General features: G+C 38.4%; 1 protein-coding gene and 1 long non-coding RNA gene across 7 annotated transcripts in view; both read left to right on the plus strand.

Moving 5' to 3' along the window:
• The window catches only part of SOX6 (SRY-box transcription factor 6), a 337,003-nt gene extending 327,668 nt beyond the window's left edge, over nucleotides 1-9,335 (plus strand). For all 6 annotated transcript variants that reach the window (XM_032984902.2, XM_042784521.1, XM_042784522.1 and 3 more), the window contains one exon: nucleotides 5,535-9,335. In XM_032984902.2, coding sequence (XP_032840793.1) covers nucleotides 5,535-5,838 — 304 coding nt within the window. In that variant the 3' untranslated portion in view covers nucleotides 5,839-9,335. The remainder of the gene's footprint in view (nucleotides 1-5,534) is intronic.
• A 14,219-nt stretch (nucleotides 9,336-23,554) lies between these two features.
• Nucleotides 23,555-116,591, plus strand: LOC116965094. Its single transcript, XR_006164662.1, has 6 exons — nucleotides 23,555-23,629; nucleotides 24,356-24,440; nucleotides 109,222-109,340; nucleotides 111,031-111,087; nucleotides 112,808-112,875; nucleotides 116,445-116,591. It is a non-coding gene; the product is annotated as an uncharacterized LOC116965094 (long non-coding RNA).
• The last annotated feature ends 27,588 nt before the right edge of the window (nucleotides 116,592-144,179 follow it).

The raw sequence follows: 144,179 nt of genomic DNA on the forward strand, positions 1-144,179 counted from the left end.
GTTTACAACAAATATTTCAGTGTGAAATAGAGAACAAAAGTGCAAAACAGACTCCAGTGAAATGTGCCAAGTGCTTCATACTGCTTGAAATCCTGCTATTTTTTCTTTAAAAAACCCCATACCAATTAAGTTGGGAATGGATATGCCAAAATGGCAAAAGTTTATCATCACAGAATAAAAAGATAACAGGAGATGTGTCAAGAGATAGACCTTCAAAACAGGTGGCTAGAGGAAAGTAGAAATAGCACGAAAAATTATATCCTTTCATATTTGTGTTTGGTATTCTCCCATACCAAATGTACATTTATGGCTTAAGCTATCCAGTGAGGGCTAGTTCCTATCAGCTCCCCTTGGGTGAGCCATTGGCTAGCACAGATAGCCCTGCCACGGGTACAACTAAAACACCCCCCACCACAAACACAGGGAGAGTTTTACACTTCTTGAACTTTTAAGATGCAAAAAGCTCCTACTACTCACTTCAGTGAGCTGCATTTTTTGATAAACTTTGGTAAGATGCACAGAAGTTGTTTAGAGAATCTCAATATAAAAACTAGCCAGGCTTTGAAATAAAATAGAGAAATAAGCTTATGAATGGCCAGGTTCTGCTCTGATTTTTGAAGAAAAGCTTGCAAAGGATTGAATGAGAGTGAAGATTTCTTGGAATAAATTGGGCAGGAAATTTGTGTTTTGAGATAAATGTTATATATGTGATGGACCAGCACAAAAATCTAGGAACTGGCAAGTATTTTAAAGAACATAGTAGAACTTAAAATGTGTGTAGGCCTTCTAGTGCATCCCTACATGAATGAATTTTGTTCCAAATGAGGCAGATAATATACAGAAATAATTCATGTTTAATGCAGAGTATATTAAAAAATCGTTGGTTTTAATCTAGTGAAAGCTGAATCTGAAGCCAGCTACGTCTTTAAAATAATTGAGTTATTTTTAATAGGAAAATTATTAATGGGAAGTTGTGAATGATAACTTCAGCAGAAGTTAATCCTTGAACAGACTTCAACTGATTTACAGTTTATCTTCAATAGTACTTTTTTTTGTAATGCATAAATAAATGTGAACTAACAAATGGATCATATATAAACCATAGATCCAGACATTTTAAGAGTCTGTCTTTTGTTGCCTTGTCTTACAAAAATAATTCAATTCTCAGTCATTTTTACAGTCTAATACACTCTAAATACAAGTATATGATATATACATTTCTCTGCAAAATGATGTAAGCAGTAACTTTTTTTCGCTGTTTTACCAGTGTAAGATGTTTAGAATAAAGCCTTTATAGTGTTTAGAACTACTGTACACACACAGTTTGAATGTTGCTAGACTACAGTTTTGAATAAGTCTGTAATATTATACTCCTGTAGCTTGAACTTAAAGTAAGTACACAATGGGTGCTTTTGTGAGATTTACTGTTATTTCATTCCTTATGAGAATGTAAGTTTCAGGGGTGTGTAGCGTATAAGCATTTTCCTTAATGCAATTGATTTTGCTTCAGTCATTTAAAGAGCTGTCAGAAAAAAGTTGGGAAGGGATCAGAAAACAATGGTAATTTGCCAATTCAAATGTTTAGCTAGTTTTGCAAAAGTCAAAAGTGGAATGTTCTCCTGGAAAATCCTAAGAATATTAACGCTTCAAACTTGTGAGCAGGTCAGTTGGTCTAAGAATTTGCATGTTACCTCCTTTTTCATATTTACCTAACTATTTTGGGCCAAATCTTTGGCCCCAGACCGGACAGACATGTTAGCAGTGCTGGCAGAGCAGAGAGGCAAGCGACCTGTAGTAATTGGCCACATAAGGATTTCTTTGGCAAAGAGGAGATGGCGGAGACAGGAGTGGTTTGAAGCCAGGGTATGTAGCCATGCGTCACTGTTCCTCACAGATCTGGAGAGATGGGAAGATTAATGTTGGGTTCTGGAAATCTTAACCAGGCAGAAAACATCCTTGCTTTAACCATGTGCAACTAAGCTGAATTGTAACCTGTAGCTTGCAGTGAAGTATGCTTTTATCTCTTACTCCAAGGTCCTATGATAGGCAAAACTCTAGCTCGATACAAGGATTAAACGTGGAATTTAATGTTATAAAAAATACCACTAACATGAATGCCTTTAAGAACTACAAATAAAACATAATGATCAGAGTCATAGGTTAGAAACTCCAACTCTTACTTTCAGGGAAGGTGGTTAGAATTTAAATAAATGCTCTAATTTCTTCCCCCTTCTCCATCCTATAAAATGGAATCACTTAGAAAATTATAACACTCATCTCCAGTAACGTATGCCATTTATATAGTTTGTGATATCTTAAAATAAGGCTTTCTGGGATGTAATGCAGCAACTTGAAAGAATTTACGCTGACAACCTGATCAGCTCTAAATAGTAACAGGGCTCAAGTGAGAGGTAGGTGTCCAGTTACTGGAGGTGTGTGGGTGCCCATGTTTAAGTGCTAGCAAATTTTTGCTAGCAAATGGGTAGCAATTTGAGACACTTCCCATTTAGGTAGTACAGTTACTACATATTTACAGTACCACAGTGAGATACAGGTAATTTAAAGCTCACAGTTATTACCCGTGCAGCAGCAGGCATGCACACCACATCTGATTTTCGTTTAACATGTAAAAAAGAACCGCATTTATGAGTGACAAATTCAGTAAGCCTTCAACTTTCTTGTTACACCAATCAAGTTCTTCACGGGTTAGATTTATTCTGTAGTTTCTCAAGTAAAAGGTATCTCTCTAAATTCTGCTTCATTATGCTCTGATGACCTGCTCCCTTTTCACTTTAAAATGGGTGATAACTGAACAAATATACCCTGTCCCTTTGGAATGTGGATATGCAAGAGGGTTTTGCTGACTTGATAAGCAGCTGAAAGAATATCAGAATTTTTTAACTTAGTCTGTCCTTCAGGGCTTAACACTGACAACCTTCATTTTATCAAGAGACCTTACAGTCCTGTCCTAAACATATTACCTTTTTTTCCTTCTTGCTGCTTATAAAACGGCAATTTGCTTCTAAAAAAATGCAAACCTTTTTTGGGGGAGGGGTAGGGGTCGGTATTAAGGTTCTGATCCTTACTGTCATCTATGACACAAGAGCAGCTTGCACCAAATCATTCTTTGAGTACATTCTACAACTCTTACTAGAAGCATTGTAAAAACAACTTTTCTCAAACATCTTTTGGCATTAATATTGTGGTGTTCTTTGATGAACAATTGGGGATGCTTTGTTTGTGAATTTATTTATTCTAAGAAATATTGGAAAAAAGATTAGAACCAGCAGTTGTTAGGTGGGCCAATTAGAGAGAATTAAGTGTGTATGGCCTGGTGACAACTATGCAGAATTTTGCTGTGATGATGTGTGGGTTTCTTTTTCCTTTGCTTTGTGGAAACAGTCATTGATGTGAACATTTTCTATATCCAAAAGTTGTGGAGGCAATACATGTGTGTTTTAAAGAGTAATAGTTTATACTCCCAACAATGTGCAATCCTAAAATAGAAATGTTCCCATGTGAGGTAGGTGTTCAATTTTATGGAAAAAGTATTGAAAGATGTTTGCATAAAATCACTTGCAAGCAAATACATTGGCTGAAAATTGTTTTCACAGAACATTTATCAGACCATTTAAAAAGTGAAAATTTAGTGAAAAATCCCTAGCTGTTTGTAAATCATCTGCAAATCATCATTTGCAAACAGGAGTATAATGACTGTGTCAAATGAATTACTGTGATGTTTTTGCTCCCTGCTAGCCAGGTGTACCATAGTTATACAACAGATGTTTGAATTTCTCAAGCTGTGCAGAGGCTTTAAGATCCAGGCTAGCAGTACCAGCAATGACAGTACTACATTCTATTTTATTGTTATCTTACACAGAGTGTTCTTGATTTGACTGCCTGTATTGGTTCCCAAACATGAAGGACTCTGGTTTCCCAGTAACTCTGTACTGTGATATTTTCCAAAATCAGAGTTTGATCAATAAACAATGAAGACTCAACATTCAGGGTCCTGTAAATAAGCTTTACATTATTTTGTGTATTGATTTAGCCAATGAATAAGGATTTGTGAGAGACTGGTTTATGGAACGTCCTTTTGAATTTTAGCATAGAATAACACAGTCGGCAAGAAATTCCAGATTCGTTAGACTATTCAAACACATCTGACAGTTTCTCCTGATAAACTTACACAATAGCTCTCTAGGACTTAGTCAGTAATACTCTAAAGAAGGTTGGGAATACATTGAAATATATGATTATTTAAATAGATTATGCAAATAGGCATGTATGTTCAATAACTAGTCAATACTAAAACAGCATCTTCCAGAGTACTTAAGTATTTCTGGTACTGGAGCATATTCATTCAGTGTTACATCTAAAGTATGATGGAGATTCTCTTCCTTCAGACAAGTTACATTCCTTCTTTTTCTCTTAACTTTATTCAGGGTAATGATCCAGAAATAATTTGAGAATATTTGTATGACTATTTTAATATAGAATGTATGTTATTAGTTAATTAACCCAAATGTAAGAAGTAGATTTAATTAGTTTGTAGCCAATAAGGGCTTGACCATGGAATAGGTTCAGCAACCTGACATCTACTCAGCAAAGCATTTGAAAATACATACATCATAGTAAGAAGAGACACTGCATCACTTAGTACAACTATGTACATGCTTACAGAAAAGCTTGTGTTGAGTTTCTTGACTGGCAGTGGTATAAGCCTATTTTAGTTGAAGTGTGGTATTGAGCCAGTATGTTTAAAATCACACACACATTGCAAAGTTGGATATCAGGAGGTAAGATGTGTCAAAAGTAGAGGTAGTGCACCCTTAACTGAGTCTTCCCATGTATTTGCATTGTCAAAATAAATCAGATCTGATGTTGGTTCCTCAGGAGAAAGTCTTAATTTCTATAGACTGTCTGTTACCATAGAAAAAAAAGAACATTTGTTCTTTTTTCTCAAGTACTTTGCTTCAAAAACTCAGTCCTGCACGTTGAATTCTGAAGAACAAATGGCATTCTGATTATGGATTTAAATAAAAATCAAAAGCCAGCAATAAAATATCAGAAGTATTTTTAAATAACGCAGGAGTCTACCTAGCACTTAAATAGTAACACTGTAGGTATTTACAGGTAATCCTCCGGTCCCCTCATTAACAGAAGCTCTTGTCAGGACTTTGGAGGATTCAGATTTTGCATATGTGATGCCTACAGTAGCAGTTAGGCATCACACAGGTGCCTGAAGCCTTCTGATGATCTCTGTCCAAGTGCTAGTTTGCAGTAGGGTTTAAATGAACACATAAAATACATAAAAGAATCAACGTCTGGTAGTTACTAAACAGCTTACTCTCCAGCCGTCCTTGGGGGGGAGCTAAGATGAACCAAAACCGTACGGGACCGTACTGTGAGCCCCAGAGGAACGCAAGCAGCCTTTCTAGGAAACCACCCGCTTTTCTTTCATTTGGACTTGCAGAAGGTCTTCCCTCCTCTGATCACAGCAAATCACGTTCCCCTCTTGTTTTTCTTTCCAGACAACAGCCTCAAATTCCAATCACCACGGGAACGGGGGTTGTCTATCCTGGTGCTATTACCATGGCGACTACCACGCCATCACCTCAGATGACATCCGACTGCTCGAGCACCTCTGCCAGCCCTGAGCCCAGCATCCCCGTCATTCAGAGCACTTATGGTATGAAGACGGACAGCGGAAGCCTTGCTGGAAATGAAATGATAAATGGAGAGGATGAAATAGAAATGTACGAGGACTATGAGGATGATCCCAAATCAGACTATAGTAGTGAAAATGAAGCCCATGAGGCAGTCAGTGCCAACTGAGGAGTGTTCACAGAATTAAAGTACTCAGACTCATTTGGGTTTTTTGGGGTTTTTTTTGAACAAAAGTTCTTAAAGAGCCTGCATGCATGTGTGGCTCCTACAGTTACATCAGCAGAATGGTCTTAAATGTTTCTTAACGTGTGAGACAGATTGTTTCCCTAATTTTTCATGAACTTGGTTTTTTTGTTTTTGTTTTTTTAATTTAGATGAAGACATATATTAAATATCAGACATCAGGACTTGAAAACTTATATGAATCAATAGCTGTCTTACAAGTCTTACCTTTTGTCTTTTTCCGTTTGGATGCTGATAAAGGTTTAAGTTACTGTTTTAGATGGGGGTTATACATTCTCACTCAGGTATGCTGTGCCAGCCTACAGGTTGTGAATGTGTTTTTATTCTGGATTATTTTAAAAAACAAAAACTGCAGATTTCATATTGTGAAACAGAACAAGTCCGCAAGTGTGCACATCTGTGCATCATAGCTCGTCTTTAAAAAATAGTCTCTGAATTCCATTTTTTTCCATATGTATAGCTGAACTTCTGATGTGCCAAACTTTTCATAACTTTTGAATCTTAACATTAAAAAAAAAAAAGTCTTAAGGGAGACACTGTAAAGTCTTAGACAATCCTTTGGCATCTTAAAAAAAGTATATATAAAACCTAATTTTTTCCAGAATATGGTAAAGTACTCAGGAATCTGGAGACAGGATATTCTTAAGTAATGAACATGGTTGCCATAGTGCATGTGCCCAATTGCTTTTGCCTCTTGATGTGCCATTAGTGTGAAATCTTAAGTAAGCACAAAAGAGCGATCACCAGCTATGGACGGGCCTGTCTTAGCAGTGTGAGGCCACCTCTGATTACATTCTCTACCCCTTTGCTTTTAACCCTTGCATTCAGTCTTAACACATTTTCTCTTAAATAATTTATTCATTCCAGAATGCCAAGGGTCCAAATACTTAATATTTATTATTAAAAGTACTGTTGGTGGCATTACACTTACAATTCCTTATTGATATTTTAAAGAACCCCTTCTTTCTCCTCCCCTAAATTACACAGGTATATAAAAATAAAAGTGCACCTGCTACTAAAATGAACATGACATTTATGAATGAGAAATTCAGCTGTTCCTGTAACTGTATGTGCAAGGAGCTCTTGGACACACTTTGCTATATGTAATGCAAAACAGAGTACTTTTATATGCATATACAGTGCAAATATTCCTAAAAAATTGTGTTTATAGATTTAAACCTCTATACTTAGACAGCAAAGGCAGATGTAGAATCCAAACTGCATGTAGAGTCCACCAGGATGAATTTTTAGGCCTTGCAGAATCCTACAGTGAATCATGGCTCCATACATCATGTTCCTGGTGTCACCTGAAGGAGCTGTTTGCTACCTGAAGTATTTATGCAGTGATTTATATGTGAGACTCCTAGTGGGGGAGGGAAGGCCACACAAATATCTGACTTGCAAAGCTGGGAAAATGGTGCATCAAAAATATTTATTGAATATTAGTCGTGTGGGAATGTGAGCCAGATCTTGATGAATGCTTGTCAAGTGCTTTGGGATCTTTGGATGTAAGGTGCTATAGAAATTAAAATTTGTATTTGTATTACTACTAGAAACAATGCAATTGCTAGAGAAAATTCTGGGAAACGTATGAGAGGTATTCAAAGATTGTGAGTTTATTAAATTTCAGCGACAGAGAATAAATTGCCTTTATTTTTTTCCCTCATGCTCCACTCCTATTCACAAATACATCACTGTATATATATGCAGATCCAATGGGCCTGATGAATACATGTGCTGAAGCTCCTCAGCTCCCTCAGCATTTATTTTGAATTGGATATATTCAGCACATTGGTGATAAATTCAGACTCAGGCTGAGAGGTATGAGTGGGCCCAGAGCTGCTCCTCTTGAAGTCTGTGGAATCTTCCCACAGAGCTGAGCGGGCTTTGTTTAGGGCCCAGCCCATGAAAGAAGGATAGTGTTAATGCTGGCTATCCTCGTGCTACCATCCTATCTTCCAGAAATCCCTGTGAGGTGCGATGACAAGATGCTGTATTGGGAGCAGTGATTTTCCTCAGAACCCCACCAATACCTATTTGAGCAGAGATAGCCACTGTTACCACTGTAGGAATCACATTTAAATGTGCGAGAACAGCCCCCACGACAAAGAAGATTGTTCAATTTACAGGACAATTAATAAAGATAATGGCATAGAAACACAATGGTCAAATTTCTCTGACCATCTTGTAATTTGGAACAAAATGCTATATTTTTAATATTTATTTAATGTGTTCTGAGTCCATGTCTAATAAGCAATAAACTGGTCTAGCCAAGACTTTAAAGGCATATGCTGTGTCGTTAGCTGGTGAGCGCCCTCTTTAAGCTGGCTAAGGTACTGATAGAAAGTGTTTTTTGTTCTTATAATTGCTTGGGAATTTGAACTGGTTTTAATACATTCAGCTCAGATTGGGGGGAGGATACCATTATTTCCTAAAAAAATTACTATTTATTAATGTCTTACATAATTCTCCAGTTAGAAGTATCTCTTCCTCCCCCCATATCACTTTCTTTCTTTCTTGCTCTCTTTTTTTCTGGTTTTGTTGCATAGGTAGAATGCTGTATTGCTAGCATTGTATTTTATGTAATTATTTTTTTTTTTTGCACAAAGGCAAACATTTAGATTAGTTGGTTAATTTTTTTTTTTTTTTTTTAATTTTATGACCATGCCAAAATAATATTCTGCAGGCTTGTGGAGAACAAAGGACTGTTCTTTAGGACTGAAACTTGATTTTGCTTGTAGTACAAAAAAACACACACTCACAGATGTTGTTTCGTAAGTGTTATAAGCACTGGATATAAATGGTATTTTTTATCACTTCTGACTAATGTGAAACTGTTGTACGAAAACTACATGAACAAAAGTCATCTGTTTCGACTCGTGTGGGCCTGCCTCACAGTTGCCGGATTTGAGTCATTTTTATGTCTTGTTATTTCATTTATTTATGCAAAATACATGTATGTATGAACACTTTGTTTTAGCTCCAGCCCTGCCTCAATGCTGATGCTCTGTAAGTTAAAGCCACATTCTTGAAAATGACTGGCTGTTCAGGACTCGCCAGCTGGTAAAAATTGCATTTATTGGCTGGGGGAGTGGGAGGAACATATTTGAATCTGAATTGTGCATATGAGCATTTTATTCTATTTATTAGCCGACACTGGCTCTAAAATGTCAGTAGAAATCAAGGGAGGACAATCACAAGGATAAAAAACAACATTTTTACTTTATTAATAGGAGCTCAAAACAAAGTTTTTGATGAATTTACCATCTCATTTTAGAATTTTTTTAAATTGTGTAAATATAACATAGGAAATAGAATTTTATTTTTTGTTCATGGATACTTAGTGAAGTATAAGTTATGTATTTACTTTTGTTCTATATCAGTGTATGTTGGTCCATATTAAATGCTGACAAGTCACTGTACCTCATGTAGATGCTGAATTTACACCCGCAGTGTGAGCGCAGTATTGTGGACCTGTAGCTGGGACAGCAAGATGCCTCACTTGTGCTCTCACTGATCTTTAATAGCATATTCCACAAACACAGAATACTTTCTTCTTTTTTAGAAAGCTGATACATTAAACATACCAAATTTCTGATACATTTGTCAGGAAACACAGTCTTCTGAGTTCAAGTAAAACTTACGAGATATTTTGCTTCTTAACAAGAATGGCATTTGGAAGTCAAAAAGCGTATCCCTGGAAAGATTATCGTGACTAAGATGGCCCTTGCAATGCAGTCAAGACCTAGTAATAGCAAACCTTTATTTTTTACATTCACTAAATCATATTATTGTCATATAAGGCTCTAATGCCAGGGGAAATTGTTCACACAATACACAAAGAGGACTTGTGGAATTGCTTTAGAAGCATTGTGTTTGAACCCCCTCTTAGTAACTCTGAAAAAAATAACAACTCCATTCAGGTAATGCATAAATATAGTAATACTATTTTCTCTGTGAACAGACAGTTTATTTAATTAACAGATACAATATATTTTCTTTTTGGAAAATTATAAAATACTTATTTTCAAGAGAAAAACACTCCCGCAACAGTCTGATACCAGCTAGAATAGCTCATATTTCATACAAATGGAAGATAAAAGTCTTAATGGAAACAACTGCTTTCCAGGGTTCAGGTTTACATGGAGAAATGACTCTGACGAAGTGGCCCAATTCTGGTCCGCCCCTATGTTTGGGCATCACTGCTTAGCTCGCGAAACCGCCCGCTGAGAATACAGGGGGTCGTAACGTGCTCCTGCATCAGTGCGCTCAGGTGGAGCACGAGGCAGGGGGAGGGCAAAAGATGGGATTGCTCCGGGATGGGAATGTGAAGCAAACAGCAGCATCAGTCACGATAAATACGATACCCTGTGCAGAGTGTGCAGGGCAGTTCCTGCTCTGAGTACAAACACAACCACCTCCCAAGGCAATCTAAAACATAGTCCTCTCTGGGTTGGCTTCCTGGTTTTGTTTTTTGGACACATCAAAGGCATGGCATTTCAAAATCACTTCTAGCAAAACATACTACAAGATTAACACCCCCATCTCCCCCTAGCAAAACACTTACCTACCTGCTTACTATTAAGCATGTTAGTACTTCCACGGCGGTCACGAGGACCAGTAAAGCGTTGGCGTTAAGCGGGGGAAACTTTGCTGAGCCAGGGCCACAGTGCGAACAACTGCACTGGAGATGCAGCCAGCAGAATGTATGATAGAGTTCTTCATGTTTTTATGAGAAGTTAATGAATGGGCTTGGACCCTTGGTGTTTTGCATGCTTTTTTAAGATTCAAGTTGGCACTTAAGCATGTTCTTTTAAAAGAATAATACTATATGACCTCATTTGATCTTTTACAAAACACTTATTCTTTTTCCTTCAGAAAAAACCTCCTCCAAACCTTTTTTTTATATAACCCATTAATATCTGTGATTTTTCTCAGATCAAACTACATTTTTGATATACTGTAATGTCCTGCTACAGAAGAAAAAAAAGATGTATATGCAAATATATTTCATTTTAATCCATCACCCTTTTTTAACTACCAGATTTGTTGGAAATGGTGACAAAGAAGTATTCTGAGATTTCACACGCTGGGTAAAAAGGGGGTGGGGTGGGGTGAACCGGGCTAAAGGAAAACTTATCAAATTGGTATTTATGGCAATATGAAAGCTATAAAGCAACTTAGTGACATGGCTTGCTTTGTAATTTCCGCTTTCTAAAAACCACAAGTGAGGTCCTTGGTGCTCTTGGAGTATGGGGAATGTGCAAATATTTAACTGTTTGTATGCTGCACATTGCAGACCTGCTAGTGTGCATTCTCCGTTTGTCTTCCTTTGTCATTTGTGTTTTGCTTTCTAGAAAGCAACGTTTTTTTTCTTGTACCCTTCTTCAGCTTGTAGCAAACTAGAATGCTTAGCATTTATGTTCATTCATTATTGTATTTCCCATGTAAAAATTTTTTTATTACATTAAGACAAGCTTATAAGCTGTTACTACATAACTTATCTTACTGTAACTCTTATTTCCTGACATTGTAATTTGTTTGTGATGTATATTGTGAAATTGTACTCTATGTTAATTTAATCAGCACAATTCACTGACATGCTGGACTGACATGCTAGCTGCTGTTTCAAATTGTAAAGTTTGTGTAGAGCTGTTGGGACAACTGAGACTCTCTTGTCAAGGTACTATGCTTTGATTCCTATAGCAACACTGTGGGTGCAGCTCTTGATGGTGAGGGCTGCTCGTTGGACACCCACTGGCTAACTTAATGGGCAGGTTTTCTTTGTAGAAATTCTATATACAATGCAGGTACCTACCTGGGCCCATGGCCGGTAATTATTTGGGCGTTTAGAGGAAAAACTAGTGTCTATTGCTGCTTTGAATATGTTTTAAAGTCTGAAAATGTAAATAGTTTATTCAAAAAAATCTTGTACAGTCCAGTGTAAAGTTTTTAAATGAACTTAAAGGTTGCCATCACATCTCACACTCTCCTCTTGATAAAGTAAAAAAAAAAAAAAAAAAAAAAAAAAAAAAAAAAAAAAGAAAGAAAAAACTTTGCTAAGGATACTGATTTAAAAAAAAAAATCTGTTCTCAATTTAAAAAAAGAGAATAGTTATTCTTAGCTCTGCTTCATTGCATAAACAGACTTCTTGGATTTTGTTGTGCAGTATTGACGTGAGGTAAATTAAATATTAAATAATCTTTCAGTGGTACTTTTAAGAGTCTTCTCCTCCTCTGCCTCAGTTATTAATGGAAAAGACAAAATTGAAAGACACTGTCCATATACAGTATGTTCTGGTGTACGTTGGCACCTTACCTACATGTTTCGGGTGGGGGGGATTTTTTTTTAATTTTTTTTTTTTTTTTTTTTTGCACAAGGTGCTTTCCTGATATGTTAAACATGTCATCCTTGGGTGATACAGTATATGCCATGATAGGGGTTTAAACCCCTCAGGGGAGTGTCTATAAGACTGCCTATTTATGCTCATTTACCTCAAGACTGTCCTCTCTACCCTTAATCTATTCACCATCACTCCATCTTTTGTACTGCTGTTGACACTTACAAATTAAAGATAAATTTTGTTTTATGAGATGCGTGTGTGACTTCTTCTATGCATGCCTTATTATTCCTTTGAAGTTAGTGTTAAAGATTGACCACAATGAGTTGATGGGCAGGAAAATGCAACTAGGCCTGTTCAGTTGGCCTCCCTTAAATTTAGTGACTTAATCTTCCAGCTCTTAGGTTTTTTCCCCATGCCTTTCCTTTCTATAAAGGCATTTATCAGCCTCTGAAATCCATTAACACCATATGCTGTAAAAGACACGCATGATAACCAGCCTAATTTGATAATATTCACTGAGTACTGTCAATTTTGTAACCAGGAAGTGCTGTTGGTAGCAACGTAATCTCAGACGGATTTTTATTGAGTAGAAATGAGACAAAATGGTTCTTATGTTTCTTCTTTCTTTGCCTTCCCCCTTTCCGCTGCATATAACATTAAACAAACTAACCAAAGTTGACAACAAAAAAAAATATAGTTGCCATATTGCCATGTCTGTAAACTGCTGCCGTTTCTGTATTATGATTGGCTCTCGACTTAGTAATTAGTCATGGTTCTCATAGGAAAAGAAGAAATTACATTGAAGTATACTGTAACAGAAATGTAACAGAACATTTTGATTGTGCATTTCATCACATTTCAACCTAGTTTCAGTTACTGCACGAACCATCCTGAGACGTCTAAGTGGGAAAGAATCCTTACTACCCTGGAGAGAGCATCATACATGAAATTATTACAAATGACATATTGGATTATGAATCTATGTGATTAAATAATTCAGGATCAAAAGTGGAAGTAATGAAGTTGCTGACCAACATGTCATACCGGATAAATACACAAATATTGACTTGTGTAATTTAAGCTTTGCTTCTTTGTAAGAAGTCAACTAGTTATTCAGTCAAAATTTGACACTAAATTAGTCTGCAGAAGGTAGCGAAAAGCCTTTATTTCTGCTGCTGAATCTATTACAGTTTGACAAAAAGTGGCAACGGCCATACCATAAATCTGGAAAACAGAATTAGACACTAGATCACAGTCAGTCCAGCTTGAGCTACTACGGTCAAAGGCACCTGGAGAAGAAGCACCATGTCATTGGGCCTGAATTTTACTTCCATGTGGTACATCTGAAATGGAGTCTAATCCTCTACTGCTGTATTTTCATATTGCTCCACTTAAGTCAGTTTATGCCATCCAAATTTTAACTTTTTCTCTGTTTTCCCCACACACTCTCCTTACCACATGATTGGTCTCCTTTTCTTGATGGAATCTGAAGCTGTGAATAATGATCAGTAATCTGGGAAACACTGGTGGTGTCAGCTGGGTTGTTACATAGGTACAATGAAAAGCAAGCTGAGGAATGTGTTGTGGTTTGAGCCTACTCAGCAGCTAAACGCCGCACAGCCGCTCACCCACCCTCCCCCCACTTGGGAATGGGGAGGGAATCAGAGGGGCAAAGGGAGACTCACAGGTTGAGATAAAAACAGTTTAATAACAGTAACAGAACAATACACTGACAGCAATATCAGTAGGCAATGTACAATACAGCTGCTCACCACCTGCCGACCGACACCCACCTGCTCCCGGCCGGCGATCCCAAACACAAAGGCCCCACGGCCACACTCCCAGAAGTGGCAGCCTCTCCCAGCCCTCTCCTGCCTTTATATAGTGAGCACAATGTCACATGACATGGACTATCAGCCAATCGGGGCCCAGCCCTCCAGCTGTGCTCCCCCAGCCCCCGCACACAGGTGAGGGCACTGGGCCCTGGGGAGCCCCTGGGGTCTCAGGGGGCTGCAGCACTCCTCCAGCTACTAAAACAAACAGGAACTCTATTCCAGCCCCAACCAGGACAGTATCCACCCCTTATTCCATATCATTTTACATTATGCTCACATTCCATATTTCTAATACATTATTGTTATTTACAATCCTCTTCCTTGGTCAAAGACATACGCATACAGATGTCATTCCCTCAGTCCATGGTCCATCACTGCAGGATGTATCATGAGTTGACTTGGTCCATAGCTTCAGGTTCCATCTGTCATAACAGTCCCTTCAGGCAGGAGGAGCAATGCTCAGTCAGTAGGGCAGAGGTGTCCTTGGACTTGACAGGAGGATGGCATGCAGTCTCTGTTGCAGCTGGAGCTGAAGCATCTGATGGTGTCTGTATTCACAGTCTGCGGCAGTCGCTGGGCATCAGTTGCCGGAACCAGTCCTATTTTCATCCAAGTTCACGTTTGCCATAACAAAGCATTGGTAGAGTGGTGTGGTGACTAATCTAATACAACTTATTGGCTATTTTCACCTAACATTAAGTCCCCTTGAGGTACACATCGGACTTCCCCATCCTTCTGCATTACCCACCAAGTGCACCTGGGTCCTTGGGCAAAGGTAATCCCACGTATGGGCTTACCTTTACCTGAATGAGGTATAACCCAGACGGTCTTCCCCAGCATGTTTTTAGGGTGCACTACCGGGACTCTGTCTCCATCTACAATATGCAGAATGTTTGACTGGGCAGGGCCAGCCTGGTTGGCAGATCCTCTAGTATTGACTAACCAGGTGGCCTTTGCTAAATGTGTGTCCCAATGCTTAAAAGTTCCGCCTCCCATTGCTCTCAGCATGGTCTTTAGTAACCCATTATACCGCTCAATTTTCCCGGAGGCCGGGGCATGATAGGGGATATGATATATCCACTCAATGCCATGTTCTTTTGCCCAGGTGTTTATAAGATTATTTCAAAAATGAGTACCATTATCTGACTCAATTCTATCTAGGGTGCCATGCCGCCACAGGACTTGTTTTTCAAGGCCCAGAATAGTGTTCCGAGCAGTAGCATGGGTCACAGCATATGTTTCCAGCCATCCAGTAGTTGCTTCTACCATTGTGAGCACATAACACTTACCATGCCGAGTTTGTGGGAGCGTGATGTAATCAATCTGCCAGGCTTCCCCATATCTATACTTTAACCATCTCCCTCCGTACCAAAGAGGTTTTAACCGCTTGGCCTGCCTGATTGCAGCACATGTCTCACATTCACGGATAACCTGTGATACAATGTCCATAGTTAGGTCCACCCCTCGGTCACGAGCCCATCTATATGTTGCATCTCTTCCTTGATGGCCCGAGGAGTCATGGGCCCAACGAGCCATAAATTTTTCACCCTTATGCTGCCAGTCCAGATCTACTTGGGCCACCTTAATCTTTGCAGCCTGGTCCACCTGGTGGTTGTTTTCATGTTCTTCCGTTGCTCGATTTTTGAGTATATGAGCATCTACGTGGCGTACTTTCACAACCAGGTTCTCTATTTGAGCAGCAATATCTTGCCACAAATCAGCAGACTAGATGGGTTTGCCTCTACGCTGCCAGCCACTCTGTTTCCACTGCCGCAACCACCCCCACAGGGCATTTGCCACCATCCATGAGTCAGTGTAGAGATAAAGGACTGCCCATTTTTCTTGCTCGGCGATACTTAAGGCCAGCTGGATGGCTTTCACTTCTGCAAATTGACTGGATTCACCCTCTCCTTCAACAGCTTCTGCGACCTGACGTGTGGGGCTCCACACAGCAGCCTTCCACTTCCGATGTTTCCCTACAATGCGACAGGACCCAAATAAGGCATATTGCTTCTCATTATCCGGTAGCTCATTATATGGCTGTGCCTCTTCAGCTCGGGTCACCTCTTCCTCTGGTGACATTCCAAAGTCTTTGTTCTCTGGCCAATTTGTAATTACTTCTAGTATTCCTGGGCGGTTGGCGCTTCCTATTCGAGCCCGCTGTGTGATGAGTGCGACCCACTTACTCCACGTAGCGTCAGTTGCATGATGTGTTGAGGGGACCTTCCCTTTGAACATCCAGCCCAGTACCGGCAGTCGGGGTGCCAAGAGGAGCTGTGCTTCTGTACCAATTACTTCTGAAGCAGCTCGGACCCCTTCGTATGCTGCCAGTATCTCTTTTTCAGTTGGAGTATAATGGGCTTCAGATCCTCTATATCCTCGACTCCAGAATCCCAGGGGTCGACCCCGGGTCTCCCCTGGTGCCCTCTGCCAAAGACTCCAGGCAGGGCCATTCTCCCCGGCTGCAGTGTAGAGCACATTTTTAACATCATGTCCTGCCCGAACTGGCCCAAGGGCTACAGCATGAACGATTTCTTGTTTAATTTGTTCAAAAGCTTGCTTTTGTTCAGGGCCCCATAAAAAGTCATTTTTCTTTCGGGTCACTTGATAAAGAGGGCTTACAATCTGACTGTAATTTGGAATATGCATTCTCCAGAAGCCTATCACACCTAAGAAAGCTTGTACTTCCTTTCTGCTGGTTGGTGGAGACATAGCCGTTATTTTATTAATCACATCCATTGGAATCTGACGACATCCATCTTGCCATTTGATTCCTAAAAACTGAATCTCCTGTGCAGGGCCCTTGACTTTACCCCGTTTTATGGTGAAGCCAGCTCTCAAAAGAATTTTAACTATTTTCTCTCCCTTCTCAAAAACCTCTTCTGCTGTATTCCCCCATATAATGATGTCATCAATGTATTGTAAATGTTCTGGAGCTTCACCCTGTTCCAGTGCAGTGTGGATCAGTCCATGGCAAATAGTGGGACTGTGTTTCCACCCCTGGGGCAGTCTGTTCCAGGTGTATTGGACACCCCTCCAGGTGAAAGCAAACTGTGGCCTGCATTCTGCTGCCAGAGGGATGGAGAAAAAGGCATTGGCGATATCAGTTGTGGCGTACCACTTGCCTGCCTTTGACTCCAATTCATACTGAAGCTGTAGCATGTCTGGCACAGCAGCACTTAGCGGTGGTGTGACTTCATTCAGGCCTCAATAGTCCACTGTCAGTCTCCACTCTCCATTAGACTTCCGCACTGGCCATATGGGGCTGTTAAAGGGTGAATGAGTCTTGCTGATCACCCCTTGGCTCTCAAGTTGACGAATCAGTTGGTGGATGGGAACTACAGAGTCTCTGTTGGTGCAATATTGCCGTCGGTGCACAGTCATGGTAGCGATCGGCACCTGTTGCTCTTCAACCTTCAGTAGTCCCACGGCAGAAGGATCCTGAGAGCCCTGGCAGAGTGGACAGCTGTTTAATTTCTTCTGTCTCCAAGGCAGCTATGCCAAAAGCCCACCGGTACCCTTTTGGGTCCTTAAAATACCCTCTCCAGAGATAACCTATTCCAAGAATACAGGGAGCTTCTGGGCCAGTTACAACAGGGCGCTTTTGCCACTCATTTCCAGTTAGGCTCACCTCAGCCTCCAACACAGTCAGCTGTTGAGAACCTCCTGTCACTCCTGAGATACAGATAGACTCTGTTCCTTGGAAATTCGACGGCATCAGGGTGCACTGGGCACCAGTGTCTACCAAAGCCTTATACTCCTGGGGATCCGATGTGCCAGGCCATCAAATCCACACAGTCCAGTAAACACGATTGTCCCTCTCCTCCACCTGGCTGGAGGCAGGGCCTCTCTAATGCTGCTCATAGTATCCATTGTTGATGAAGGGGTTAGTGCGGTCTGTGCGAACCTCAGTAAGGTACTTACTTCTTGTAAGTACGACTCAGAAGTTCTCCTCATAGGATCAGGAGCAAAGTCAATTCTTCTACGCTGTTTGGGTAACTGATTAGCTGAGACTGGAGCAGCACTTATCCTGGAAGAACCTTGATTTGTAGCCATTCTTCCTTCCAACTCTCGGACCCGCTCTCTTAGAACGTAGGTGGGTTTCCCGTCCCATTTCCTCATATCTTCTCCATGGTCGCGCAGGTGATACCATAGGTTCCCCCGTGGTGTATACTGTCTCGCTTGAGTAGGGAGTCGTTTGCTCCTGATAGCCGAGACCTTAGTCTGTGGAGGTGGAGAGTAGGACATGTCCTCTTTGAGTTGTCAGACTTCTTGTGACAGTTTCTCCACAGCCGCGACGATGGAAGAGAGACTTTCTTCATAGTGCCGGAGTCGGCGAGCCAAGTCATCCATAGTTGGTCCCTCTTCGTCTCTCCAGTCAAATACTGCTAGTGCATTTGAACGTGAAGATGGAGCACTCCGTATAAACTTCCGCCACATGGGCCGGCTGCATTGGACTTCATCTGGGTCTGTGGGTAGCCGTGCATCATCTGGATCATAATAAACCATCTCCCGCACAGCCAGTTCGCTCAGGTATTGGATGCCTCTCTCCATGGCAGTCCACTTACTTAGATGACATGTAAGATCTTCCTTGAAGGGATATCTGTCCCTCACGCCTGACAGTAGTCATCTCCAAAGGCTGAGCGTTTGTGTCTTTCTTCCAATAATCTTGTCAACGCCTGCATCCCTGGACAGGGATCCCAGTTGCCTGGCTTCTCTACCTTCTAATTCCACACTGTTGGCCCCGCTATCCCAGCATCGGAGCAGCCAGGTAAGGAGGTGTTCACCTGGATGGCGGCTGAAATCCTTTCTCATGTCTCATAGTTCACTCAGGGATAGAGATCGGGTGATTACCACTGGCTCTGCCTCCTCCTCCTGTTCCTGTGAGGGCCCTGGTTCATCATCATCTTTTATAATGCGAGGGGATTTTTTAGTGTGTTTCTTCTTCTGTATGGGAGCAACTGATACTGTTGTGGATTGATGCTCCAGTTCACCCGCAGTACTTATCGTAGGGGTCGGATTGGCTGCAGTGTCTGTCGCTTGAGTTGGAGTGGCTGCAGTGCCTGGTGGGGGTGTCGGAGTGGTTGCAGTGCCGGTTGTTTTGCTCACAGATGCCGAGACATCTTCCTTTTGAGGATACTGCATGGTGGCAAGCAGGGTTCGGTAGGCATGGGCCAGGCCCCAGCATGTTGCAATGATCTGCGTCTCTCTTGAGGTGTCAGGATGACAGTACACCTTTTCTAAATATTTTACTAATTTCTCAGGATCCCGCACTTGTTCAGGGGTGAAATTCCAAAACACTGGAGGTCCCCACTGTCCTAGGTACTTGCCCATGCTACCCCACACCCCCAGCCACTCATAACTCTGCAACCCTGGGGTAGACCTCTGGGTGGTATTCAGAAACAGTTGCTTAACCCGAAACAGAACCTGAACCACATTCAGAACACTACAGCTTCCAGGAACAAGACAGCAACATTAACATGAGCATTCCATGGATATTCAGAGTTCTCAGCGTTCTCAAGTATACTTGCAAGTAGCTTGGAGAAGGGGAAGATGGAAAAAGGTATCTCCCCCTTGGGTGGGCTTTCCGAGGAGAAAAGGTGGAGGGTGTAGTTACTAACCCACTCCAGTAGGTGCCCCATAACTCCCAGGACCGAAGATTGTATCATGCCATAAATTAGAGTTACATAATACAGCAAGGCAAAAATCTTAATCCAATTCCCACGGGTAATAAGCAACAACATGGGGACTACATATGGTAAGTAATGTGATGTATAACACAACTGCAGCAACAAAATCCACAATTTTAGGAGCCAAGCAAATGACATTATAACAGGATGGGCAGTTGGCATTATAACAAACTTGATAGTACCCACAGATCAAATCTGTTATTATCTCAACCCTTCGTGCCCCACATTGGGCCCCAAAAAGTACTGTTGTGGTTTGAGCCTACTCAGCAGCTAAATGCCACACAGCCGCTCACCCACCCTCCCCCCACTTGGGAATGGGGAGGGAATCGGAGGGGCAAAGGGAGACTCACGGGTTGAGATAAAAACAGTGTAATAACAGTAACAGAATAATACACTGACAGCAATATCAGTAGGTAACATACCATACGGCTGCTCACCACCCGCCGACCGACCAACACCCACCTGCTCCCAGCCAGCAATCCCGAACACAAAGGCCCCACAGCCACACTCCAGTGAGCACAATGTCACGTGACATGGACTATCAGCCAATCGGGGCCCAGCCCTCCAGCTGTGCTCCCCCCGCCCCCGCACACAGGTGAGGGCACTGGGCCCTGGGGAGCCCCTGGGGTCTCAGGGGGCTGCAGCTCCTCCCGCTGCCAGACCCACGGGAGCTCTAGGCCAGCCCCAACCAGGACAGAATGGCATACAGAATGGCATACAGAAAGTCACTGCCTCCTGCAGCAGTGAGAGACACAATGTTTGAAAAACCACGCACAAATTACCACGCAGGACAGGGTGCTGCCTCTCGCATACAACCGTCTCCTGGAGAAGGCCGCGTGTCGGAGGCTGCAGAGCGGCCCGCACGCTGTTCCTGGAGCCGAGGAGCAGCGTGCCCAGGGCAGGCGGGCGAGATGAGAACTGAGGTAGGTGCTCCTGCTGCTCGGGTCTGTCTTCCTTCCCTCAGGTGCATTTCTCCCTCTGGCCAAGCACTGAAATTCAGCCTCTGCGCACAAACTGTGCTCACCGGCTGCAGGTTCCTCGGGAGCCCTTAGGACTCCCTGCAGTTCGGGGTTTTCAGGATTATAAGGTTAGGGGCAATGGTCTGTCTCCCCACTGGTTACTTGCACCAGGATTTTCCTGTGGCAATTAACTGCTACCACAGGAGCCCAACAGCAGCAGGTCGCACAGAATGGGAGGGGAGAAAAATAGTAGTTGATTTATGTCTTTAATATATGGTTTACAATAGAAAATATGAGCTCCAGGTTGTGTCTCTGAGCAGTTAATGACCAGCTAGGTTAAGGGTCTTCAAATACTGCCATTGGTCATTAACCGCCAGGAAGTATCCTTCCTGTCATCTATTATTGCTTAATTGTATCAAGACCCACTACAGTGGAGGACTGTTAGATCTGCCGATTAATTGGAATCTGACCCTTAGTAGTTCTAATAATATCAAGGCCGTTGCAGGTTAGCATTTGGGTTCTTGACAAGACAGTCCATAACAAATTTCTTCGGAGCTGTTCTGCTTCATATTAATGCCTATTGGATGATTGACACAGTAAAACATAATTGCCCTGTAGAAATCACTGTGGTCAGTTGTATTAAGAGCTACTTAGGGACACTTTAATTTACTTTGACACCACAGACTTTAAAAGCTTCTTTGCTTGTATTAAAACCTACTTAGAGGTCTGGTTGCTGTTGTAGCTCATCAGCTAAAGGATCACTTGGTAACAAAAAAGGTAATTTTTCTTTAAATAATTATATAATAATAATAAATAGGAGCTTTAAATAATTACAAAAGGAATGCATATCGATTATTTGGATATATTTTGCCATTCTTCTGGTTAATTAACTGCTAGCAGGACATGTGAAGAAACCAAGTAATCATTTTAAATTAGGTTTTAAAAATGGGATATAAGCTCAAAACCTATAAACGTGAAGTACAAAAACCCCCCGAATCTTGCATTACTTCCACAACATCCAGCTTTAATTTTATGAATGAGGTACCTCACACTTCAGACACATGACTAAGGTCCTTTTTAAATCAGGCCTCAGAGGGTTATATTTGGAAATCAGGAAGTATAAATATTGTGCTATGATCTCCAGCCATGCAGCAGGGACCCTAGCCGTCAGGACACTACAACCAGCAAGTGGAAAGGGATCTCTGCCACCAAGACTCCATGATGACTAAAAATACCTCTATAGCTGCTGTATGTTCACAACTAATTAGTCACAAATAACCTACAAAACTGAAAGCACAGTAACTCTCCAACTGGGTTAGATTACAAGTCCAACTAGCCCCTCAGTTTTATGTCCACCAGTGGCAATAAGAGATAGTGGCTAACGAGAGCATCTGAGCCTGGACAACATCTGCAGCTCGTTCTCATATTCCTCAGCATCTACAGTGATTGTGTCAGGCTGCTAATGGGTACAGCCTTTTCCTCGTCAGGAACAAGGTGTAGCATTTTGGTTGATGAAGTGACTGGGGGCAGATTAGCAATTAAATTTGCAGCTTGATCTTTCAATGAAGGGCCTTGATAAGGAGTTTTGCAACAGCTTTATTATCTCCTCTTAATGGAAGAAAATCAGAGAATCAAAACAGTCAGTCTAGGTACAACTGAATTGCCAACCCCATCGTATGATCTCAAATATTTAGGATGCTAAACTTCTCCCATTCTTTTTGCAGGATCCGGTTAAAACTTAACAGACAATTCAGGTAATCTGGAGATCATTGATTTTAATGATCAAATTACTCAATCATAATGAAATATCTTTTATTCAAACATCAGGAAATCCACACTTGATGCAAGACTTAGTTAATGCCACTGGAGTAGCTGCAGCTGCTGGAAAACCAAAGGGTAAGTGCTGGAGAGGGAAAAAGAAATCCCTCGAAACCCACCCACCACAAAAGAAATGCAAGTATTTTGTTGCATGTTGAAAGATTGTGCAGCAAGAAGGGCTCTTGGAAATACGTTTAGGTACAAACCACCTATTTCGAGGAGTGAAACTGTAAGGACTATGAAGCTCTTCTAGTTTTGACAACTTTAATATGGGTTAAAAGTGGGGAATAGTCGGTGTACATGATCCTGTCTATACAGCATCTTCTACGGACAGAATCTGCAAAGCCCCTCTAAACACTGCTTTGATTTTACATGACTCCAACTACAGGAGGGAAGCACTAGATAGCCTATCAGCGTCAGGTTATTTTAAGGGGGGTGGGGGGGAAAGGGCTTATTTCAAGGAAAATGAGTAAGTGTGAAAATTTCCATTATGCGATTTCACCGAGGTGCAGAAATCCGCACTAAGAACGGCACTGCGCCACTACTCCCATGCACACGTGTACGCACATGTAACAGTTTAGGAAAGATTAACGGCTCTTTCATCACGTGACACACTTTAATGATAATTTGCCGCATTTGCAATTTATCGGTTATTTAAGGCGGACCTCTAAAACTACAAAATCAGGGTTAATTTAACCGCTCGGCACCCCAGCTGCTGAAGCGGCGGCCGCCGGTGGTTCCTCCCCGGCTCTCGGCCGCCGCTTCGCGCGCTGCCGCCAGCCCCTCACGGCCTCCCCGCGCCGGGCTGAGGGCCGCGGCCGCCGGGCCGGGCAGCCTCCAGCCCCCGCCGGGCGTCCCGGCCGGGGGCCGAGCACCCCGGTCCCCTCCGGTCCTCCTGGAGCGGGCCGGCCGCGGGGCTCGCGTTGCTGTGAGGGGAGGCAGGGGGGCGGTTGCGGCGTTTGCTCCGCGGGGGCTGGGGGGGGTCCCCGGAGAGGGCCGCGGGGAGAGCGGGCGGAGCGTTATGAACCGCGGGAAGCAGAAGCGCCTTCGGGAAGAAGACCTCAGAGTGGGTAGGGGAAAGCTTAGCTTTTCTTCCTGCTGTAAATCGGTAGTCGCAAGGTACGAACCGTCAGAGAGAAACTGATGCCTCAATTTACAGCTTTAAATTTTGACCCAGTCTCGGGGTTTTTTTTCCTACCTTTCAGCCTTTGCCGCTCAGGAACTTGTCTTAAATGCCCCACTTCCAGCCGTGGGTCCTGCCCTTAAGGCTCCAGCGCACCAGCGATTCTTGTTGGACCTGGAGCTGATGCGAAGGGCCAAATGGGTTAAGTGCCCCCAGCTGGCACAAACTACTGATCGGATGGGGCAAGCACGGCCTGGGCGAGGAGGGGTCAGTTACCTGAGAACGTGAGGGCCGGCAATTTGTGCTGTTCTTTCTGTTGCTCTTGCAGTAGAGGAAGTAGAAGGCATAGGTTTGAACATATTCTTACGTTTTCTTCACGGTGTTCTCTGAAGTTTAACGGAAAAAAACAAACAAGCAAGCAAACAAACAAAAGGAGAGGTCAGCTGTAACTGAGCAGCTTTGGTATGCAACCCTACCAAACAGGGTGGTCGGAAAGTGCTGAGGCTGTGGTGAAGACTGTAGAAGTGCTCACTAACACTGTCTTTTGATAATTTGTGTGATGAGAACAAGAATGGAGTTATAAAAATCCATTGTTTGGTCAACACGGCATGGTATAAAGGTCAGTGAATTATTTTAAATTATCTGGTTACTCTTTTTTTTTTTTTTTTTTCAGATACCAGTTTGCTTCTTTGAAGCTCTGAGTGCGTCCTGCTCCCACTCATGTCACGGGAAGTGGATGGTTGGTTCAGTTCTTGGCTGTAAGTGCACAGTATTGTTCCAGATACAATCTTGGGTTTCATATTAGTTGTTATATGCCTCGGGCGATTCAGAAAGCTACCTTCCTTGATTTAATCCCTCCCTAAAAATCCTTAGACTGATCATGCTTAAAAATCATACACACTTCTTGTACTATTTACGTTTTTGTATTTCAAGGAGTTTGTGATTGAATTGACAACAAAATAGATGAGACAGTATGCAGTCTTACAATGCCTGTAAGAATTTCAGGTTGTGAAGGACTTCAGATTGGTTCAGTTGTTTGTTTTTAAGGGGATGAAACAGTGGATTTCCACGACAATGACACCATGCATGGAAACAGTCTGCATTCCCTTATTCCCCAGACTTCAAAGACAATGAAGTCATGAAATGAACTTAAAGCGCTGTGAAATAATGAGAAGAAAAATTGTGTTCTTTTTCTCTTTTGAAAATGTTATTCCCATGTGAAGGATAAAAATAAGCATTAAATAGCTCATAAATACGAACACAAAATTTGCTATCTCCTCTTAAAGCTTTGTGCAAAACATGCATCTCAGTTATATTTGGAATCTTATAGCAATCAGTAAAGCATCTTAAAATTTAGAAATTTTCTGTCTTGATATTTGCTTATCTTCTCTCACACATTTGCTTTTAATGTCTGAACACTTAAAATTCAGGCATCATAGATCATGCTTTCCATCTCACCTCATTTACCTCTGACAGCTTAACCTGCAATTTATTGCAAGGATTGCACCTATAAGTAAAACAGGATCAGACCTTAATTTGATCTGCTATTTATCAGTTGTGTTAATTGTAGCCACAGGGTTGTATTAAGAAAGTCAAAAAGTACCACTTGTAACTACAGAGTGGCTCTCACATTTTAAATGGAAAAACACTCATTTTCTAGAAAAAATAGGAAAAAAGTGGTTACGAGCTAAATGAAGAAGGCAGAAGGGTTTCTACTTTTCCATTTTTAATGTAATTAATATAATATTGGCACCCAAAATGTATCTATCTGGGTGCAAGCCTGTTCCTAGCTTTTACTGCTGTTGGTGGGAACAGATGTGTAATTTCTCACACTTTTGTTTGTTTGTTTTTTTCTAAACTGCAAATGGAGTTCTTGTTAGGCTAATAGATGTTGGGATTTTTACCTTATGTTAATCAGGAATTTTATCTGCTTGTATTTCTGAACGATGAATTCTTCCTATGCTTGCTTTTTTTTCCTCCCAATACAAGAAAGATGACACTAATTTACAATATGAATGACTGAAAATCAGAATTGAAAAATTTCTAAGAGACATTCTAGTCCTGCAACAGCCACCACAGTGCTGTATTCCTGGTGCCCTGAAGGCTTCGACCGAGGGGTTATGTCTGCAGTGCCCACTGAAAATGAGGCAGCAAGCCTGAGAATGGTAAATTAAAAGGAAAAATCTCACATTAAATCTCTTTCAGGGCAGACTTAGAAGTATTTAAATTCCACTAAAATGCAATAGGTTTAGAAGTACCTAATTCTCTTAGGCCCCTTTGAAAATCCTAGCCTTAAGGTGCTTGATGTGTTTGGAAAATGAACAATAAACACTCTCAGCTCTCAACTTTTGGGAGTGGCTTTCCTTAGCTTGTAGTGTTTCTGCTTCCTTTCACAGGGCACTGAACCGCTGCCTACTGGGGTCTAGGGCTGCTTGATGACTTAAGAGAGTCACCTTAAGCCTGGTACTTTCTATATTGCAAAAGCAAAAAATTCTGGTAAATTATTAGTCTATCAATAATGAGTTGAAATGTGACAGAATACCACAAATGGGAACTTGTTCTCACTTTCTTTTTTTTTCATAAAATGTCATTTTTGTCTGTGATTTGTTTTATAGTTTCTTTAAAGATAAACATGCCACCTAATCAGTGGATAATGTGACTGCTAGAGATGTATTAGAATGAGAACTTAGTGCTGCTTCTGCTTTCCTACCTTGTTAAACGTTAATTTAGCAGGACTCCCCCTCACATTACAGCAAAGGTGGGAATTCTTAGGGGTTTTTTTAATTATTCTTGCCTCTTTTCTGTGCTACGTTTTCAGTATAAAAAATCTGACTGGGAATTTCTGGGTGATGAGTGAACAAGCTAGCTGCACCACCAGTGGTTTGGAAGTGTCTTTCACCTTGTACTTGGCTTCCCCAAAGCCAGCTGCCATAGTAAATCCAAGGCAGGATGTGTGTAAAGCAGGGCCCAAGTACCTGCCTAGTTTTCAAACAGTGAAGAATTGCAAGGCTTGCATCAGCACTGATTGCAAGCAGCACAGTCCTTGACTTCATCTTGTCATTACCAGGGTTTGCTTCTTGGTTATTGGCATGGCACTACAGACCTAGTATGTTAAAGTACAGGTTTGCTCAAGCTGTCCTTGCCCTATTACATTGACAGAGCGCTTTTCAGGAAGGAGAAAAACCCCACAGTCTGTCTGTGTGCTGCCCAGGTGGATGTGAGTGAGAAAGACGACACCTGGGGAACTGAAATGTTGCCACAGGTGTCTCAAATCTGTTTAGCGAAGAACCCTCCTCCTTGGAAGTCTCCACTGATCTGCATCAGGGTTTTATACACACATGTTAAGAAGGTATTACAACTATTTTCTGTAAAAGAGGTAGAGGCAGAACTCTGCTTTTTGCTTGTGCGAAAGGAGAGTTTACATCTGCAAAGCTAGAAGGCTTTACTACAAGCACTCGCAAAACCTTGCACTGCTGCTTCCGAAACCTGCAGTGTGCTAGGTGAGCTCTCTGTCCCAAGTTTGCTCAGTTTGTTAGATACATCTAGAGAATGAAAGAGGAGGTGTAATCTGGTCCTCCTAATATTCTGTCCATCTGGTTATTAGAGTTCTTTTCCTCAATGAATTGGTTTATTGGGTTGTTTTATTCTCCTTTCTTCACAATAAAGCATAATGACATCTGTTTCTTTTATTACTCTTTAGTTATTAGAAGTACACGTGAAAGCAGGGTTTCTTCAAAGTCTTGAAGCATTTAAAAGTAATTTGGAACTGAGCTTATCCAAAGAAATTCTCCCCTGCTTTTTAATGTGAAGGCAATAGTACTTCTACCAGTATGTGTTGTGGTGGTAAAGTTCAGCAGAACTTATAATCAAAGGCAGGGGAAATTTGTCTTTGATATTATGCGGAGATTTTCCAGCGCAGAGGCCAGTGGCAGATGGAGTTTGGTGACTAACGGCCTTTGAAAGTTTCCTTTCTTTTGGTTTATGAGCTTAAAAATTATGCATGTAATATTAGTTGGAAAAAGAATTAGTTTTGTTCATGCGAGTTGTGGATAATCCCAAGAAAACTTGTGATTTGCACTCTTACTTTTGTCCAGCCTCCAGCAGTTGCTGATGGATCTCTCTTGTGACTAGAAACTAAGGCCCGGGCCACTAATTCTAGCCATGCTAAAATCCCTGCAAGACCTGAAGTGGGGTTCAGTAGAATTTCTGAATGGGAACTGTTGCCCTAAAAAGCTAATCCTAACTGAGTGTTTTGTGAAGTCAGTTTTCTAGTGCACAGCATCCCTGCACCTATTTCTTTTCCATATCTTTTTGTCTGTGTGGATTATGACGAGACTATGTGAGGCAAGATATGTGAAGTCTTAAGTGTAGCTGGATTTCCTTGTGCCAGTGCCATGGGGACACACACACACACATACAGAGTTTTCCTGGCTCCTTGTGTTGAGCCGTCCATTAAAAAAAGCATAGGATAGAGAAGGATTCAGGGATGTGGGTGACAGTTTGTAGAAAACAATGCTGGGAACCTTTGAGGTTACCTCAGCTTGCCCATTTTGGTTTGTGTGCTGTGAATCCATTGGATGTTTGAGATAATTATGCCCTCCTTACTATGTCTTGTGCCAAATCAGTATCTCTCAAAGATCTCTGACGAATTCTTAAGGGAATTTTTCTGGGTGTGGAACTTCTTCCTGCCTAGAAGGCAACCGAGAGCTTACCCAGTTATCTGGAAGGACATATTATTGATGTGGTGGTGCTATTTTATGCTAGTGGTAACTACAGCAGCATGTGATTAGTCAGATTCTCAAGTATAATATGAAGGCTTCCAGAGTTGACGAATAAGTGAAGAGGGCTGCAGTTACCTTTAGCTCTTACATAAGACTGGACAAAGCCATACCGAAAGACTATGCGTTTCCAGCCCCCTGCTGTCAATGGACAGATGTTAATAACCATTTTCTGCAACACTGGGTTCCACACCCCTTTCTTGGGCTTGCCAAAAAAGGCACTGGCATCAAGGATGTGCTATGTCTAGCACTTGTTTTTGAATCTAAGTGCTGAGAAGCCTGTCTGGCACTGTATTATATAATATGCGGTTCCAGACTACAGTCCACACAATGTGTATGTTGTACTAAATCTTGAAAGCATATGTGTGGGTTTTCTTTTTAAATATCACCTACAGGTATATGCTATTTCTGGAGCCGTGCTTCTATGTTGGGACATAGAACAGTGCTGTGCTGTACAATGCCATGCTGTTTTCTGCATGACAGTATAGGGTCACTTGCTACCCTGCGTATGGTTGAGGTGATTGGTTGATTAGAGATCAGAAGGGATTTTTTTGGCAAGGGTGTAATGGCAGAAATCTGAAGAAAGCTTGCCTTTTTGTGACTTAGCTTTAGGTGGACTCCAACTGTACTCAGTCTGTCTTTTTGGACGTCGTTCTGTCTGTGCGTTTATCTAACAACAACAAACTTCTGTGATGTCCTCTATTGCTGAGTCAGTCAGTGTGAGACAAGGGAGTTTCCGTCTGCTGTTGCCCATATATAGAATTTATGGTTACGTTGACATACAATTATAGAGCGCTAATAAATTGAGTGATGATTAGGAGAGATGTGGCTGCAAAGAGGAGGCAGACAAAAATTAATGGCTATTTCTTAACTCTGCCTACCCTCTCTGTTTCCCACTCTGGCTCGCTGAATGTTTCCATTTGGACTGATGCTTTTCATGCTTATAGCCCAAAGGTGTTTTTTTGTTTTTTATTTTTTTTTTCTCCTTGAGGAGGAAAATTGGTTCCTTATGTTCTATACATTAAGTTTCCTTAACATTTTTTTTCAACATGCATAAAATTACAGATCTCTAGAGAGAATGAAATACCACATTGCACATTGTAATACCGCACCCAATCGCTTGCTTCTTCTCTCTGCTGCCAAACCTTCCAAAAATCATAACATAGCATTAATACATTTACGGGCACTGGTTTTCCATGCTTGATACAAAGTAAAAATATAACTGAGTAACCAGGCATAAAAATAAGTGATGTCAGTTTGTGGTGGATAAGTACAATTCTGGGGAATAAAAACATCTCTGCCTTGAATCTACTGCCTACGGAGAGTCAGAGTGGAGGAGATATTTGGTGTGTGAGGACTAATTTTAACAGTGCCATCCCGTGTGTGGCTATGGAACTACACTGTAGGATATAGATAGTGAACTAACATGCGTGAGAGAATTGAAAATATGGCATCAAATTTGATAGTTGAAGCAGATTTTATGAGGATAGTAAATGGTACCTAATATAAATAGAAAGATAGAAAAAGACATTATTGCAAGGTCATCACCCAACACTGTAAACTTGAAGCATAATACTATGTTTGCATATATGAGTGTTTGCAAACCAATGAGAGAGAACGTCAGGTTTATGGACTGTTGTGTATTTTTCACTTTTTGCTTGATTTGCATTGTTAAAGCAAAATGCCTCTTCTGAGTGCCAGTTATGGAGCCGACTATGAAAATCATCCTTTTTTTTTCTACGTTCCTCTGGCATAAAAGAATTACAGTGTGTTGTATGGTTTGCTGTCTCCCTGACAAGATCTTCCCAAGGAAGCAGGGACATGGTTGTGGAGCTTGTCTCCAGCTACCTCTGAGATGAGGTTCTCAGTGTATTAAAACGATGATGTTCTTTGTGGCTCAGCAAGATAGATCCCAGCTCTGCTCTGAATAAGTAATTTACTCTGTTATGTCACCCTCCCCTTATGTTATTCATACTGGTTTTCCCATACCCATTTAAAAATTTTACTTTCTAACCTTTTCCTGTCCTCAAGATCTTTCCATCGCTGCTAACCTCTCAGATCATGCATGTATCTCTTGCTGGCAATCCTGAGCTCCGCAGTCTCGGTCATCTTTTCTCTCGCCTCTCCAGGACTTTGCTTTTTCTTGTTCTGTCTGTTCTGGTTTCCCCCTCTCTTCATCCCTTTCTTCTGTTATTTCTTCTCTTTACCTTCACTTTTCATGGACTGTGTCAAGTCAACTAGCTAGGAGTGTACATGGAACACTTGAGAAAACCAGAAAGGTAGAGGAAGGTAAGGGAATGTAGTCTCTAGATGGCTGTCTAAAAAGGGACTTGTGTTTCCAGTACTTAGGGGAAAAAAAAAAAAAAACAAACAAACAAAAAAAAAAAAAAAAACAAAAAGATGGGGGGAGTAAAGTATTGAGAACTCTGTTCCGGTGAGCTCCTGTTCTTTTTGAATCCTGTCAGCAGGGAAACTTGCTACAATAACAAGAAGTCATTAACTGCCTTGTTTTATATCCATTGAATATGACAGAATTTTTACAGGAAAATCTGCTGTGACTTCTCCCCCCTTTCCCCTTGCTACAAAACAATTTGGAGAAGGGATGGGATACCGCATACTTAAGAAGCCATTTAAAAAGTCCTTTTTTGTTCTTTTCATCAACTTTCTCCCTGTCGTCTTGCCAGCATGTGCAGTAAGTTCCTGTCCCTGAGAGTTTGCACCAAAACCACAGTTTGAACCAGGCTGTACATAATGGGCGTCTCTGTTAGTTCCCGCCAACTGAAGCTCCCAGCAGTAGATGGAAAATTAGACATACACCACTGCACAATAAATCTTACTGTAATTCACCCAGCTAGCATCACCATGAACAGGCCTTGAAAAATGTGTCGTGTGTGCTTGAAATCATACTTGTGCTCCTGCCATTAAAGAACGAAAAAAAAAAAAAAAAACTCATAAAAAAAGTTTCATTTACTTTTTTGTTATAAAATACTTTTTACTGGTGCCAGCTGGAAGGAAAATGACCCAGTTAGATCTCAAAATTATGATGTAGCTTTAAGTGCTATGTTTAGATTAACTGCCAAAATGTTAGTATAAAGTGGTAGGTGTTTGTGCTGCAGATAATAACTAATGTACTGTTGGTCAAGATAGGCCACTGTTCTGTTATTATTGTATGGATCTTATGACTAAACATTGGAGCAGGCCTAGTGGAACAACAATATTTTACTGTGCCTGGAATACTAGCTTGTCAGAACTTAATTGGGGTGCCAAAAATCTAATGAATCAGATGGGGAACACGTCTTTTTTTTTTCTGTGTGCTGATATTTCTGATTTGTATTCCTTTCTGTAAAGTGAACTATATTTGTCTTATGTATTTACTGGCAAGTATTGTCTCAAATACAGTCAGATCCCTCTGACTGTCAAGTGATTATGGTCTTCCAAAGATGGTGAAAATGTTTTGTTTTTGTTGTGTGTGGGTTTTTTTTTTCCCCTTATGCTTGTGAGACTGGGTTAAATGTGTTGCATATTTTAAAGGACCTGGCTTACAAGGAAAAATCAAGGTTAAAAGCACTTCAGAACTCAAGTTGTGCTGATGTGTATGACCTTTGGGCCCAGAATTAGCTATTTTTACTCTGTTGATATAAAACATTAACCTCAGTCAAATGCTTCTTGCAAGAAATGAAAACAAAACTGTGATGTTTAAATACACAATCTAGATGTACCTACACCAGTCACCATGAAAAAGTCAACATTGGCTAACAGACACCACATGGTGGATTCTGTGGTACTGCAGCTATTTCTCTGAGTGGGGGGGAAGTACCTGTGGGAGAGGAAACACCTGAAATATCTTGAATCTACATGAGCTCCTAACCAATCTTTTCTTGTCATCAGTCTGTGTTTCTGACTTTCACAACTCCCTCCTCTCCTTCATTTTGTTGTATCCCAGGCAATAACTATGACTAGCTGTTTTTCAGAAATGGTGGGTACCTGTCTTCTTGCCCCTGGTCATGACTCCTGTGTTACTACTGTGTAGAAAGATTTGGTAAATTATACCAGTTGCAATAATGACCATTATATTGGATTTTTTTTTTTTTTTTAAATGAGGGAGAGATTAGGTTGAACTAAAACAGGAAATACTTGTTTGTGTTTCTTGCTCTAGTTCTGTCTTAGAATTGAGCTGATCTCAGTGTTGCATTTGGTCTTGCTTTTCATAGCTGATAAGACTTCTAAATACAACTTGGGACTATTTTCAGAAAAGGTGAGTTCACCTTGCTTAGAGAAACAGCAGATTTCCAGGGGATGTGTAAATAGCAATGCTTACTAGTGACTTGCTGAAAATTGCTACGTTTTCCAACACTTCATCTTGGACACCATTTTAAAGGAAAAGGATATTGCTAACAACGTAACCAGGATAAATTTTTTATTCAGAATATACACTAAACTTGCAGTGGTCTTCCAGAGTTGACTTTCAGATTATTATTCTGTTGTCGATATAAAATCCAATACAAAAGTTCTGCAGCTATGGTACACAATTGAGAGAGGTGATTGATGGGTTAATATTTATGCTTTACTTCAACCGAAGTTAATAAGATACTTGCTGTTTTAATGTCTGTAGTTTCAGGAATGGATAGGGAATAACTGGCAATGTTTCAAATAGGGGAAGTAGCATACTTCAAATAATGCTATTACATTGATCTTTTTACAGTAATGTTTTCCTTAACATTGAGAATGACCAAAAACTTATGCAAACTCCTCTGGCTGCCAAATTAAAAGAACAGCAGAACTCTTCCCAGAGTCATATTACTGTATGTTTGGAAGAAGCATATATGGATACAGCATGATGTAAAATGGATAGGAGTAAAAAATACAGGTTAAAACTCCTTCACATCTGTAGTCATATTCCAGACATCTGTCCTGTGGACTATTTTGCCTCGTTGGACTATGAACGTTTTTAGACTGTTTTGAGCCTCCTGAATTGGGAATTCTGTAGGCACTGGTGTTTTGAATTCACTAAGATATATAATATTTATCTAATGTGTTCTCCTAATCCACTCAATCTAATGTTAAATACACTTCAAGTTTTATTGCAAGTTCTCCTGCTTAAATTCATAGAATGAGAACTTAACATCTTAGCCTTTACCGTACCAGGAAGTGATTAGTGAAATGCTTTAGAAAGTGAACACTGTTTATTTTAATTTGCTACTCCAATTAGAGTGTTCAATAAGAAAATACTTTTAATTAAAATATAGATGCTAAAAATATATTACTCTTTTTCTAAGATGTTTAAAACAGCACTTTGGAAATATAAAAGTTTCTACTACTTTTTTCTGAAAGATGAGGCAGAAATATTTGTGTACATGCACAGTATGAGCAACAGGGACAGTACCACCCAGCTGGCACGGGAGACTGAATGGTTAGAGTAAAATGGTGTAAGGATAATGAAGCTTTATTTTCTACAAAGGTTTATAGCAGAAGAGGACCTGCTGAATGGACCAACACAGGGCTTCTAAATACACCTTTGAACTACCTGCAGAAACATAGGATGTGAATCCCAGTCTAGAAAGCTGTGATAGAAAGGATGTAGTCTGAAAATTAACCTTTGGGTTTTCAGGTTGGCTGCTGAAGTCCTGATTCCCAAACTGTGGAGCCTTGTATCTTCCTTGTTTCTACTGGCATCACCCCTCAGAAGTGGGCCTGAATTGATGCCTCTATACTTCTATCACTATGCTGGGGTTTTAGGTACATGATTTAACATGGGTGAACAATGCAGCTTTTTTTCAGTCTTACCTGACAGTTAACTTCTTAATTGAAAGATTGAGGTTTTCTTTGTGAGTGTGTGCTTATATTTGATGTGTCGAAGCTAGAAGATGAAACCTGAACAATCAAAGTTCAGTGCTGTTTGCTATTTACTTGTTTTTCTTAGTAATTTGGACCTTTCTGAGGAATTAAAAATACTAGATTTGGGGGGGTTTTTGTTGGGTAGGTTTGGTGGTTTTGTGTTTTTTTTTTGACACAGGGTATGTAAGTGGTAATGTCTGTACTTTGTCTGACAATTGTTGTAGTTTGATACTGTATTTTTTCCTCAGTGTTGCAGAAGTTGCCAGGCCAAAACCTGGACTATTAATAGTTCTAAGTTTGTTGAGATGGTTGTGGCATCCAATGTCAAAAAACAGCTGAGTATCTGAGATTTTGAGACACATACCTATTTTTCTTTTCCTGAGTGAATGTGTAGTATCCAAAAGGAAGAGTGTGGGTTAAGAATTGTATGAGTACAGGTACCTCTCTTGGTAAGATTTATGCTCTAGTAAATGCCACATATTCTGCAAAACTCCCCTGTAGACAACACACAATGTTTCCATTAACTGCAGCAGTCTTAGAATCATAAATAACAACACTGTGAATTCATCTCAAGTGTTCAGGGCATATAGGATGACCGTGGAGGGGGAAAAAAAAATCATTAAGGAAATACTATGTAGAGTGACAGCTACAGAAAACTAAAAGCTGTAACTGCATTTCTTTATAGTCTAAGTAAAGAATATGTCATTATACTCTACCAAAAGTGAAGTTACTTCCTAATTATGTCAGAGTTTGTCTTTATTTCTGGGCAGCAAAGCAGTCCAAACTAAAATACTGTGTCTGAACAATCTTCAGCTTTAGGATTATTTAAAATCCAAACTTGGTTAATATCTGAAATGCCTCCAGGTCCTAACTGTGTAGGGTTGAACCCCTTTCTAACTCTTGTGCTTAGCTTGATAGTATGTAAATTTTAAAGATAATTTACTTCAGTTGCTTTCTATCTCCAGATATTCCCCCTAATTTCCCTGGGATAATGAAATCATGGTTTGCATGGCCAATGGTGCTATCTCAGGCATTCTTAAAATTAAATACTGGAAATTGGATTTGGCTATGTACTGTCCATGGATGATGAGTAAAGGGATGTCGAGGTCACAGTGACCAGCGTTAATGATGAGGGTGCTGCTTGGTTTTGCATGGAAAGAAGCTGTCTCTTGCCTGACTACACCAGCTACTGGACAGTTGAAACTTTACAGCCAGAATAGTATACCTTACAAAGCCTTAAGACTGCTGCTAGAACCGAACATTTTAATTGTTGTTTTACAGACCTGCAAGCCTGCTTCGAATTTCCTGCACTATGTGTTTTACTTTAGAGATATATACTGGGGATTCTGTTGGGTCTTACCATTAGTTTCAGTTTTAGGTGGTGCATGTTGTCATGAGTTGCATGCTGTGCTGATTAAGCTGCATACTTCACTAATCAAGCTGCAAAGTTAAGTAGGTGAAATTTAATACACTCTACTAATCAAGGTGCATTCTGTGTTGAGCAAGCTGAATATTTTAAATGTGGAGGTTTTTTATGTACTCTGGTAACTGGCTTGGAGGCCTCTTACTGCCTGCCTACCTACATGGCTAGCAAAAAGCCACCAGCAGCTATTCCGTTACTGACAATGGAAGGAATGTGAGCTTTCACTTTATTTGTTCCAGTAGAGTTTAGGGAAGAAGTAAACAAAATTAGCCCTTGTGAGCAAATGACACGATTTCTCTTTGATAAGTCTCACTGGATTACACTGGAACACATTCCTACCATAGCAGTTCCTACCAAAGGTGCATATGACTTTTGCACCTCAATTTGGTCTGCAGGTTTCTCATAGAAGTAACTGGTCTTTAAAGCCCCCCCATGGTGCTTATTGTCCTTCTTCAGATAATCTTAATTCAGTTTTAATTTTTAACTTTCTTCAAAGTATCTCTCAGTCACATCTCTAAACTAATTGACAAAGGTAGAAGAATGGCAGTTTTATCTCTTCTATCTGTTATCAGCAAGAGAGGATCATACTGGGAAATATGCAAAGACACGGAGGAAAAAACAGTTGCTGCAGGAAGTTTGGTAGCAGCATTGTTCAGCACTGAGGCTGAACAGGTTACACTGAGCCAATGTAACAAGAAACTATGTATTCTAAATAGTTTAGCGAATAATGAAGTGTGCAATTAAGGAGACAAAGTTGGTTTCTTTGAAGAGGGCAAAGCGAAGCGTATAGGTCTGAAGTGAAGCTGAAGGTGAAAGAGAACAAATATCGAAAACTCAAATAATTCCACAAATTTCTACTCTCCATCCACATGTGATGATAATGGGCAGTAGATATCCTGGCTGTGTTGCAAGTTCACATGTTCTAGGCTTGGTGGTCTTCTGGGTCTAACCTAGGGGTAAATTATTCTGTTTGCAAAAAGCTGATGGACTCATTTGCATGTATTGTGGGAAGAATTGATTCTTTCAGTCAGAGTCAAGCTGCCTCCTGCCTTTTTGTTTGTTTCACTCTGTGGACTTTAACACAGAGACACCTGTGGTCAACAGTATGCAGTAGCATCCTTCACTGAGGAAAGGTTTCAGTCTCTGTGTTTCAGCAGCTTAAAAAATGGCATAAGAGGAATATTGGCTGTTTGAAAAATGCCTGTGGTTGCTACTGTCCATACAAGCTGAGTAAAGTCAAGTCCCTAGTGAAGAAAGGCTTTCTGAGCTTAAAAAAGAGAACTAAGATTGGTGTGAAAACAGACCTTCTCACAGGTAGTTTCAATGTAGGGTACCATTAGAAAGCAAGCAGTTGTATAGAAAGGTTGGGGGTTTAGTTTCAGTTGTTTGGAAATGTCTTTTGCTTTGTTCAGTCTGCATGGAGTGTGACACACTCAGCTTCAATTCAGCAGCTCGTTTTACATCATTATATTTATACCTGTTAGTTTTTGATTTATATCTTTTGCATCTAACCACTGGCATAGTTTGATCTCAAGGCCATTGGTAATTGAGCAAGTCGGTGACTTTTTCTTTCTGGTTGCTCATTGTGGAGCAATAAGAACTGTCTCAAGGGGCATAGCATTGTCATACTCTTTGGCTCAGAGTGATTACTGAACATTATCTTGTCATCTTTAATCTTTATTCTTTTGTTGGGGTATATATGGGAAGAGATGAGAGATATGTGGTTGTAAGGAAGGTATAACTGCAGCTTAGATAATGTCTGCTGTCAAACTGCTGACTTTCCAAGCTATCAACATAACATCTTGCACACACACAAAACATTGCAGTTTGTTTGTTAACTGAATTATTGAGATGTCCTCTAGCTTTACAGTGAATCAGTAAAATACTGTATTACTTAGTCGGAACAACCAAGTGCCATAAATTATTAAAACTAAATTGGACTTCTCAACAATAACAAACAGAATATAGTGCATTGAAATGACTGTGGTATGTTGTTGGTTGGGTTTTTTTTTGCCTTGTTCACCAACTGATTTGTTCAAATTAGGATTCCATGTTAGTGAGAAATAATTAGTTCTCCTGTAATTTAAAAATTTTGAGTGGTGACCAGTGCTGAATGTAACGTGCTACCAGCTCTGTAGAGCAGGGACTTCTTGTTGGGTATGTACAGCATAGGTGTACGTGATATATACAATAGAGATCTGATCCAAAACAGAGTTCTTGAATGTTCAACAGGTGTTAGTACAAGAGATCAATTGCATAAGAAAGTTAGACACAGATTTAGCTTGCTCTTTTTCTTTTAGGCTTTCAAAGTAGGAATTTATGTTGTATGTTTTGGGTTTTTTTTTTTGAATATCAAAAGTTTATGGGAATTTTGTTTGAAAGTTGTTGGGAGTAAAGCTAGATTCCTACAGTGCTTCACAAATTTAAACTGCAAGGATGAAAATGTCCATTGTGTACCACACAGTGTCAGTGTAAAGCCTCAAAGAGTAAGTAAATTCCACAAGATGTAAATTCCACTCAGTAGTGTGCAAGTTGATTACGGCTCAACATTTACATAGGCTCTTTAATTAAGAGTAAAGGTCAATAGGTTAAATAAGTAACTTAATCAGAAAATTATGCAGAAGTGCCACAAATCAAACACATTATACAACCCTTGAGATCGATATGGTATGCAAATCGATCAGTAAAGTATATAGTGTATGACTTCAAGTACTGAAACATGTAGCGTGATATTGCAAACACAATAGTTTATAGAGTTAGTCTCAGTTGACAGCCCTCCAATTATTTATTTATTTTTAAATCGCAGCTTTAATTTTTCATGCATAGTGTTTGATTCCCAGGTAACTGTTACAGCTTTGTACAACACTCGGGATGAGCTAAGAGCAAAGTTGGTATCTGGATGAGTGAGAAAAGGGGAAGTTTCAAAACACGCATGATGTATAGTCACCAAGGGGCAGAGGAAAGCAACAAGACTTAACTAGTAAATTAGGGTGTAGGCCCTCTAGAATACCAAAGGAGTAGTGTCCAGATTTTCTTCTATGCTGTGGTTTGCTTGGCACAAAGGAGGAGGAAGGGACTGATATAGGGCTCCTTCATTCTCCTAGTTCATCTCTGCCAGCCCTGACTACACCATAGGATAAAAAAACTGCTTTCTCTTAGAATTGAGGTGAGCCAAAATGCAGTATGTTCCAAACACAAGCCTTCCCTGTCCCCATTTATTTGACAGGACATGAGGAAGTAGGACTGGATAGATGTTCAGGATGTGGAGGTGGGTATAATTCCTGGCACCTGTGTGGACCTATGTCCAGATCCAGCCACCTTCTTTTGGGCTTACTTTGCTATGTGTTAGAGTCTTGTTCTGGAACAGGTGACTCTTGTATGTAGGAACTCAGACCACCGTTATTGATGGCATGTTGCAGGAGGAGGCCACTGCAACAATTTTGAGGATTGTCAGAATTCAGAAAAACGTATGCTGTTCTGAAGGACTGGAATGCATTGAAATCAGAAGTTCTGTACTTCTTCAGATCAGCAGGAAATGCAGGGAATTAAAAACAAACAACAAAGCAAAACAAAAAAAACAACAAAGAAACTAAACCAGGTATGGAAATAATCTGACTGTCCACACAGTGACTATGCAGATGAATTGCATTTGGTTGGAACCGTGTTCACACAATGTAGTCTTTTTGAACTCTTTCACATAGTTTCTGAAAGTAGCCAGAGTTGTTATGGGAATAAGGCAGATGGAAATCCCCCTTCTCCCATAATCACAGTACGATGGGCTCCTTGGCAAAGGAGCCAGGCTTTCCTGTCCATAAGCACAAATACAAAAGTCATTGGCGTTTAGCAGTGGAAGTGATAGATGCTCTTGTGCCAAGTGGCATTCTGTTGTATCTCACTCTTCTTTTTCCCTTCCACTTCTTTTGTCTGAAAAAGCCATGGCTGAATGTACTCCAAGTGACTGCATTGTTGCTAAGGCCCATCATGGGAGGAGCCAACTCAGTAATACAATATGACTGAGAAAGATGGTATTGGAGCTATTTGGTTTTTTATTTCTTCCCCTGATTTATGGAAATTATGTTTTTGTGTTTACCTTTCTGTTCTTTTGCCCATTTCTGTTCTATCAGTGCTTTTTTTTTTTTTGTTTGTTTTCAAGTTATATGGTCTGTTGTGTAGCCACTATTTCTTTATTTTTTTTAAGTAGTTTAACCAGGTAGAATAATTTCTGTGACTGTTTTGGCAGGTTCTCACATAAGTTTGTTTCTAGAAATCTGAGCTTAAACTGCTATTTTAAGTTGTAGGCTACCTCTGTATTAAGATTTCTACTTCATAAATAAACTAATCATGTTATTGCATTTTACCAATACTGTTGTTATCTGTGCTGTGGGGAGAGGCTGAATCAGTACTGAACTTTTAGGATGTTTTGATGATATAAATCCCAGACTCTGTGGTTTGAACTGAACCTTCCTACTTTTTTGTGCAAAGGGTCAAAATTCCAACCACATCTTTGCTTGCAAGCATCTTCCACAGCAGAGAGTGGCTTCAGTATGTAGGAAACTTTGCAAGTGCTTACTAGATTTCAGCAGCTGTCTTGTACAATTGTACTGTGTTTTGTTAGAGAGATGTGCCTGCGAACACCACTTGTGATTTGTTACCTCGTGTGTTTTCCGTATACCTGAGTTTAAAAAACTAAATGAATTTAACAAAAATAAGACATTGTCCTGAGAAGTTTCCTGCAATCACACAGATGAAAGTAAAGATGAGGGGAAAAAAGGGACTATTCCAAATTAGATAAGGAACTGAGATAATAAGAAATGAATGAAATGTGCTATAATCAATATATTATCACATCTCTTACTTAAAATAAATTTTAACTAAAAAAATTTCAAGTACCCACGGCTGTGAAACTAGTGCAGCACTGAGCTTGGTTTCCTAAACCGTGGCTGGAATATTGGCTGAATGCTTCTGGCCTGGCCTGTTGTGTATGCTGTTAGCACGCTTCTACCAGCATTCAAACTGTTTCCCACGTGTCTGTGTGAACTGCAATTGCATCCTTCCAGGCACTGTAAATGTAGTGTTGGCTCGCTAAATAGTGAACTAAATAGTCTAAAGGACTTGGCTAGGGAGAACAGGCTCTTCTGTTAGCTGCTACTACTTCACTTACTACTTGTCTTCAGTTCTCTTTAATTTTGGAGGCAAGAAGTTTTCTTTTTCCTCTTTCTGTTTCTCTCACTTTTTTTCTTGTTGTTGTCCACGAATATCTCAAAATGAGATCTGAATATGATATAAATGATGGGAGTTAAAATGTCAGTAGGAAGAAATCTATATTAAATATGTTTCAAATCTCATGATTTCTATTTCAGTCTCATGATTTGGTAATGATTAAGATTTCAAAATGTTCATGTTTGGCAATGCAAGATTCAATTGATAATGTATTAAATTTTATAGTAAAATTTCCCAGCATCTGGGGAGATGGAACTTCCTCCAACATCTAGCTACCTGTATATTAAGGCACTGGCAAAATGTGCAAGAGATCTTCTATAATAGCACCCTTTTGTCACTCACTACTCAGTCTTGACATACTTAAAACTGGGTGTGTGTTGTTCATGAGTCTCTTAGCAAATCTTTTCATAAAGACACAATGGTTTTCAAGTTTCAAACAAATTTCAAAATGAGTCAATTTTTCAAATTGTGATTTTCAAAATGTGGTTTTGCTGCATACATTTGGTAGAGCTCAAACAATGTTAGGAGTTTATTAGACTGGTCTACCATATATATCAGCTTTCAATGTGTAAGGGACTTAATCCAAACCTACTCATAGCAATCACCTTCAAAATCCTTCTTCTTGCATCTTTTCCCCATATAAAAGCTTCTAGTAAACTCTTTTGTAAGATTTACTATATTTTTGTCATAAACTTGTTGCCTCACTATTATCTTCGCTACTTAAGAGGAATGAGGGGGAGAGGAGAGCACCACTTTGACATCTTTGAGTATGATGCTTGCTGCTCTGAGGGCCTCAGAAATGACAAATGAAGAAGCATAGTCCTCTGAAGCTCCTCCTCTTTGAATGTGCACACGCTCATACAGCTAGTGAATTTGTACCTGTGTGATGCTTTATTTCCATAAAATGCTTTCACTCTTCGTATGAGCCCATTTTTCGTTTCAGTTTCTCTAGTTGATTCTTAACATACAAATCTTTAATGTTTATTGCATAAAGTCATCATGTTCTTGATTTGCTGTAGGTCCCATAGAATGAATTGCTTTGGTTTTCATTACCAGTAGAAAGTAGAATCAATAAACCTCTCAATGTCATTCAGTCTACATATAATTTTATTAGAAAGGGTGGTGTGGAAGGAACTTCATCTCCAGGCTGAAAATGTTCTATTTAAAAGGTTGCATTGGGACAATGAGTAAAACTAATATTTTAATGGATGATATCTGTATTGTTTAACCAATGTAACTCATGCTTCTGTTACTAATCTAAATTCTGAAGCCCAGCAGAAGAATGCAAGTGTGTTGCATTATGTAAATAATGTATAGGGTTCATATTGTGAAGAAAAAAATCCTGAAATAGATATCAAATTGCTAGCCCCAAGGCAAGAATCACAGACTGTCCTTCAGTTCCATAAAGTAGTTGCTAACAGGAGCAGTTCATATGATTCTTAGCACTACTATCCTTTCTTAACTCTTCCAATGCATGAATCCCTTATTAAACAGTAGTAAAAATACTTAAGTTATCATTTGAAAGCCAGCGTTTGTTTTAAAAAGGAAAGAAAAGTAGCACATTTTTGTAAATCTGTGGGTTTTTTATGGTTATTAAGCTAATACACTTCAGGCTATTTGGTCATATTAGTAACTGAAAAATGCAATAAGAACATGAATGTGTTATCACAGCTGGTCTGTAATACTTCAGGTGTGTGAGATACAGTATATCTCATTATTATTTAGTCCCCTGAGGTATACTAGGGTCTTCACAGAAAGCACAATCCTTGATAAATAGCAAGTGATTATCATCTCAAGCTCTGGTCCTGCAATTTACTATAGGAGCAGTACTTCCATCTGTGCCAGCCTTATCTGCTTCAAGGTTTCAGTCATATAAAGAGCTCTCTGCAGGAGGATGCCTGGCTTCAATAGTTCCTTGTTCTCGCGTAGATCCCTATCTTGGTAGAGCTTCTTCTGTGCTCAGGGCCCATGACTAAGCCATGACACAATTGGCAAACATTGTTCTGTAAAGGGATCTGGGAGTTGCTGCAGGGAGATGGGCGATCGTGTGTTCTGATAGTTCTATTTGTGCATCCTCCCTCGCTGCAAAAAGGAATAGTGGAATTTTTTGTCACAATCAGCTTGAGTTCCATTTTTTTAAGGAATGGTGTACTGTATTTAATGAGGACCCATGTAATCAGGACACCTGTGTTCCCTGTATGTTGCCCAGGGAACCAATTTACCCTAATGACAGTGAATGACATTTATTGCTGCTTAGACTAGTGCTTAATTTAAACAATAGTGCATTAGCAGTATTTAACTTAATGGGGATGTATTGGGTTTATGCCAGTGGGTTAAGTAATGTTTAAATAGGTGTTAAATAGGTAATAATGGAATAATTCTTTGATTTATGTGGTGCCAATACATTCTACCTGAGAACCTGTAAGTGTTAAAGAAATGCTAAGGTAGAGTACCTTAGAATATCTATTTTGAAAGGGGAAGTAGTTTTTCTCACTTTTAACTTCCCTCTTCAGCTCTGGAAATTTGTCCAGTCTGTCATCTAGACACATACTAGCTGTGGATGGACTTGTGAGTAAAGTATTTTGTTCCTCCAGAGCCTGTTCCCCCTTGCTTAAATTTCCTAGCTCTTTCTACACTTAGTTATATGACAATCCACCCATTTTCAGTGTTAAAAAAAGCTCCTGAAGATGGTATACATCTACAACATGACACTGTTCTCCACAAGCAGTGAGATCCATCTGAATGTTGTAAAATGTTTGTATAATGTGCTATTATAAAATGAGTTATTTGGCTTTGATTAACTTCCAACATTATAAAGGAGACTTGATAGTCCAATGGCAGTGGGCCTCAGGCTGATAAGGGAAGCTGGTTTAGAAGTCAGAGACATGATTTATTCTTGTGTTACCTCATTGTAATCCCTGGATATAACTGTACCAATCATGCTATCATGAAAGCTCCTGTGTATAACAGGAAACTGATTTCACAATGTTGACATCTAGATCCCTAAAAAATTCTAGACTGTTTCATGCTGGAGACTTGTATTTGTCAGAGATGTGTAGTGCCCTGTCTACAACTCCTGTTGTAAGCTTCCCTGCATGCGTGGTTTAAATTGGCTGTGTACCAAGGATTCAGGGCCCAGCTCTGATACAGCATTAGCTGCTAAAGAAGACCTGTGATAAAAATATGTAAATAGACAAGAAGGGTAAAAAATACAGGGAGATACGTCATTGTTGAGAGAGGGTCATTAGTAGCTCAAGTGTTCTAGAGGGGAAAATGCCAGTATGAAAAGGTGTAGAATCCTAAAAGCAAAGGTGAGTCAGGGAACAGGGGGCAGAGCCTGTGTGGATGGAGCTGGTAGAAGGTGGCATCTCAGCGGAGCTGAGAAGGTCTTCCAGGGATCTCCGGGGGCAGACCGCTGCCTTCCTGGCCTGGGAGCACCGTGCTGCTGCCTTGCTGGGATGGTGAGCAGGAACACTTGGCTTCATAGCTTGCTAAAACCTTGCTGTGTTTTGCATGTGTGTAACCAATAAATAATTGCTTTATACTTCGCAGTTCAGGAGACCCTGCTTGCAGTGTTTCTTTGTGCTTGGCTACTGGTGCTCAGACAAGTGATACTTGGTTTCAAAACATTGGCATCTTTAAGGCACCTCCAGTTCATCCCTATTTTATCTAGGTAGGGCTATCCTAGTTGCGTAAAACCTGTTGCGTTGACTTGAACTTTTATGTGAAGATGACTTGCATTCAAATCTGATTTCATGCAGATTGGGTCCTTGCTGCCTCTATAAATGTTACAGTTGTTAGATTGCTATGACAGTACTGTATTTTACTGTAATTGGGGATCTCACTATAATGGTCTTCATTCTCTTCTTTCTACTGATATTAATCAATTCGTATTAAAAGCTAGTATCCTGCCTAAACCATGTTCAGAAGGGATTTGGATGCTACATCTTCTTTCCATATAACCGTGATATGAATTATTTATATATATATGTATAAATAAAATATTTATACTATATAAATGTGGCATGTTTATGTATAAATATATAAAAATAAATGAATATAGAAAATACCTAAACATACAGAAATATAAATGAAAATATGTAGATACTTAAATGTCTGTGTTTTCACCAAGAATATAGGCATGTTAGTCTCTTGCAATGTTAAAATATGGCCAACTTGGAATGTTGTAGCAAATATTTGCTTTGCTTTCTAAATGATAAATTATCAGAATATGCTCTACCCTAATTTTGGAACACAGGCTGCTTCACTGTTAGTAGGCTGGCAGGGGGTTTGTTAGATAAAGCTCTTGCAGGTATTTGCTGTGAAACAGTATTTGGAGTATTAGTGTACATTGTTGAATAATAATGGTGAGAAATAAGTAACTTCCTACAGTTTTTGCAAAGTGGTTATTTATTATAATATAGGAGCAGCTAACAAAAATGTGTTGTATTATGAAGAAAGTTTTAGAAAAATAAGCAATAGAATTTTGCTTATTTTTCCAAAGGTGTCCTCAACCCAGGACATGTACCTTTGGTGGAAGCAAAGTGTACTTGAAAACTTGGTCTTACTATGTTTGTCATGTTTGAATGTGATTCTTCGCCCCCTTCTCCCCATCCATCCTGCCGTGGTATCATGTGAAGATGGGAGGAGTTGCATCATTTGCTTTCTGCAGATTTTAGTTGTATTATTTGTTTTGTTATGGGTTGTTTTTTTTTTTTTTGTTTTTTTTTTTTTGTTTTGTTTTTTTTTTTTGTTGTTGTTGTTTTTGTTTTTGTTTTTTTTTTTTTTGTAGCAGTAAAAACCTTTAGGGGATATGCATGCAAATAGTTTATATTTTGCAAATGGTGGCTCGTTGTTTCAGCTAATGTGTTTTGTTACGTTTTGGAGCATTAATTGATAAGGCATTTTGCCAGGCTTAGTTGCTTTCTTCTACTCAAAACAAAAACAAAAAAAAAAGCCTTGGAATGGAGGCAGGAAATGTTTAATCTCAAAGTGAAAGGGCTGAATTTCTGGGCAAGAATCCCATTGACTTCAGTGAGAGGAAGTTAAATCACCAGAATTTGAAAATTTATTTACATTGCACTGAATTCTGTCTATGCCCAAGAAAACAGGGTCTGCATAGGGAAGCCTGATGGAAAACATCAGAAAAGGAATTCTTCCCTCTGTAAGCTAAAAGCTTGTCTCATGAACTAAACAACTGATGATCTGCAATAGAGTGTTCCTTAAATGAGAGGGTAACACTGAGAACTGTACTTCCTTACAGTGATGGGTCTAAGACACTTTCCTCTGCCTTCTGTCATACAACAATTCCCTTGGGTCAACCCGTGGTTACCAGAGTCCTTGTTCTTCTATGGGAGGCAGAGTAGGAGCTTGTGCTGTGATGCTTATCCATGATTTAAAACCAGAAATTTGGGTGGAAAGAGTTACTGTACCTGAATATGACTAGTTCAAATACAAAAGAAACGGATTTTAACCTGTATGGAACATAAGTGCAGGAATACCCATTTTACATAAATTTATGTAAACATCAGTTAAGGCCAATGAGGGGATGGGTTTTGATAATTGAACAGGATATGGAGGCATCAGTTACATCTTTTAAGTAAAGTGATGCATCTGCCTTTAGAGGAAAGTAGGCTCTGTTAAAGTCCTGACTGAACTTGATATGAGCATCTCTAGTCTGCTTTGGTTCATGATATTATAGGTATACATACCCACTGATAATATAAATATTCCATACACATGCATAATGTATGTTTAACATAACATGCAATATTATTATATAATATATGCTATATTAATTTATATAATAATCTATTAAACATTGTGTATATATAGAAAATATTCATGAGCAATTGACAGGTCAATTTTTTTTTTGTACTTGTTCATGAAAACAATCTTTTACAGTGAAACTTTTAAAATAAAAAATAAAATAGGACATTTCTGAGTATTACTTTCTACTTAAATAACTCAAAATGTTTTTGTCGATAGCAATAATTGTAGCCATACTGGCAAACAACTTGTCAATCTGAGTAAATATATTGGCACTGAGTGTGACTACTCACTCCTTAAAAGGGTTTCTTAGTTTGTCCAGAAGTAGCACTTCATAACATCCTTCAAAAGTTACATTAATATTCCACTTTAAGGCTTGACATATAAGTAGTTTACTGGGGAGATGCTTGCTGTATCAAATTGTACATCAGAGCTCAATGAGGTTAAGAGCGTGTGGAATCAGTCACTGTTCTACTGGCTGACAGGACAGATATGTTTACGATTCCATAAAATCTTTCTAGTCCTTTGGATGAGAAAGCTGAAAGGAGTGCTATGGCTCACCTTGTTGATTAACAGTATTTTTTTCTAGGGGATAGAAGTCAGTGGTTAGTGTTGTAGAGGGTTACAGGTCTATGGTATTTTCTTTTCGGAATATTTAATCTGAAAAATGTATTTGCAGATGATTAAAAAAGGACATAATTTAATAAGCTGTAGCATATTTTTGATTCATGAAAATGGGGGTTCTGCTAAAATCGACAGCAAGATTCCCATTGGCCGTACAGGATATGTCAAGGTCTTTGTACTCTTATAGCAGGAAGAGGAGTTGACAAGGGTTAGCCTGTGGTTCTAGTGAATTTTGTATTGGTCCCCATAGGGGAACTGTAAGACAGGTTCAGGGTTTGTGCTAATAACAGGAACAAATGGAAAGAGAGGAGCTGGTGGGGGGAAATAAACATGTAGCTAAGCATTGAGATCTTGTTCTTTCATCTTTTTCTTGAGGCAAAGAATCAAGGAAGAAAATACAAAAATGAATAAAGGGATGGTGTTTGCTCTGTTTATGCTAAGTATTTCTCAAACATGTATGATAATATCCTGAGTCTTAACAGGGAGAAAGGCTGTTGTCCTCCTGTCTCAGCTCAGTGATGTCTTAGGAAATGCCTTCCTCGTGGCATAATTTTTTTTTTTATGGTGATGTATCCTAGCACACACATTTTTCAACAATTTATAGGCAAGATAAGACAGAAGGTATAATACTCTTGTTCACAACGACAGTGGATAGGGATTTCTTCTGCTGTGGTGTGCAATGGATAATTTCCATTCTTGGTCTCGTGCCTGGATTTCTGGAGTTCATTCATCCCTGAATTGGTAGACATAGTTAGAAGCACTGCTTGTTGCCTCTGCTTTGCAGTGACTCCTCAGCAACACAGCTTCATTTGAAATAAAAAAAAAAAACAAAGGAATTCCTTGTAAAGGTTGAGAGTATTTATCATAAATATTAAAAACAGAAGCCCACCGCTTAAAGGAAAAGCGAGGAAATAAATTTTAAATTCCAATTAAAAATCCAGGTAGTTATATCCAGTTTGAGGCATACGCAATTGAAGATCATTTTAAGGAAAAAAAACAAATGGAAGTCTAAATCTAAAATCAGTCTAAAACCTAGGGTAGAATCCCCCCCTTTCCAAATGCTGGCAAAAGAGTAGTCATATTCTGAGACTTTATGCCAGAATTTTGATGCAGGTCGATTTACAGGGTCCCTTTGGTCTAGGATAAGACTGCCCTGTTGCTCTTCTTGTCCAACTAGAGTGTGTACATGCTCTCTGAGTTATGTTGTATGTATTTGATATTTTTATATTGCTATCCTCTTTGCTTTGACTCTGATTGTCAGAGAATTTATTCTGGGGTGCATGGGGAAGATCCTGATGAAAACTTGAAATAAAAACCCAAACCAAACAGCAGGGGAAGTGGGGGAGGAAAAACAAAACAACAACCAAAAAAAACCAAAAACAAACAAACAAACGAAAAAAACCAAAAGGCAAAACAAACAAACAAAAAAACCCCCCAAAAACCCCAAACAAACAAACAAACAAACAAACCCCACAAAACCAAAAAAAACCCTGAAATGCTCAACAGGGAAACAAAACCCACATGTTTTTTTTAAATAATACAGCTGATTACTCTGCCAAAGTGCCAGAAGAGTCTTGGTTGTCTGAACTGGCCAGTGTAACAGTGACACTCGGGATATTGTTTCAGGTGCTTATAAGCTGCTTAATTACATGGTGTTTGTGGTTTTGTGGATGCCTAACCAGTTTTGATGTTTGTCTTTGGAGAGGAGCTGGCATCTTGATCTTGGCTTCAACAGGTTCCTTTTGCTAAAATTTGAGCTAAGTTTATCATAGATGTACCTGAGATGGGTATGATTGCAGCCATGTGAGTGTGCTGCCTGTGGTTACAGGCTGTTTACCTGGGGAGAAATTCGGTTCCTCTTCCAGTTCCAGCATAAGCAGAAGAGACCTGGTCATAGGCTCGGGCAGAACTGCACTGCTTGGCTCCCCATCTGGCATGAGCAGACCGGCCACAACATGTACCTTAAACAGTTAATTAGGCTCAGTAACACTTTTCACGTCCACTGTGTTTTCAAAGAAGGAATGACAATATTTAGCAAAATTAATAAACCTCCTTATTTGGTGTGAGGACTTGGAAGAACTTGACAAAATTGTTTAAGTTGTTTTTCTAACACCCCCACCCCCCTTGTCTTTGTCTCCAAGTTCCTGAGAGGAATACAGGGGGATGTCTTCAGCTCTACCACGTGCATTCTTTTTCCTTGGCAGATCTCTTTTTTTAATATTGGACTGTTCTAAATATTCTTGCAAAAATAACTGTTTTGAGTGATAAGGACGTACCCTTGCCAGGTTCATTTCTGTCTACTCCTTTTCCTCACACTATGAGAAAGAAGTCTTGGAATGGAAGCACTCATGATAATAAAGCTATGAAATTAATATCAAATATGGGCCTAATCAACATTGTTCTGAAGTAAAAAAAATACTATTTTCATTGACTCTGGTGGGCGTTGAACTGAGCTGAGAAGGAAGGAAGAAGATTAATGAAACTTTAAGATAATTTTTTTTTTCAATGTCAAGCACAGCTATTTTAATGTAATTCAGAGACTTTTCAGATAGTGTGGGGGGAGGGGGGAAGTACTAATCTAACAGACATACAAAGATAACTTTTTCTACAAGTAAACCATGACAGAAGAGATTGGGGGGGGTGGGTGGGTGTGGGGGAAGGTGGGGAAGGGAGAGTAGGAAAAGGGATAAAGCTGAATACATGGTATGAGGAAAAATAATTTTCTTCATGAAAAGTTGAACATAAAGGAACTTGCAGCTAGTATTCATGGTAGAGGATTTTTTGGTTAAAAAGATTGACATTTTAATAAACTGATCTTAATTAACACTACTTTGAAATTCTGAGTTGTACGCTTCCTATCTCAAAACACTAGAACCAGTGGCTTTTTAAATAATTTGCTGCTTGTGGGTGATCTCTTTTTGAAACAAACCCAGACCCTCCAGTCACAATTTATTTTTTATTTCAAAAATGATTTTTACTAGCAAATTTTGCTTTGGTTCAAGAGAATTATAAATCATTATTACACAGCCAGACACTTCAAACATTTTGTAAGAGCTTTGTGCCCAATGAAGCATCAAAGGCAATGCTGAAATTCATGATTACAGCATGGGTGCATGTCCATTCATTAATACATTAAAGTTCAGGACTCTAATGTTATTAATAGGATTTCTGGATTGTCATGCATTTCTTTCTTAGAAAAGGTGGCTCTTCCTGCTAGACAAAGCAAGAGGATTGTTCTTCATTAATGCCAATTTATGGAAACTTTTTAGTAGGCAATTTAGGGCTGTGGAATTTAGACTGAGATTTCTTAGGAGCTTTTTGTTGCTATTTATTCACCAAAGGCAGGTTTAGCTTTTATTTCCCCTTCCCTCTCCCACATGCTGTATTGTTGGTAGTCTATGTAAGGAAGAAGACAGGCAATTATCAATAGATATCTTTTTGACCTCTTCATTTCTGACACTAAATTATACTTGGTGATCACAAATCTTTACTGTAATAAGCTCTGGGAGACATATGTAACGTGGAACAATATACTTTTGAATATACTTCGAACATGAGATAGCTCTTAAAGGCCCTGCTGTGTTCACATCTCTGTTGTATTGCACAAATCCATAGTATGAGATGGCCCCTGCTCTTCAGCATTTACAACCTATGTAAATGAGACAAAGAACAGAATAAATGAACTGCTTCCTGGTTATTACTGCTGGGGAACTAAGATTCAAAAAGATTAAATGATTTGTTTAAATTGTGCATCAAGTCTGTGACAGAACTGGGAAGTGAGTCCCCTTCTGCTGAGATCCCACCTAGTTATTTCTTTTTTATCAAAATAAATGCCCGTAAGTGTGAAAAGAAAGGACTGATGTGTACCAAAATTCAAAGCACGCTATTAGCCTATTTTGAGTTTTGTAAAATTCCTGGCTAGTTATTGGAGGTTTTGGTGCTATGTGGCATTTGGGTAGATGTAATAAGAGATGAACTAGTTTTGTGCCAACAAAAAACTGTTCTTATCAGTGGCTTTCCCAGGGACCTAGGCAGGTTTTGAAAGTTGGAAAGCGTGCTCTCAACAGAATTCAGTGTTCTGTTCTCCTTTTGCAGTACTGCTTAATGGGTGCAGGTATTTTTCAAAACTAACTTCTCTCTACTAGCAGAAACTCCTCTCTTCTTAAGCAGTTTCTAAATTAAGTCACAGTTAATTAATTTCTTTCATCTTCTTTTATTTCGTGTTTCTGACTAACATCCAAAAAGGCATTTCTGAATCAATTTTTTTTTTTTTTTTTTTGTGTGTGTTCCTTTTCTGGTTATCCTGGTGTGGTACTATTTCTATCTCTCTGGAAAGAGAACTTCACCCCAAAAAAAGATCAAACCCCAGTAGCCACTGCAGCTCTGTCCTGCATAGAGAGCAAACATTGTACACACAACTTCTTTTTTCTCCCAAATTTCTTAACAGATACGTGAGTAGGAAGATAAAGGATGGTGCAGGAAAAGGTCATATGACTTTGAGTTAGGTGGGTTCATCATGGTCCTCAGCCTGCTCTCCTTCCTGTGGGGATGTTATCTAATGCTGGGCTGGAAGCTGTTACATCCATGTTGGTCCATCCCTTTTGTTGTGCCAGCATGCCTTGCTGAGGAGCTTGCCCTTGGCAGAATGGCTGTGGCAGTGAGGGCACTGGCCTGTGCTGACACGACTGCTTGGGTTCTGGGCAAGACAGAGACTAGGAAGATAATCTCAGATTAGATGTATTTGTCTGTGTTGAAAGACACTTTTTAGATCAGCTGAGTATTGATCGTAGAACTTCTCTATTGTGGTCATTCCCTTACGAACAGAATAACTCTTCTCCAGGAGAAATGACAGTGACTCGGAAGAGTTGTGACCTGAAACCAGTGTGTTGGAACAAATATTCAGTATGATCAATAACTCTTGAGGTCAGAAGGGCTTTGGCAGATACCAGGTTGGCTGATTTTAGTTCTATCAAAGAAGGGGCTCAGGAGGTTATGTTTAACCTAGTGTAATCTCTTTCTGATTATACTTTCATGTGCATAAGGTAGGTAAAGCTTGTTGTTAAGGTAATGACAGAGATAGCTTGAATATTTGTTATATTTCTGATACCATTTTCCCCTCTTGTGGAGGCAGAAGGGCCCTGTTTAGACTGCTTTTCTCCATTTCTGAGGCAGTTCCTTGCAAATTAGGGAAAAGCCTGTTGTGAGACCACATGCTTTATGCTAACTGAAATATAAAATGAGTTCTAATACTTTTCCTTTGAGTCCTACAGGAGGCTTGAAATTTACTTGCAGAGGAAGAGGCTTTGATCCGCATATTTTCATAAGTATTCATAAAGAGACAGAATTAGAAACTCCCCTTTATTCCCCTTTTCATGTATGCTAGTTTTAAAACACATTTGAAGCTGTGGAATTGATTGAACTTCCAGTGAAACTTCTTTCCAGAGATGGGCTAGGCTAAAATGCAGGGTATCACAGGAAGCAAAAATATCCCACAGAAGGCCATTCCTTTCCATGCTCAGCTGGGGCAGTAGACTGTGGGGGGACATTGAGATTTACAGACTCCATGGTTGCTTTCTTAAACTGCCTACATAAACACTAGGGCTTTCATAGAAGCCTTTCAGTGGCCTTGAAATAGCCTCTTCCTGATAATCTGCATGTGAACAAGGGACCGACTCTACTGGTTTCTACACTGTGTGGAATTTATGCTTTGGCAGAGAGGTGATAGAATAAAACCTTCCTCACTGATTTTGGTTTAAGTCTGTTTAGCATGAAATTTTCATATATACAAAGAAGATAGCAAATCAGGGCTTTAACTGTTGGTTACAAGTTCTCTATTTAGATTGAGTAAGAAAACCTGTACCTGTGGAACAGATGTTCTTGATTTTGTGAGATACCAGTTCTTTGATTTTTTTTTCCTAATCAGTTTACAGAACTAGTGAAAAATATTTGAAAACAGATCACCTAAAATACTATCTTTTCAGCTAGCTCTATTTCTAATCTCTGTAACTTACTTAAAACAGTAGTTGTCATTGGAAATAGTTCAAGTCTTGGAACAGGCAATTTTATGTCTAGCACCTAGGTTCAAGCAGGTTTCAAATCTCAAGCTGACAAATACACAGAAAAAAAGGGGGAAGGAATTTCATAATGACAAAGGAAGTCTGACCACATCAATATAGAATGTGAATGTTATCTACCTGTGCTGACTTGGTTCCTTAAAATAGAATGAATGGTGTATTGTGTCTCCAAATTTTTCCTTCAGATATTCTGTTTACTGTGCTATACCTCCAGTATGTTATCCTCCTTTTGATATTATTTCTGGGATTAATATCAGTTGTATTAAAACAATGCTACAAAATACGATGTACTTCAAAATGTTAATATCTTCTAGGTGAGATCCTTGAATTTTTCCTGAAATTTCTGGTGTCATCCTCAGTCGATCATTCAGCCTCTTAATGCATTGGTTCCTTTCTGTATAGATGAGAAGAACATATTCTGAATCTCACTGAGTAGTTGTGGAGATGAGTATAATAGGAAGTGAATGCCAAGATTCTGAGGACCATGGGAGTACTTTAAATAGGAGTCAGGGCTTTCCTGAGGATTATTACCATTTTCGTACCTCGCTCTTTCTGTGTAGGTAACTAAAAGGAAAATGAGGCACTATTAAATGTCATGTGTAGTTAATCTATAGTACAGTCAACGGCACATATCCTGACTTTGGCCCAGTTTCTTTATCCTTTCAGGGTCTCTTTCCACTTGCAGCAGCATAGCAGACCCTCTTGTTTACTTGTTTGTTTTCTTTTGTTTTGTTTTGCCTGAACCAATAAAATATTTAAACACAATAAAAATGTTTATTAGAGGCAAACAGCATAGTAACTACATTTAGAAAAGAAGTACACAAAACCACAGTGAACAAATCTCACTCCCAGGTGTTTCATTGATACCAGCCATGAAAGCTGGAAAAGTATTCATTATAAACTATCAGTTCTGCCAAGATCAAGGATAGATTCCTGGAGTGAGCAGCACAAAAGGCAAAATGAAAGGATCTTCTCCTCTCCTACAGATAGTTCTACATATACATATGTATATGCTGTGCATACATGTTTGTGCATATGCGTGTGTAGGTTTATACACAGTCTATATAAATCAGTAGCACTATCATCTTCTATTGAAAATATTCAGAAAAGTGTGCTCTTTGAAATGTGAATATCAAAAGAATTATTTTCTCCATTGTGGGATTCCCTGAATAAAACAACTGTAGGGAGAATTTGACCAACCCCACCCAAGTTAGTGCCTATTTGAACATGCAGCCTTTAATCTCCATTGAATATACCAAGCCTTTGGTTACTATTCAGGTTTATTTCTCAAATATGTGATGTAAGAGAAGTGTGTGTGTTATGGAGGGGCTGGAAAATATTTCTTTTCCACCCATCTCAGCCAAGAAATTTGGTGTGTCATCACTAAAGTGCACTTGGAAACAGCTCCTAGAGTTAGTGGTTGGGGGCACTGAATAGTAAGTACGTGGTATGGGGGTGTTTGATTTTATACCTTTCAGTTCTGACCACATGGTATTTTAATCTTCATTCCAAGACCTAGCAAAGCAGGAATTCACTACATGAGACAAGCCGGTAGTTTCTAGTTTCATTAACACACAGGCTTTGTGTTTGATGTTAGCAAAATGACTGCCTTGAGTCTTGGAAAAGTAGCCTGGGCACCCTTCTCATATCAGAGTACCTCACATTTGCTGTCCTGAAAAAGAATAAGATATCTTGTATTTATCGCTAGATAACGTGATAAGAGTTCCTTGTATATGTTTGTCATGGTTTAAACCCAGCCGGCAGCCAAATACCACACAGCTACTCACTTGCCCTCCCCCACTTAGGGGATGGAGGAGAGTATTGGAGGGGTAAATGTAAGGAGACTCGTAGGTTTGGATAAAAACAATTTAATAATTTAAATAAAATAAGAATAGTAACAACAATAATAATAATAGAAAATACAAACAAGTAATGCACAATGCGATCTTGCCAACTGATACCCAGCCTGTTCCTGGCTAGTGATCTCAGAGAAGATCCTGAAATCACAGTCCCGGAAACGAGAGCGAGCTTCCCGGCCAACCCGCATCTATATGCTGAGTATGACATTATATGATCTGGAATATTCCATTGGCCAATTGGTGTCCATTGCTTTGGCTGTGCTCCTTCTCAGCTTCTTGTGCACCTGCACGCTGCCAGGACATGACAAGTTGAAAAGTCCTTCACTTCTTAGCAACATCTAAAGACATCAGTGTTTTATCAACACTTTTCTCATACCAAATCCCATACTGAATCCAAAACACAGCACTATTCTAGCTACTGAGAAGAAAAATTATCCCAGGTGAAACTAGGACAGTACTGTATGTATTCAGGAGGGTTGGGAGCCAAGGGAAAAGATGCTGAGTAGATGGGATAGTCAGAGTTAGGAAAGGATGGGATAAAGGAAAGGGTCCGGCTGTGGAGACATGGAGCAGGGGAGGTAAGAGACTAAAGAAGGAAATGTGAGTTTGGATATTTAGTGCTGAAGGACTTGGGGTTGTGGTGTGGGGAGGCAGTCAAGGGATGTAGTGAATAGATCCTCAAGGCATGAGGCTGGTAAATTCACTTCTTAAAGAATAATTTAGGGCTTCGCCTCTTTACTCACTAGGAACCTAGGATTGCCTGCAAGAATGGTTTTGTCATTTGCTGTATTTCTGTTTTCAAGAAACTTTATTCCTCTGTGCTCTGTTTCCCTATGTACACTTTGGAGGACTCATTCACTGAGTAGATTAGGGTCCTGCCATTAGTTACACTGTAGGATAGTGAACGGTCTTCAGTGTAGTGTCCTGGGTATTTTGTCATAATGTGTAAAGTGTTTGAGTGCTAAGTGAATAGATTTGATAAAAATTGAATGTTCTCATTTTCTTTGTAACCACACTGCTCTCGCACCCTCTTAGCCTCTCCTTAGGGTATGTGGAAAGTGTAGTTCCTTGATGGGCCTGTTTCATTGTCTAAACAGTCTTAAATTCATGCCCTGGCACTGCTGTATGCTACCCTCTTACGTGTGTCTATGCATCTCTGTGTGACCCTGCTGTAAACTGGACTGGTGAACTGTCCCCAGTTAAACAAAGAGTGTCCCACCTCCATCTCAACCCAGGTACTTTAAGCCAGATCTTTTCAGTGAACTAGCTTACTAAGCAGTTGTAATGATACAACTGGTAAGGTGGTAGCTGGTAACTGAGGGTGAGGGAAGAGGGATTTAAGTGAGCTTTTTGTTTTGGTTTGGTTTTTGTCAGCTCTGAAACAAATGTGATGCAGAACTATTTACTTAGTGCCACGTAGGCAGTGTGATCTCCCCATGAGTGTGTTTTAGTACCAGACTAGCTCCAGATGCTTTTGTTAAAGAGAGTGGTGTTTAAAAGCAAGACAACTGATTTCTCTGTGCCTTGCTTAGATGTTTTCACATGGACCACAGAGTGGTTTCACAGCAGTGCCATTCTTATTCCAGCTTAAAAAAAGAGTTGGCTTCCCATTAAGTGTCAAAGCATCATGTCCCTAAACATTTCATGAGATTAAAAAGGCAGCAACAATTCTGATTTATAAATGAGGAAAACATTTGTGAGAAGCTGACCAATTCTTCAACTTATTTTGTTTGCCCTATGATGTTTTATAGTACCTGCTTCACTTGCTTGCTTTCTAGGCTCTTTGATTTTACTTTGTTTAATAATTTATAGTCATTTGTTCATATTCAGAATTAAGTCATTTCAGTCCAAGTCAAGATGGGACAACTCCTTGACTTGCCCAGGATGAATTTTCATGTAGAGGAATAGAATCCTCAGTAACTTTGTGCTGATCATGAACATTTAACAGTTTGTGCAGAACCATGAGCTTCTCACAACTTGCATTATAGATTTCAGTGGAGAAACCAGCATCTGTAAAATCTGCTAAAATGCTAGATGCTATCTGAATGAGACTATCCGTCCTGATTGCAACTATTCCTTAAGCTTGAGGTTGTTGTGTCCATTTTCTTACTCTAAAATAGTTTTTGGGACTTCTGTGCGTACTTGTGGGAGGAGATTGGTTTCATTTAAACATTGTCAGTTAATGGAGCTTCAGAAATAGTGCTGAGCATGGGGGGTGTAAATCAAAGTTTGGGATCTCAGAGTGAAATAGGTCATGGTAAAATAAAGCAACAGAAATTGTGTAATCTATCATCTCCTGTGCCCGCTTCATTTTCTGTAGAGCGCTGCTGAACGTGTTAATTTTCAGCCTGAGTTGGCAGTCTCTCGTATCTGTTAATAAACCTCAAAGCCTTGAATATATTGGCTAGCTTTTTTCAAGATACTTCTGTGTGTGTTTATGCTCCAGGACACAGGCATTCCCAGCTTAACTGGGAGTCAAAGTGAAATGTGATGGACAGTGCCCTCGCACACCTGGCTTTTCTTTGCAAAGGAAATTTGGTGCAGGAGGAGGGAGGAAGCTACACTGTGTTCCAGTAGGTTCCTTGGGGAAAAATAGGTCTGGATGACTGGAGAGACTAGGCCTAAGCACAGACGCAGGCATGTGGCCCTTGGTCTCATCTTACAAAGAGAAACACTGCTGTTGGTCTACTTACTGTTGACTGCTCTGGATGACAACTTGCAGCTGAAAATTTGATGTTATATTTCCGTTTATTTGTGTAAAGCACACATGAGAACTGTGAGTGCTCTTAGGATAATGGAAATTGTGGTCCAGCACTGGTTTGCAACAAACTGGGGTAGAAATTTAGAGAACAGGGAGAGGCAAGTAATTGGGCTTTTGCAGCTTGAGGAGTTGCTGCTAATTGCTTGTGTACATGCTTCTAACCTACCGTAATTCCAAGGTAAGAGTTATTTTACATATTAGAATGTCATGATTCAAATGAACAACCAGTTTAAAGTAATCTACTTTCCTTTGCAATAACATTGAATCAGAGGTATGCTGTGGTCCATTAATACAGTTCATCTAGTAAGTGAGAATTCGTTAAGATGTCCTAACTGTAGTTTTCAGTCATTTGTCCATTCCCTAATTTGCCACTTTATTGGGCATTTGTTCTCTCCATTGTGTTTCCTCTCATTAGGTCTTGCAAATAATCACTCCCTACAAAGCAGCACTCAGTTAAGAAACGTTTTATGAAAGGAGTTTCTAGGCTTGATTTCAGGCAGTTGCACTATTCATCAGCATTGGACATTTCAGCATAGAAGAGCTGGCTGGCAGCATAGTATCTTAACAGCACAATTCAAACAGATGATTATTACAGTTAAAGTGTGATGATAGCATCTGCGAAAATGTAACCAACCCATCAAGGAACATGCAGAATTGAAGTGAACAGTTGCACTGGAAATAGAGACTAGTGATCATAAATCATCTAGCAGCCTAAGTATAGACAAAGATGAGGATCTGAAAAGCATCCCAAGCACATGTGGGAGCCTTCGTTTTCTCTTTCTGCTCTCCTTTTCCATTATTGACTGCTGAGGAAGTAGAATTCTTCCTCTGGGTTTGTCGTGACAACATCTCAGAGAGTTTACAAAATAATCTTTGGTGTGAATCTTGTCACCTTGCTTGACAATTTTTTTGCCTCTTTATAATGTTTTGTGGGGTAATGTAAACTATATTTGAGTGGTTCTCACTTTGGAGAACATGTGCCTCAAGGGGTATGTAAAGGCAGGAGATGAAGAAAAAAATTTAGATGAAAGTCACGGCAGCCTGACCAGGAGTGGTGGGTGGGAGGGGGGGAGGCTGCATTGCTTTCTTGAACTGTCTTTGGATAAAAGTGTGGCCTGGAAGCTGCTGAGCACTGACGAATGCATCATTAATGGCAGCATGTGATAGAAAACTAATTTTTTTTCTGCAAATCGATTTCTTGTAATCATTTTACTACAGTATGTTGGCTGAAGGATGCAGTGGTAGGGAACTGCAGGACAATGCAAGTTTTCTCAGTTATAGTGCTTATGGGGAATGGTGGCAATGCCATGTACTTGAGTAGTTAATGTTTATAGCTTGACTCTCCCTGTGCCACAGTTCATTAAGAGGATTTTTTGACAATTTCTCCTTATGCTAGAGCCATCAACATTGTCTGAGGCTGCTCTACTGTGGAGGCTCAAATTCTGGCTCCATGCCATCCTAAGTGCAAATTACTTTAGGAGTTTTCTGCCATAAAAATATGTGGGTCTGAGGAAGAATTTGCATCTCCTTATTTCAGTCAAGAAATTTGAGGAAGGTATTTGAGAGATGGAAATTTTAGAAAGGAGTTACTTTATGAAGGAACACTGGTTCTTCGAGAAGGACCCAGTGAATACAGATTATAAATCTCTTTTACTCAGAGGGACTTGTGAACATAGTGTAAGTAGACAAATTAAGAGAAAATACTGATACTGCATTGTAGGTTGCTTTTTTTTTTTTTTTTTTCCCCCCTCAGGAAATTGCTTAACAGAATTTGAAAATCTGTGTTAGCATGATTTTAAAAATTTATGAAAATCTAAGTTCTGAAACTCACTAGTGCAGCATATTGTATGACTAGCATGAGAGTGGGTTGACTTGTACAATAATACAGAAATCAACATGAATAAAGTAGATAGAAGGTGTTTGGTAAAATAAGCCCCCTTGAATTAAGTGAGAGTTCATAGCCATAAAATGAAATGGTGAGATTTTCATCTGCTCACTCTGCAGTGTATCTAAACTCAACACATGCCTGTGAAGTTCTGTTTAGTAGCATATCTTTGAAGATATTTAAACAAATACCTAAAAGTTTATTTGTTTTGAACTGAAGAATGCCCTATTTGGCTTCACCCACAATTCTGCAGTAATAACTGTGGACAAAGCCTTTTGCCTACAGATGGTAGGCAATGGATACCTTTATTCTAATTGAGGTAAATTACAGACTTCCTCCTGAAGGCTGGGACTCCGAACATCCTTCACCTACATTTACAAACAAAATAGATGTGAGCTCAGTTAAATTGCTAGTAATAGTTCTACACTTCCCCCAAATTCTTGTTCATGTCTAGCATATTAAAAATGTTGTCTTAGACATTGTTTCACGTCTATATGAAGTCTCTTTGCCTTTTCTTGTTAATTTTCTTTGCTTCAGTCTATCCAAAGTCATATAGTCGAGATCTTCATAGCATTCAGCACAATGCTCTGGGAATATGCATGAAGTGAAAAGGATTGGTTAGTACCTGTGGATGGAGTAACTGTATGGAAGGTAAAATGCACATCTTGGAGCAGAAGAGTTTTTTATCTGGAACATTTTTCATCCTGATCCCTTTTCTCTCCAATGCAAGTTCCACTTGTGATTACAGTTTGAATACCCTTAATTAAGATATCAATAAACAGGCCATTTTTAAGGCAAGAACTATACTAGTTGTATTAGCATCAGTGTAGTCCAAGCCCCATATCCTTTAAGAGAAGGAGAGGGGCAAATGAGCATCTCTGGAGGGACCCAATACATTCTGAGTTCTGAATCTCCTGTGAAAATCCAGCAAAACTTAATTTTGGGGAAGCTGGCAGGTAGCTCAGTAGTGAGGGCTCTTTCCATCCTTCAAGTTCATTGATACTGCCATGGTAGATTTATAGTTGTCTAGCAGAGGAAATGTACCAAAATGAAGAGGAGGGAAGTAAATAAAATCTGGTGGTGTACTCCTCCGCACCAGAAGAAATTTCCTTGTGGTAGATCATACCATCCAAAAATCTCACTGCAAAACAATGTTTCTGCCTTGGCTGCATACATGAATTTGTCAGAAGATATTTACAGCAGTGTAGAGACACTATATTTTTGTGTTCCTGTCCTGCTCTCCCCAGTTTTTCCCCCATAATCTTATGGAATTTCTTGGTGGATTTCGCGATACATATTAAGTTTTTAAATACTGAGCGTCACCTTAAGTATTAGAAAGAGTAGAACAGAAGGGTGAAAACTGTAGTTTTTCCTTTGTATGGAAATATGTGGGAGTGCTCATTTGCTTAGTACCTTTTTTTTCAGTGGGGAACACATTTCTTGATACTATTTATTTTTTTAGCTTTTAAACAGCTGCTTTCATAAGCAAGGGTACAGCCCTAGCTATCTTATCTTTCAGATAGGCAAACACACTTCTTTTGTTTTCATTAAGGAAAAGAGAGCCAAAGATACTCAAGTAACTGGGTAAAAATTAAATAACTCCTGGGAAACAAAATGCATAGTTAAAAATAAATTCATTGTGAAAAGTTCTCCAAAAGGATCTTTTCAAGTTTATGGCAGGGAATGAATCTGTATCCTAAAAAAGAATAAAGTCAGCAATTGTATGCACTTTTCATGACTCTCATGTAAAACCTGGCAAACAGATTATTTGTTGGCTTAGTAGATTAGACATGAGGGCTTCTGTAAATTAAAAACAAAAGCAGCTTTGGAATGTATTTCACTGTCTCAGTTGGAAAACAAAGATCTTTTTCCCTCCACTCCTTCTTTTCCGTAGGATAATTAAAAATAAAAAAGTGTGCAGAGCCATATAAATAAAACAAGGGCTGGGATGGAAACAAAAAAAGGAAAATCTTCCTTCAAAGAGATGTCAGCAATCACAGTTTTCATTTGTCTGTGCCAAGAAATGTGCTTATATGTAGGTCTGAATGCAGTTTATTCTTGACTATTTATGGAAGTTATGCTCTTAGAGACCTTAATATGTAATAAAAAAAAAGGAAAATCCTTAATTACAATCTGTTTTAAATGATGCTTAACTTAAAAGCTTTCAAATACCCCTATAAGCATTACACAATATTCGACTGTCTTCCTTTTCTAGTATTCCTTACCGGTGCAAATACATTAAAGTTTATGCTCTAATTATATAGGATTTTGTTGTAATTTACTTCAAGAAAGTGTGAATGCATTCTCCATGGGCAAAATATGTTACTTTGAATTTCTGAAAAACCCTTTGGCTACACAACTTCTCCTCAAGTTTGTAACCTGAAAGAGAGCAGTGTCTGTAGTAAAGAACACAGAATACATTTAAAATACAGCTCACTGTTAAAAGTCATTCAAGAAAGAGGAAATACACACAGTCCAGGAGTGTGTTTGAGGACAGCCGAGAATTGTGCCTTGACTTGTTATACAATTATTTGCTTGTCTATTAAGTGAAAAAATTTAAAATTGCCATTACTCTCAGAATGTATATTCTGACCAGGAGCTACAGAATAACTCCTTGGGAGATGCTTGCCTAACACAAGTTTCTGATTGTACTCAATGCTTTTGTCAATCGTTATTCTTTCTCTTTTATTTTGTGGTAGCTTCTTTCTGTGTTTCTCCATCTCTTTATTTCTCTTCTCATATTTAATTTTGGGCTGAGTCTTGTCAGACTTTGGGTGGTAGGAAGATGACAAGTCAAAGGAAATACGAGGTTCCTAGGGAGCAGTCTTTGCTCAGTCATATAAGAAGCTCAAAACTACATTCCTTTTCCAGAAATTGCAGAATTTCCTCTGGTGCCCCATTCTGCTGGGCTACATTCAGCCTGAGAAGAGGATGTGGAGGAAAGAAGAATAACTGAAGAGTGATACTGTCCTCCTGGAAGACATTATTATGTGTAGCCACATCCTAGCCCATGTTTCCATCTTCTAAGCTGTGATGACTGAATGTGTGTGTTTTCCTTAATAGTCGTTGAAAGAATGCTTCTGCAGGACATTAGCCGCAGTACATTGCTGTACTGCTTTGTTACCTGATGATATAAAGAATTCACTCATAGTTCTCAAGATAATTCAAATGAGTTTGAAACTCCTTCACTGCTTGTGTAAAAATGGAACACCAAGTGGGGAAAATGAAGTCCTCAGAAGGCATGTGAGAATCTGATGGACAGAAATTAACATTTTGCTGGCATCTATACAGGTTTCACATGTGGCACCATTCTTTCCTCCCACTCTTTCAGGACTCTATAGCGTGCAACCAAAAATCAAGACTTTAGGATGTTGTATGAGGAATGTAGATTCAGTTTTTGAATCAGCAGTTGGGAAATATCTTAGGCAGTGTTGGCTAGTAGAATTATCTGGCCAGTTATCAGGCGTGTTCCATTCAAGACAGTAACTCTCAAGGATATTCTTGATTTTGATTGAATGTTTTTTATCTGTGAACACTACAGTCTTTATGTTGAAACTAATATTCATTTTCAGTTCTTGGCCAACTGGCAGATTCAAGTACAAATATTACTAATTGGATGCTCATAAGCCTTTCTAGCAATTAATTCAGTTATAAATGATTCAGACCTTTCTGTAACCCAAATAAGATTCACGCTTGGTTTATTTTTCGCAGAATTATTTCATGTTAGACAAAGATGTGTAATAAACCATTATTGAGGGTGGGGGAAATCAGATGGTTTATTTGACAGTCCTCATTACCTCTGCTGCAGTGTGAAAGACTGATAAAGTGTAAACTTTATTGTAAAACTATTTTTTGATTTTTATAAAACCACAAAAATATACTTATTTAATTTCCAACTTTTCATGGGATATTCTGTCAGCAACTTTGAAACTCAGAGGAAGTATAAGGAAAGGTTACCAAGGGAAGATGTAAGATTCTAACCCTCACCATTGATACGATGATGAACCAGATCTTCAGTAAAAATCAGTTGTTTCACATAGATTATGCACCCATATGTTTGTGCGCTGTTACTAGTTTTCCAGGTAAATATTTTGTTATTTGAAACACTGATATGAGTGGTTGCAAGTAATCGCATGTGCATTTCTTCACTGCATTTCTATATGGTGATGAACACATGTGAACCAGGGCCTCTAATGGAACTCTGTCCATGTGGATCGTGTGGCATTCTTTGTAAACACTGAGGTAATTTATCCGGGTATTCCAGCTGGGTTTACAAGTGATTACATTTGCTTGTCTAAAGTGCCCTGCAGTCACTGTTTGGCACACTGTTCTTTCTCTTTTCCAGTTTTAAACTGTTCTCTGAACTAGGCAGCTGCATTCCAACTCTGTGAGATCTACATTTTGGGAATGGTTAGGCTCTGATCCACACAGGGACAACCAGTTCATCTTTAATGTCTGAATGATATTTGGCACCTATTTGGCTTCTATCTCAGAAATCCTCTTCAGTCTCTGTAGTGTTATGTTGTTAGTTGCTATTTCTTCCTACTGTTTATTATAGGTCTTGGAGCCCATTAATACTGGGATCGCAATAAACACACGTTGGTTTGCTTATAAAATTTTTAATGATTATCAGAAATTGCTGGACTGGCTGGACATCCCATCAACTGCACAGAATTACAATAAAACTGAGTGAAACTAAAAAGGACTAGCATCTGTACGCTGTGGAAAAAGATTCAGGCCAGCGTGCCTGTGAACCAGTGGAAGTCACACAAGCATCTGTGCTGTCCTCTTGTGAAAAGGCACAGAATAATGACAACGATTAAAGTAAAGATTCCTGTTTTCTTTAGCCATGCTGCTTGCTGTAATTTTGATGAAAATGCAGCAAGGTCTTTTCTAGCACCTCCTTGAAAGTTCAAGGGCTGCCTACATCAGTCATTACTAAAAGAGGAATTATTCTGCATCCAGTTTGCAAAGAAAATGCTTGGAAATGTTCTCCACTTCCTTCTGTGGAAATTTCAGAACCTGCAAGACTTCTGTTTGCAGTTCTAAAGAACATAGATGAAGTTGAGAGGCTTATAGGCACAGCAGTTGGAGAGGAAGGGGAAATTTCTTAGAGCATCTGTTCCTCACCTCTTTCCTAAATATACTTTCAACTTGTGTTTGTGTTTTCTTAAAGCATAACACATTGGTCTAGGTACATTTTTCTAGTCAACCCAGAGCATCTTTTGCTATCTTGCGTCCTCTGTGTTATTTTGCCTCACTCTTAAGTGGCTGAAGGGGAAAAGCAGCTTCTGACAAACAGAATTAATCTTCCAAGGTGCCAGATAATATGGGTCTATATAATAAAGCTTGTACGTAGTTGATCTTAATGCAAATGGGTTCACTGATTACAAAGGTCTTTCCCCAAACCCCAAGATCCTGTATGTTAAGGACAGTGACATGACAAGCAGAGTGTCAGGGACTTGTGTTCCATTGCCTAATTACTAATTTTCCTCTCAGCTGTGAATTAAGGAAGTGGATGAAGGGCCATAGTTTAGGGAGTAGTTAGACATGTGAAAGGACAGGGAGACTTAGTGAGGTCTCTTGCACAAACAGTCTCTTCATCTCCGAATGTACTTTCATTATTAAACAGAGATAATGTAGTTGTCTGGTAGACACAGGTTTCTGTGCCTTCCATATCTTCCACATGATTCTACTTAAGTTCACTGGGTATTGGATCTCACTGTTGCTGCTTATTTAGTGAGGTTCTTCAGTCTTGTGTCTCATTTAACAGCTTAACATCAGCTGCATTTACTGCTTATTGTCTCTTGTAATCCTTCTTTTGTTCTGATGTGATTTTATTAAAGACGACATATATTAAATAGAGGTTGTCCAGTTGAGGACGTAGTCCCGTAGGTGATTGAGAGATGAGAGGTTTTTGCATGATGTTTTATTTCATTGTGTTTTGTTTCTCCCATGTGATAACCCGGAGACTAAAAGGATACTGCAGAAGCAGAATTGACGTCACAAGGCCTAGTGCAGATTTGTTGCAGTACCTAGCATTACACTTTGGTCAAACTAGTGTGAAAAACCAAATCAAGACAACATACAGTAAATATACAGTTAAATCATTGCTATTTGCTTCCTTTTATTTACTTATTTCAAGGCTCTTTACAGGATTAGTATGTTCAATTTCTATCTGGCTCAGAACTTATGCTGTCATGAACATTAGGTCAAACCTTATTTGGTTTACTAAATTCTGATGCAGAACACCTAGATTTGATAGAGTGGAAATGAGTATTCATGCACATCTCTGTACAGACATTTTTTTTAAAAAAAAGTAATTTTTGAGAGTAATAAATTACTGAGTCTACCCTGGGTTGTGAAATCCCCCTGGAAGATTTGAGAGGAAAATGTTACTGCGATTATAGAAATCTCAGTAGCTTAACTAGACTGTTTGCTTCTCTTTGGAAATGCTAACAGATAGTAAAGCAGACTATGGACTAATGTTTTGCCAAGGGCCTTTTTTCATGCCAGAACTTTTTTTTTTTTCTTCCCAAGATAAAAATCTTTAAAAGCTTTTCAATGCAACAGACCTTTTTCTCTTCAGACATGCATAACTGAACAGTTCGTGTGCATGTTTGTCCAGAAATGGCGAAAGAGATAAGATCTTAAGATAGAGCTTAGTCTCAGGTTAGAGAGAATGTTTATGGCTCTATTGTAAGTCTCTGGCTCATGAGTGTTTGAAAAGTAAATGCTGGCATAACCCTAACTACCACAGAACAGCAAAGTAATCATTCCCTTTTTAACTCTCAACTGTGCCTATGTTGTCAGTCCTTTTACGGATAAAGAAAAGGTGTTTCCAGACTTATGATTGATTCTCAATGGTAACATTTGCTCACTTAAACCAGAACAGTGTATATCTGGGCAAGTTTTTAATATATATATTTTTTTTTTTTTTTTTTTTTTACAAAGCACAAGTACAGCCTCCTTGGCTCATCTATAAAAGAGCTCTGGCACAATTTTGCATCTCTCATTTAAACATTGTTTTATGGGCTGAACTCTAAATCCTCATTGTCTCAATTGTCAGAATAGTTAAGGTGATTAGCAAGCTGCTTAGATTCAAAAGTGGCCTATTTTAGGTATACTTACTTGCTGCCAAAGGTTTATTTTTCTTGTTTGTGTTTTTTTTTTTTTTTTTTTTTTTTTTTATTTAATCTGTCTCTTCTTTATTCTCTGAAGGGACTGCTACGCTTTCCTCTGCTGGTGATTAAAACTATGTCAAATTGCACATGGCTGCCCAAATCTTTCTGAATTGATTATTAATAGAGTTTTGGAACAAATAAAACTGAGTTAATTAGTGCATCTGTAATCAACAATAATCAACTCTATTCATCTGTAGTAAACAACTTTTCCTGATCACACTATAATGTAAAATAAAAGTGGCAACAGTTGTATATTAACACAACTGATATGGTCTCTGGTTTTGCATACATTCAGTATTTGGTGTGATCTTTCTGTTTTGCTTCATGTGTTTAATCATGTTTCATCATCTGTCTATCTAAAAAGGTTTGTTAGGTACAAACTCTATTGTAATTTTTACTGCTGTAGCACAGCATCTATTATAAATCAGTGGTGGGTTTATTGATCTAAACCTTGGCTCAGATAGATCTCTCTCATATAAATCTCTATCAGCTTATTCATGTGGCTACATCTTCTGATGTTTCACATTCTTCTCGGTATGCATTTCTGTAATATAAAAATATTTATTTAAAAGAAATTAAATGGTCTGATATCGCAGAACATGGTATCAAATACTGCCTGTGTCTTAAGTTTTTTAAGATATTCAGCTGCCATGCATGTATGTGTGTTACTGGAATCTCTCATAAAGAGCTCAAAGGACTCTGACCATCATAAGAAGGTAATTCTTTTTAGTGATGACTAAAACTCAGAAGTTGCAAAGCTATGATTGGATGGCCAACATAGATTTAGGAACCTTGCAAGACATTATCATAAGAATTACAGCACTGACTAAGGCCAAGGATCTATCTAGCCTAGTATCCTTTATTCAACAGTGGTAATAAGCCCCAGCACAGAATAAGAACAGGAAAAGCATGTATGACGTTTCTCACCCAGCTTTCTCCTAGCATCTATTTTTCAGCACAGAATTCCTGAGCATGTTGTGTGCTTGTTTACTAACTCTCAGGGTATTTCTTTTTTTAAGTGTAAGGTACCAGTGCGCCCTTGCTTGAAAAATATTCAACTGGTCTACCATCGACTGTATGAAGGCAACCTTTTGTTTTGTTTTTTTTTGGCTTTATTTGGTACTCCCTTGTACTTGTATTAGGAAAAAGTGAACGAATTATTCCGATCCACTTTTTTTCATGCCACTCATGATGTTGTAACCTTATCGTACTACCTTCTAAATGCTCTGTCTTCCAGGCTAAAGAGTCCTGATGTAGTCAGTCACTTTCTATAAGGAAGGAACTCTTTCTAGTTCTAAAACATCCTTTTTGAAAGTTCTGCATTTTACATTTGGCTACCAGTCTAACCTGGAATGCCTTTCTGAATTTTTAACATTTTGGAACTTTGAAAACCTCTTACATTCAGTTTGAGAAGTTAAAACTTTTTTCAATAGTTTGCAATATAAAAAATTTCTGAGCAATTGAAAAGGAAAGCTGGTTCAACGTGGGGATTTATTTTGGGTTTCTGTGGCTTAAATGCTAGATTGGATGTGACATTGGATATATTTGTGAATGATGGAAGGAAACTTTTGAATCCATGCTGGATCTCCCAGTTTTTATAAACTCCTAAAATTCTGCTGTTGTAAACAAGTATGGAACTAGCCTTGGATTGTTGCAGATTTTCTAGAGGGACTGCTACTGAGCAATGTCCTCAGTATCACAGTATGCAACATTAGCGATTTCTGGCTTTCAGTCAACTACCAGATGAGTAAGCTTTGAACTGGGGTGCAACTGAAAAACATTTCTAATTAGTTAACTACCTGCCTATTTGCTTGGGTTTGTTGTTATTTTCTTTAAATTGTATTGGGGAGATGCCAAAACATCTGTAAAGCTTTATTTTAAATTTAAAAGCTTTATTACTGTGGTGTCAAGGACCTTCTGTGCTTGCTTTTCTCCAACACTCAAGCCACTGAGCACTGGTCACGTGAATCCTGATAGAAAGCAAATGTTAACTTTTCATGCTTGAGTACCTACTGACAGCTAACATTAAACTTGTAAGCACATGTATTTGCACTGGAAGTGGTATCTGCTGTATGAGAGGGAACACTACTTAACATTGTAAGGTAATGCTCCTCAGATCTCCTCGCCAGAATAGAAGAATGGAGACTATTAAATAAGATCTGAAATATCCCTTCTTAACCATGACTACTCACATATGTAGTGTGATGACCATGATTGTGACAGAAAATTACAGGCTAATACATGCAGTGTTCTCTGTGTATATATATAACATATATAAAATATGAATGAAAGCAAAGAGACAGTTTCCCTGAAGCCTTTTGCCAGGCTCCCAACACAGAAGCTGTTAACATAATCTGTCAACCGGAACAGCTTTTCACCAGCTCGAGAACTGAGCCCTCTTATCCTTGTGTTCTGTTCCAAGCAGAGCCTATTCTGGAACCATCAATTAGACCAGATCTTATTTATTCCACTCCAGATTATGGGAACTCAGTTCAACACCCCCTGAAATAGCAAAACCAGTATCTCCCCAGAAAGTTCAGAGATTTTGTCATGGTGGGACACTGTGATTCCTTTTCAATGGGACAGCATCTCTCAGTGGAATAGCCTGACTGCTTTGAAGTGTTGCAGCAAATTGTCAAAATATATGCTCTGGCAAGATTTTTCTTTTTCCCTGTAAGGTATTTTTATTTCTATTTTACCAGCAGGGCAATAGAGTTGCCATTACTGCCAAGCCAAATCCCTTTCTCATCAGTTTGTTTACTGGATTTTTAGTTCTGCTTGATGGTTACCATAGATTTTTTTACAAAAGGCATTAAGTCTTGGCATTTGGTCCTGTTCCATGGGAAATCCTACAAGCCCTCTTAGACAGCTTGATGACATCACAGTCTTTCTGGCATGGTGTTTGCTATTCTTCTTTTCTTGTCCATACTCTACCTTTTTGAAGCACATGATTTCCATCTTTGACTACTGACTTCAAAGCTCAGTGATAAAAACCCACAGACTTAAATTGCCGCATGTTTTTCTCTGCTTATCCAGAGGCCAATGTCTAGATTTTCATCTAGTCAGCTGTGTACTTTGTTAAAAATAAGCTTCTTTATCAAGAAGATCCTCAAAATGGAGGAGGTGGATCTTTCCTTTGGTGAAAGGAGTTATTTTCTAGCTTTCGGGTTTTTTCTACCATCAGGTATTTGTACATTTTTTAGACAAAGTTATTAAACATATTAGCATGACCTAGTATTTCTTTCCTTGTTACAATTTGTGGCATTTACTTATGTGATAAACTTTTGCACAGATGAGTCTTCTCAGGTTATTAGCTTTGTAATTAAAATATAACATAGCTGATTCTACTAATCCTCTCTATTGAAACACAAAATAGCATATAAAACCATATAAACGTGTGTTGGGAAAGTGTTGTGAAAGAGATTGTGGCTGACATTCAAAATGGTTTGGATTTTCAACACAGTTAACAGAGGATCTTTGTTAATAATATAATTCGGGAATGGCATAAGATCCTATGTACACCACAGAATTAGTGTGCTGACTTCACGTAAAGTATTTAACTGTATGAATATACTCTATTTTAACCGAGCTAGTAATAATGAGGCTGTAACAAGATCCATCACTGTATACAACGAAATAATCCTATACTGTTCTCAAGTAGAAAAACACACTCCTCTGCTGTATTCTAAGCAACTATTATGAATATGTCTTGCTTAGAGTCTCCAGAATGTATTGACCTTGAGTACAGTTATGCGATGTGATAGCTGTAGACAGATGTCTGATACATAGATATGTACTTAGGCAAAGCATAACCAGAGAACTATCATTGTGGCACATTTGCTGGATGGTATAGTTCTTTGTGGTACTGGCAGTCTAAGCTTCGCTTACCTGAGTCACAGAGGAACTTGTTCTGTTGGCAAGAAGACAAAAGGCCTTATGGTGTTTTTGTCATTGTTTGCAGCAAAGATGTTTCACATCTCTTCTGGTAGATAACATTTTGCAGAATGTAATTAATGGCTGTATAATTATCAGAAATTCCTACAATAATATAATCTAATATCATATCCTGTCTAGGACAGGATTTATTGAGTTGGGAGTGATACCAATTAGAAGGAAGCTTTTTAATACAGAGATAAAGGCAAAATGACTAGAGAATAGTAGGATGGAAGTGGAAATTAACTTAATCAAGGTGGAACTAAAGTTGGAAGAGTTGACTATGCTTCGACTGGAGGAACTAGATATTCTTCAGTGTAGAACACTGAAATAAATAAAGCTGCAGGTCTTGTTTCAAGGGCTTTTAATACACCTATGAAAGGCACCAGGTGGCTGGAGAATAACAAACAGTATTTAAGATATGCTGGTAGAAGTCTTTGGAGCATGTACAGACCTCTAAGTCTGGTACTATAATATGCTAGTATGCACAGTTTTTTCAGGAAAGGTTAGATAACAATATTAATAGAAAATGGGATGGCAACAGGCTAACCTTGCATCTTTGATCATTTAACTGATTTCCCAGACTAAAAAAACCAACACTGGTAGATCTAATCTTATTAGAATTAACATTTGATATAGTGCAAGATGGTGAACTATTATAGAAGTTGTGGTTGTGTATTGTAATTGTGAGACTGGTAGCCACCGTGTGAAATAATAGAAAATACCAACTTGTATGACAGCTAGAAATACCAGTTTGGGCAACAACCTTACCTAACGTATCCTTTGGTCAGAACATTGCCCTGAGAGCAGGCTACTTTCCAGTTACATGCAGCAACACCTTATCAGTGAATCTGGCCCATATAATTTGTGAAGAGACAGCTCAGCAGATATCCCACCAGTATGTCAACTCTTTGCTCTATTTTGCTTCCTTATAAGTACATACAAAGCTAGTTAAATTTCCAGTTCGCTTTGGCTGTTGCTCTAGCTGAAGGGTCTTCACAGGGGACAAAACTGGGTAGCTGGGTGTCGTGATTTGAGCCCAGAGGGGAACTGAGCACCATCCAGCTGCTCACTCACTCTTTCACCCCCAGGAATGGAAAAGAGAAAAGGCTCAGGAATCGTGAGATAGGGACAGGGAGGGATGACTCACCCATTATGGTCAGAGGCAAAAGGCAGACTCCTTAGGGGAAGAAAAAGGACATCAATTTAATTTGAACACCACCAACACTAATTTTTCCAATTGAACAGAGTAGGACAGTGAGAAATGCAGCCACATCTTAAAAGCACCTTCCCCCCTACCTCTCCTTACCGGGCTCATCTTTGCTCACAATTTCTCTACCTCCTCCCCGCCAGTGGTGCAGGGGGCAGGGAATGGGGGGTGCAGTCAGTCTCACTGCTGCTTCCTCCTCGGGGGGAGGATGACTTGCATTCTTCCCCTGATCCAGAGTGGAGTCCCTCTCACGGAAGACAGTCCTCCATGAACTTTATCTGACATCAGTCCTTCCCACGGACTGCGGCTCTTCCTGAGCTGCTCCAGTGTGGGTCCCTTCTACATGTTCCAATCCTCCCAGTGTCAAATTGCCCCAGCATGGGCTTCTCAGAGTCCTGGCCTTCTTCAGGTGCAGCCACCTGCTCCAGCATGGGGTCCTCCACATCTGGCAAGGGGGCATCTGCTCTGCTGTGGACCTCCATGGGCGTCAGGGTGGGCGGTCTTATGTCTTGTCACAGACTGCAGGGGAGTCTCTGCTCTAGCCCATATCCCCTTCTCCTTCTTTCTTCCGCTGACCTCGGTGTTCGCATAGGTGTCCTCCTCTCAACACCTCCTCACAACTCCTCCGCCCCCTCCCAGGTTCCTCTTCTTAAATATGTTGTCACAGAGGCGAAGCCACTACTGCTAATTGGTTCGGCTTTGGTGCAGAGGTGGGTCCAACTTGGAGCTGGGGGAGCTTTGAGAACCTTCTCACAGGGGTCAAAGCTGTAGCCCCCTGCCCTGCTACCAAAAGCCCCAGAACAGAGGGAAGACAGATTTCTTCTCCAGTTCTACCACCCCTGTCCCCTTAAGGGCAGGTGCCGAGTCAGAGGCAAAGGAAAGAACAGATTTCCGCATGCCTGAGCTTTCTGTGCATGTGGGAGTTCCTGTCCCCTGTGCTTTAGTTGCCAGGGAAAGGAAATTCAGGTGCACAGTCCACAAAAAAGCAGACCTGGACCTGCCTCCCAGCAAATTTCTGCTGTTTAGTTCTAGGACAGTCTTGATTCTCAGATACATAGTTCATGTTGAATCCTGAGAAAATTAAGCTTCTTACTAGGCTATGTATTAGTAATTTTCTGTTTGTGAATTGCCAACATGGAAAATGTAGAGTGTTTATTTCTGATTCTGGTATATCAGCAGATCATTTACATGTATTACACAGTTATCTGTTGCCTTGTAAGGATACCTTGATAGTCTCTTCAAATCACCAGAACAGTGCAAAGGACAGTAGTGTGAGCCCAAGTCGTCCCTTTTTTTATTATTTTTCTTTTCTTCCCCTGACTAGTGCCGCAAAGGCATTGCGCATACATTTTGCTCTTGTAATAGGTTTCACAGATAATTGCATAGAATTTTCTCTGGTGTCTCTAAAAGCCTGGTGACCAAAGGCTTTTCCAGCTGTCACTCAACTGACACTGGGACCATGTGTCAGGGGCTTTGTAAATACAACTGTTCTGAACACAGCTGCCCTCATTGTACCTGTTGGGTCACAGCCTTCTTATCTGGCCATTTTCTGAATACTGACAAATTTCATCTGGTACTTTTACAGTGGCATTAAGTTTGCTGTTGTCATTTCTTGATGGATTACAGCCCTGTCTTTGGATTCAAAGCTGTAAAAAAAATCTACTGCTGCATGTAAAATATGGCTTCCTAAATCCAAGTGTAGCCAAGTGCACTGTTAAGACATTTAGAAGGTTCTTAAATTATTTCCACTTTAAAAATACTTCTATGTATTCTATTTTGTTAACTTTTTAGGTAATACAAAATTGCTTTCCTGGCTTGACACTGACATAAATGTTCTCTTTTTCCCTCTCTTTACAGAAGACAGTTAATTTTTGTTGCTTGATACTTAGAACAGATACTAACTTTGAATAGGCCATTGTTTCCCAGCCAGATCAGTAGCTACCTCGTGGTATTTTTTCAGTATTAGTTCAGAACTGGCAACAATACAGCAGTAAAAGAAATAAAAGTTTGAGTATGCTCAGAGATTGTTTAGATTTAATCCAATAGCAAACATTGTTAATTTCTTCTTTGTAAGATTTCCTCTCCCTCTTCTGTAACTATTTGTAGCTGTCAGCCCCTAACCTTATTTTAATGAGAATGGCAGCTCTAAATCCCTTTTGATCGCTTTTATTTCTTACTGGATCTAAATAAGGATATTCCTAGTATTCTCACTTGGAGATGTTTAATCAACTGATCTCAAAGAGGCCGAGTCCTCTTATGCCACTTGCTATCACTTCGGCTCTTCTGCATTGCTAGGGTCAACTGTGTTAAAATGTCCACTGTTTGCACTAATTCAAACCAGGAAAATTTTGAATTCAGTCTTTTTCCCACAAGACTAGTGAGTTTCCCTCATTTCATTTTGCTGAATGGGGGAACAAAAGGAGCAAATGGGTCATTTATCTGTTCATTTACTACAAATGAGACAAACGCCTTGATTTCTTTGTTCCCCTCCATTTTTTTCTTCCTCAAAATGTTTTGCCATTTTTCAATTTCATTTCCCCACTGCTTTCCCCTCTCCTTTCTTCTTGTTTAAGCTGCCAGGCCAAATGAGGAAACAATTACAGGATGTTGGCTTTAAAAGTGTCTGGCTTTGCCAAATAAGTTTATCTTTTTTTTTTTTTCATTGTGGCTTAAAACATGCTAAACTCAAAGCCAAGTTACTAACCTAAAACTCATGGTAGCTTCAATTTTTTGCATTAAGCTTACAATAAACTTGGATAGTTTTTCCACGGTCCCTTTGCCAGTGATTAGTTTGGAAGATAGTATGTTTTGAATTTGCTGAGAGATCTACTGCTCTTAGCTTAGTTTTAGTACTTTTAAAAAGCAATCAATAATGCCCGTTTTGTAATAAGCAGAATTTATGAACTGACAAGCAAAATGTAATTATGGTGGGTATTCCATACAAGAAAAAAGAGGTGATCTTAAAGCCATCTCAGCATTCTGTTTGCACTCATTTTCATTCATATAAATGATTAAGTGGTTCTTTTCTGAAACATTTCTCTCTCAAGGCTTAACATGAGTCTGGAAAAGTTGTTGCCAAAGAGTTCTATAATGAAGTCAATGACCATTTGTATTAACTTTTCATTGTTACCTACAGACTAAATTTTTCACAGTATTATTTTTATGACTAGGGCTCTAACTCAGCAGCAACTTAGACACCTTTAATTTTTGTTCTCTGGGGACTGTGCTCTATAAGTGTGTAAATTCGTGACAAAAGTGAAGCCTGCATCAAAGACTTATGTTGATTTTGCAGTTAATGAAACGGTTTCCCTTGTCCTTTCCTTTGCTGAAAAATGTCTCTTTTCTGAATGACCCACCAAAAGATCATTCAAAAACTATGATATAGAGAAGAAGAAGAAAATTTCATCTATAGGGCCTGATCCAAAACTAAGGTTTGTGAAAAATCACTTACTGAATTCAGTGGCCTTTGGATCAAACTAAAAAATTGAGATGTTGATTTCCATTTAGAGCTGGGTCAAACCTATGCTTTGTTCATGCTGTTTAGCAATGTGTTAAAATAATACGAAGTTAAATAAGTGTAATCAGAATTTGCAGTGGATTTTACTACAACCTGGCAGTTCAAGCAGTTTAGGTAAAGCCTACCTAGTTTTGAAATTAACACCTTAGCTGCTCTTGGAAGGTTGACTCGTAAGTCGGCCTTCCTACTTTGCTTTCTGATAACATGTTGTTCTGCATCACCAGTTTCAGCTGCACAAACTCTTGCCACAGGATCCCCTATACTAGGCATTAAAAAGAAAGAAACCAAAAAGTCTTCAAGTCTTGGGTCTTGATGTCCTCATATATTTAGAGAAATACATCTAACCACGGTAGATCAGATCATCAGATGGTGCTTCCAGCTGTGCCCAATATGTAATGTTGCTGGTTAAATTTGTATGGACTATTGCTACAGCGGTTCTATAATGCGTCCTGCCAACTCTGCAACAGCAGACACAGAGGGCATTTCTTGTGGTGCTGATCATTTTATACCTGGCATTTAAGAATAAATCAGTTTGTCAGACCTGAAGTTGTAGTAAGTGAAAACCTGCAAGTTGAACTGCTAAATTTACTGGAAAATATGGACCAGCTCTGGTAGAGGAGAAAACCTCTCACTGTGGCCTTCTTCAGTAATAATCTCAAACTGGGAGATATGTGCACATAATGCTATATGAAGCTCTGTGGGACTTCATGTGATGGTAGAGAGATCAGTCAGCACAAATCTTTCCTCAGGACTGGGGCCTAAGACTTCCAGTTGGAGAGGATGCAAGGAGAAGATGAAAGGAGAACTCTGAGCCTCCTTTGGGTTTACTTCTCAGTGTGGCAGAGCATCACAGTGATAGCTATTGTTATGCTAGATGCAAATTCTAGCTACAAACATGACACTGGTTTTCTTACAGATTAAAAAAGAAATATTTCATATACCCATATTTCATTTGTGGGAAGTAAAATAATGATGCTGTTAGCTCTGGAGCAGAAGATAATTTATATACTGTGCATGAAACTTACTTTTCATTAAATCAGGCCTAGAGATGCTTAGATGGTTTTAACTTGTGAGATTAGTACATAGCATATATCGTGTAGGCTTATATCAGGGAACAATGTAAGTGTTTTAATGACTACTTTGCAATGGAGTAGATTACCTGAAATTGGTAGTAGTCACCGTGTCTCATGCTAAGTTTATTTAGCCTTTTGGGGAAGGGGGAAAAAAAAGGGCCAGAACTAAACTCTGACCTTAGTCAAGGTTCAGCAGGCTTATCTTGAGTTTCTCGATGTTCAGTAAAAATACCTGCTCCTTTAAGCCTTGTCTTCTGTACTGGGTTTGTGTGGCAAGGTTTTTGTAGCAGGGGGGCTGCAGGGGCAGCTTCTGTGAGAAGCTGCTGAAAGCTTCCCCCCTGCCTGATGGAGTCAATGCCAGCCAGCTCCAAGATGGACCCACTGCTGGCCGAGGCTGAGCCCATTCCCCATCCTTCTGTGCCACTGTAGAGAAAATCAGGAGTAAAGTTAAGCCTGGGAAGAAAGGACGAGTGGAGGGAAGGTGTTTTACCCTATTCTGATTTGATTGGTAATACATTAAACTAATTTCCCCAAGTCAAGGCAGTTTTGCCCATAACAGTAATTGGTGAATCATTTCTTCTTGTTCTTCTCTTGACACATAAGCCTTTCATTATATTCTGTCTCCCCTGTCCAGCTGAGGTGGGGAGTGATAGAGCGGCTTTGGGGTGTACCTGGTGTCCATTCATATGGGAATGTGGCTGTTGAATTCAGTTATCCACCTATCCACATATCAGCATGGACTGCAAATACAATTGCCTGAGCCTGGGAAGATGGCCTAGATATTTGAGCCTTGCTCTCTTTATGGTACATCTAACAAGAGAGGCTCAGGAGAGTCTTCAAAACAGACTGATTGGCTTCTTTGCAAACCTTATTTTCTTGTCACAAAAATGACCAATATTTGGAATCCTACCTATTTTAAAATGCTGGGAGTAAGACCCATGCTTGTTAGCTTCTTTCAGTCTCTAGGTTCTCCCAGGGATATGAACCAAACCAGGCACATACATCTTACAGTGAAGCTCTGAGGCTTTTAAAGGTGTCACTGTCTTGCCTGCTGACATTGGCCTGTGTCAGTACGAAGTCAGTGCAGAAAGACTTTAACAGACTTTAACTCACGCGACTTATCCTGAGGTACTCCTTCATCTTCAGCCTCTTTTCAGGCTATGTAGTCTCTTTGTGTCAGTGCCAGAGGAGCGATAGTAATAATAGTAATGGGCACTTTAGAAATGCAAGACAGATCCACTAATAAGCATGCATATTAGGAAGTGTTTTGATTAGTGGAAAGGGGAGTATAATCAGTAGCTAAATTCCACTCTGGAAATCTGAATTTCACTCTTTGTGTCTTGCAGCCCATATTTTCTCAGTTAGAAACCTCTGTTTGGTTCTCTGTTACTGAACTTTGTGACGTGGTAGCAATTAGAAGACACTTAACCAAGACAGAGGAAACAGTATGCTATCGAAACCTTTTCTTTTTTTTTTTTTTTTTTTTTTTTTAAAAAGAAGAAGAAGAAAAAAAAGGACAATTTTCAATATTTAAATGATTAGAACCTGTCATTTCATGTTGTTTGTAGGCTGACACAAATGACAGGACAAAGGACCATACATGGAAGTAAGATAAAAATTCAGAACAGATGTCAGGAAGCATTTTTCATGCAGAATGTGCACAGTGACCAACCAGGTAAGGCAAAAGCATTTTTCCATTTAGGAAATAATTAGATGGCCCGTCATGGACAAAATGGCTTTCCCAATTTCCTTTTTTTCTCTAATTTTCTAACATTCTTATACTGCAGCTGCTATTCACTTTTCTCTGACTGGAAGCTTCATCATCATCCCAACATGAACCTAGTTCTTACAGAAATGAATGAACTATTAACTGCTAAGTGAACAGCTACTTAGCTAGATATTATCCTATCGATGTTATATTATGCTGTTATGTTCAAGGTCTGGCAATGCATACATTTTGAAGTTCAGAGTTTCTGAAAGTTTTTATCAGAGTTACAAAATACTCTAGGAGAAAATCAGTGTGACGGAAAAACATGCTGGTTTTATTATCTTAGAGTCTGATTATTTTAAGTGATAAAAATGTTACACAAAAATGAATCTAGGAGATAACTTGGGAAAAAAAAACTAAATGGACAAACGCACCCCAACCCCCCAAAGGTCAATACGTCTCTGGAAGCTGCTTTAGCTGAAACTTTGCTCCCAAATCTGATACAGACTGCCAGTCATTTATAACCTCATGCCTCATCTTTTGTGTTCATAGAGTAGAATAATTTTATTTTCTCAGGTGAATATGTGTGAAACTGTAATTGTTTGGGGCACTGACATGTGACCTCTCCAAGTATCAGTCAGCACTAAGTTAATTTATTACATTTGTGATCCTCAGTTTAGTAAAGTGGTGGCCCATTACAAGTTCATATGTAAAAGCTATTTGAGAGTGATTGACAGATAATACCCACTAAGGACAATGTTAAGACTCAGACCTAGAAACTGAAAGTTGTTGGTTGTAATAAATTTTTCCAGGAACTGTGAAGTGAGACCTTTAAAAGACTTGCTGAACAAATTGCTACAACAGCAGGCTCGGTTTCCAGGCTAATGATTTCCACCATGGAAGGAGCAGAGCTGTCTGCCCCACCCTCCACTCCAAGCTCCCGTAGTTTCAATGCTAGATGGTGTCACCAATATTCTCAATTTAAAGCCAGTTATGTGATAATTAAATAAAATAATTAGATTTTAATATTTGTGGAAAATGCTAGGTTAGGTTGGTTCTGGCTTGATCCTTAAATATGGATTCTAGCATTAGCAATAAAAATTGAAAATGTATTCATTAACAATGACCAATTTAGACATGTAATTATGGATATTTTAAAAAGCCAATGGTACTGAAAGATAGTAGTTCTGAGAAGCATTGCTCACTGAAGATGTACTGAAGAGAACGATCATTGCCATTTTTCAAGGAATTCAGCCTTCAATCAAATAAAATGCCCAAAGAAATAAAGCTAATTTTTAATGACATATGGAGGCAATGCCAGTCACAGCACAGAGGAAGTGCGATTTTGTTGACTTTGGAATTTGTACAGGACTTGCTTAAGTTAAAGATAGCTAGGAAGCTAAAATTTAAGGATGATACTCTGCCCTCATTTCTGGCTTTCTTCCCACTGTAATCCCTTCAACACCACTTCACGGTGCACAGAGTGATGTGAGTTAACACTGGAACATCAATCTTGAATTGGAATTTTGTGACTTTCTACTGATGTATGTGACTCCCATACTCTGTTTTCCAGGATTAATTCTTTGGGGTGGTAAGTGAATAAAAGGTATCCAACAGCTCAAAAGTGGGTGTATACTGGTGTCAACAAACCTTCCCCATCTAAAAAATTTGGTCACTTCTTTTTATATGGATGGGGAAACATTGACTTAAAACTGAAGTTTTTATGAAGTAAAAGACTCTTTTTGTAGGGGAATTTTCAGGAATTCAAAGGGGTGTGTGTCTATGCATACAAAAAAAATAAAAATGCAGTCTGTAATACTTTATAATATGTGTGCTCTGTGCATATATATGTATGTAAAAGATACGTTTGGTGCAAGTATCTATAAGTGAGCCCTTCTTCTGGATGTTAGCTTTTTCATTATGTCTTTTTCATTGGTGGAAAATTAATGGTGCCCTTGTACTTGAGCTCATTAACCACAGTGACCACCACAGTCTGACCACAGAAGAAAAAGGCCACTGTTTTATTCTTACATACTAAATGTGTAGTATTAGATGTGAAGGAATATCAACAAATCTGTGCAAATACAATAACTGAGTCCCAGTGTTGTCTCACATCAAATTTACATGGAAGCCATCACAATTCTGCCTAACATGTTGTGAATAAGGACAAATTCTGTATGCGACGTTGTTACGTAGCAGAAGAGAGGTTCATTGCAGAGTGGTTGACTCACCTGCAGTTTAACTTGGTTCTGCAGCCAGTTTTATGGTTTCCTAAGAACATTGGTTCTTAGGAATAGGATTTCTACTCATTTTTTCCTCCCTTCCTGCAGGTGTAACAGGGAAAAGAAAGGGCCAGAAGGAAGTTTTTACACCACATACATCCATACTAATTTAAAAATTACTTTGCACTATTTTTGAATTTTTACAGAATCTTATGCTACTGTAGGGAGAGAAAACCTTTTCGTTCTTTCAGCTCTGCACTACTGAAAGTATCTATTTCCTGCTGTCTTGCTCAACACTGTTTAACCTGTGCAGTCATACTTAAGGCTATTCTTCACCTGCCTTGCACAGTTCTGACATTATTAACAGCAACAGATTTGAAATAAAATTTAAAATTCTAGGCATTTGGATTCAAATGCCAGAAGTCATAGCATGAGCTTAGAATAATGCATTTTTATTTAAATTATTTAATTGTGTTCCTTTCTATATGCTTTATTAATTATGTGCTGGTTAATTTACTTTTGGTCATGTTTTCAATGTTTTTTTCATAACCATGAGGCTATGAACTTTATGGTCTTTAATAAAAAATAGAAAAGAGGATTTTTCTGAAATAATGTGATCAAGAAACTGTGTTCTTAAAGATTTGTGGAGTTAATCTTGCTTGATATGACTTATGTTAAATTAAATAACTAGCCTAATTGAACTCTACAGTTGATGGAGGCAGAAACATCACCAGAGGGTGCGATATTCTGTAGCTATATGGGCTGAATGGTCATTAGCAGGATCTAAGCAATTTTGTTTTCTACAGCTAGGCTACACTTTCTTTCTTCAGAAGTAGTGAAGATCTACCTAATATTGAAATTTGGTAGTGTTGTTCACTGAAATGAGTTGAAAGCTGTATTTACATGTGTTGTTTTAAATTTACAGTTTATATTTTCTGGGTTATAAATTCTTAGTGCTTTAACTTCACTGATTCAGTTTGGGATAAGGCCTTATTCTTAAACTGAAATAATATGTCCAAATCTTCCCTGTTGTCCTTACTGTGAATTCATGGTGCTACAGTACAATGTAAAAAGATTCTGTTTAGTGGTCATTTTGGTGTGCATGTTTCTCAATGTCTCAGTCTGACAAGAGTCTGTAATTGTCATGGAATAACCCTACAACTGAGCCGTATTAGTATTACAGTTAATGCAATATATCATATAATGTATTTGAGGAGCATGAAGATCCTGTAAAATCAAAGAACAAATAAAAAAACCTTATCAAACCAAGTACCAAAAATATACCTTAGTACTATAATTTAATTTGCAGTCAGTAAACAAGCAAACCATTACAAACCAATTTTTATATAATACTAGGGAAGACAAAATATCCCTTTCATATGCCTGTGTTTACCTTTAAGATACAAAGTATGTGGTCTTACTCATATAGCTAAGGTAGCCTTCTGGGTATCTGTTTGTAGGAAGAGGAATAATAATTTGGTAATAATAGTACTGCAGAAGAAAACCCATGGTGGGGGAGAAGGGGCTTGCTGAGGGATAGAATTCATTGCATGCTGTAGGCAATTACAAAACCATTTGTTGGCTCTTTAAGAGCTTGCTTAGAAGAGGTCTTTGACTAGCTAGAAAATAAGGCCTGCATGAAAATCCAGGTTCTGTCATAGATAATTTCTTGGTATCACAGGGATTCTAGCATTTCTGTACCTTGTTTTTTTGCCTCAAAGGGAATGGTAAGATTAAATTTATAAATGTATTTTCAAATTTTGAGAGGAAACATGCTGCATATGTGAAAAGTAGTATTAATAACATGGCTATATTTTGTCAGTTGGCATAGCTGAGTCCTGAAAAATAGTTCTCATATCATTATTAGCGATGACTATTCGAAGAGGAAATGTTAAGGACAATACTACAAAATGGAGCTCTTTTGAGCATATTTTCTTTATGTTTATGTGCCACTGAAAGCAATAACTGACCCTCTTTAAAGACAAGGCATTATTTACTTTTCAGTTTCCAGTGCTGAAAACACTGAATTAAAAAAAGAAGAAAGGTGGTGTGGGCAGTTCTTTTCTTCCACATAATTTGTTAACATATACAGTGATGGAGAACTTCAAGAGATTCTTTTGATGCGATGTAAAAAGAGATTATCTTAATTCAGTCCAATTTATACATGAGAATAACTGACTCAAAATAGTCCTGTGATCAGTGTGGCTATCACTATCTTAAATGCATCCACTGAAAATTATCTCTACAGAAAATAGCCTTGTAGGATTAATTGTTATATGAGATTTTTGTAAAAAAAAAGTATTTTAAAAGGTCAAAATTTTAAAATGATACTGTTATTTAAATGTAGTGTGAAGGCTTAAGTGCAAATCACTCTAAGGTAACTTTTTTTTAAGAGCGGACTAATGCAGTATTATGTTTTATAGTGCAATAAAATTATGTGCTAGAATTATGCTCATAAATGCAGGCAAATATAAACCAAGCTATTAGTTATGTTTTCTCAGATAAAAGTGATTAGCATAGCTATCAAACTCTTCTCCCATTTGAATAACAGAATTATGTCTGAAATCTAAGGCTTGTTTGCAAAAGCTGAGTCTTAAAAAGAAATGTAAATCCAGCTATCAGTGTTGTATTTGAAAGTGAATGCAATGGTCTGCCCATCATTCTGCTGACAACTAAGAGCAGAGGAACATGACCCAAATTGCAGCAAAACACATCAATATGAAATGTGCCTCAAATGCTATTTAGAAGTCATTCTTAGCACTTTATCATAATCTCCTTACTGCTGATCAGACTTATTTAAAAACTATTGTGGTTTGTTTAAACATAAGAGTGATGAAAGAGTCTTTTAGCAACAGTCACCGTGAGACAAAGTTTCATGTATAATTCATGAAGTGTGTGGTCATCTACTAGCAAATTAATTTCCATCTGACAGCTATACTTCTGGTAGTGTCCTCTCAGGAAGGCACATGGTATATAATTAAAATCCAAACAGAACAAAATAAATGCTGATTACTTCATAAAAAATTTCAAGGCTTGAATATTGTTACCTGTTTTTATGGGATCAGACCAAGATATTTTGACAATGTATAGATGAATGTATGTATTTTCTTAACCGTGTATCAAATTATTTTCTAATGCCTAAGGGTTGTGCTTAAAATTGCTACTGGAAAATCCAACCATGAAAAAAGAAGTAAAAAGCCAGTCCCCACTTCAAACCTGCAAGGATCAAATAAAAACTGTTGCTACCTGTAGGTGGCTTTCGTGTAATACTAATGTTGATTGGTCACAGGCAATGTTTAATATTTCAGATGCAAGCCACTGTTCAGACAGGTGCAGTGTTTTCTTTGCATCCCCCTTGCCTCCCTTCTTTATCCCCTTAATTTTGGTTAATTGTCATTTGAACTATTTAATGGGTATTTGTCACACTGATGAGAGATAGACTATAGATGACTAACTCTGGTGATCATAAAGGAGTTCTTCTTACTTGCAATAAAAACTATTGCAATAAAAGATAAACTATTAAATAAAATATTACAAAGTTTTTCAAGCAGCCATGGAATGAAGAATGCTGCAGGGAAGATTCACACATTATCTTACCGAACAGGAAGTTTTTAACGTTTTTACCATGTTTTGCACTTGCATGCAATGTGAGGTTTAGCTTCTGCTGGCAAATGCAGTGCAAAGTCTTAAGGACATGTTAGTATATGTTGGAGTCTGTCACTGTCTTAGCAGAGATGCACTACCATGTCCTAAAATTTACCTTTCTAGGCACAGGGTTTTTGCCTGTACATAAAGAAGTACCAGTGGTATGATTGCTTTATCCTCTTCCCCTCCCCTTCCTGAGCAGCTCTGCAGAGTAGGGATTGGCTTTTCATTTAACCTCAGTAGCAAATGTTCTGGCTCATGCATCTGTGCTTATGTCAGGCTCTTCTTACCTGACTTCACTAAATAAATGAGATCTTGCTATAGCTATAATCACAAATTCATGATTAAAAATACAGTTTAGGGTATTAGGCAGGTTGTAGTTAATGAATACAATCATAGAAAAATTCCAGTGGAAGAGATCTGAGATCAGCTGGTCTTTCCCTTTCCCCTCAAAGCAGGGCCAGCTTCAAGTTTGAGCATGGTGGTGCAGATCACACCTGGTCAAGGTTTGAAGGAAAAGTTATGAGGGAACTCCTAGAGGAAATTGCCTGCCACTGGATCTGTTTGTTTTTATGCCAGCGACAAAAGTATCTAAAATTAGCTGATGGCAGAATACTGGATTGGATAGCTCCAACTTCCTCCAGTTTGAATGCAATGAAGAAGAAAATTATTTTGTAGTATCAGTGTTGGGTTGTATTGAACACTGTTTTATATGACATTCTTTCCTTTTCACAGTTATATCAATAAGAAGTTATATGCTGATCTCAGAGGACAGGCTGGTGATGGGACAGGGAAGAAGAATGGACTTCTGAAAATATGGGGAAGGGTACAAAAAATCTAATCGGAGCTGGCCAGAAATGGCATAAACTAAGCTGTAAGTTAAGGCAATAGGGAATGTACAGATACAGGGAAAATATCCAGGTTTAACAAGAGTAGAAAATGAGTGAAGACTGCTTGAGGATGAGAACATCACCACTGAGATTAATGGTGAGTGGTGGCAGCAGCTGCCACATTAATACTATATTAAGTTTGGAAATATTTTAAGCATAAAAAAAAAAAAAAAATCTATCGAGGAACACATTCTATGTGGTAAATTTGAGTTCATGCCATCTTCAATTTTGTAAGACCCACCGGACAACAACTATACCTAGTAAATATTATTAGATGGCCAAAATGTGAGACATGATGTTACATGTGCTGAAAAATCTGTCATGCTGCAATGTCTGTTAAACACAAGCTGAAAGAACAGTATAAACTGCCAGTAAATATAAAACAAAATGAAAACAAACACTGCAGTGCATGACTTCCTGTGGGATTTGATATTAATCCCCACTTATGAGGAGTAGTCTGTACAACATATTTTCCCTAGGGGACTTCTGAGTTATCCAGCTAATCCTTATTCAAGGCATATGATTTATATCCGGCAAGAAATCACAGAATTTTTTCAATCATCTCCAAATATATAGTATTGATAATGAGGTTTTTGTAATTAGATTTTTAAAAAAATCCTTGGAAAACAAGCTTTAATGTATGCATTCCATTATGCAGTGGTCAGCACTATAACTTTTAGACAAAACTGCAGTTTTAAACATCTGAGTATCTTCTTTTTAAGGTATTTTTGGATTTGGTTTGCCTCCTTTATGCTTGCAATGATTTCTTATCCTGTTATTGACTATATTTTTATTGGATACAAATCACAGATTAAACATCCTCATCAGTTCTCTTTTTGCATCTTAGTGATGGATGTGCTGTCTGTGCTGGTTTTGAAGTCTCTTGCGTTTACCATCTGAGGACAGCTTTTCCAGATTCAGATTCTTCTGCCTGCTATCTTGCTATGTTCTTACTTCACTCCCTGGTGACAGCATCTGTACCTTCCTCATCCTAGGGAAGAGAAAAATAAAAAGCTTAGATGAAAGTAGTTTGCAGGTTGTCATATTAAAGACATTCTGGCATAGCACCTTCATCGTCTTTTTCAAGTCCAGGCACTGTTAGGTCAAGACTAGATACTTTAAAATATATTTGTTCCTTTCCTCTTTGAATAGAATGATATTTAATGGCAACTAAAACTAACTTAATTCTGTTAGTATGAATACTGGAACTGTTGGGTAGACCTTTAAGAAGAGAAACATTTCTGTCCCCTGTGAGCAAAAAGAAGTGAAGTCCACTGTTCTAATGGCTTGCTGCCACAAAGTAGATCAGACAGCTTTGGCTGAAATATTAGCTGGGGTTCAGTGCTTTCAAAAACGTGCCGTGTTTGTGAGATGGGAGAATGGGCTGTGTTAGCAATCAGATAATTTTCTAAACTAGGCCTGGATGTACTACTATTATGCATTGTACATTTTTATTTTGTGCAAAAATTCCTCGTTTGCTTTTCATGTTTCAAGACTGGAACACAAGAGTGCCAGATGTTACATATTTGTTACTTCTTGTACTAACATGTATGTGGTACGTATGCAGCAAATATTCCAAAGACTAAATCTTGGCATGAGACTACTAGTATGCTAAATATAGAAATTACATTGTTCAGACTTTTATTTTAAGAGTGCAGCTTTGGTATGTTGCTGCTTATTTAAATACTCATAAAGAAGTGGAAAGGATATAGGGGTATTTTAAGTTTTCCCAAAATTATATTTGTTTAAGGAAGTTTTTCTATGCAGCTGGCAGCTCTTTAGTTCCAGTGAGATGAGAACACTTGCAAGAAAATCTTTGCTTGATAGTGAAACATAGGCTGAGTTTGTCCATTCATTTGAAATAAGCAGATTACCATTTTACATTTTTTACTGAACAGTTTTAACACAGTAAACATAGATAAGTGCTGAATGACTTCGAAAAGGATGAACACTTCTGCCTTCTCATGAACGCAGAGGTACTTGGGACCTTGCATGAATCTCTTGAGAGTGTAAAGAATCTAGCAGTGTATTGCAGTTCTTAGGTGCTTAGAGTTATAGCCTCAGCTCTGAGAAGAACTTACTGTGGGTTTGAGTGACTTGATCTGCCTATATGTTAGTTTTATACATATATGTGAAGGTAATACTGGTTTTATGTCTTTGATTTATTGGGTAGGATCATAGTTTCTTCTATATGGGTTTCTACAGTGCTGCAAATAGACTATTTTGACTTTGCAGCCTATGATTTTCTCATAGTTGTTTAAGATGTGGGTTTGTGTTTTATTCTTTGCGTATCTCCTACAAGTGGCAGAATTCCAGGTCCTGAAACGGGTGATTTCCCCAGTTAATTTTGGTAAGATGCCACAGAATCACAGGATTGTAGAATGGTCTGAGTTGTAAGAGACCTTAGAGATCACCTAGTTCCAACCCCCCTGCCACGGGCAGGGCCCCCTTCCCCCAGCCCAGGGTGCTCCCAGCCCCGTCCAACCTGGGCTTGAACCCTTCCAGGGAGGGGGCAGCCACAGCTGCTCTGGGCACCCCATGCCAGCACCTCACCAACCTCACAGGAAAATTTATTTCTTACATCTAATCTAAATCTACCCTCTTTCAGTTTAAAACTGTTACCCCTCGTCCTATCTCTATACCCCCTGATAAAGAGTCTCTCCCCATCTTTCCTGTACTGGAAGGCCACTGTAAGGTCTCCCCGGAGCCTTCTCTTCTCCAGCCTGAACAGCCACAAATCTCTCAGCCTGTCTTCACAGGGGAGGTGCTTCAGCCCTCTGATCATCTTCATGGCCCTCCTCTGTACTTGCTGCAAAAGGTCCATGTCCTTCTTATATTGGGCACCCCAGATCTGGACACTGTACTCCAGCTGGGGTCTCACCAGAATGGAGCAGAGGGGGAGAATCCCCTCCCTTGACCTACTGGCCACACTTCTTTTGATGCAGCCCAGGACACGGCTGGCTTTCTGGGCTGCGAGTGCACATGCTGGTTCATAGTCAGTTTTCCATCCACTAATACACCCAAGTCCTTCTCCTCAGGGCTGCTCTCAATACACTCATTGCCCAGTATGTATTTGTGCATGGGATTGCCCTGACCCATGGGCAGACCTTGCACTTGGCCTTGTTGAACTCCAGCCTGTTCAGACTGTACACTCAATCCTACTGTCCATGTCACCAACAAAGAGGTTAAACAGTGCCAGGTCCCAACACCAACCCCTGAGGAATGCCACTCATCACCACTCTCCACTTGGACATCAAGCTGTTGACCACAACTATTTCAGTGTGACCACCCAGCCAATTCCTTATCCACCGAGTGGTCCATCTGTCAAATCCATGTCTCACCAATTTAGAGACATGGATGTCGTGCGGGACAGTGTAAAATACTTCGCACAAGTATAGGTAGGTGATGTCAGTTGCTCTTCCCTTATCCACCAGTGCTGTAACCCAGTCATAGAAGGCCATCAGATTTTTCAGGCATGGTATGCCCTTAGTGAAGCCATGTTGGCTGTCACCAATCACCTCATTATTTTCCATGTGTTCTACCCAGCCCATGTCTAGAAGCCATAGAGTCCATAAACTTCACTAACTTTTTGCAAGTCTGATCTACTGTAATAGCTTTGTCTGTTAGCACAGTGATTGGACTTATTAGTTGCTGAGTCAGAAGCAGTAGTACTATCTGCTTGGTCCTTTCTGCTGCTGCATACAACAGTCAATTAATGGTGTTCTGAGTTACTTACTGTCCATATATTCCAAAAGAAACTTGCAAAGACAGTGAGATGATCCTGGTTTCCTATTGTTAAATAGGTCAAGTTGTTTCTGGGGTGTAAAATCCACTTATATTATGCATCAGAATTCTATTAACTTGGGTAGAATACCAATTCAGTGTTAAGTCTGTAAAATGTTCCAAGCCTTTAGCAGTGCTGTAAACATAAAATTCTTAGTTGGCTCAGGAAGCCCATAAATTTAGTAAAAATCAGGAAAGTATGTGTGTGCCTACTAGTTGGGTTACTATTAGTTGATGGGTTTGTTCCCTGACTGCTGGAAATAGGGTGTCACAAAATGATCTTTGTCTCAGTCCAGGTGCTCCACTTATATATTACACTTTGTTGTAGAAACATCTCAATTCCTGTAAGTCATCTTCACATGTTTGGTGAAGGTAGAAGGACAAGGTGAGTAGTAAACAGCTACTCGGGGTCTGGTTCCAAGACTGGAAATTTTTTTGCAGGTAATGTTAATCAGTGGCATCAGCAATGTTATTTGCTTTTCCAAGTGCATGCAGTACTTTTAGCTAAGAAATGTTTCTTACATGTTATGCACCACAGTCTTAGTCCCAAATACTACTTCTAAAACACTTAATTCCTCTGATGATTTAACAACCTATACAAGTCTGAATGTCTAGAAAGAGAACCCATTTGTTCTCCACACACCATCTCTCTAATGAAATAGAAACTAGTAGATGGAAATTCTGAAAACATGAGATTCTTGCCAATATGAGGCTGGACTCATGCTGATGGTTAACTTGCTGAACACCATGAACGTAAGAAGTGCCAAGACTATTTCCTCTCTTTTATTGCATAGTAAAACTCCATCAGAAAATTCAAGGAGCACCTTTTGAATACTTAAACTTTTTTTGTGATCAACAGATATTCTTATATGATCCAAAGGACTTTTCAGCCTTATAGGTAGGGTTACCAAACATAAATTGAAAGAATGATCTCTGTGGTATTGCTGTCCTACATATGAAATATAAGTTACTTAGGAACAAGCATAAATATCTTAGTGTCAGTTTTTTGGGGCAATTGCTGATTTGACTACTAATGGGCAAGCTCAGTCTAATGCCTTACTGTAAGTTTCAAGAGCCTGAACTGTACTTAAAAATGAACTCAGTATACGGTTCCCTAAGGTACAGCTATTGTCATAATCTCTCCTTACTCCATCACTAGAAACATGAGCTCAGTAAAGTGTTTATTGTGTGTAAGCCACATAATAAACACTTGTATATATGGGAGCTACCTAATGGACTCAAATTTAAGAAGCCATATGGGTAACGGATTGTAAAGCAGATAGCTCTGTACCTCTGCCTGGTCCCAGCGTGTACTGAAGTTCTTAAGGCTGCAGAAAGCGTTGTCTGTTGGCACAGATTTGTCAGAGTAATGCTGACCACTCTAGTGGAATCCTAACAAATTGAAATCATCTGGATTCACTGGCAGAAGCCAAAAAACTGACTTTATATTGCTTTTTCCAACAGAGCAACCAGACCACAACACTGGACCATGTGGGTGGCCTTACCCACTGACATATATGATACTTCTGGAAGTGAAATGACTATGAAATCACTAACTGATTTATCCTATGTATAAAACAGCTAGTTTATCTTGGTGACTTAACAGGCTATGGCGAGCCATCTTTATGGCTAAGGTTCTCAAATTCAAGACAAGGAAAATTTGACAATTGCACAATTACTTTTCTTCATGTGCAGAGTTAAGTATTGGAGGACTTCACTTACAAAGCACTTGGATACAGGCTGTGTACAGAGTTGTTGATGTGTATACTTAATGACTAACTAGTGCATTTGAACTGTGTTTTGTTTTCCAGAACAGCCATTTTAACTTGTGTTCTAGGTACAAGCTATTTGAAGACTTAGGGTAATCAGTTTGATAAGCCAAGTAAATTTTGCTCTGCAGCTTTTCAAGCTGTGTAAGTATCACTGTCACAAAGAAAGGAATAAAGCCATATCTCTGATTTTTCATTAGCATAAATACAGACCCTTTATGTTAAGATCGCTGGAGACAGAATTTGTCTTACCGTGTTACTTTAATGCTTAAAATCTAAAGAAGAAATACTTTAAAGAATACCCGAGAGTTGAGTGAGCATGGTTCTGTAGTTGATTGAGAAGTATGCAAATTGGTCTCAGAATTCATTAGAGAGTTGACCTTTACCTGTTCCCTGAGCTAAGATGGTTTGGATAAAATGGAAACTAGATCTTGCCAAACAAAAGCCTGTGGTGTCTGAATACCTCTAATGAGAAAGAATGAAATCCTTCACTGAATTCAGTAACAAAACTCTCATCGACTTCAACAGGGAATTGAGGAGGAGAAGCAGTAACAAAGTTTCACTAGGAGTACTTAGTATATGCTTCGATGAATATATGATGAATAAGAGCAGCAGTTCCTACTGAATGCTTTTAAAGGACAATTGTTCAAGCAGAAAAAAAAAAAAAAAAAGTAGGTGTTAAAAACAATGGATAAAATTAAGAAGAGATTCCTTTTTCCTGAGAAATTCTAACTAACTTTCTATTTATATTATAATAACATGGAATGACTCTGGTAAGGTAAACCAACCTGAAATCCACTGAGCTTTCAGTAGTACATAGTGAAATCCTGTTTCTTGTTCCTTGGCCCATCATAATATAAATTGCCAAGTCTGTGTGCTGTAATTTCCGATCAAATGTTCATGTGATGACCATGGATTTTATGGGTGTTCATATTAATGATTTGTTAAAGCTTCTTTCTAATACTTTTCCTGAATTGTTTGGCTTTTAAGATTTGATGTTTTCATGCATTTGTTCTGCAGCTGCAACACCATGCTTCTATCTATTGGTATTTGCATGCAAAATGTGCAGCAAAAAATTGATGGATGCCACGTGCACCCAATAACAGCAAAAAAAAAAAAAAAAAAAAGGAAAAAGTAGGATAAACCAAACTTCTCCACCCTAATAGAAGATTTAAATCATAACTGCCTCAGGAGAGAATTGTTTCCTCCTTCAGTAGCAGTCTAAACTCTTGATCATAGTGCAGCCAAGACTAGAAACACAGTGACTGAGCGTTGAACAGTGCTACATCTCTTTTATGAAAAACATTCTCTGAAAAGCTTACATAAACAAGAAGCACACATGTTCAACTAAACTATTTTTTGGCACTCTCACAGTATTTGTTGACTCATTTGGATTTTTGCATGTGTGTAACTCTCTAACTTCCACACTCCTTCCACTGTAGGCAGGTTTTGATTTTTCTTTCTCAATCATCTATGGTTCATGAATATCCAGAATGAGCCTGTACAAAAGTTACTGTTTCAGTAGTTGCCGTTAAAATGATAATTTGTGTTAGCTGTTTTTGCAATATTTTTATAACTTTGTTAAAAGCTACATTTTAACAATAGTTACTATACATTAATACGTATGCTAAATCTTACTAGTATTAGCAGAGATAAAATTATTTGTTGTATTATCAGGACGGAGAATATTATTAGAGTTAACATTGCAACCCTTTTAAAGCAGAAATTAAATTTCCTTGTTTTCTATTTAAAAAAATGGATACAGTTGTGAATGTTATGAATGTTTTTAATGATTTCTGTATATGGTCAAATCAAGCATCTCTCTTATTAACTATATGAGCTTTTTTCATTTTTATTTTTTTAAAAAAAAGAACGCAAACACACTCCCTCTCAAAACCCCAGTGTTTGCCAGATGTGAACAACAGCAGCAGACAAGGATTCAGGAAACTTAGAGCCTGTTCCCAGAAGTGCCAGTCATCTTATGTACAGCTTGGTCTAGTTCCTTCTCTCACTTTTTGTTTCCTTGCTGTCTTTTGCTTTCTTTGCCTTGCCAGTGAAACTTCTTCAGAGTAGAGTTTCTTTCCATGATGTGTTCAGACAGTGTATATTGCAGCTGGGTCCCAACCTTCGTTTGGGCCTCTTAAGATCTATTGCTTCAAGTCTTTGTTTCTTTATGCATGTATTTTCAGAAATCTAAGAATAGTAGAAATGAGTCTGTTTCCCCTCCATCATTGCTGATTTAGAAGTTCTGTGAGCTGATAGAAAAGCAGGTGTAGATTATATTTCAAGGAATTCCAAGTAAAGTGAGGAGGAGCTCCATAAAGCCTTCTAGGACTAGTTACCCGAAAAGGCCTTCAGTGGAGGTGATGGTCTTTCAGTCGCTGAAGTCTATTTTTAAGTACTAATTTGTTTTTTGAATTTCCCTATGACAAGAAGTTGCCTAATTTCAAGGTGCTTCTATGCTCACACAGGAGTAGACCATCACTTTAGTTTTGATTAGTAGTAAATGACCACTTAATTTTTTTTTTCTACAATTCAACCAGTTTTAAATATTTGTTATCTAAAGTACATAGATACATCCCATAGAATCGATTATGTATTTTAATATTTAGACTCCCTGCCTTGTATTCCAGGTGTGCCAGTTTAAGGTGTTCAGTAGGTTTAGTAGAGGAGTGCAAGGATAAAAGGATGTTTTCTTGGCTATGGCACAGGATTGTTGCCTTTTACCATAGAGTTGTCATCAAATCTCAATCAAGCTATGCTTTTAAGGAGTCATTATTTGTCTTTCTTCTTTTTTGGGGGTCTGACTTGAGACATGGTACTTTCATCTGCTGAAGTATGCATAGTTGGAAATGATTGAGTGATATATAGTGCTAAATAGTCTAAATCAGTTACTTTGAACCTCGTATTTAGAACTGAAGTAGGGTAGATACCTTTAATCTCTGTGCTATAGTTTCCCATCTCTAAGAACTGATACTTATGGAGATGTATTAATGAGAAATGCTGAACTATTGTGATGATAAGTATCACCAAAAGTCCACAGAGGAATTAATATTTTGTTTTCAAAACACAGCTTGGACAATACTCTATATAATCAGAGGCAGTACACTGAGCAGCAAGGAGAAAATAAAATTCTGCTGCACCAATAATCCTTTGTATTCTTTGATGTAGGATCTTGTAGAAAATTGTCAAATGAAGTTTTAAGTAAGGAGGCTGAAATAAGTTTATGCAGGCAACTTTCATTCTGTTACTTATAGCTTTGAGGACTTGAATTTTCACCCCTAGTAATACTCTTTTAACACTGTTACTTAGAATACAATACACAAACCATATGAAATTCTCTACTTCTGATTATTATGTTCAGAAAGTAGTTAAACGTATGTGTTCCTGAAGAAAGAGACCACGGGTATTTGAGATAATAAGGTTTATTTGTTTTTAAAGATTTATTTTTCTGTTGCTATCTATACATCTGATTTGCCAGGAGGATGTATATAAGTAGAAAAGAATGTCAAAGCCTGAAGTGGCAATCTCAAGTTATGATAGCTTTTTCAACTGTACTGTACTGTTGTTGATACATCCAAATGTCTGTCCAAATCTCTATGGATTTGGTGATGCCTTAGGCAATCTTGTATCTCAAATGCACCAGTCTGCCACACATGCAGACACAATGAGTACATGCTCTAAATATCTCTTAGGCTGCAAGTTCATGATCCAGTGCCATACACTGTTGTGATACTCAGCGTGTTGAGTGCGAGAAGAGCTTAGAGCTCGCCATCCTGCACCTCACAGGCAGTAAGCACTGCAGAGGGAGTGGACTGACTGAGGTGGCTGGGTAGGGGTTAGTGTCCCAGTTGCTTGGTCCTACAGTTAATGTCGTGGGATTTCTGTCCTCCCTGTTCCAGGGCAAACAGTGGTCCTAGATTCATTCCAGCGGTGGCCAGGAGGGAAAAGTTCCATTCTGCTGACTTGTAAGTCCTAAATTTGTTCATATAGGATGTTTATTGACACTAAGGTAAAGCAGATGATGAATATGAAAATACTGTAGAAGATTAAATTGATATAAATTAGTTATGAATACATTTAGACAAAGTTCTGAAAGAGCTTTCAGCGAGGAGGAAGCAAAGCTGTTTTAAAATTATGGAAGAGATTTTGTGAGATAGCAACTTTTCATCAAAAGTATTTTGCTCTCTTGTTGCATTTAAAAAACAGAATTTATAATCATTCTTTGGCTTGTTTTGCATTGTTTTATATAAGTAGCTTGTTGATATTCTATTTTGTATATAAATGTCTGTGTGGGAAATATGAAGAATGTGAATCATATCATGGCTGTCACTATAGTCCAGAGTGACTAGTCATTTGTGTACATGTACATTTTGGCATCCTCCATAAAGAATTCAGAAACAAGTATTTGACAAAAATTCTATAAAAGCTAATATCTTGCTAGTTCCTGTTTTTCTGACCAGGTTAAAGGAGGAATAAATACCTGAAACTGAATTTAAAATAATTCTTCACTTGTTCAACTTTAAAATAGAGACAGCATAATTTTGTTGTGTTGTTACTTGAAAAAGCTTCTCCTTTGCTCACACGCACCAAAGCAAACGTTTTCCATAGAGCTTTAAAAGAATGCTACAAATATACACTCTAGCACTGATCCACATTTCACTGCTGGTGGCTTCGTATCAGTTAATTCTAACTAATCTTAGTAGAGCTATTTCCAAGTGATCAAAAGAACAGAAGACCAGAACCTGCTCACTGCAGCAACGTAGATACACCCAATACCTATGAAAAAGAATAGTGCTCTGCTCCGTCTGATAAACCATTAGAGTTGGATTTCAAAATTACATTCCTGTTCCTGCAAGTTCTTCTCTTTCCTGTCTCTCATCTCCCTCCTCAGTCCATGCAGCAGGTCTCCAGAATAAAGACAGAATTAAGTGTGTTCCTGATGTATCCAGCACAGTTACTACTTTCAAGGGTAGGTCAATGCCTCTTTAGGTTCTTTCAACAGTGCCCTAGGAATGCAACTTTTTATTAGCTACAGGCAGTTTTCTTAAGCACTTTGATTAAAATATGACTAAAGAGGTATTCTGGCAATTTTGCTTTTGTTTCTATTTAACCAGGAAAAAAAAAAAAGGAAGGGAAAATAAATGTTCTGCTGAATTGCATGACCTCATGGACCATATTTCATGTTCCTCATTGAAATGTGGTTAAAATAATCTTGTATTTAACCAGTTCCAAACCTTCAAACATCAATGTGTTTGGGTTTTTTTAAATGTGAACTTAAAAGACAGGCTATTTTTTTTTCTTTGTATTTATAAAATACTTACATATATAAAAAATTCATCATTAACTAATATGAGCACTTTAATTCATATAAAACAATTACAGCATTTACAGTTTTTAGAGGAGCTACTATTGCTGCCTTAGCCCTTTCAAAAAATACACTCCCCAAAGACGAAATGTGATCTATTAATATGTGTGTATTATTACTTTTTTGTAACTCTAAGACTGCTGATGTCTGTGAATATGGAAGCATTTCTATGTTATAGACGGTCTGTTAGTTGACTTGTAGTTCTGAGTGCAGTATTTTCTAAAACCTAAAAGGCAATATTAATTACACTGTGTCTATAGTACAAAGTATAACATATTTTCTTCTGGAGATTTCACATTTCCTGTGATCCTGCAATATCAACACTTGAACTTGTTAAGTTATTTAGAATAATTGGCAACACAGGGATAAAAATTTCTGGTTGTCTACTAATTGCACAAATTAATAAAAATAATTCATCTTAGATCACTCTAGCCTTTAAGCAGCTTTCTTACTTTTTTAGAATCCAGCAGTTTTGAGATAACACATTCCCAGCAGAAGGAGTTTACCCTCTTGTTGCGCTGCAATTGAAGAATTAGAATCTTCATGTGCAAAGGCTTGTAAAAGAAAAACTGGAGCTAATTCAATAATGTATACATTCCTCCCAAACTAAAATGAGGTATTTTTAATTTATTTTCTATTCTATACTTTATTCAGCCTTATTCAAAAGTATCTTGTGTCCTAGCTGTTTAATGGGGTTGATATAAAAGGTTTGTTACACAGGTCTGGAACTGCAGAGAAACGATTGGCTCCTTTTAAATGTATTAAGTGTAGTCAGTTTGCTTTTTATAAATGAAATAAAAGAACTACTTAAAAAAATTTCAATTCTTCTCCATGATCAGTCTATTGTCACATGCATTTGGCATTCATTATATGTTAGCCCCAGGCGCCTCCAGTCTTGTACTCAGGCCAGCAGTAATTTGGTTTATAGAGATCATATGGCAGGGAAGCAGACCTTGAAAGACAGAACTCTAAGAAGCATATTTGATGAATTTCCTATGATTTGAGTCTGGGTTTATTCTTTCCTGTTGTGGAGCAGACACCCTACAGCACACGCGCTGAGGCCCGATGCGCCTGAGCAAGGGGCCAATTAAATGACAATATGCGCACTGTTTTTTCGCACATCTCGGGTTGCATTTCCTATCAGAGAAAGGGAAGGGATGGTGGGAGGGGGAGGAGAGGAAGAAAAAGGGGGGCCTTGTAAAGGATCCAAATATGGGCAGGAAACCACACAGAGTGAAGGTTGCCTTTGTCATTAACAATTAATGTAACCACGAGCGCTGAAAAAAAAAATATGCTGCGGCTGCTAGTGGCAGTGGTGTAGCCAGCGCAGCACGTCTCCTGTCTGCCCTTCTTCCCAGCAAGGCTGGCATCCTGGTGCAGCAGCTCCAAGGCCTCTGCTGCTCTAGCAGATGAATCAACAGCTGTTTAACCCTTATACCCAGATGGGTCCCAATCCTTATTTGAGTGTGCTGAACAGGTTGTAGAAGTGACAGAAATGGATGTTGGAAATTTCTGTAGCCAAATGTGTTTTTGCCACGAGATCCTACCCTCTTGATTTGGATGCTAGAGGCCCTTGTATATTTACAGGCTGAGTTATAGGCTAAGTTTATAGGTTTTATAGTGTGACCTAATGCTCTTGGATGACATGGGAGAGGTTTTCATGTAAGTCACTGAAGGCCAAATTAGGCCCGAGCTGAGTGGGACTAAGGTGGATTTTGATAGCCTTTCTTATTTTCGGCAACACTGGTCACTGGCATGGATGGGATGCCTTAAGTAGGAAGCTACTAACCCCTGTGAGTGAACAGATACAAGCGTAGACCTGAACAGGCAGTTACACGTCCTTCTCGGGGGTCCCTGGGCACAGGCTTTACACCCAGGAAACAGCACAGACACACGCACATGTGCACACATGCAGTGAAAATTTCACCCTGGGTTTTATTTCATTCTAAGGTCTTATTTTCTTTGATGATGTCCAGAGACTGTCCAGGTCCCTTTGGGGTATTTTTGATTGATTTTAATTCCTTTTCCCCTCCTCACTTCTTTCCTCTCTCTTTCCCTCCTCTTCCCCTAACCCCCACCTTTTTGCAGTAGTTTATAAATGCCACTTTTCATTAATGTGACCAAAATGTCATCAAGTAGTTTAATGCTCTTTAATGTCCTTGTATCGTTTACGTTTTTGGAACAGTGTGGAAATGAATCCCATCTGTGGGTTTGCTAACATCAAAAAAGTTTGACAGGCTATTTAGACGTGCTACTTCACATTGCATTAGCTTGTACAATGTCAGAGAGGCAGGAGCCAGAGTGAGGCCATACCGCGCCACCTCACTCCTGACCCCTCCTATAACTGCTCTGGAAGTGACAGATCACTTACCTCAGAAAATCAAAGTCAATTGGGAAGTATCTTGGCCTGGACAGGAGCCCAGAGGCCCCAGGAAAAGTGTGAAGCCTAAATAAAAAAAAGAGAAATCATTCTGTAAAAAAGAAAACCAAATCAAACCCATCCTTTCTTCCTTGCTAGTGCCAAGAGATCCTTATAATACCAGTTGGGCAAGTGTATAGGCTCTAACATTGTCTGATGGTTCATTTTATTTGAAAGGGGATTTTTTTGTTTTTCTTATGGATGGTTAAATGCTTCCAAAGTTACCTAGTTACATTTTTCAATTTTTTTTTCTTTTAATTTCTTTGTTCTTGCATATTGGCCAACCAAAAAATGTTGTTTCTAAAATAGGTGATACTGTGCCATCATATTAAGGCCTGTCCCTGCCCTTGGAAGGGTTTATTATGTTCTTTTTTTAACAGACAGACTTTTGAGGTGATATTTAAAGCTTATATGTACCCCCTCTGCAATACCCTATGCAAGTTAATACATATCAGGAAAGTATAATTTCATATTTTTTCAATCCATATTTGTGTTAATTTCTTATAAACAAGGCTCATGGAATTAACTTTTTAGTATGTGATGGGTGTATTTTAAATTTCTCTGGCTTTGTGCCATGAGAGTGATGTGCCCCCCTTTTAAGGCATTTACTGTAAAAAGAGATGTGGCTTTTTATTTCAGGAAAACAAAAGCTTCTGTTCTTCCCGAGACACAGGGAACAGCAGAGAGTGCATTTTAACTGTTAATCGTTATGGATAAATGGATAATAATTTCCACTTCTGAGTGCACTAGGATTTACTTGCCAGTTTTTTAAACCCTCCCCCATAGCGCATTTGCATACACAAATATAATTTAATTTTAAGTAGGAATGTAAATAAATAACCTTGTATAGTGGCATCAAGTTTTCAAAGCCAAGGTAATCTTTTATAAGCATGAAATAAAAATGCCTTTAAGGCAATTACTGTAAGTGCACAACTCCTTTAGTCTTTGAGAATTGGGTTTGTGTGAGGTAACATGCAATTCTGTTGTTAGTTGTGTGACACTAAAAGAGTAAAACACAAGGTATGGAAACAGTAAATAATGTACCTTATTTTACTCTTAAATTGGTAGGATCATGATAATTTCACTAAAGGCAGGATGAAATTGGCACCATTTCATGCCCTGATCTAAGCACTATTTACAGAGTCAGGATCCAAACATAAAGGAGGAGACAATCAAGGTTACATTTAAATTCATTTAGCAAACACATGCATTTGAGATGCAATTCTAATTGTTTGATCTCGTGGGTTTTATGCTAAATGTGGATAAGCGGGATGGACTCTCTTACATTTTTCAAATTAATTTCAGGCAAGAGAAGCACATGGATTTTCCTTAAACATTTCATAGGAGACAAGGAAAGAAACCCTCAAGTTTATTTTAGAAGCATTTTCCAAGTAGCAAAATCCAATCTTTTCACTCATGATGACTTGTGTTCTCTTGCTGTTTTGAAACCTGAAACATAGCTTCAAGTCTGCTCAACCCAGTAAGCATAAACCATGCAGTCACAAAGCTGTAGTTCTAGAAGAAAGCTATGAGGCTTCACTGAAAATGTAGTAGGCAAATTATGGGTGTGCTATTAGAATGAGAATTTATGTTCTTTACACGCACACGTACACACACAAAACTCATGTATAGAGAGCAGATAGATTACTCTGAAAAACTAACCCAACTATGAAGAAACCTCAAAAATTACCAGTGGGCCAAAAAATTAAGCAAAGTTTCAGTATAAGAGTCTAATCCCAGCAAAGTTGTTCTCAATCACAGTTAGAATCAAGTAAGTGCTCATGTCTTTCCAAACGTGCTTCAGGGATTTTGGAATAATTTAGCTGGGTACTTGCAGCTATATGGGGCAGTGAATACAAGGCCTGAAACAGCATGCTGCTCACCTCAAGCTATTTCTGATATCGTACCAGGCCTCACTCGCCATTGCCTTGCTTTCTGTTGTTAATTGCACCACAGCTAGTGGATATAAAATTATATCATCTTGAATACTGGCTGTGTGGGCAGCCATTAATACTCATTAAAAGTAAAATCAGAGCAGATCTTGAACGTGTCCTTTGCTAAGGGCTCGATGATAGATTCAGCCTCAAAGTTGGATTGATTATACCTAAACTGCTTGCTTGAAAAGCTGGCAGGCTTGGGGATTCCACAGTGTTCCTAGTTGCTCAGGTACTAGCCTACCATCACTACTGGAAGATCATGTTCCCTAATGCCCAATCTACATCTTCCTTGCTGCAATTGAAGCCTGTCATTTTTGCCATATCCAGAGTGGACAAGGAGAACAATTATTCCTCTTTGCTTTGAATCTATCTTTTCTGTAGTTGAATATTGCCTTCGTACTTCCCCTCAGTTATATATTGTTTAGACTGAACAAACCTAGTTCTTTCAGTCTTTCTGCAAAGAAAGTATGTTCCAGAACATTCTTGTTGTTTGCTAGTGGACTAAAAATGGAGGCTTCTTTTTATTTGAATGTGATGCCCCAGCCCAGACACTGTATTCCAGTTGTGGCCATACTGCAGAGTGAAGTGTAAAAATTCCCTTATGTGTCTTCCTGATGATACTCATGTTTATGCTTATCCCAGTGTACAGGGTTTTTTTTTAATACCCCAACCGTGGCACTGCTGACTAATGTTCTTCTTGTGACCCATGATACCCTCTTCTTTGAACCATTTTTGGCAAAATTTCTACCTCTTGGCTTTTTCCAACTGGAGTTTAGAACACTGGGCATTCCCAGCTGATATGTTTGGGTTTAGGTCATTAGATATCAGGTTCATTCTGAACTCTAGTTCTGATGCCTGCAGTCTCTCCTCCCAGTTAGGTGGCAGCTGCAAATTTAGTGTGTGCTAATTCATTAAGGTCATGATCTTTGCATTGTGTACAAAACTGCCTAGTTTATACTTCTCTCTGGGATTTCCTAGAATGCACCTTCAAATAGATCTTTTTGGCGCATGGCATTTTCTCATCTTGAACTATGTTTGGGCTGTAAGTAAGCAGAGGTGACATAAGTTCTCAGACTATATTGACAGTGAAAAAAGAGAGGTGAGATGACCTCAGGTAGATAAGTAAGAAATTTTTCTGTTTATAAATTTTAAATGAAATGGCTGTAGAAGGCTATGCAGATGAAGATAAGCAACTTACAAAGAAGATACTTAGTAAGAAACCTAGGAGATAAAGGTATTTGATTGCATTTCTCTTTAGATATATAAAACAATCATAATTGCCAACAATGATATCTAGACTATATGTCTATGAAGAAAACAAAAGAGAAAAAGTTTCTACCAAATTTGGAAAGACTTACTTTTACCCTTGTGTAAAATTTTGATGGAAATGAAGAAAAATAGTAATGTTTGTGGCATTCTTAAACTTGACTTTCTGTGATGAATGATCTTGCTGAGAGTTGAACGTTATAGAGAAAAAAAAAATGAAAAGTGAAAGCGTAATTCTCGTTTAAAAGTTCCTATTAAAAGTACTCAGTAAGATGAGTATTTATTGACAAGCATTAATTTTTGAAGAGAATATTTGTTTAATCAAAACCTTCTCATTAGATGCCATAGAGCATTTGATTTTAAGCCCAGATCTATTCTAAAAAAATGAAAATATGAAGACAGCATGTCCTTTCTTCTTCCCTCTAGGCTACTGGCAGTAGTTTGGTCTGTGGCACAAACAAGAGCTGCTTCAGAATAATTTGCATGGACAAATTCATCTGTACTGGATTAAGGAGCTGTCATGGGAGAAAGGTCTTGAATTTCAGCAGTACTTCACCTGTATCTCTGATATATGGCAAATTTTGAGGCTTCTGTGGCAATGAAGAGGGACAGGAAAACAGTTTTAAAACCAGTTTTAATAGTATCTCCTAGCAATATTGGAGACTGTATAGGGAAGTGACAAGGCAGTGGGTATGGTGTTCTCTCAATAGTCTTTGTTTCTGAGAATACAGGCTACTCCTTTTTATATCAACTAATGGGTTTTTAGGTGATTCCTACTACTGCAGGGTACAGTTTTTATACCTATTATGAATATTTTAAGTGAATATTTTCATTGAACATAAAGTGAAATACTCTCATCTAAAGACTTTTTTTTATTTCTTTTGAGGAATCTGTAACAGCTCTCTTGTTACAGAAAACTGTTGAGGAAAAAATAGTCTATCTCATTGTTTTCACTGCATAATAGCAATATTTTTTGATAGGTCTACAGCTATCATCTCCATTTTTCACTTGCTTGCCTATTACTTTTCTCCTTTTTTTTTCTTTTTTTTTTTTTTTTTTTGTGCCACAACACTTAAGCTTACGATTTATTTAATTTTCATACAGCTAGCAAAATACTGTACTAGGTGTGAATGCTCAGCAAAGTATATAACAGTGAGGTTATATAAATGGACTGTAACCCTAGAATAATCAGGATTTATTATGTTAATAAAGAGGTCATCAACTGCCAGTCTGACCTTATTCTTTGACCAGTATTGCTTGATCAAAAGCCTTGGCTCTAAAACTAGTTAGGAGGCTAAGGTGGATGTAGTTATAACAAGGACAAGACAGGGAGGGCTTGAAGGGTGTGCAAAGAAAATGCAAGTATGCAGCTGCCAGCTGCTGTTCCTGCAACTTCAACATAAAAAGAAAAATCAAAGAAGAAAACCTGCAACTACTTTCCAGTGTTGTATATAATGTTATAATGTTGCTCCTATTTTGATATTTTTTTAAAAAATCAAGGAAACTCTCATATATCCCTATTAAGATTTTTTTCTTGACAGAGATAATACTAGGTTGGGCTTGGATGTTATTTGCAATACACTTCAAATTTGTGGAAAATAAAATACAAATGAAACAACTAGTGAAGAAGGAGGCAGCTGGGCAAATAAAAGGAGTAGTAAAGGGCAGGGAAAGAGGAACATCTCAGTTATCAAAAAAGCATGTGTTACTGGGTGCAGTGAAGAATGTCTCTTATCCCAGTGAACCTGCACTGATTTAGCCTGGACCTTTGTTTTGCATCATAATGAGTCCACTGTATCTGTGGGAACTTTTAATAGAATAACTTAGTTAAGATATTTGATCTTTTGTGCTTAATGAAAGATTACTTTCTTTTCACACCAATAATATTCTGAGCACTCACAACATTATAACAATCTAAAAGAAGCAATCTTGAAGGAAGAATCCCTCTTCCTTACTAGGACACTAAAGCTGGTAGAAAATCCAGATTTTTAAAATTATTTGTATTCTGTGTATTTGGGACAGCAGATAATTTTTTTTTTCTTTGATGACATAAGAAACTTATTACCTTATCACATCATTGTAACAGTAAAGCATCTTTCATATTATTTTATACTTTAAAATATTTATCCTGTTTGATTTAAACAATCAGTTACGTGACCCTATCATGACATTTACTTGATAGAGATAAGATGGGACATGTATGAATGCTGCTTGAAGACCATTTCAGGTTTGTTTGTTTGTTTGGCAAAAAAGCCAAGCACAAATACAAAAGAAACACAAACCTAAGTGAGGCTATGTAGAACATTAAGTCCAGTGCCTCTCCTCTACCCCTCAGCTGCATATGAATGTGCAGTAAGCAATTAGTGCAGAACGGTCCATAAAGCATTGACTTTGCACTCCTTGCATGGCCACAAAAATGCTTCTTAGTGCTCTACCAAATATTTGAGACTTACAATAAAAGATGAAAATATTTTTGATACATATATGTATGTGCACATGCACCGTGAAAAGAAAGTAGACCACAAATATCTCTATAAATATCTCTGATGTATGCATTCTTTACAGTTGTAGAAGATTGCTCAGGCAAAATTCCACAATGTTCATAGAAAGAACATGGTACATAAAGAGAAAGAGAAGTCTAATATTTTAGTTGTATTCATTTTATATGAAGGTCTCACAACACAGGTTATCATAACTCTGTAGATTCTCAGATGTTCCTGAAGACTGTAGTATTGAGGCTCATAGCAATGCTGAATGGACAAAATGCTGTTGAAATGCAGCATATAATGCTGGAATACTTATTGAAGAGGCAACTTCTAGCCTAACTGGCAAAATACCTTATTCTGATGAAAATATAAACACTTACAACACTTTATCAAGATGTAGTACTGTTCAGGAGGGTCAACAGTATCTTAAAGGGGATTTGTTTCATATTGAAAGGTACCCTTGAAGTCTTAAAATGCATTGGTTCTTATTTTGAGTTATATGCCCTAATAAAGCTGTCAGCATTTTGACTTCCCTTTTTAGCAAATCTTTAAGAATCCCTCTGAACTGGTTTGAATTCATTTTGGGTTGAGATTCCCTCTCAATCCCAGCAGGGGTAGTAGGCTATGATTCACAACATACGCCTTAGTTGGAGTCTCCTATTCCTATTTGCACTTGTTAGTTTACCTGAATAGTTTTCTTTCTTGTAGAATGCCATAAAAAGTAACTTGATTTTCTGAATTCTTGACAGGATTCCATGGTTAGTATTAGATTTCCACTCTAAAACACAAATGTAGTTGTAAAATTGACTATAGAAGTTGGTTATTGTGAAGAGAAATGTCTCAGGCATAAAGAGAGCATGAGGAAGTACACCCCTGAAGCTCACAGTATTTGATCTGAACTGTACTGTGGGTAAGAGGGAGTATGCTTTTTCCCTCATCTTCAGTGCTTGGGACCCACTGGCTATTCATCTTGAAATCAATGCCAAAAATCCCAATGACTTCAACAAAAACCAGGCTGGCCCATATTTTATAAAAGAAGCTAACGTGCATAGCAGAAACTTGGCCAAAGTCTCTGTGCTTTAGTAAGGTAAAATTTCCACTAATGAAATGGGTCCTTCTTCCTGAAAGGCGATAAATCCAAACAACATTGCAAATCTCTGCACGCTGAAAGTCTGAAATGTCTTTTTGTCTTCCCTTTCATTTCTGGCTATTTTCAGTGGATAAGACTGTCTCTGAAACTCAGTGATTTATTTCATTTTAGACCACAGCATTTCTCTTTCCGTTAGACTTGTGACTATACAATATGATAGCATTTCAGTAGCCTTTCCTCTTCCCGTGGTTTCTTTTTTTTAAGAGGAAAAAAAAGAAGAGACTATTCATCCTTGTATTTCAGAAATAATTACAGCTGCATTATTGAAACTGTAATTTTACTAGCCTTGTGCAACCAGAATGTTAACACTGCTCTAAAAATGTGCAGAGATATACATCTGTGTTTGAGTTTTACTGTTTGGAAAACTTTGGAATAAATATGAGGGTTTTCCCCACCTTCAGGAGCATGATGTGAGTGCTGTTACAGTACTGGTTTTGTTTCCATACAAGACCTGTACTGTAAGCCTTTGGTGGCTGAAAGGTAAATTACATTCATGCAAAACAAAACTGATGAACTACTGAAAGCTGTAGCTGCTGAAATAAATTCCTGTGTGCTAAATTTATGGGAACTATGCACTATGTACACCACAGTACATTCACTTGCAGATTCAACTTTCAAGCGACATTCATTACCAAAATAAGTAGCAATATTGTGAGAACAAGGTACACCAGTGATGAGTAGAAAGGCATAATTTTGTTGTTGGAAATACTGATGCTCATCAGCATATGTTAAACCTTGTGTGGATCAAGGAGTGTTGCTTGTGTATTTATTTTCATTTACTTTTAATTTCAGACATAGAGATAGTAACAGGGCCTAAAGGCTCAGTTTAAGAGGTACACTACTGTACTAACAGACTTGGTCTTGAAGTTTAGGGCCTCCAGCACCAGGGTTTCCTCCTACAGCCTGGCTTTGCTTTGTCCTTGTTGAAGGTACTTGTTTCCTCAACTGCAGCATCTCCACTTTGTATTCTGCTTATCTCCTGTTTGTGTTTCTGCTTATTACAATGACCAGCTTACTGAGAGAGGCTGAAAAGAGGGAGGCTAAAGAATGGGCAATGTCTTCCTTTTTTTGCACAACTTTCTGCAGTGTAGAAAAATGTGATGTTTGGATAGCAGAACAGGAAGATGGTAATTTTATGTCTTCTTAAGTTTTGTGCTGAATTAGGTAACTGTCTAGCATAACAGTGTTCAGTATGATGCTGAAGTGTTTGTTGTACTTCACATAGCAAATAATGGGAAAGACAACAAGTGTTGATCTTCCAGATCACATCCATTTAATACAGTTGTCTCACATGCCATTTCTTATTTCATGTTCTAAAAGCAGTGAGTCCTTAAGAGCTTACACACACACTAATGGTTGAGATGTAATTGTTAAAGAGCCAGATACTTCAGATATGACATTCTGCACAATTGATTGAAAAAATACAGACTACAGTACAGCCAAAATAAGCTTAAATTTGAATCTAACCCATTACACAGGAGGAATTTCTCCATACCAATGGACACCCACTAAGTGAACACAATCATTCTTAGTAACACTGTCAGCCCACAAAAACAAAAAGGGGTTTTATTTTGATTATTTTTAAAGTTTAATGACAAATCCTTTCCCTTCTTCACATTAAAAAATAAAGGCTGTTCTGGAGTCCCATTAAGGGACTGCTTTAGAGCCTAGTTCTCTGAGGCACTTACATTGTTTAAATTTTAATTTCCAGTCTGAAATTTTTATTTAAAACAGTACTTACAAAAAACAAAAAAATTTTCTCATAGTCTTTGGCTTCTACTCTTGCAAAATCTTCTAAGCTTTTACCTGTCCCAGTGAATTCTCTGCTAACTCCCAAAGGCATGTTTTCCCTTCTTTTGGCCTCCCCTAGTCAGTGCTAGAGTACTGTGGGAAAGCATTCTACTTAATGCCTTCTCATGATATTTTGGCTAGGAATAGAATATATGAAAAGACAGACTACATTCACCTTTGGTGTAACACCATGGAAGGCAATTCAAATGGCAGTCAATGAGGTAACATCACAGATAAATTCGTTTCATGCAACTCACTCTTTTGGGAAATTTCTGACATGGATACAAGGTTGGGAGAAGAGACTATAACCAGTATTTTATTCTTTGAGTCTTCTCCTCTCTTCTGGATGCAAAGTGTGATTTTCTTCATAATTAGAAATCATTTGGAAAGTAATTTTTTGGTCTGTGATTTATTTATTGCAAATATCTAGCCTGTACAAAAAGATATTTAAGCTGTTTTGAGTATAAAAGTGGGTCAGTCATTACAATTCTGTTTCCTAACTAGGTACAAAAAATCTCAGAGTTAAGTTTTTAATGTGAATGAGATGCTACTAAATTTGAAGTTCTGTGAATGCACTATGGCATGTAAGCGTAAAAGTGCCTTGAACGCTTCTATTACTTCTAGTGTTAGTTGGATCAAACTCCAAATTCAATGAGTAGGTGAACATTCCTGTTCCTTGACTAGCCTGCTAGAATATTCATGAAAATCCCACCAAGTGAATATGAACAAAACCAAAATAAAATTAGATACAGTGTGTACACTGGTGAGAAAAAAATCCATCCTTTTAGAATTTACATTCTGAGTGGCTAGGGCAGCAAAAATATGTTTATCATCTTCATCTTCATTGTGCAAAGCTTCTTGAAATCAGAGTTAGATTTATGCTACACAAACCAACATTTAAACACAAATTTAATTTTAATTTTACTGCTCAAGATGAGTTAGCTGAATGAGATGAGAGACCATATGACCTATCAAAGAACTGGATGCATCTCTTGATTCCTGTTCAGATACCTTAATGAAATCTAGCTCAGATTTCTAGCACTCTTCACCTACAGATCTCAAGCCACTAGGGCAGTGGTGACTGATTCCTGTAGTCAAGTAGAGAGCTGTATTACATATGCAGCATTGTCCAGAGAATTCTGTGCTAGATTTCAGCATCTGATTATTACCCTATCTCTCATTTTGCAATAGAAACACTGGAAACAGATGCACCACATACATTTCCTTGTCTTGCGCACCTCTTATTCCTAGTGCCCATTGGGGTGCTGTGACTGAGAAAAATATGTCAAATAGTTTTAAAATATTTCAGATTGAACATGAATCTGCATTATTTCCCTCTGTTCTTACAAAGGAGACACTCTAGGCTCAGGGCTTTTAAAACTACTTCACTTAAGAAACAAATACTGTAACTTCTTCGCAAAATCTTGCTAATTCCTTTTGTTGGTTCAATGTCCTCCAGAGTTTTGATATTTTTATATGATTTTCCCTTCTTGCAGGGAATTTTTAGAGAACCTGCAATAAGCAGATAAGTTCCTGTCCAACAGATATTTTTTCTGGATGGCTAACACTTTATAAAAACAAAACAAAACACAAAAAAATGTGCCTGGATTAGAGGCCAGGTTTGGTTTGAAGTTTGCATATCTTTTATTCTATTATGTGACATTGCTGAATATGGATAGGATAAGAATAGTGCATTGGTATTGCTCTTCTAACATTAGTGCATTGGTATTGCTCTTCAAATTTAATGGACTCTGTGGAGTACATTAGTTTTGGTTCTCATCAGAAACACCTTATTGTATAATGCTTAAAGTCTGGATTATTTTTCACAGGCACTGCGCTGTTCAGAAACTGGGCTGTAAGGAATGCTGTAGTCATACATATTAACATCAACAAGAGTGAAAATTACCCAATTAATATAGACATTCTCAGAGAAACCTATTTTTCTTTTTTTCATTTTTAGGTCTAACTGTTGGATGGCTCAGCACAAACATGCAACTATCAATGAATACTTAGCACTTGTAACTGCAGGGAAATAACTCCTTGTATTTGTTTAAGGATCCCTGAGTGGACCATCCACAGGTATGTCCTTGAGTTTTGTATGTGGAAGGTGAGTAGAGTCAGTGAAAGATTGAGCTGGAATTGGTTGAGAGGAGGACGAGCACATGGGCAACATATTGCTTTCATCCTGTGCCTCGCCACATTATGACACGGAGTATCTATCATTTCGTAATATTTCATCACTTCCTATCTATAATGGAATACTTCCAAATTAATGGAATTATTTTAAAATTAGCTATGTGCTCTTTCTGCTTTAAATCAAAATATGCCTATGGTATAATACCAAAACCACAAAAGCTGTGGGAAAGACTGAAGATGCTCTTAAGAAAGGATTGACACAAAACTTAATTTAAAAAAAAGTTTGGAAGTAAATTACATGCCTTGCTAGGATTCTTCACACTCTTCTCCCATCCCAGTATAAACAACAGCATTATCAATAACGTAGCAATGACCTCAGTAGTCAGAATCTCTCATCTGCCTCCTGCTGAAACAAGTGTTTGGCTTGGGGTTTAAATGGAATACAAGAAAAAGACCAAATTTGTCCTCCTACTTTCTGCTTTCATAAAAGAAGTTTCTAGAAGAAAGGGCAAGTAGAGGAGGCTGTTGAGAGTTCAGGGCCTCATGCTCTTCTGAACAATTTGAGCAGCCTAGATTTCCTTAATGCCTTTCCCATATGTGATATTTGTCCTCTCTCAGTATTTGTTCTCTCAAGGATGGATATAACATGAAAGTTCTGTGGATTTTTTTCTCTAATAAGCCTCTCAAAAATAATCACGATAGCTTTAGCTGTCTTTAGAAAACAGTATGTTCATCTGATGAGGTACAGTTTAACTATTCATTGACTTCTGACAAACTATAGCATAAGTCAATATGTCATCCATACTGAAGTGAAATACATCGATAATTAAGGAACTGTGCTAATACGCAGCCACAAATACAGAAAAGCTATGGGAAATGAATTGAAATGCAGAGATAATTTATAATGTTATTACCTCTTGTTGCTGTCTTAGGACTATACTGTTGTCTATTTTCAGCACAGAAATTTTCCAGAAAAATAGTTTGTGACACTCTACTCTCCATTGACCTGTATCCTCTACTTCTGTTCACTCTAATTGGCACTTACAGGTTTGGGCCCTTAAAACTGGCACAAGAATGAATTAATGGGATATATTTTAAGCTTCTGGTCTTATCACAGTTTAATTACAAGAAGAAATTAATTTTGAATATTTTTCTATCCTTAAAAAACCCCTTACTTTAAGAACCAAAAAGGGGTGATAATTCCATTCTCATTACATCCCCAAGATTGCCACGAGAAATAAAATAATTAATATCTGTGCTTATCCTTTATCGCTAGTCTTTGTCCTAAGAATGGATTAATGAGAATATTCAATGAGAATCAGAACATCCAGGCATTCACTTCTGTGAAAACTCATTCTTATGTCAAAGACTGTAATGAGGACTGAAAGAAGCATACAATTAATTCATAGCAACTGTAAGGTTGTAGTGAGAAAATAGTACATCATTCCAGACTGATGACCAAGATCAGACTAAGAGAAGATGAAGAATGAATATGAGAAGATTGAAGTAAGAGCATTTTAAATCTCCATTATAAAGCCTTTGTTTGACAGTGTATCATTTAAAAATACATATTAGTTTTTACTGACCACAGTTTTCATTCCATTATTTGTCTTTTTTTACCTCTCCTTCCCAGATGTTTCTTCAGAACTAAGCAATTACCTATCAAACTGATTTTCTCCACCTCTCCCAGGTAAGAGGTTGGCAAGAAACAAAAGAAGATGAAACTACCTTTTGTGTTCCACAACAAAGGCTAAGAAATAAGAACACTGTGGAACAAAATGACCTTTAGAGAAATTTCCTTGGTATCTATGGGTTTGAAACAAATATAATCTGGTTTTGGCCCAGTATGCATTTCTTAAGTATTCTTTGCTGCAGTGATTAAACCATACAATACTGATAAGGCTGCTGATTTTCTGAACTGTTCACAGTACAAAATAAAAGACAGCAGCTCATGTAGATATGGAGTGCTTGGGTGGGCAAAACCAAGAGGAGGAAAAGACACTAACACAGGAAGACAAGAAGAAGGCACAGCTGATTAGTTCAATGTTTTTGTTAGACCTTGTGTCGTGTGTGTTTTGTGGGGATTTCTGCTAAGTGTCCTCACAGTTGTGTAAGTGTTGCTGGCTTTGAATGACAGTTACTGATATAAAATAATACATAGTAGCAAGAAATTAAATGAGCACATCTTCTTGAAAAGTGTTTAAAATGGGTGCTTTGCTTTTGATTAATAATTAACATTGCTTAGTTTCTGTAGGCTTAAAAGAATTATTACAGCAACATACCTGCTCCATTATACTTCAGGTTGTGTCAGGTTTTCCATTATTAAGCCCTGTATTTTTAGTTTGTTTGGTAATGTGGCTATAAAAATTGATTCCAGCCGTGAACTTGCCAGGGAAAGATCTCAGCTTAGCAGAGACTTAAAAAAATTATTTTAATTTTTAAATAGTTCAGCTATTTGATGGTTAGCAGGGGGAATGGAAGCCTGGGATAACTCTTCACGGAGAGAGCACTAGTGATCAGAGCATGGCCTTCTCACAGAATGCTTTATGCTGTTTATTTCCTGTCACATTCTAGCAGAATGCTGCCAGAAGATAAGCAGAGACAGTTGTAGTGAGAAGCCTGACGAAGCAGGAGAGACTTCATACCCTTAATGAATACCTGGTTCAATATTAGAATAAAGCAAATCTTACTATAGTTCTGCTTTATGGCTGCTGATATGGGGGTCAGAGATGAACTTAAATTGAGGTAGACTGTATGAGAGAGTAAAAAAATATTGGGGGAAAAAAAAAAAATGTTCTTAGTGCTGTAGTGACAAAATATAGACCACCACTAAGGAATGTGGCATCCAGTGAGAGGATAAGAGGCAGTGAGCAAAAACTGAAATACAGGAAATTCTAATTAAATATAAGAAAAAAATGCTCTGACTGGGAGAGTGGTCAGACACTGGCACAGGTTGCCTAGGAAGGTTACAGAGTCTGTGGACTAGACATGGTCCTGGGCAACCTGCTGTAGCTGACCCTGCTTTGAGCAGGGGAGTTGGACTAAAGAATCTGCAGAGGTGCCTTTCAACCTCAGCTATTCTATGCTTCTATGAATAATACCATTACTATTACTAAATGGATCTGGAATAAGATTAAGACTTTGGTGCTTTCTTTCTCAACTTTACATTGCTTTTTGCCTGGTGGAACAGCCTCAAGTGGGGCTAAAGGTGTATGTATCTCAATAGGTGGTTATGCCTTAAATCTGGTTGTGAGGACAGCCCTCCTGTTGACTGTGTTAACTATGCAAGTAAGATAGAGTGACTTTTCAGATTTGTATGTCAAGCTGTCTTTTAAAAGCTGGAGAAGAGTTAGGCTTTTTTTAAAATTGGCTGAAACCTTGCTTCCTTTTATTTTTTTTTCTCTTCACAGTGATTCCTAGTGGAATCTGTTCTTGAAGGGAGAAGGAGGGAGGAAGAGGTGGCAAGCATTTCACAAAGGTATTGGCAAGGTGGTTTGGAGATTTTCTGCACTTTTCTTCCTGTAACAAAACCCAAAGGGTTGCACAATATCAGAAGTGTAACAAGCAAGGGGGAGAGGACTGAGCTCAGTTTTGAATCCTGCTAGAACTGTTCATGTATTGAACATTGCCCTGTCAGTGGCTAAAATGTAGAAATAACCCTAAGAACAGAGACTAACTATGAGCTGAGTAAGATTCCAGAGAGTTGTGGTTTAATCCAGACTTTACTGAAGTAGTGTTCTTCATACCATGAGCAGAAGTGCCTATTCTTTCATATCCCTCCAGTTGACATCACACACAGCTACCATTCAACATGATACCAGCTTGCTGAAGGATATTTTCTTTTCCCAGAATTAAATAACAAGGCCTATTTAGCTACTGATGTTAGAGAGGCTTAAATCTTCACATTTGACCAGCAGCTTGATATTCTGAACCAGCAACTTTACAAAGATCTTTACCTTGAAAGAAGCCTAGCATGGAAACCTTATGAAGAACTCTATCTGACATAAGAGCTGCAAGAAATACTATTATGTTAGAGAAATTTAAGAAACCAAACTCTTTGCTTAGGTTATCAGCAAACAAAATGTGTAGTGATGAATTAATTACCTCATATTGGTTTATTCTTTGACAGCAGAATGCTTGGGGATGAGGTGGGAAGCAGAGGGACCGTGTAAGGGAGACCAGCCTGCCTTCAAAGGCTTAAGACTTTTTTACTACCTCTGCAAATTAAGAGAGGGGGGTGAACCATTCTGTCATTGCAGTAAGTGAAGGTGATAACTCAGGCTATCAAAAATCCCACCTCTGTAACACTATTTCCAGCCAGAGAAGAGAGGATGGAAACAGTCCCTGAGCAACCCTTAGTCACAGGGCCTTGCTCACTTGCCCAGCTGCAAGCATTCAGAATCTTCTGCAGCCAGCTAGTAGGGATAAACAATTATTCAGCTATTTTATACAGTGGGAGCTCATAAAGGCTCCTGGGAGGTAAGGCTCCTGTCAGAACATCCTTGGGGCATTGAGAGTTGGTTATGTCCCCAGATGGTCCCCAAAGATATGTAGTGTTATGGTGTCTGAAACCCTCTTTTGCTTCCCCTCTGTGCCTGTTTCTAGTGCAAAAACGTGAGCCTTTGAAAGTTGGACCCCCGTCCTTGTAGGAATAAACCCAAACCAACGCCCAAGATAACCTTTGAAAACTGTGAAAGTTCCTTAGACCACAATAAAGCCAGTGCATACATTTTGGCACAACCTCCTTCTGATTTCTTCACTTACATTTAACAAATAAAACTACAGGTAAAACCTAACTCCTTGCTCCTCCCCCCTAGCTTCCCCTTTTTAAATTCTGGAGTAACACACATGGAAACAGTGTTGCAAGTAAGGTTTTTTGTGTGTTGTATGTATTAAACTGATACATTTAATTAATGAAGACACCTTGGGGCTCCAACCTCATCTTGAAATCACAGTATAAAAAATTAAATACATGTATAATGTGTGAATGGTTGCCACTGAAGCCTGTAAAAGGAGTTAGTGAAATATCAGCTGCACTCCTACTTAAGAAATAATTTTAAAAATTACTGTGATGATACAGTATGACTAGCAAAAAAGGAGCCATGTGGGTTTTTTTAACCATGAAGTACACAGTACAAGCTGCTTTTCATTGTTTTCCTTCCATGCATGCATGGGTTGTTGAAGTGAGAACTGTTTTATTGTGTGCTTGGGCAGTGTTTAGCACAAAGAACACAAAAAAGTATTTGGGGCATCAGTGCTCTACTTTGAGACATGTATAATTGTAAATAGTAATTGATGTGCGTAAAGCAAGATACATTAAATAAGGTAATCACAGAGAGAGTCACAAATTTAACTGAGGACTGTGTAACACAGTTCTTTCAGGTACTTTGCCAGCTTGGGGAATTCGTTTAGGATCCAAGCTCTCTGTGCAGTACAAGGACTGAGTTAAGTACCAAAGAGTAAAATTCATAAAGAGTGACACTGGCTTGTGGGAATAAGGAGAGGAAGGTGAGCAAAATTGGCCAGACAAGTTAATAAGGAAGGATCATGCCTTTAGTCCTGCCCCCTCAACAGAAGTTCCTAACTCTGCTACATTTCAACTGAAGTTAGGTACTTTGTCTGTAATATAATTTTCTCAGAAAGGCAATGAAGGAGCCCTGTTTACTCCCCTGCTGAGAAAAGGCCTATTCAGTTTTGCAGAAGTAAGTATTTATTAAAGTGAAGGAGAACTGGAGCCTGGTTATGTTCCCTACATCCTCGACTAAATGCTCTAAAACAATGGGCAACAGAATCCACATTTCCTCCGGCCCATTTGTTGTATAGTGCATAGCAAAAATTCCATCTCTGAGCTGTAGTTACCTTGTCATATACAGATCAAAGCTTGGATGGCAAAATTTGGAATCTCACCTACAGTGAGGAGGTTGATGATACACTACCTTTCAGCTATTTTGCTACTTTCAAGCAGGGAAAACCTTGTGCACCTGAGTGCAGTTTTGGATTTCTTACACTGTATATTTGTCAAGGAAAAGATCTCTGCTGTACTTTCCTCCCTCCACAGTATTATTACAGATTCCTCCACTGTATGTATATAGTTGATTTTCGATGGACTCTGGAAAGAAGGAAGTCAGTCGTATTAACAGAAATGAATTTTCTAACTTTATCAGTACTGAAAATCTCATCTTTGTCTGGAAACAGAAACATTTATTGAGCAGTACTTTACAGCTAAGGTGCAGAAGCCTACCTGCGTGGCTTTTAGTACCAAACTGAAACACTTTTGACTGTTGTGTACTAAGAGAGACTCTAAAAGTCTGTTTCCAAAGAAGGAAATATACCTTTCATGCAATCTGATGAAACCAAAGAGCTGACTTTGGGACTGAGTTATCCATATAGATACTATTCAAAACTGATCTAGTGCTTTCACAGGAAGTGAACAGAAAGAAATGCTTGACTGGAAAAAAATCTTAGACATCACTGCCCTATAAAGAAATACCAGTGTTTCTGTGAGAGATACATTTTTTTTTTTGATATCACAATAAATTATATGAAGGGGAGCTGTGAGCTCTGTTAGTTTCACATTGTTCTTTAAAAATACTTCATATTACCATCATATTTGCAAATGACATCCCAGGGCATTTCTGACAGAAATGTGGATATCTGAAAAGTGGTCTAGGGAAACGTAGTACTGAATGCAAGTATCTCTTCTAGTGTACTTCTGGGAACAGACTTACTGAATAAAAAGAGTAACTCATTTTGTGGAAGGAAAAACATTGTCTACCATCAATGTTATTAAGAATAAAATTCAGTTTTTATTTCAGTTTATGGTATTTTCTTCAGTTAGTGGCATTCTGGTGAGTGTGGTGAAAATCTTGCCTCCTAAAAGATCATGTGGGTGAATAGTAACTGAAACTAATTTTTTTCAAAGTTTTTGCAAGTCTGAATGATCATACGACTGCATATTTTGGCACAATCTCTATCATGAACACACATGAAAATACTAGTTAATACTATCAAAATGTGACATTTTGTTGTTTCTGTTTTTATTTATAGATCCTGCCTGTTCTGCAGCTGTTCCTTTTATACAAGCTGACTAAAAGCTGAGGTATAAACACAGAGAAGGACAGAATAGTAGTACTATCTTAACCTGCTCATTTGATTTTCCAAGTTCCGTACATCAACCCTTGCAGTGAGCTTACATCTTTCTAGTACAAATCCAATCCAAGAGCAGTTCAAGGTAACACTAGTCCTATTAATAGACCTGTCAGGCTGATGTTAGTCACAGAAGTCATAAACCATCCGGCTTCTGTTATTCCTGACTATGGTCTTATTGTATGTTAAAACAAATCCAAAACCTTAAATCTAAATATTTCTGAATCTACAAATACAATATTGATGGAAGTGGGGGGAAGGTGGGAGAGGCGATTGGTTTGGCACAGAGGTGCTTGGAGAATGAAAATTTCCAGTTAGAAATTATTACATGACAACTTCTCTTGTAGTGAAAGTTTTTGCATAGGATTTTAAAGGGCAGAATTTCCAACCTATTTTATCTTGTGATATAAACCAGCATAGCTCGAGATGGGAATTAAGTGTTTTTCCCGTAACCCTGTCAGCTGAACTGTACAAGTGTTGATTCTTATTAGATGAAAATGAAATTACAAGAATTGTTACCCAAAAAAGCAGCATTATTTCTTATCACCCTGATAGTGCATCAGCACCAATTCCTAAACTTTCTGAGCCATGCAACCTGGGTAAAAACTAACCTGTTCTTCACATGCACATGCTCAACACCCACACTACAGATAGAAATTATTGGAGCCTTTCAAGTAAACTATTAGAAACTTTTGCCTGGGGGAAGTGGGGGAGGGACGAGACAGAGGGGACAGCTTGAATATTTCTTCAGCAGATTCTGCAGTGTGCAAGTTTGTGGTCTTCAAGACAACACCCGGTTCAGTATTCTAAAAAGCTAGATGGGGAATAATTTCCTTTTTCTTCATTAAATTAGTGTCCTCTTGGACTGTGGTTTATGAAATATGGAGGAAAATTTCTGTACCTTCACAGCTATCACATAAGCTTGGGCAGGGTTCTCCAAATGAACTGTTTCTAAAATTATACAATTCTAGTTCTTACTTTGCAAATCCTCTCCAAAACCACCATCAATGTCAATCAAAGAGCACTCAAATCAAACTGAAAGTGATCTTCATTTGCGGTTCTGAGATGTCCGTTGTAATTCCAAGTACTGGACTGTTTGGTATTTTTTTTTCAGACGGGAGCGTCAAGCTGAGTGGTGTTTGGAAAGACAATCTAGGAAGCATTTTACTGTGCTGTTTCAGCCTGTGTTAGGCAAAATGGATTTCTTACACTAGGCAAAACGTCTTGCTAAGGAGATAGACGCTGAAACTTTAACATTCCTTTTCTCCCTTTCTGGAATGACAACATCAAGCTGTGAACTCTGAAGCTGTTGGGAAAAAAATAATGGACAAAGAGGCAGGGGTGGATTTTTTTTTCATTCTGAAAAGAAAATAAAATAAGGCATGGCTAATAACATTTGCAGTGGTACCTAGAGATCAAACTGAGAGTCCATCATTTTGTACAACATGCATATTGTAAGACACAGTTCCTGCTCAAATACACTGGAATAAGCAGAGAATAACACAAAAGGGGATAATGAAACTGTGTTATTAGCCCAATTTTAGGACTAGAAATCTCTCAGCATATTAAGTGTGTATCAGACCTGGGAACTGAACCCAACCCAGTGCCTTAATCACAAGGTCAACTGTTCTCATTTTAAGAGAAGGAATTGTATGGGTAACCTTCTAGAGCTTCAAATAAGTATCAGATTATAATTCTTCAAATTTCTTATTCAAACCAAACCCCAAATCCAAACCTCTTGAGGGTCTTTCAACACTGTTAATGCACCCCTTAGTACATATTCCAAGCAGCATGTGTATTCAACAGACAATAGTGATTGTTGTGGTGGGTGGCAAAATATGCAGTGGGTTGCAGTAGCAGGGATTATATCCTGTATCTTTTTAATATAATACATGGCTCATATTTCAAAAACTGTTTATAATTAGGTTCTAAAATATGACTTTGATTAATATTTGCATCCAATCTAATGCCCTCATTTGTTCTACAGTTTCATTTAAAACAACTGTATGCAAAACATTCTGATTTTATATTGGCTGAAGCTTAGCAACTGTTATTATTGATTATAACCTTGATGGAAACTTCTCAGCAGTTTACAATATTTAGTTAGGGTATTTAAAGAGACTTAAAGTATTATTATAAAGAAGGAAAGCTAGGTTTGGCATAGAGCCTTTCTTTTGTCTCTGAAAGTTTCTGCAGTAAATTTAGAACAGAAGAGCATTTCTCTGGAGTAAAAATATATGTATTGCTGGCTACAAGTGTATGTTTGCTGCTTCACAATTTTAGAATTAGATGATGGACTTATTTAGTAGACATTGGATAGTAAAAAGTAAAACCCCTAATTTAAAACATTCCACATTACCACATTCCAAGAAAAACATGGACCGGTGAACAAATCCAGCAGTATTGTAATAAGAAAACAACTAGGTGCATTTTTTCCAAAACCTAAACCCAGAAATCTAAATGTATGAGTTACTGGCTAAAAATGCCATTTTCATGTCTCAGTTTCTTCATGAACTGAAAAAAACAACCTAGACTTGAGAAAATTAGAAATAAGATCTAAGATTCCAGGTCAAGGTTTGGAGCACAGATATAATTTTATAATAATTTTTTTTGAATCCTAATGTTGGATTTTAAATTTTAAAATATGCTTTTTTCTTTGTAAGAGATTTATCATTACAGCTTTTTTTTTAGAATGTAAAGGTAAGATACTTTTGATAATTTTTAAAAATAATTACAATAATTACTGTGACCTGAAGGTTTTCAATCATCATATTCTGTGCACTGGCTTTGTTATCTAATCTAGGAAAGGGGTCACTTTTAACATAAGCCACAGAAGGCAACTGCTGACATGTAATACGAGCCCCGTTTCAGCAGGCTACATAAACCCCTGATTGCTTGGCATCCATTTCTGATTACTATCAATTTCTGAGCATTGGTCGTAAGTCATGACTATTCAGTCAGATGCTCATACCTACACTCAACTTCAAGCACATGCTAACATTCCATCCCAGCTTTCTACAACATCAGTTTAATTTGAATTTTACTGAATCATAATTGTAATAAAGCCTGGAAGTGAGAATGGAAGACTGTGGGAGGATCAAAGGGAGAGAAAAATTGTGCCAGATTCTTGAATCCCTGTTCTTACAAAGAGTGCTTAAAGCTGCTTTGCTTTGACTTTCTAAAGAGTTTTTCAGAGCAAGAGAATCTGTACCTGTGCAAGAAAGTACAGATGAGAGGAAGACAGGATGGACATAACGTCAGAGATATTTGTTCAAATTATCAGAGCAGGCCCTGAAAATGGAAAAAGAACATTGCGAGGAAGGTAGGGCATGTACAGGCAAGATGTGGGAAATCTGAGATGCGATTTCCTCCTCCTGAACATCAATGTGCTGCCTGGTGTAGTTTACGCTCTGTTGAACATTTAAGAAAAGATTTGTGATCAGAGAGAAGATGGATCAAAGCAGTCAACAACTGTGTGGATGACACATGGATGTTGATAGAAGAAAGGATGTAGCAGTCAGGGATGCTGCTGCATCTACAAGGCTCTACGCTACTGCTGTGCCTTTGGGAGGAGAATGTTCTCTTCTAAACTTGTGCAGCAAAATTGTGCTCAAGCAACTTATAAGGACTTTTGTCCTACAGAAGTCCATGCCTCTAAATGAACAAAACATCAGCTGCTTTCTAAAGGGAAATTTCTCTTATTCCTAATCCTTCTTGCTTTATCCACGTGAAAGAGCTAGAACAAGGGGATTAGAATGCTACTCACTTTTTGGTACATCTTTATGACGCTATTGGTATGCGCTGATCTCTAATATTTCATAGTCACTTCCCTGTGATAGCACTGTTTCAGATTTTATATTTCGTTATCTTCCAATAGCACACAATATCTCATGAGGGCAGAAGATTATTTTAAAATATAATTAATTTTGATGGAGTGAGGGCAAAGGGGACTCCTGAATACTGGACTTGCTCAGCTGTTTGAGCTCTTGCTGTTTGTGGATAGTCCGATATTAATCAGAAAGACACTGCATGTAAAATATAATAACGTTTATGATTACACCTTTTATTTCCCTTTTGAAAGCTAGGCAAAAGGCAGCCTCTTAACTACGCTCAGTGCTTTGTACAACTCCATGACAGACCAGAAAATAGCACCAAAATGTGGTGTGTCAAATGCATCTCCCTTAGGAGGTTCGGTGTGACTACTCCATTATGTGTCCTGACCTTCATTGCCTGAAGGACAAGAAGTTTTGTTCTTGAATCTATTTCTTTCGACCTCTGCCTTACCCATTTTGCTCTGATATGCATTATAAATACAAGTGCCATAAACAGTTGTTTAAATAACAACTACATTTAAATAGTGTGGATTATTTTATTTTACTTGCTGTGATGTGCAGAGAGAATATAGAGCTTTAATACATGATTAGCAGTACATTAATTCAATTATTGCTCTTCAAGGTAAGAAATATGGTTTGATGAATGATATCTTCATATTTAGAAAATATGGAATCTGATTCCAACTGAGCCATAAATTTCCTATATAATAATGGGATGAATCACGTAGCAGTTATTACTTTTCCTGGTAAAATGGTGATATGAGTTAAATTGATGTTTCTGAACTGCTTTGGAATCCACACAGCATGCTGCCAGTATTCAACTGAATAATTTTTCTTAACTAAAAAATCTTCACCTGAACATCTACAGAGGCACACTGCTTACTCTCCAGTAGTGGACTGTATTGCCATAGTGGCAGGACTGTGAGTTTCCCGTGTTGAAGCTTACTTTTGGGAACATGTAGCATTTGTTCAACGAGGTAGTGGACCATATGAAAATAGGTCATATCTACTGTTACGGATAATAGGGATACTTCTTGGAGTCTGAGTTTCTAAACTGGGTGCCTAAAGTCTTGAGGGTTTTAAACAACTCTGTGTCTAAAGAAAGTCCATATATACACTAGGGTTATTACCACTGTTCAGAACCAAAGATTGGCAGGCAAACTTACAGTTTACTGACTCTTTATTCAAAGTTTTCTCTTCTAACCTTTACCCTCTTGTTTTTTCTGTTCCGTTTTCACCTTAATTTATATGTGCTTTATTTGCCTTCCCTTTCTCATTTTCCTTTCACTAGCTTCTAAGTAGAAGATGGAACAGGGTAGTTTCAGTTTGAATCAATGTTTTTAATATCTGATGTTCAGTTGTTTGAAATTAGGCAAAACTTATTATAACCAAAAAGTGGAAGCATCTTTAAATCAGCAGATGCACAGGTTATTGCAACTACTGCATCTGTAGTTGATATCCTGCTAAGTTATATGATTAGACAATGCAGTTGCTAGGAAAATTGAAGTGTAAAGCGCGACCACCAAAGGGCTTGAGGTATTGTGCAGTACAAAAACATTTTGAAACGTTACACACTAAAAGACTAACCTCTAATGAGAAAAAGAAATTCAATTCATGGAGTCCAAATGGGGAAAAAGCCTACATAAGAAATCTGTAGAAAAGTAGTAAGTGTGAATCCAATAAAATACATTTCTGGTTGTGGCCTAAGAAACTGTTATGATTATTGTAGTAGAATTGAATAAAACAAGAAGCTGGGTTATTGTCTGAGTGATATACCCTTTGTGAGGCATTAGTCCTGTGTTTCCCCTCCCATAACTGTGCTGTGATTTTATGAGTTACAAGCAAAATCTGCACCTCAAGTCATGCACTCTTAAAAAAACTAGCAATATAATCTATTTAGAGAAGGCCTGAAGCATTTTCAGAACAAGTGCATCATTTTTAAAGTTTTTCCATGGGGAATTATTTATAAAAATATGTATCTTTTGGGATTTTTACCAGGATATTTCTTAATTATTGCTGACATGCCCCCCATAACACCATGAGCTCCCTCAAAGGGCAGGAAAAGATAATCAGTCTCCCGTAATCACCAAGTATAAACCAAATAAATTTAGCAACTACCTCATGCTATTGAGGCAATAAATTGATGCATTCAGAGTTCCCTAATGACTTAAATGTGTAAAAACTAACCAGAAAAAAAAGTACTGCATGTTACTGGGATGAAACCTCAACTGTTTTTTTTCGGGCACTTTTTAGAGCTACCCACTGGCTCAGAAATCTGCAAGTAATGTGTGACCAAAGATTGTCTAGTCAGTCAGCAGAATCATTTGTAGTATGGAGCTAGCTACAGTGAATTGGACGTGTAGTAAATGAAGCCTTCAAGGAATTGGGACGGGAGTCCAGTCCTGCATGTATTTAATACCTAGAATATCATTTAAATACACAAGTTATCGTACTATTTTGGCCAGGACTTTTATAAATAAAGACTATATCCTAAGGATTTCCACAAAGAATTAGTATAGAGCATCCATTTAGGGTGCTATATATCATCTTCAACTTCGAATACAACTCCCCGGAGCAGCCAACCTATGCTAAATCAAGTATAACAGGCAGTTTTGGCCTGTATGAGTATTTTTCTACTCTTTGTCATCATCCATTGATTTGTGTTGAGTTTTTCAGGTTTGAATAAACTCAATACTCGGAAGAAGTTTTCTAGCACAACTCTACATTTTTATACATTTATACTGTGATAGCTTTGTGGAGTCCCATTGGGCACTGCGGTTACATTGTGCTGTTTGCTTTATAAATTTTTAAAAAGACAAAGCCACTCCAGGTAGTCCCTTGCTAGTAAAACTGTAGCTGGGTATGAGAGGAAAGAAATATAGCCATGTGCTTCACATATTATGTATCAAAGCCATCCATCAACACCAGCTCACTTGAATCTTGTCTCAGATTCAAGTCTTGTGTTTTGCAGAAAAGGGCTTGAAACCAGATGAGTTTTATGACAAGTGTTTATCACAATGTTATATGTAACCCTCATGGATTTATTTATTATTTTACACTGGAGAATGTTTATATTCTTACAGATTTGGATACTCATTTCCAACTGACTTTATTTAAAGTTATGAGTCTTGCATCTGACTAGGGTACGATGACCCTTGCACATAGGGTTTTAGTACATAGGAAGACACTTAAAATCACCATCAAATTACACACAAGCCTTCACAGTTGCACATACTAGTAGGAAATCTGTTCGGTGCTTTTACTTGTGTGATTATTTTCTAGTGAACATGATGAAAATTTTAAGGAATTAAAATTTGTTATGTCTTTTATATATGTACCTGTGCAGAGACATATGTGAAAAAAATATAATCAGTATGGTTATAGTCATCTAGGATTACTTAATCTAGTGCTTTGCTTTAAAGAATGTGTTTTTAAATTCTACTTATCCAGTGCTTCAGCAAAAAGATTAAGGAGGCTGAATGAGAGCATTGTCCTGCTATAATCTCTAACTTTTGCAGGTCAAATTTATTAGTCTGTTATACTGATATAAGCACAGACTGAGACACCATAAACTTCTTCTGTATGCATTTGACCCTTTTCATTTTGGCTTACCAGCCTTTAGGAGTTGTCTAAATACTGGGCTTTTTTTTTTTTCCAGGTATATTTTATTGTTCTTTGGAACAGACTTGAAAGACATTTAGGACTAGCTTCACAAAAAAATGTGTATCTAATTTACTGTTTCAGCTTCAAAACTCTTCTAAATCCCTGTTTAGTTGTCTGCTCACCCTAGAGCCAACTAAGGTTCACAGCTACCAGACTGTTGTCCAATAAAGTTCCTAAATGTGTTGTTAAAAAATATTTAAGTAAGGTCTGACAAGACTAAGCCATAAGAAACTTCCCTCAGGTCTCTGTTTCTTTCATTAAGAAGCTAAATAAGAGCTAGGTGTTATAATACTCAGCACTGAGAGTCTTTTTTATTGATTCCTAACTTGGTCTTCGTAAACTCACTAACTTGCACATGGGAGGAAGGTGCCCTTCTGATTTTGGGTATTTGTCTGATGTGGGAGGCTTCTAAATAGTTTTGCAAACCTGTGCCTTGATAGCTTGTTTCTGTGGATCTCAAAGAATGTAGGAACACCACCATTAGACGATGCAGACACGACAGTAAAGTTCTGCTCAGATTGCACAATAGGTTGATTTCAGGTCTTGGGGTTGAATTTGGGAAGTTTAACTTCTAGATTTCTTATTCAAGCAACGTGTGTGATCTTTAACATATGTATGAGGGAATAATGCATACTAAAGGGAAACCACAATACTATTTTAAAGTTCTTTACAAAAAAGAAAAGCCCCTTGTCAACTCTGGAAAACATGATCTTTCATTTCTTTCTTGCTCTTCATTAAAGAAGCAACAATTTGCAACTGCAAATATAACGCAAACCCTTTCTAAAACAAGCACAAAGACAAAAGTAGAGGAGGAGAAGCAGTTATCTAAGGTCAAGTTGTTTCTATTGAAGCATAAAAGATTTTTGTGCCTTAGAAAAAGATTGTTTCTGAATATTCTTACTCAGAAGATTTTACCAACTTTTAAAACTTTCTCAAAATACTGTCGTTGCAGACATCACTGATGTTAAAACCCTACACTGTCACCGGAGTAATTTGAATAAAGACAACTGACATCTATTACTGAATGCACACTTCTGTAGCATATTTATAAAGGCTCCTGGGCTCTGATTAAACAGCAGCTGCTCAACAACCAGCCCTCAAATCAGCTGGACCACAGTAACAATCATGTCTCATTTTAGCAAACAAGTACAACCATCACCCACACAGACAGTAAAGCAAAATAAACGAACCATTATTGCAAAACACCCACATCTAATATAATGCCTAAGAGTTCTTGAGATAGTGGAAGAAAAAAGCATTAGTGCCATTCAGTATTTATGATCATATTTGTAAATTAAACCATCCAATCTAACAAACTCAAATGCTTATTTTTCAGAAGTTTTCCTGCATGATCTTCAGTGCTACCTATTTTTCTCTAATCTTTTTGTAAATTCACTTTCCTAATAATTTAATCTCCTACTCACTGTTTTGATTTGATAAACTTTTTCTTCACTCCAGTTGTATCTCACTTTTCATTCAAGTGCACATGTTCTTTGACAGAGCAACCTTGTTACATATTGTCATGAAGCAGAACAAACTGTCTCCAAGGGGGACAGCTGGCTCCATTCTGGGAGTCCTAAGCAGCAACCTTAAACAAGAATTCTCATTTCTTTAAGAGTTTTGGGGTCTTTTTGTTGATTGGTGGGTGCTTTTTTGTTTTTTTTTCCTTTTTTTTTTTTTTTAAGAACATCCTATGTAAATGTATTTAAGTAAACAAATAATCTTACAATCCACCAAAGGTCCCAGGGTTTATGCTACTGTTTCATATCTCACAAGGGTGTTAGGCCCACTGCCAATGTTAATCCATTCCATATTAGAAATCTAAAACCTCTCAGATATATTAGGCAGCCTACCAACACTCAGCCGTTCTGTGCTGGAATTTGGCTTAATTCCTGATAGTCATCCCCTTGCACTTTTTCAGTGGAGAAAAGGCTGCGTTTTTTTAAGAACTTGTTGGTGGTGACTGCTGAGATTTTTGGTGACAGCAAAGTTTCACTAAAATGTTTATTGAAGCTGTATTGTTGCTGTCTTGCCTGTAGTGGTCACTACTGAAAAACTGAAGGCCTTATGCCACAGAGTTAGAACATCATATATATGCCAGCATATACCACAGTTATTTCCTTTTCTAAGTCTGTGGAAATAGACAGACACAACTGATAACTGTTAGCAAAGGTCATATGCTGTATTGTTTGCAGAGAGACTCATGATAATTCATGAGTAGTCCAGAGGTACTGGTCTGCTTTACATTGTTGTTAGTTTGAAACACCTCATCGGCTGTTTGGGTTCCTTTAATCTGTCTTTATGAAGCTTTGAAAATGATGTTAGGACACCACCAACATACATAGTCAGCAATTATTTTTGGGTTTTGAAGTTTGTAAACCGAAGAGAACAGTAGCACCTACTGTTTTATACAGAAGTAGTAAACATTCCATTTGATAATACAAACGGATGCTAACAAATGTTAGCTGGTCCCTGGTCTGATATCCCTGTTTAACCTATTCCTGCTTTAACTTGGCTGCAACCCAAAAAATGATTTTATTTAAACAGGGATATCATGGTCCTAAAGTGTGAAAACACTAAAGAAAGCCATTCAACTGGCTAGAAGCAATTTTAGAGCTGTTTTTCCCTAAAATCCCCTTAATGCCAGAGGTGCACATAAACTAACTGAACTATTTCACCCTCTACACCATCAGCCAAACAACTTGAAAAGCAGTTGCCATTTTTAGATAATTAATACTCTAAATCAATTCATGTTTGTTTTTATCTGGGTGTCCATTACGCAATCTGTTGCTGTTATCCAACACAACAGCTGGGTATAATTTGCTTGTGGCTTATCTGGCAGCTTACAGGCATAGAATTTAAACTTACATATTCTTCAAAGGTGTTGGAAAATAGTTAACATGAAAGTAACCCCTTAAGTAGAGAGTGTTTGCTGTTTTGTCTGAGTTGTGTTGTACATTTTGCACCCTTTTTACACAATCTGTGAGCCTCTAACCACTGCTACTAGCCTGTGTCATTCGTAGGACAGCAAAATGCCATCAGATGCTACTCACAGTATTTACCCAGCAAACAGCTTAATAGGATAGGATGAAGATTTTGGGAACGCTCTAAGCAGACAGCATGTAATACTGACCAAACTCCGGGTGTTCCAGTCCTGCTCTTTCAGGGGGGCCGATAGTGCCCAACTGTGTTGAGCTACACTGAACAGCGTCTTTTACTAAACACTAAAAATGTCACTTGTGTGCCAACACAATGACAGCACTATTTTACTGTGACAGACATTTAGTTATAAAAGATTTCTGTGTGTTTTGCAGGATGGACAAGTAAAATAAGTTTTGTTTACCACAAGCAATAGATGATGGGAAAATTATGTGGCTTTGCATAGGTGTACTTAAAAAAGGGATTTGGCTGACACAGCTGTAGAACCTTAAACCATGAAGTCACAAGCATGACTTCAGTTAGGTCAAAATGAGGAAACACCATGAGGTGCTCTGCTGCTTAAAGGATTTTGCTGTGTCCATGTAAAGATTGGGATCAGGAGTGGTAAATGGGGAGCTGGCTGGTGAATAGGTATCAGTCTCCTAAGTCCTTCTGCAACTCTGGTCTGAAGATTCTGTGCTCTATGTGGAAAGAACAACAAGGCTCTTGAAAGCGTTACTTGAAGAGGACTGTGTCAAGAGTGGTGAAAAGCAAGTACCTGTGGTCAGTACTTCTTATCCCACATGGATGTACTACAAGTTTCTGAACATCCTATAAGTGATCAATGGCATAGATTTGTGCAAGTGGTGCTGTTAACAAACAGCTTTAATGCACACAGAATATAATGTGCTTCCGGCTGGCACAGTCGTGGCTGACATGAAATGCAGCACTATTGGCCATAAAGCCTGATAACCATTTGATGTTTTGGGGGCCAAAGCTCAAAATGCAAAGAGGAAGACTGGCCCACAACTTCTAATCAGCAATGACAGAAGATCTATCCCATTCAAGGCAAGAGAGTTAAAAGTTAATTAAACAGAAATACCCTGTATTTATGAATATTATTAAATAAATATACCAAAATATTTGTAAGGCACATTTTGAAAAGAAATGTAAGTGTATGAGAGGAAAAATGTTTATATTTAAAAATTGCTGTAAAAGATTTTTGTTTTGTAAAACACATTTCTTAAAAAAGGAATATGGCATATAAACACAAACATACATATACACACATCTGCACACGCATACTTCCCAAACCCATAAGATGTCTGCTTGAAAGATGTCAGTACTTTCAGTGACTCAAAGTTTCTTCAAGGCAGAAAACTATGGAAGATACAGTATAGCTGAACATCTGTCTTGTCATGTAGGCAGATATTAGGATTAAATTAACTAGAAATGAGTAGAATGATATATGACAGGGTGCAGATGTCTCAGCCACAGTGTGATAATTTCATTGCAAAACTATGTAATGAATTCCATACATTACAGAAACACAACTATACTACTTTAGGTAATTGTGATGAAAAGGTATAATATGGAATGGATAAACAGATGGTGTACCCAAGGGCATTTTTCGTTTACTGTTGCTCTCTAGTCATTTTGAAATTAACTTTATTTGGTTTACTGTATGTCTATTATTACATCTTCTCTTTTTAATTTTTTTCCTCTTAGCTGTTCTGAATCTGGATTGCATGAGGAGCATTAAGGACCATTTTGCATGTCTGCTCCTGATAGATTGGTTAGCTCCTATTTTCTTTTGTAAACTGTACATTGCTATGCTACATCTAAAGCCAACATTTCCGTGACTTCAGAACAAATTGGATTGCTTCTAGAAGCCTTTTGGCTTTATGTAGTTTCTAAATTGGCACATGCTGCATCTGTGCTACTTGAATTAGCAGAACTGTTCATATTTTACCACAGATTATTGGCAAATTTTCCCTATTATTTGCAAATGGGTACTTTGAACAGTGTGTGAGAGTCAGTTGAGGCCTATCCGTTTCTAATAGGTATATTAAAACATGATTATGTGAGAATATATTTTATGACACGATTATTTGACCATCCCGAAAAATAAAACATCTTTTTACATCTGGCAACGGGTGTTTTTAAGTTCTGTAAATAGTTAAATATACAAGATGGATCTCCATCACTGGTCTCATTTGGAGTGTGTAGTCAGCCTTTGACTTCGTTACTGTCCAAAGCTGAACTTCAGGGAGACCAGTAACTGAGAGGCTGCATGTAGAAACTTGATACCTTCTCACTGCACCCATAGATGCCTGTGCTCTTAAACTCTGCACATGTCCTTGGAGCCTGGACCAAGGTCCATTTGAAAATACAAAATTTTAGTTTTACCATTAGCTGCAGATTATTTAGCTAATGTCTCATCAACCTAGAAAGTAATAGCAAAACATTTTCAAGTGCTGTTGAGATTAGGGAAAGAAATCCAAAATAAACTATTATTTCTTTTTCACTGTTATCATCTTGATTCATATTCCAGTATCAGAGCAATAAAATCCGCAGCATTGGTGTTCACTTGCAATAAACAGCTTCTGAGGTTATCAACTGCTTCAGCTTCAATTCAGCGTTTAATCACCCGCAAAAGATATTTATTGCCTTGTATTCCTCAATGCCATGAACATTACCTCTTAATTATTAACCATGTCCCTAATTTTATATCTGTTTTTTAAGAACAAATCTCTAGTAATTGAAACAAAACATGTGAGTGTTGTCAGCTGATTTTATTTCTTTCCTAAAGCAAATCAGTGACTAAATATGGCAGTATTTTTATTACCACCAGTACAAACACACGCAAGCACCTCGCATATTTCAATCACTTGTGCAGTGGTTGGTTTTATTGCTAGTTTTAATCGCTTTAATTCAATACACTTTATATAGTGGTATGATGAAGGTGCTAGTACCAAGTTCAAGTTCCAGTACATTAAAATGTTAACACACTGGTTACTTAATTTTGACTTAGTATCTCCTTGTTTCAGTTTCATGTTACTATTTTCTATTTCTTAAACTTTCAAAGGAAGTTAGTCTATTTAGAGGCATATGTTTTTAAATATGGAGATAGCACAGTTCATTTTCTCATGATGAAAGCATATTTTGGATAATCATTTTTTTCCAAACAGATGCCCAGTTTATCTCACTTAAATCAACTATTTCTGACTGGACCAATTCCTGGATGAGTTAATTGAGCATAGCTAAACCCAAAATGCTGGACTAATCAAGGAAATAGGAAGAGGTGATGACTATGAAGATTCTCAGCTTTCTGTAAAGGTGTTTAGTTGTTTACTTATATTCTCACAACAGAAGGAATGTAACAAACTCAGCCCACTGGAAATAATTCTGGATAATCTCACTCCATTACTTTCGGTGAAATTGAGTCTGCTCACTCTACCCTAGTGAACCAACATCTCAGGGAAACAAGAAGGTAATAGCTCATTCATGCAGTACAAAATAACTGACAGAAGGCAAGGCAGGCTGAAAGCTGCATGTCTTTAGTTTTTAATTTATATTAGTAGTCTGCCATTAATTATTAGCTTCTCAATGACTATATTCAACACAGGAAATCAGTGTATTGGCAGTGCTCTTCATTAGTACCAGGCAAATGCCCTGCTGTCTTGCATACATCACAGCTGTTCATTCATGTTCACTTTTCAGAGTTGGAATTATTAGTTTGGAGAATGCTGATGTCTTGTTTGACCTTTTTTTTTTTTTTTTTTTTTTTTTTCCCCCTCCTCCTATGGAATCCTCTTCTGAGAAATGCATAGAAAAAGAAAAATCTGATTCTTGGATATCTTGGCTATAAAAGAGGGTAACTTTCTGTTCTCTGTGCTTTGAATATACTCATCTATCACTTTCTGTGATATAGTTCATAGGCAGACAACTCTTGGGACCATGCATAGAAATCTGTCATCATTGCAATCTTTGTATATTTTTAAAAAAAAGTAAGATGGCATCTAGAGCTGATGGTTAGAAAAGACTTTTTATGGGTCAGGAACCATATTATGGCTATTTTAGCTAATTATTAATTTTATACATGTGTATAATTATAGTACTTTTGAGTTCTGCTTTAATAAGTATAACAAGATAATAATGACTGATGCAGTTCTTTCAGTTACCAATTGTTCAGTTGTTTCTGAAGTCTTTCTTTCCTAGTTGCAAATTTAAATTTGGCCTTAATTTGCAGTCACCAAAAAGTGTATTTTAGCACAGATCTTTTGCTAGATCATCAGTCACCACAATTCTGAACAGGTATCCACCTGCAAACTAATAATCTCAGTTGAAATTAGCTAGTATCATTACTGATATGCCAATAGCAATGCAGCTGTAATTAATTTGTACAGCATCAGGGAAGAAGCCTGTTCCTCTCTCTAATGCAATAACCAAGTAAAGACTTTTGCAACTCATCTGATGCCTGTGAACAAAAGGGGTCAGTGGCCCCTTATTAACAGGCACAGACACATTTAGAACCTTTGAATAGATCCTTTTAGTCTCCTGATGGAGGGCACTGCAAGTTCTAGATGTTATTCCCAGGACTCTTCTGTATTTGTTTTGATTTTCCTGAAAAGTTTACACCTTTCCTGTGCAGTAGAAAGCCAATGGTCAAAAAATTAGCTCAGGCTATGGAAATCAAGAAAAGCTGTCAGGTGTCTGACAGCTACTAAAAGTAAACCAAAATATACCTGGAATTATAATCCTACCACTCTCTGTCAAATTTCTGTCTGTCTAAGGGCAAGAATTCCATCCCTTTGACATGTTAATTTTCAGTTTAAAAAAAAATAATTCAGAAAAAAAAATTACTTAAAAGCTACCACTCTAGTAGTTGTAGGCAAGTTTACAGAAGCAATGTGGCATGTTTGCATAGAAGAAAAATCACAAAAACTTTCACATTTATTTCACAGACCTACTACAGAGAGAGTGCTTCCACTATGTAATGGTTTTGCTGGTAGAAAGTATGTGTACAGCTGCCTGCCTACAGCAAGAAGTCTTTGCAGAATGGCTTAGAATTGAAAAAAAAAAATGGTATTCTTACTCTCCATTAACCTCTGTAATTTTGAAGTTTCAACTGATTTTTTTTTTTTTTTTTTTTTTTTTTTTTTATGAATTACTGCAGATAAATCCTTATTAGAAAAGCAGAAGCAAAAACCCTGAAACAAAAACCCCTGGCACCTCACTGCCACCCCAAGCACTTTGTTAAGCAGACATTCAAGGAATAGGCTTACAGCTTACACAGGCTGGTTTTTTGAAGCTGTACTGGAGAAGGAGTCAGAAAAGATTTGGCATACAGGAGGAAGAAAAAAAAATAACCAGGCAGTCATTCTGGGAAGTGATGACCCACTGGATCATATAAGGCTAATCAACTAAACAAGTTAGTGGGATCACACCCTGCATGAATAACAGACAAGAATATGCTTATGAATATTTATTCATGTGCAAAGGCAAAATATTTTTTTTTTCTTGTTTGTTATTGTTTGCAAACACTGAAACACTTGAGCAGACTTCTGAGGCCAATAATAAAAACAATAAGATATCTGGAGATTTTGGGTTGTGATTTTGCTTATTTCTTGTGTGGCTATTTACTGTCAGTACTTACTTTCCTGATATTAATGAAGATAAGCTGAGAAGTGGATTTGTCACCATGAATGACACCAGAACAGCGAGTCCTTAAAAGTTAACTTCTTCCCGACTATTTATATATTATACTGTTCAGTCTGTTGTATGTTAGCTGGTTTGTCTGTTTGTTCCTGGTCTGGATTTGTTAAACAAGTATCTGCAGCCTAATAATAATTTTGACTCTGTTCATAGGTAATTCATGAATGCAAAAAAAAACCTGGGCAGACACCATCAAAAGCTATTTGTAGTGAATTCTTCATACAGCTGTGCATGGCAGTCACTTGTCTTTAAGTAGAATATTAAGCAGGCCCTAATCCTCTTTAAACACAGATACACCCCTGAAGAAGGGTGGGTAGGAGCACACACAGGCAAAAAGGAAGCCTCCTTTTCAGTGGTCATGATGAATGATGATACTCAGAAATAAATATTATCTCATTTTTGTCGGCATGAGTTGTGTTCAGTAATGAAGTAATGAAGACCTAAGACAGGGGCTACTTAACGCAATATAAGATATTATAACTAATTAGAGAAAAGCACAAAATCTTTTCATCATTCTGAGAGAAATGTAGTAGTTACCACATTTCTGAATTTCTTTTCTCTCTTTCCTCTTCCCCACTCCCCAGTAGAAAGCCAACCATAGACATCAGGCACATTTTTCAGTGAAAACATTGAGGAAATCAATAGGCTTTCCTCCACAAATTTCAGTATTGATCAAATAGCACTGTATGACAAAACTGTTCCAGACAGGTTGAGTGTTAATCCTTAAATCCCCATGCATGTTGTAGAACCGCCAAGTTCAGTATGATGATTTCTGTCATTAATGTTGTATATAAGCATAAATCAGAACAACTGACTTGTAGCATCTTCCCCATATGACCTGACCTGGCTTGTCTATTACAGTGGGAACAGGCATTAATATCTCTGTCAGCTGGCTGTGTGACAAGAGCCCTATCTTCACTGTCGTAGATATGTCACCTCACTATCCAGTAGGATTTGTGGGTACTCAGTAATGCTAAAGCTATAGGCCAATGAATGTTTAATATGCTATTAAATCCATGAATACATACTTACATCTTTTTCAGCAATACAGCAGGGCAAATTTTATTCTCAATTACTGTATTACAGCAAATTTTGTAGTCATGCTGTGTGTCATTTTGGCAAATGATAGTAGTAGTGTATGTATGTTTAAACTTTACTTTTTGCAGCCTTGATTTATTTATGCAAGTGAGGTATCTTTCATGAATTTTAATCTATAAACTGTGTTTACAAAATATCAATGCATCTGCAGTCACCAATAAGGCCTCTTAGCTCAAGCAAGGCTATGAAAAGAACTAATGTCGAATATTTGTAAGCTCTGTTGAGTTTGTGTCTCATCTGAGGCATTGTTGCATAAAGTGCATTTCATGTTTTGAAAAAAAATTATGGCTACAATCTTTGGTTATTTTTAATGCAGACTAGGGGAACCATAGGGAATATTGTGATTTCAAACTTTTCTGATAAGAATGTTTCCCAGCATATATGGCAAAATACACTGCTATAAGTTCTTATTCATTTATTTATCATGCTGCAATTCTCAAAAAAAAAAAAAAAAAGACAAAAAAGAAGACACATTCTACTTATTCTGTAGTGAAATCATTGAAATCATTACTCATATGTGGAACTAATCACATAATCACAGATTAAGTTTAAATAATGTATATGTAAAATTAATTTGCCTAATGGTATAGGAGTTCACTTAGCTATGTGACAGCTTTACTGGTATTCTGAGGCATTTGCTATTCTGAAAAAAAAAAAAAAACAAAAAAAAACCAACAAAGCCAACCAACCAAAAAGGAACAAAGCAGAACAGTGAATACAGTCTGAGCTTTGCAAAAGGGCTTTTTCCACATGCAGGATATACTCTCAATTTAGGAGCTCTAGTTTGGAATGCATAATAATTGTGTTGCTGTAGGTATGTTTCTCTTTTTTAAGTGCCCAGCCTGACAGAGGCATAAAAGACCATGAGTTGATCCATTAGGTAATTAGGCCTGATCCACATTGTTGCTATCAAAAGAAGTCTTTCAGCTCATTTTTAGGGAGAGTTGGATGAGGAACTGAGGATCGGACTCTGAGCTATGTGTATGCACCAGCCTCCACGTTGTGTATTTAGTGAAAGGCCTGGCACACGTCTGGGCACTTCAGAAATAGTAATTACTGCATATAATCTGTGAGAGTGTATGAGGGTGTGCGTGTTTGCCTGGTGAGTGCATGTGTGTGGCTGAATAAAGTAGCAAAAATGGCTGGTACCAAATGACAGCAGTTCCTAGAGGACAGGGGAAGAACTGGAGGAAACCCATTCCCAAACTCGTGTTACTCCTCTCTTTTCAGTGTGCTGCTTGACAGCGCTGCCTGCTGTGATTTCAAGCGGGAAGTCTTGGTGTCAGTGGTGAGCTCTGCACAACGTGCAGGCATGCAGGGTTTGTGTGGCGGGGTTTTTGGTAGCGGGGCAAGGGGCTACAGTGGTGGCCTCTATGAGAAGGTTTTCAAAGCTCCCCCGGCTCCAAGTCAGATCTGCTTTTGCACCAAGGCTGAGCCCATTAGCAACGGTGGCTAATTTCTGTTTAATTTAAAGGTAGCTACTTTCTATTTAATGTTGTGGCATTGTTTTACGGTAATGATTCTGTGAAATGGAAGTAAGTAAGAGATGACAAAAAGTCTCTTCTCCCTGTGGTAGCACTCCACAGTTTAGCCATTCATATTACTGGGACAGGACAGGAAGAGCTCCCTAACTCAGATGATTTTTTTTTTTTTTTTTTTTTAAGCTCAGTGGGGCTGAGAAGATTTCCTCTGGAAGTACAAAATCCATACATCAACAGGCTGTTGACTTGCATGGGGCTGAGAAACAATTATTGTCTATGTAAAGGACAAAAATTGAAGGTGCCATGGGGCAGTGGTACAATTACCACCGAGATGTCCCTTTCATATTACACTAATATTCTTAAAAGATGGATTGCTCTGCTTGGCTTGCACCAGGGACTGATAAAGTCTGAACAAGCCTTCAGACTGCTCCATCAACACACATATATGCCCCAGGCAAAATGAATGAAGGAAACAAGCTACCTTGTATACACTCATATTTCTATGATTTAGTGAGAATCAACTGTATACCATTTCTTTGACTCTTGAAAGATAAGGAGACATCAGAAACCCATCCATAATTGGATGATAAATTGAACGTGGACAATAAGAGGAAAAAGAAATGTTCATAGTTGAAAGGAACACACTGCTTTTCTACAGAAAGGTGGCATAAATAACAAAAAGGTAATAAAAACAATAACATCCAGAAGCTAGGCATGTGGTATTCAGTAACAATGTTCCCTTTAGGACAATGAAGCAGAGAAGAAAGAAAGTGTAAAAAATCATGTAAGAGTGGAGCACGGAACCTGGAGAGACAGGGAGAGGTTATATCTGTTGGCTCTCCAGTGATCTTGTGAACTCTAAACTTGACAACCAGTTACCTGGTTCCTTCGATCCTGATTTTTTTGTTTTCTGAACAAAATTTAGGATAGCAGAAGTTTTAGAGAGACGTGAATGCAAGACTCACCCTGTTTCCAACTTCCCCTGACTGCCCAACCCTTCCAATTTGACGGCTCCGTTTGGCCCCGCAGACCTCTTCCTGTGCAGCTGCAGCTGGTAACGCTGGGGTACAGCTTCCACCTCCCTGGGGCACCAAGAGTTGGAAGCCCTTGCTGCGCTTGTAAGATCCAGCCAGGATCCTGGTCAGGGTTCAAAGAAGCCACAGCAGCAGAATCTGAATGAAGCAGCTAGCTCTGAAATGGGAGTAGGATTAAAAATGCAGCAATGCTACCTGTAATACCAATAAAATCAACTAGTAGCAGTAGTAAAGACATAAATGTTTAACAATAAGGACTCACACAAAAGCAGTGGAGTACAGATTATTCTAGCAAACTGTGACTGGTGTGATAAAGTCCTGTTCTAAATCTCATTCTAGTCAAGAGATACAGAACTCTGAGTTTTGGATAAAGTCTTGTAAGAGACCGAACTGCTAGTGTTCAGACAAGCATGAAATAAGGCAAATTATAACAAGGCTCTGAATCCTAACACAACTACAGCCACGGATGTTCCTGAAGCATATTTTGCTCTGCAATTCTGTAATATTTGAGTAACTTCAAACACATTTTCCTATATCTCTCTAATGTTCAGTTTATTTAAGCTGACATCAGAGATCAAACACGCTGTATGGGGGTTCATTTGCTCTTCCCACTGCCTGTAACCAACATCTAGCCAGTGTGAGTTCCTCCCCTGTTTATTTTCTCCAGAGAAGGAGAACTATGAAATTTGACTTAGGTTCTTTTATGACACAAAAGATAGGAAAAAACCCATTTTTTAAAAAAGTGTACGATTCACTCCATGCATATGTTAGAGATTACTAAAAGAGGTCCCCACAGATAATGCAGAATTAACAGCTCTGGCGTAAGTTACTGTTAGATCCTAACTCCTCCCATATACCCTGAAGTCATACCACCATCACTTCTAGCTTTTCTCCTGTAAGCAGAAAAGAAAGAAGCAGATGCCTGAGCTTTTTTGCTGTATATCAGCTTAAAAATGTGCCATCTTGTCCAGACAACCAGGGACCACATCCCTTTCTCGCTCACCCTCATCACGGTGTAATCTCTTTGCCCTCTTCCTTAGGATCCTCCTAAATCCAATGGCAAGGATGTGTTAGCTGGGGAAGTGAGGCTTTGTTCTCACATGAGCTATGGGTAGGAAACTCTGCCAGCAGTGAGGCTCCCTCAGTAAGCGAGACGATCCTCTCCAAAAAAATTATTTTAATTTGGTCCAGACTATCTTAAGGAGATGGCAATGTGGAATAAAGCAAGGCCATTAGAGTAACCTGTCTCCAAACCCCTCAAAGTCTTCCCATACCAACCCTGGAAATTAAGAGAGCAGTAAGCCTAAGAAAGGCTACCAAAAAAAAATGTTCTCCTCTTTTTTTGGGTGATGGATTATATTAGGGAAGGTGAGAAAAGATTGCATTAATTATGGCGAAGACAAAAATATACTGTACTGAAGTACATGCATGAAGCAGTGAGGAAAAACATTCCATTTATACCATACATACTCTAAAATTTCCTGCATTGACATGAGGTGCTTATTTTTTCACCAAAAGTTATGTAAAATCATGTAACCTGTTGAACATGGCTTTCTTCTGCCCTTGGGCTAACTCACACGCTTTCTCTTTGAACAGCATTCAAATTTCATTCCCTAGAATGTGCATAATGTGCAAACAAGCTGAGACAGAGGCTGTTCTGGTTTTGGCTCATTATAGGCGTGTGTGTGTGTAAATATATACATTTTATATTACACACATAAAGACATAAAATGGTGCAAACACCAATGTTAGAAGGCGCAATAGGAAACTTTTTAATGGGGAAGGGAGAGAATCCAAGCAGCTTGCTGTTAGTGCAGACTTCATACAACAGGTCACTGCAAACCACCTAGCATTCAAATAAAAGATGGTGATTTGATACATACTCCTGTTTTCCTGGCAAAATGTCAGTTTGTGACACAGCACCATAAAATGAGGAACTAAATGAAATATAATGTTGAGATTTTTGTTGTTGTTAGAAGAATAGTAACAACAGTTTTAAAAGAATGGAAGTTGCTTTTTCCACTGTGAACGAGAGAATCTATTTTGGGAATAATTCTGATATCAGTAATTTCACTAAGAAAACTCTGAAATAGCATCAGCTCCTGCAGAATAGAAGTAAACTAGGTTTAAAAGAGAGATTACAAACACATTGAGTGTTAATACCTTCATTTAAATAACAGAGTATTAGACACAGGCCCTATATATAGACCCTCAAGTTAGGTAACTAGAACAATGCAGATATGATAATGATATAGCAGATGACAAAAGTATAATTTTTCTATAAATATGTATGTGTGCATATGTATAAAAATAAATACATATACATTACATATACACAGCCTATAGGCAGGCGCACACCCACACCCATACACCACCTCCCTCCCCCCCCCGTATGTGCAGTATGCAAACACACCTGCCAGGTAACACACGCTCATTAGCCATAATTAAGCATAAATGGTCAGTAGACCATTGCTATGAGACATTTCACTAACTGCAAGTATATTCATTTTTAAATGACCATACAGGATTTTACAGTATCTGTGAGAACTCTACTAAAAGTTATAAACAGATGTCTACAATTTAGAATTTTCTTCATGTTACCTCCATTACAAATGTCTTTGATCCAGGAAAATCTGTCAAAGTATTAAACCAGCCTAAAAGAAGTTGCTGAGACATGATCTTTAGGTAGGAACATGCAGAGTTCCTATCCCTATAGTATGTTTCTTTAAAAAGAAAGAAATCATTTTAGACCCCACACTTTGAGGAATACCAACACCTTTAGGGCATTACAGAATAATAAAAATAAATAAGTATCAGAAAAGATTTTGTGTTTGGATTGGTTTACTTTCCCTCTATGTTGCCTGTTTGATAAGTAGGAGAAAAACACCAGCAGTCCAGAAGCAGCAGCAGCTGCAGCAACAAAAAGGTCATGAAAAGTAAGTGCTATGCAAATAAAGGAAATAAAACAAACAGATCATTTAAAGCATAAAAGAAATAGAAGAAATGACCATAAATCAACATGCTTGGGAAAGAAAATTAAAATAAAGGGCAGTTTGAAACAAATCAAAATGTCATTAAAACAAAAAAAAGGCAAAACCATAAAGAACTAATAAAATAAACAGCAATTGGGAGAAACTGCAAATAAAAATAAAATGGAACTAACAGGAGCAACAGGTGGTTGTTCTTGTTACACAAAAGACTGAGTGGAATCAGAAGCTTTTGGATTGCCTCAAAAGATGGGAATGCTGTTGGACCACTGGCCCTAACTTCTGAAACCATAACAAGAAAAGATCAAGCCATTTCAAAGTTTTATTCCAAACATGTTTGAATTTTCTGACGGTCCGGATGCAAAGTTGATGCCTGTATCCTCCATTTATCTAGTAGACTACAGAATTAAAATGAAACAAACCAATCCCCCGCACCCCCCCCCCCCGCCTCCTCAAAGCCAAAAGTGTTGATTTAAACATCTCGGAACCTGACAACCAACTAAATCTTTGCGTGTGCCTTTGGTGAGCGGCAGTGGGGTTCCGAGCTGGACACACGCCAGAGTTCCCCTGCCCGTGCCACGGGGCGAGCTCGGGAGCTGGCACGGGCCGAGGGGGCTCTCGGAGGCCTGAGGGGGACACGGGGGTGTGTGAGGCAGAAACACCACGGGGTGAGCGGGGAGAGAAGGAAAGAACCAGCCAATAAATGACTGAACAGGTAGTCTTCCACTTCTAACTGGACACCAGCTCCTGAAGGAGGAGCTCACCAAGTTAATGTGGTGTATCTGTTTTGTTAGCTACCACATGCGAATGACAAATAGTTGTGTCCGAAATCTGTGAGATAAACTTCATAGTAGGCGAAAGAAAGGACCTTGGTTGGGCAATACGCGGATGGAGGAGAGGGGCTGCCGGGACGATGTATTGTTCTGTAATGGCTTAAACCGAACTTTCACAAAACCGGCAAAGGCTGGTGTCCTGCCAGCACCCAGGCGAGCAGCCGCACGCTGCCTGCCCGCAGCCCCCGCCGCGCGCGGGGCCCTGCCTGGCGCGGGGTCCGCAGGCTGTGCGGCGCCCGCACCCGCGCTCGGCTGGCAGAGCAGCCGTGCCACGCCGGCGTCAAAGAATCGAGCGAGGGAGGCTCCGGTCCTGAGTGGCAGTAAGTTGCAGATCTGGAGCCATTTCCCAACAACAGAAAAAGATGAATAAAGTAGCTGAACAGTACATGTTCATCAAGCCTACTAGAAACCTAACACCCTGCTTCAGCAGTTTATTTTGCGTTTGGGGTTTTTTTTTTTTTTTTTTTGGTATATTTGTTCTTAAACAGCACCTAAACCCACGCTGTGCAGTAATTTATACAAATATTCACAGGCAACTCTGCACTCAGTATATATAATTTTATTGTTTTGACTTAAAAGTCACAAGACTGAAATAAAAATGCACGGGTGGCACTTTGCCATGCTGCCCCTAGAGAACAAGAGGCTGTCAGCCTGAGCTCTGTGCCAACAGGTTGCTGTGTACTAGACTAAACTGAACAGCAATAAGTCTACACAGCAGAGCTTTGCTGAAAGATGTGATCACACCTCCTAATGTGACTCCATGGCTCTGTTACTTACAGCTAAATTACATTATTATGACTTCATTGTTGAATCCCAATTCTCCTAATTATAGCCTAGAGATCTATTATTTGATTTTGTAACACCAAGTGCTTCTTTTCTAAATCATGTAATCTCTTGTAGCTTATTAATGTCAGGTTTGTGCACACGCAGGGACTTGGTTGTTTGCCAGGCAGAATCAAATTTTCAAATTTTCACTGTGTTATGTTGCAGGGGTTTGCTTGTTACAATCTAATTATATTGGCACTGAAAGCAAATTTATATTATAAAGCACTTTAACTCTTTCATAGAAACATATTTGCATATGTAAGTGTCTCGCCATTGGTCTATTAGCTTTTTCATTGGGAAGTTTTTATGGGAATGTGTGTAAAAGAATAATAATTCTGAAACCATTAACTATTTATTTTCCTTTGAAAATGTGAGTGTTTTCATTTAAAGCGATGCTCATTGTCATAAATCCATGAATTAAACGCAAGTAGGTGCCACACATGAAACTGCCTTTAAGCTCCATAATGACAAAAACAGAAAAATTGAGATTTACTGTTTTATTAAATGGCATAAATATTAAAATGCCATTTTAAATTGAGCCTCTACTTCCCCAGCATAAAAACTGTCTGTCAGGTGGTTTGGGTTTTATTTACATAATTCCCAATAATGCTAAGTATATTTGGTTACAAGTAGAGTATTTTATAGTACGAGCAAGCTTTAAAGCTTTAAAATCCCAATAATATGCATGTCATTGTACAACTGGCAGTTTGACTGTTTTTTTTTTTCATTTGCCCCTGCCCTCCCCGCCACCAATATCAGTCAGAACACTGAGTCGGACTCATGTGCTTTGCAGTCAGGGCACTGTGCAGCTCAGTCCAACGCAAGAGAAAGGGCAAAGCCTGCAGCTGGGGCAGAGGGAGAGAGGGGAGCGAGCAGGGCTGCTGCTCTCAGCAAGAGCTTACGGCTACACTGGGTTAGGTATAATGGGAAAGTGTACCCCAAACTGTACTCTGGTTAGCTGCTTCCTCCAGCAACTGTGACAGATAAAAAGCAGCTCACCTATAATGTGCAGCCTCCCTTCCCTGCTTCCGATACTTGGCATTTTGTTGGTTCTACATGACAGTTGGATTTCCACCACACAGAACAGAATGTTCCATAGGGGTAATTCTGCCTAGTATGTGCTACCTCTCTCTCTGCCATCAGAGAAGGAAAAGAAAGGATCAGCATTCAGAGATAAGCCCAGGACTGAGCAGTTTGGGGATTTTGTAATTCAGCATTCATTTATAACAGGCCTAGCAGAATGGGGCACAACCTTTGTTGCTGTAGTGAGACAGATGTTTACATACTAATATGTATATGGGATCACGATGGAGAACACAGTTGCCACTAGAAGTTAATGGGTTGCAGGATTTACTGCCAAGAGAAGAGAGTCTGCCCCTGTTGCCGTACCTAAGCAGGCCGGGATGTTTAGTGCACAGAATTCAACAGAACTCTTTCCATTGACTTCAGAGGACTCTATTGCTGTATGCTCCAGGTAGCTAACGAGAGTGGCAACCTACACAGTATCTTTGATGAATCCCAGTAAATACTGACTTTGATATATGAAATAGGGATAATGTGTTTCTCAGAAATAGTTAATGAGTACTGTATTACTGCTTTATTTCTCCTTCACAGGGAGAAGCCTACCCTTCATTTTCTTCCTTCCAGATGCACGCACATTGAGAGATAGTGACATGATATACTGGAAACTCTGCTAGTAAGCTCATCCTCCTGTCATCTGAAGAAGATCCCTATCTTTAGTTCTGTGCTCCTTGTTAGATTTTCCATTTATTTATCCAGTCCATGGTCACCGGACCAAATAGCAGTTGACATCTGTTTATGCAGTTACTGCTCTTTACTGAATCAAATCCAATGTCAGTTCTATTCAGTGAATAATAAAGTGTAGCTTTCAATGCCTATTAAAAACACCCCATTGGTGGGCTTCCCTGCTGAAGAAATGTGTAAACTCTACAGCCAGATTTAATGGGTTGGTTTATACATGGATCACCTTACACTGCACGTGAGTACTTTTAATATTTACAGGGATTATCATCTCCATTACAAGTAGGTATCTGGAAAGAGAAGTGCAGGAACAACTAATTTTTCTATATAGTAAGGTGTTTTTTCTATATATTTTGATTCTGCAAAAACATCCAGGATCACTAGCAAATTTGGCACCAGTCAAGTGAATAATAATAATAAAAATACACTTCCATGACAGAATAGGATACCAAGGGGAAAACTGTTATCAAGATACAGTGGAACAAATGGGCATTATATGTATGAAAGAACAAATGTAAAATTTCCTACAGTTGCAGGAATTTTAACCTCTTTGAGCTGATCCCTGTAAAATCCAGGCCTACAATTAAAGTCCATCTGAAGCTGCTAAAATGAGAAGAGAATTGCAATTAGAATTGCAATGTAAGTATCATAGAGATCTTCTGAATTTCCCACACAATAAGTCTATGCGCATACACAGACTCCTATTACTAAGCAACATAAACACTGTGAAATTTGAAAGAGCAACTCTTGTGTTTTCTGTGGTGTAAGTATGAGAGACTTGACCAAGGAAAGCAATAGTCCATGATAAAGAAGCAATGAAAAGCAATTACACAGCAAATTACCCTTCTGTAAGGGTGTTTAGTGAGAAACACTGATCTGTGGCCACTTAATATAATTTGCAGCAAATCACTGATCAGATGTATGGATATATCTGAGGGGCCCTCTTCTTGTTCTATTAATGTAGCATATTCAATAGTTTTATGTAGCTGTCTAGTAAGGAGATGACTTTTTGACCCAAAAGAAGCTCCAGATCTTAGATTTTCCTTGTGGTAAATTCATAGGATTATGATCAAATAATGGATTGTGGTATTTCTTGATTACACATTTATGGAGTAATCATCTTCCATGTTTGCCTTTCCAGTTTATCTTCCTAATCAAGTCACACTGTAGTTGAAGATTTTAAAACAAATTCAGTGAAACTGCTGGAAAATTTGCCATGACAATTTTCAATTTTGATTCTGATCTTCGTATCAGTCATGCTAGCTGCTCACACACCAGGGTTTTTTTTGCTACAAATATTAATGAACTTCATTTCCGGTTTTTGTTTCAGCACAGTTGATACTGTAAAGGTTTTGCTTTGCCTTGGACTTTTTTTTTCAGTGAGGCGTGTATGTATATCCTGGCCTAAGCACATACACTGGTACACTTCATTTTTTGGAAGTAGCACAGGCAGATGATACAACTTGCTGGTGAAGCTGCAGATG

Source organism: Tyto alba, unplaced genomic scaffold (assembly GCF_018691265.1).
Source record: "Tyto alba isolate M040663 unplaced genomic scaffold, T.alba_DEE_v4.0 Super-Scaffold_8, whole genome shotgun sequence".
Taxonomy (NCBI): domain Eukaryota; kingdom Metazoa; phylum Chordata; class Aves; order Strigiformes; family Tytonidae; genus Tyto; species Tyto alba.